Source organism: Lynx canadensis, chromosome A3 (assembly GCF_007474595.2).
Source record: "Lynx canadensis isolate LIC74 chromosome A3, mLynCan4.pri.v2, whole genome shotgun sequence".
In the NCBI taxonomy this organism is placed as follows: Eukaryota; Metazoa; Chordata; class Mammalia; order Carnivora; family Felidae; genus Lynx; species Lynx canadensis.
The window spans coordinates 17925388-18069566 of record NC_044305.1 but is presented as its reverse complement, the minus strand read 5'-3'; positions in this window follow the sequence as shown (position 1 = coordinate 18069566).

The following is a 144179-nucleotide window of genomic DNA, read 5'->3' as shown; positions in this document are numbered from 1 at the left end:
CTGGGTGGATCAGTCGGTTAAGTGACCAACTTCGGCTCAGGCCATGTTCTCATGGTTTGTCATTTTGAGCCCTGCATTGGGCTCTGTGTTGATAGCTTGGAACCTGGAGCCTGCTTCAAATTTGTCTCCCTCTCTCTCTACCCCTCCCCTGCTCATGCTCAGTCTCTCTAAAAAAAAAAAAAAAAAAAATCAATAAACATTAAAAAAATAAAAAAATGAAGTTCTTATTGGATAGCTTTCTCATCTCATCATTGACATCTACCAATTATCTTTTTTCATTCAGTTAGAGTCCTGGTTCTTGGTATGATGTTATTTTGTATTAAAACTAGGACATTTTGGTTATTATAAGACTCTGGATCTTCTTGAACTCTGTTTTAGCTGAATTTCTCTGATACCATCAAGGGGATGGGGCATGCTGCCTTATTAATAGTAGGTGGGGTTGACATCTAGGTTTCCACTTAGACTTTGTTGACACCTGAGTTTTTCTCCCACATTCTTTCAATCATGCAAGTTACAAAGCTGATAGAGATTCAAAGAGTAAAAAAATGGACTCCTCCTCCTCCTCCTCCTCCTCCTCCTCCTCCTCCTCCTCTCTTCCTCTCCTCCTCCTCCTTCCCCCCCTCCTCCTTCTTTTAGAGAGAGAGCAGGGGAGAAGGGCAGAGAGAGAGAGAGAGAGAGAGAGAGAGAGAGAGAGAGAGCGAGCATGCGTGTGAGAGAGAATCTTAAGAAGGCTCCATGCCCAGTATGGAGCCTGATGTAGGGCTCAATCCCATGACACTGGGATCATGACCTGAGCCAAAATCAAGAGTCAGATGCTCAACCAACTGAGCCATTCAGGCACCCCAGAATGGGTTCTACTTCTTTTTAAAAAATGTTTATTTGTTTTGAGAGAGAGAGAGAGGGAGAGAGTGTGCACACGTGCGAGTGGGGGAGAGGCAAAGAGGGAGAGAGAGACTCCCAAGTAGGCTCCATGCTGTCAGTGCAGAGTCCCGAAGTGGGGCTCCATCTCACAAACCATGAGGTCATGACCTGAGCTGAAATCAGGAGTCAGATGCTTAACCAACTGAGCCACTCAGGTGCCCCTGGACTCTACTTCTTGATGAGCTTGAAAGTCAGATTGAAAAAGGACACGGACACAGGGTGGGAAATAATTGTCATTTGCTTTAATGATTATGGCTATTAGTAGGTAATATTGGGAGGCAGCTACCAGAAGAGTGGCTTTGGTTTGGGAATAGTTCTTAAGTTATTTCTTCTGTCAGTGATTTCATAGCAGGGACAGTTTTTACAATAAATACTTTTTTAGTGTGTGACAACAAAACGATGTTATCAATTTATAAGTGAATGTTTATCTTTCTTTTGCCCTCTGTAGCTGGTAGATATGTGTCTATCTTACCCAAAGGCATATTTGAATTACTCAAATACAAGTTAAAGAAAAAGATGGCTAGAACACTTCTTGTTTTGTTCCCCACTGAAAATTATAATCTTAGCTGTCAAGACTCTTTCTATTGACCCTGACTCCCACATGGTATTAGGGACTGATTCTACATGAGCTTAAATAACCAGAGATAAATACTGATTTTATGTAGCCCATGACCAGTTTCTGTCTACAGAAGAAAAAAGCAGTGAGATCCACAATTATGTGTTCTTTAAAAAAAATTTTTTTAATGTTTATTTTTGAGAGAGAGGCAGAGAGAGAGGGAGACACAGATTCCAAAGCAGGCTCGAGGCTCTGAACTGTCAGCACAGAGCCTGACACGAGGCTTGAACCCATGAACCTTGAAATCATGACCTGAGCTGAAGTCAGATACTTAATCGACTGAGCTACCCAGATGCCCCATTCATATGTTCTTTAACCAGATTTCTGTATGACGTTGGCTTACCAATAGTGGAATAAATGGGCTTTCAGTGATTATGTCTCATAGAATATTGGCTGCAAAGATGAATGGGGGCCCATCCCTGCAAGGATGGTAAAATTAAAGCAGATTGGTGAGAGTTAGATTTTCTACCCAAAGCAGTCTCAAATGGTTCTGGAAGTAAGAGATATTCCACAAGTATTTTTCAGAGTTTGAACTTTCAAATAAATTTTTTTATTTTTATATTTTGAGAAGTTTCTGTTGCTTCCACAAAGGATTTTTTTAATATGAAGTTTATTGTCAAATTGGTTTCCATACAACACCCAGTGCTCATCCCAACAGGTGCCCTCCTCAATACCCATCTCAACCCTCAGTTTATTCTCAGTTTTTAAGAGTCTCTTATGGTTTGGCTCCCTCCCTCTCTTTTTTTTTTTCCTTCCCCTACCCCATGGTCTTCTGTTAAGTTTCTCAGGATCCACATAAGAGTGAAAACATACGGTATCTGTCTTTCTCTGTATGACTTATTTCACTTAGCATAATACTCTCCAGTTCCATCCACGTAATAAATTTTATTTTTGAAGGAATGTCATGAGGAGACAGAAAGAAGACCTGGGTCAAAAGTTCAAGGCACTTGACTTTGTTTTTAAAGAAAAACATGAGCTACTGTTTCAGCTTTCATGTCTCCTCGCATTGGAATCGTAACTTGGGTCACTGTGACCCATGTTCCTCACTGTAGGTCTTAGGGGCCCTTGACATCTTACCTTGTTTCTTCTCCAAGTGACCTTCTCTTCTCTGTACACATGCACTTCATGAATGTTTTCTTATACCATAGAATGTTCTTCCCCTACTTGTCTCCTTTGCTGAATGTTACTCACTTTCAAGACTCAGGTCATGAGTCATACTCTGATGGAGCCTTACTAACCCGTTATGTAGAATTAACCCTTTAGTTCCGTGCATCCACCCATCTTGATTTTCCAGTTGCCACTAAAAGATTGTGTACTTTTCCATTTCATTGCCCATGCACCCTTTTATAAAGTGAACATTTCTAAGGCAAGGATGCAGTCCTCTCCATATTCCTAACACAGTGATGCCCGCATGGTTATCAACTAGTCAAGGATCTCCTGGATAGAGTTTTCTCTGCATCAGATCTGGACCCTCTATTACATAACATCTGGGAACTGCTCACTGTAGTTCCTACTCCATCCTGGGCTTCATAACCAGCCTTCCTTCTCCACCCCAGTCTGTATTCCAAGAAGGGGCATGTGCCTTTTAACTTGGAGCAAAGGCTTGCACACATTCTTAATTACATTTTCCAGCTCAATTCCTGGAAGTGGAATTACTGATTCAAAGTGTATGATGACTTTTACAGCATTTGAAATGTATTGTCAAACTGCCCTCCAGAAAAGTTACTCCTTTCATTTCCTTGAACACTTGCTATCACTCAATGTTATCATTAAAAAACCTTTTCCAATTTGGTAGGCAAAACAATGTTCTTTTATTTTTATGCACTAACTTTCCACTAATAGGTTTTCCCAGAGGACCAACAGACATTTATGTAGATCCCTCCTACTATCTTCCTGATTTTTTTCTGGACATCTCAGAGTTCCATGGGGCATTTGAAGATTGGGTTTCACACCAACTGTGTGCCCAGTTCTGTTTTAACCCTTCAGTCAATCCCAACTTGTCATACGGTGTTAGAGGGATCTCTTCCCCTATGTTCATGGTTTTCTAGATAGGGGTACTGGGATTTCCTTCATGTTCCGCAATCATCATCTACCCAGTCTGCTCTGGGCTGAGCTCTCTTGTCTTGCTTGGTATTGGGAGATTAGAAGTGGCCTCCATAGGTGGTGAACAGAGCAATAACTAGGAAAACAAGCGAGATCAATACCTAATCCTGTGCAGCCAGCCAACCTTTTCAAAGCCTCATCTGTATTGATTCCTGTAGGTGACACTTCCCTTTCTTGGATAATCAGGCCCTTTGCTCAGCAGGTGAACAAGTGAGCAGTACTTATTTCTACTTTTGTAGAGCAAGAATGGCTGCTTAACTGTAAGCTGCTGGAGAGGAGGGAGGGAGGACCAGGGCAGCCTCTTATGGACTAAATTCTCTGTGCAGTGGCCTGGGTGACATGGGTCTTTATCTGGTCTCATCCTTGTTCTACACTGTAAGCTCACAAGTCCTGCAGGGGAGGGAGGTATGTCAGAGAGATGTGGCTTAGTAGGAACATAGTGGAGAAAAGGTCAGTAAGTTCAGTGGAAGAGAATGAACTTTATTAAATGCCCACTAGAGCTTCCCGTGAGATAAGTGTTATGACCTCCACTCTACAGATGAAGAGTGTGGTTCAGGGAAGATAAGTTACTTACCCCAAATAATACGACTGGAAGTGTCAAAATCGGAACCCACATTTGGAGGACACTTAAGTACACAGTGCTGTATCCTACACTCTTAATCTGAGGACCTAAAATCTAATGTCATGTGGTCAAAAACAATGCCTGGATGAAAATCTTCTTTCTGGGGCATTGACCAGAAACTAGAGATTTTTAAGTTTGGGGAAAGGGGACATGTCATCAAGTATCCGAGGGACTGTGATATGAAGGAGAAGTTAGTTTTTTGTTGTTGTTGTTGTTGCTGCTGCTGCTTCAAATGGCAAAAGTAGGAGGAGAGAGTGGAATTTACGGGGAGGCATATGATGTCTCTGTAGAAGGAAACACTTTCTGAGCAGCTGTACATTTTAAAGTAATGGGTTGCCCTGAGAGCTTCCCTAATATGGAGGCATGTTTTTACATAACTCTGTACTTTTGACTATGATGTTTATTTATGCTGGAGTGCCTGGTGAATTCCTACTCATCCTTTAAGTTTCAGTGCAAATGCCTGCCTGCCTACCTGCTTGCCATCCACCCATCCATCCATCCAAAAGTATTCATTGAATGCCTACTATGTGCCAGAGAATGTATTAGAAATTGGGGATCTATGATGAAGGAGACAGACCCAGTCTCTGGCCTCATATAGTTTATGTTGGGCAGTAAATCTCCTCTCCGTGGCTCTGACATATGACTACTCAAGAGCTCTTATTTAAGCTTCCTCTGTTTTCACTTCCAACTGCCCGAGGCTTCCTCTGGCCACCAGAACCTGATCTGTTGACAAAGCTCAGCAGCCCAGAAGAGCCAGAGAATTAACCCCCTCTGGGAGCCCTCCTCAACTGGTGCCTAACGGAAGCTGGTATTATTAAATACTTGGGATCCCTCATCCTCCAGGTGGGATTATTGTAAGGTGTGTGTTCTACATTGATGCACAGAGTTCCCTAGTATGATTAAGATCCAGTTGTCCACCATGAAACAGGTTGATAATACACCCAGCATTGTCTTTTTACCCCTGCCTCACTTTGCCACTTGCTTATAGTTTTCTGAGATCACCTCCCAAATAAACTCCTTGCCTTTGAATCTTCTCAGTATCTGCTTCTTAGAAAACATAAACTAAGATACTGTTGATGGGCCATAGTAGTTAGGAAGAAAAATAATCACATTAGAATAACCATATTTACAGTCTAAGGCAGTGGTCATTGCATATAAGGCATGTATGTATGTGGCACAAGGTTTTGTAGAAGTGATGATGTATTTGGTATTTTAGTTTAGTTAGTAATAAAATGTGTGTGCATTGATGATTTTCTTTTTCCTTGATACCATAAAGAAAGAGCATGCCCACCCAAAGAGATGAAGGCAGACAGATCGGGGAATCAACATTTACGTTGCAGTCTGGCTGTCTCCTAGAATGTGAGCTCCGTGGGAGCAGTGATCATATTTTCTTCACTGCTATATAATTCATGGACCTGCAGAAGACCTTGATTCAGAACAGGCAGCAGCATTGTGGAATTGACTTGTAAATTCAAGCATTCTCTTTACGAGTTGCAATTTTCACCACCGTATTTAACAAGAACAACCACTGCAACCACCACCACAAAAATTTGTAGGTGATTTTTCATGGATGATGCACTGTGGTTGGTGCTCTGTATACATTTTCTCAGTTAATGCTTCCAGCCTCTCTGTGAAGTGGTTCTTGTAGCAGACACTGGTAACGCCCCATCCTACCTCCCCTTGGCTCACCTGAATTCACCTAGGGAGTACAATGGCTCCCTACCTCCTGTGCCCAAGGGCTTTATCTGGCATCATGGAGACTTGCCCTACTGCACATAGAAAAGCCTGAAAGTAGAAGTAAAGATCCCAGAGTGGGCGGGGGTGTGTAGTTCTGAACCAGTGAGAGAGTGGAATGAGCAGATAATTTGTCTAAGCTTCTGACGTATGTGAAGTTTCTGGGGGCACATTTTACACCATTTTTTCAGAGCTTCTTTGTGGGATTGAGTGCTAGTGGCCCACGGCAGTAACCTGCTCATGAACACATGCTCGGTTGGCTTTTCTCTCTTCTCGATCTCACTTTCTCACCCTCTGCAGAATCATCTGCTTCTAAGTCCTTGTCTCATAGCCTACTTCAAGGAAACCAAGCTAAGATAACCATCATTTTGCAATTAAGAACATTGATATTCAGAAAGGTCAAGAGGCTTGATCCTGGTTGCTCAGTTAATAAGTGGTAGACTCAAGATTCAAACTCCTAGATGTTTTCAAATATGATCATTCAGTTCTATGTCGTATCCCAAAATAAAGGCAAAAATTGTATTCAACCACAAAGGTAGGTTTCCTCCTTCATTCATAAGCACCTACTATGTGCCAGTCTCTCCGTTAGGTACTAGAAATAAAGAATGAATAGGAGCAGTGTCCAATTCCCAAGCAGATTAGAGTCTAGTAGGAGTGTGTTTTAGGCTATATAACAAAATACTGTAGACTGGGGTGGCTTAAACAATAGACATTAGTTTCTCACAGTTCTGGAGGCGAGGAAGTCCAATATCAAGGTGTTGGCAAGTTTGGTTTCTGTTGAGGGCCCCCTTTCTAGTTCGCAGATGGCTGCCTTCTCGCTATGTGGTCACATGGTCTTTCCTCAGTGTGTGCAGAGAGAGAGAGAAAGAGGCAACACTCTCATGTCTCTTCCCCTTCTTGAAAGGGCAGAAATATTCCAGTTCAACAACTCAAGAGCACAGTGGAAAAGTCAATGATATGATTATTAATCATCTCTCTAAGAGCAATAACTTGGTAATTATATTTTCATACATTCATTAAGCATTTAAACCTAATTCTTATACACAATGGGGCTATAACAAGGCAGTGTTAGTTGGTTCATTTTGTATTCAGTTTCCAGAGATGTTAACTGACATTTAATAGTTTGGTAATTGATCTATGTCATCTTAAATAATTGGTACAACCTTCAATGGAGAAAGAGAAAGTACTTCTGGAAGCCCAGTGCACCTTCAGTGTTTAATTTCTGTCACTTATGGGTAAAAATTAGGTCACTCTAAATTGTCATAAATAGTCTAGGTAAGTATATGCACCTTCACTTTTTCATGAAACAGTATCAAAGGTCTCGGGGTAGCTCAATGGTCCTTCACAATGGCTCTTTTATGACAGTATTTGTCATTTTCCTCCTTTCCTGTCTCCACTCGCTGTGATGTTTCCCATCATCACTGATGATGCCCAAAGATCATACACATCACGGCATCGGAGCCCTGCTTGCTGATGCCTGCTGATGTTTGTTGATGCTTAAACCTGGGGACCAAAGTGTAGACTACCAGTACCTTCTCCTATGGCTGTCATTGCAGCTCACAACTTAGTTGTACACTCCACGTCCCTGTTTCTCCAGGGAGTCTTGTCTGCTTGCTCCTGACTGGCAAGGCAAACTTGCAAGGGAGGAGTACTTTTCTACTAGAAGAGTGAACCCCACATGTTTCTTCATTTGTGAAGTGGGGATAGGGGTAGGATGGACCTTTGGGCTGTAGCAGACACTCATTGTGTTCCACCCATATCTCTGTGGCTCATTTCTGTGCGTGTTGGCCTAACTTTTCATTGCCAGCACCTGCATTTCTTTTCCTGGGGGCTCTCTCTTGCCAAAGACTATTCTGCTTGCTAGCACGGCAGCTTGAAATGCCAAGGAGTTAATGTTCCTTGTGAACGGCTTTCAACCAACGAGTAAAGGGACTAATTGTACAAATATCCCAGCTCCTTCACTCTTTGAATGGGTAACTGAAACACCTTATCTACATAGTATCCCGGAGCTTCATGGTGGTAATGAAATCCAATTCCCCATGGTGGTGACTGCATGTGACAGCACACCCTTTTCTGACTTACTTTCTCTCTGTCTCATTTCTCCACCTCCACCAGTGTTGCTTAAAATCACCTTTTTGCTAAACACAAACACTCAAATTTTTGCCTCGGGTTCTGCTTCTTCTGGAACCCAAACCAAGACAGGAGGTTGTCATAAAGATGCAAGAACATATGCATGTATACCTCGTAGCACAGTAAATATTTTGTTGAATAAGTAAATGGATATATTCGACTCCTTGAAATCTTATGGTTTTATCTGTTATTATTTCTTTGAAACCCATGTCTGTACTTCTGTGTTTCCTAAGTTCAATCTCAACTTATTAAGAACAATTTCTATAGTTAAATAATTCAGAATCCACTTGTTACTGGTTTTCTTTTGATAAAAGTTTATGATTTCCAAAAGGCAATGTTCTATGGTTTATACAAAGTGACTATAACAGAAACATTCACACGTTTAAAGTGGCATGAGCCCCAATTAATATATGAAATACATATCCCAGGAACACTTACTTTACATCTGCACTGAAGAAATGGCTTTGGGTAATCTCCTCAAGTCTGGCCTTGGCTCCTGTTTGCACAAGGACCCAATCAGGACATGGTTGTCCTGACTGTCTTGTCCTTAGGGTGACAAGCACATTGCCATGAGCCTTTAAATGCCTTACAACTGGACTTTTATCTTTAAGTATGTCATGAGTCCAAACTGATGATCCACAGGCTAACTCTGGATGGCAGATATATTCTGTTTTGGTATACAGAGTGTAATAAAAATGTAGCCAGCCTTTAAAAAGTGAGATACTTCATTAAAAATTTGGATTTATGGCTTCTCTTGAAAATACGGAGAGGTCTAGTAAACTTGGGCCTGAATTTCCACATGGCAACAATCAGCTGGTGCTAAATAGGTACCATTTCTTCTCAGTGGGGCATCTGGGCATAGACTCTTTAGTCTGCTACGGTCACTACCACCCTATGTCTTTCAGTTACCTTAACTGTCTTCATAGTCATCCTCCTCAGTGACAATGGCTTCTTAGGGATGAAAGAGAACAGAACTATTAACCCCCCGTATATTTTAAGGCTCAAAGAAAGAAAAAAAAAAGAAAAAAAAGCCTACTTGTTAAAACAGAGCTACACATTTCTAGATCTTAAAAGAGAATTACATTAAACAAATTAACACTTTAGCACTCAAAGAATAGAATATAATTATGTTCTTTACAACCTAACTACAGAATTAATTGATGGTGCATTACAGGTGGGTGGGGTCTGATAATGAGACACAGGGTTAAAGCTGTATGATGAACATTTGTCAGTTTGCTCTGTGACTGGATGTACAAGAGTCAGTGGAAGAGAGTACAGAAGTCTGTTTGAGGCCTTTTGGAGATAGCAGGAGGCAGGGAAAAATGGCCCTCTTGCCCTGTCCCATAATAGTTCTTGTTTTAAACATCTGGTTTGCAGTCACTAATTTCGTGTCACTATTCCTTGCCTTTAATTCTGGAATACCTCCCACTCTCCTTGGTCCCTTGGATACATCTGGTATAGAAATCCCTTTGGGTAGAGTTATTGTTAACTGAGCAAAAAAGGGGAGGTATCTCTGAGTGTATCTGTTGGAAGATCACATGTTCCTGCTTTTTGGGTGGAAAGATGTTGTATGTAATTTTCCCTCCTAGCAGCTGCATTCTGAATAATGCACAGAGGTTTGGTCTAGTCAGGAATGTTAAACACTTGTTTATCTGTCTTTCTGTTCCCCACATCCACGGGGGATCGAGACAACAACAGATAATCTGCTTTAGGAAATTAAATCCACTCAGATTAGTGTAAAATTCTTGAATGTCAGGTGGTCTCAGTAAAACTGTATTTTCTCAATTTACCCATACCCTTTTCCAAACTGAAACTGATTCTAAAATAGACAATATTGATGATCTTTAAATGTAGTAGTTCTCAGCAAATGCCATTGTGTTCTGGGTGAAACCGATCAGATCCTGCACAAGGATTAGGTATGCCGTGCTTCTCTCTCTTAATTTTACATTCCATGGAGCCAAATCATGGCACGCTGTCAGATTTAGTGACCTCATTTCTCATCCACGACAGCCTTAATGACACTCAAATATATCATTCACTTTTCCCCCATTCCAAAATATACCAACACTGTATACCATCATTCATGCAACTTGACTTAAAGCCTATTTTTAAAAATCATTCTTGGGGCGCCTGGGTGGCGCAGTCGGTTAAGCGTCCGACTTCAGCCAGGTCACGATCTCGCGGTCCGTGAGTTCGAGCCCCGCGTCAGGCTCTGGGCTGATGGCTCGGAGCCTGGAGCCTGTTTCCGATTCTGTGTCTCCCTCTCTCTCTGCCCCTCCCCCGTTCATGCTCTGTCTCTCTCTGTCCCAAAAATAAATAAACATTGAAAAAAAAATTAAAAAAAAAATCATTCTTGTTCTGTCCAGACAAGGTTGATAATTCAACTGGAACTTACATCCACAGGAATTCAATAATTATCAAATTTGGATGAAATATTAATTCCCAACTTGGTCTTTTCCTATTTTAATGCTGGCCAGTTTTCTTTTTTTTTTAATTTGTGACTTTAATTTTTTTTTGTTTTAAATATAGGATAGATTTTAGACCCAATTTAACTTTTTAATTTACCAACATACTGTTCAAAGGAAATGAATTTCCACATTTGAATTAATTCCTAATACACTGGAGTGTGAATTTAAACAGTGGGCAAATATAGCACTAATAAAAACAACAATTTTCCCTCCGCTCTATGCTTGTCTTTAGCTTTGTGAAGGGACTACAGATGTTGCCACTTGTTGCCTCATGTCTGGGTTAGCTGTATAAGAATGAGGGCATGGGGGAGGCCCTGCAGTTCTGTGCACCCCTCCCAGCAAACTCCATTTCCTCCCCTTTTATCTCCAGTCTCTCTTTGAACCAAACTTCTGCATCTTCATTCTCTTTCCTTTACGGGGGGTGTTTCCATTCCTTCATGCTTTTTGTGAAAGCACCAAACAATACAGAAAAATAAGCACAGGAAAAAAAAATCAAATTCCTTTCTAACACTACTTCTCCCCTCCCTCACTTTTCTTGATAGAAGAAACCATGGTTAATAATTTTATATGTAAATTTCCAATCAAAGGGCATATCCTCCATCCTTGCTTATCCTGTTCCATTTAGATGTTGCTAATTCTTAGCAAGTTGGAAAGTGTTGCAGATATAAAAGTTGAAGGATGAATGGTTTGGTGTGTGTGTAACCAGTCCACTGTTGACCTGTTTTGAGATGATATGGATCCTACTTAAATGGAGTGTGCGTGTTGTTTTACCTCAAGGGATCCATATGCCTGCCACCACCATTCTGAATTCCTGTGCTCCTTTTGGGGCTCTCAGTCACAGTACTGCATTCCTCTGGACATCATAACTGATACCCAATTCAGGGCCAGTCAGAGCTCTTGTATGTGATTGACAGACGAATACTGGGGAAAGAGGATATCTTCATGTTAGACTATGGGCCATGTAGGGACAAGGTTTCCAGTGGTCATCTTTCCCACCATGAAGAAAGAAGGCAACGCCCTGATGGTCTTGAACATAGGATGCCAGAATGACTTTTTGAGCTGCATGAGACAATTCACTCACTTTATTTTAATGTAGGTCAGGTAGAGCTAGATTTTTGTCCCCTGCAATTGGAATTGTCCTGATGCTTGTGCTAAGTATGTCATGTTTCTTGCAAATATCTAGTTGTAAAAGCTACCCAGATATATGAATGAGCCTGAGTTGTCTGCACACAGAAATTTGGCTTTGTGTGTAGAGCTTCTGTAGAACATGAAGGCAACTGCTAAAATAAAGAGCTAATACACTGACAAATCTAATCAATGTTATTATGCTAGCAGATAGAAGAATATCTAACCCAGAGATGGTCTAGAAAAATTCCCCGGAGATGGGGAAAAATGAGAAGCTCCCTAGAGAAGGTAAAGTGGGGCCACATGGTGAGAGCCAGGTTTACGTTAGGCAGAACATGAGAGTTGGAGGATGTAGCAACATTTTTTATGGTTCAGAAGGCTCTGATTTATGGGGTGGAAAGGTTTGGTGAGATGGGAGGAATGGGATTTAGGGCAGCAGAGAGGAAGCAGAGAGCAGCATGGGAATACAAGTATACAAGAAGACAGCTAAAAGGAGGGACTGGCCAAAATCACCAGACATGTGAGATATGGAGAAGGTCAACTAGCCACGGGGTTTTAAAAATACTTAGTTTGGGGGGAGAGGGAGTGGTAGTTGGCTCAGTTTGTAGGCATTAAGGATACGTATGTGATTTGGGGACAATTAAGTGCTTATGTCTGAAGTCATAATCTATTGATCCCTGATCTCTGTCTGTCCGTCCCTCCCTGCATCTGTCCATCCATTTTCCCTTCCTTCCTTCCATCCATCCATCCATCCATCCATCCATCCATCTTTCCAACCATTATCCACCTGTTGCCAAACATTTATTCAGCTCCTGTCATGTGCCATGGCTTGTATTACTTGTGAAGGAGAAGGATGAAAAGACATTCTTGTCTTTGGGGTACTTCAGTCTAGGGTGGGAAATAGATATATAAGCAGATCATTGCACCACTGTTTGCTAAGTGCAGTAATAAAGGCATTTGCAAAATGCCAAAGAAAGACATGTTGGTTGTGAAGATTAAATGAGATTACATGTGTGAAAAGCACTTTGTGAGCTATTTAAATATTAGTCATTATTATAATCTTTATAACAACTCTGGGAGAAAGGCTTGGATTATTATCCCCTGAAATTATTATTATTATTTTTTTGTATCATAAAAGCTGCCTGAGCACTACAAGTTACAAAATAGAGAAAATAAGAACTCACCCACAATTCATTGCTTTAACACTGACATTGTTTTACATTTTGATAACTTTCATTAGTGTCTTTTCCTGGAATTTTCTTTTTCCACATAGCAATCATGCTATATATACCATGATACTGATTTTTCTCTTTAAGTTGTCTACATTTTTTCAGTTTCTAGGGTCACATCCATGGTGGGGGGAGTTGACATAGCCTGGCTCAGTTGTAGCCCAAACCCCATACTCCTACTTCCTTATGAGTTTCTGGGACTGCCTACCTCCCCCCACTCCTAGAAGAATGGCCATATATGTTCCCTGTCCCTGCCATGCTCTTCCTGCCACTTCAGGCATGGATCTGTGCCTGATATGCATGTCATTTTCCTCTTTGGCTTCTTGCTGATGAGAAGCCATTCCTTTGTCTTGAGCTCTATCACCATAGTGAAGAGGAAAGTGGCCTCTTTGTCTACCGAAGTCACATTGGTGGACCAGTTTGTGACTGCAGTAGATACCTGAGTTTGAGGGATATCCATGCTCACCCCACTTCCTCTCCTTTTATTCTCTTGTAAAGCCAATCCTACTACAGGCTTTCATGCCCATCACATCACCAATACAGTTCTTTGTCAAGGTCATAAACAACCTCCATGTTTCCATGTTGAATGCCCAGTTCTTAGCCATCATCTTGCTTGACTCATCAGCAACATTTGACACAGTTGATAATTTTTTCCTCCTTGAAGTGCTTTCTTCACTTAACTGCTAGGACACTACACTCCTGGTAGCTTCTTCTCCCTCCCCTTTGCTGGTTCCTCCTCATCTCCTTGACCTCTAAAGATTGGACTGCCCCATAACTCAACCTCTAGACATTTCTCTATCTCCATTCACTACTTAGGTGAACTCACCTATTCTAGTGGTTTTAAATACAGGCTGAAGACTCCCAAATTTATAATCCAAGTTGGATCTCTTTTCTGAACTACACACTCATATATTCAACTGACTAGTCAACATTTTCACTTGAATGTCTAATAGGCATCTCAAACATTGCTTGACCAAAATCCAACTCATGGTTTCCTCCTCCTCCAACCTGTCCCTCCTTTAGTGTTTCCCACTTTAGTAAGAGACATGTCTGTTTGTCCAGTGCTTTTGCTACAATCCTTGGAGTTGTCTTGACAGTCTTCTCTATACTGCATCTAATCCATCAACAAATCCTGTTGTCTCTCCTTCAAAATATATCCTGAATCCAACCACTTCCCACTACTTCTGCTTTTATCCCAATCTAAGACACTAGCATCTGTCACTGGATCACTGTAGTAGGCTCTTTTTTTTTTTTTTTTAATTTTTTTTTTCAACGTTTATTTATTTTTGGGACAGAGAGAGACAGAGCATGAACGGGGGAGGGGCAGAGAGAGAGGGAGACACAGAATCGGAAACAGGCTCCAGGCTCTGAGCCATCAGCCCAGAGCCCGACGCGGGGCTCGAACTCCCGGACCGCGAGATCGTGACCTGGCTGAAGTCGGACGCTTAACCGACTGCGCCACCCAGGCGCCCCTGTAGTAGGCTCTTAAATGATTTCGCTGCTTCAGACCTTTCCTCTCTGCAGTCTATTTTCAACATGGCAGCTCAAGTGATTACTTTCCTTTTTTGCAACCTAAGTCATATCTTGTCATTCCTCTCCCCCAAACCTTCCATTGGCTCTCATATCATTCAGGGTAAGAGCCAAAACTTTGCTGTGGCCTACAGGAGCCTATGCAATTTGGGCTACTGACCTCATCTCCTATTGTTCTCCCTCTAGGTCACTTCATTATACTGCCACTAACATCACTGTTGTTCTTCAAACACACTAGAACATTCTTGTTTTTTTTTGTTTTGTTTTGTTTTTGAGAGAGAGTGAAAGTGAGTGCGAGTGGGCAGTGGTGGGGCAGAGAGGGAGACACAGAATCCAAAGTAGGCTCCAGGCTCTGAGCTGTCAGCACAGAGCCTGACCTGGGGCTCGAACTCACGAACCATGAGATCATGACTTGAGCTGAAGTTGGACACTTAACCAACTGACCCACCCAGGCACCCCCAAAGAAATCATTTCTGATCACTCTGTGTACCACAGCAACTCTGTCCCATGCCAGGCATGCTGTATCCTTGATTTATCTTTCTTTTATTGTGCTAATCACCAGTTGACTGTGTGTGTGTGTGTGTGTGTGTGTGTGTGTGTGTGTGTATGTGTGCACATATATGTTTATTAACCATACTCCTAACTCCTATGCCAGGAGATCAAGGGCTTGATCTCTGTGCCCATAGAATTTATAAAGTGGTATCTGGTCTATTAGTTCATGCTGAGTAAATATATATATTTCCTGTTTGCCAGCTCTTTCTTATGACCTCCTCCTCCTGTGACATACTACTGTGAGATTCTACTCAAGTGTTTCCTTTACTCCAGTGAGGGCAAATAATATAATGGCTAATTTACTCTATGATCCCAGTTTCCTTATCCATAAAATCTATCTGGCAATAGCACACCTTATAGGGTTGTTAGGAATAAATAAGGTATAGCAGTTAAAGTCCACAATACTGTGTCTGGCCCACAGAGTGGTTTTTAATGAAATTTTGAACACTCTAGAGTCACACAAGATAGGATTTAAATGACTTCTATGCAAAGCATTTAGAACAGTGCCTAGCACATAATAAATACTCTGTAAGTGTGAGGTCTGGCAATAATAATTATTTGATTTACTGTTAACAGTTGTATAATCTAGGGCAGTGACTTCACTTCTAGTCTCAAGTCCTCATCTACTATGGGGATAAAGTAGCTGCTGTGGCAATTGAGTAGGTTATAATATATATAATATGCCTACAGTTAAGATGCTCTTTCTCTATTAAGGGAGAATCAAGTTATTTCCCTTTAAAATTTTTTTTAACGTTTATTTATTTTTGAGACAGAGAAAGACAGAGCATGAACAGGAGAGGGTCAGAGAGAGAGGGAGACACAGAATCTGAAATAGGCTCCAGGCTCTGAGCAGTCAGCACAGAGCCCGACGCGGGGCTCGAACTCACGGACAGTGAGATCGTGACCTGAGCTGAAGTCGGACGCTTAACTGACTGAGCCACCCAGGCGCCCCAAAATGTTTGCTTATTTTTGAGAGAAAATGTGAGTGGTGGGGTGGGTGGAGAGAGAGGGGGACAATGCAAGCCTTATGGGGCATTCGAACTCATGATCTGAACCGCAAGATCATGACCTGAGCCAAAGTCGGATGCTCAACTGATTGAGCCACCCAAGCGCCCCAAGTTATTTCATTTTTTAAACCATTAGACATGCTGTGATGAGCATCTTTGTGAATAATGGTTTTAACACATTTCATATTATTTCCTTACCTTGGAATTCCAGAATCAGCATTTTTAAATAGAAATATATATTTTCATGGTTCTTGTTACATGTGCCTGATGGATTTCTTATCCTCATTTTGCTGAGAGTACCTCTGAGCCTTCAGGTTATTTGCCTGGTAAGTGTTAGGATCAAGATCGGTGCTCAGAATATACTATGTTTTGCTGTCTTTCACTCAGACAATTCACGAGGCCACCTACTGCATAATGAATTACCCCATTCTTGATTCCTGTGGATCATGAATCTGGCAGTGGTTTAGCTGGGTGGTTCTGACATGGAGTCTATCAAGAGATTGCAATCATCGTGAGGCTGGAGAACCACTTTTCAAACTCACTCACATGGCTGTTGGCAGGGGGCTTCAGTTTCTCACCGAGCAGACCTATCCATAGGCTATCTGAGTGTCCCTGCACAGGGCAGCTGGCTTCCTCCAAAGCAAGTGATCTAAGGGAGAGAACGAGGGACTGAGACAGGAGACACAACAATTTTTTTTTTTTTTTACCTTTGAGGTTATTTATTTTGAGATAGAGAAAGAGCAGGGGAGGGGCAGAGAGAGGGAGACAGAGAATCCCAAGCAGGCTCTTGCTATCAGCGCAGAGCCTGATGCAGAGCTAGAACCCACAAACTGCAAGATCATGACCTCAGCCAAAATCAAGAGCCGGATGCTTAACTGACTGGGCCACCCAGGAGACACAACCTTTTATAACTTAATCTCAGAAGTAACACACCATCATTCCTTCTGCATTGTGTTGGTCACAATAGCTCAGTCCTGGTAAATGTGGGAGGGTGGGGATCAACAGAGGGCATCGTGGAGGCCGGCTGCCACAGGAGTGGATTGTGGGATCACTGTTATACCATCTGTCTCTCTTTCCCTCTCTTACTCCTTAGTCACATTCTGCCTTGATTTTTAACCACCCTCTGACTTGACTGGACATTTAAGTACCCACTATGTGTCAGGCACTGGGCTAGTTCCTTTCACAGATCCATTTAGCCCTCACGACATCCAAGGTCAGGTGAATATTGCATCTTGCAGAGAGGAAAACTGAAGCACAGAGAGACAAAGTCCATTTGCCAAAATAAGATCACATGGCAAGCTAGATTAAGACTTGAGGTGCAAACTCAGGCCTGGGGCTGTAGCATCTGGTTCTTTCTGTGACACCAGGGGACCTTTTTGGCAGATGCTCATTCTCTCCTACCACCATTTGAGCTCATGGAAGCACTAAGAACTGACATCTGGGGAACAGTTGTGAAGCTGATTCCCCCTTGCCTGGAAACCACTAAGGCCTGGTCAGTAAGAATATAGCAAGGGAGAACAGACAGTGTCCCCGATCTGCTCATGGCTGGAATCCTGTCCAGCGAGATGTCCAACATCAATACCAAAGTTTGACTGGGAGAACAGCTCCAGCTCTTGATGCGCACTGTATTGATCTCTAAAATCTCTTAATTCCTGTGTTTTGGGGGGTGGCTTTATTACCTGCGATTACCCGTGTTAAAGGCTATCTGTAACAGCTGCTTAGATTTAGCGAGGTGTCTAAGTCATTTCAGAATCAGGCTGGGATCCCAGGGCTCCTCTGCTTGTCAGTTTTGATGGGATTTTCTTATTCCCTTTTACCAGCTTTCTAAGAATTTTCTTTTAAATTTCTGTAGCTTTCTGAAGAAGCTACAAAAGGAAGGGATTATTATTGTTTTGCTAATTAAAAAAATCAAAGGAGTGTAGTTGTTATGGGAATGCACCTTTCAGATCCCCTGCCTCAGGGGGTGAAACTGATCTAAGGCTCCAACTGCTGCATTCTGTGCCCATCACTGAGTACATGCCAACTACAGCTGTTCTTCCTGTGGGCTGCTCTCAGCCCAGGACTGAGCACAGCAGAGGTCTAAGGCAGCCACATTCTGCAAGATGTAGGGCTTCTGTGATGAGTAACTTTGGCTCAAGGATTCCTGTGGCAGGCAGAATAACAGACTCCCAAAGATGTCCCCATCCTCATCTCTGGAATCTGGGAGTATATCAATTTACACGACAAAAGGGAATTAAGGTTGCCAGTCAGCTGACCTCCAGATGGGGGAGAAGTGGGGATATCCAGGTGGACCCATTGAAATCACATGACACCATAAGAGACTCTTAAATACTGAGAACAAACTGAGGGTTGATGAGGGGTGGGGGAGAGGGGAAAGTGGGTGATGGGCATTGAGGAGGGCACCTGTTGGGATGAGCACTGGGTGTTGCATGGAAACCAATTTGACAATAAATTATATTTAATATAAAAAATGTAAATTAAGAATTAAAGAGCAAAAATAAATTTAAAAGAATTTTAAAAATGAAATCACATGACTCCTTAAAAGTGGAGAAACTTGGCCGGTTGTCATCAAAGAGAGATGCAGAGATGAAAAGAGAGCCAGAGAAATGGTATGTGGAATGGGGCCTGCAAAGGGCTTGACCTTCTGTGGCTGGCTTTACGATGCAGGAAGGGACCAAGAACTGAGGAATGTCGATGCCCCAAGTATTAGGAAAAGGAAAGAAATAGATTCTCCTCTAGGGCATGCAGAAAGGAATGTAGCCCTGTCAACACCTTGATTTTAGCCTGGTGAGAGCTATGTCAGCCTGGGACCTAAAGAGTTGTAACGTAATGGATTCATGTTGTTTTAAGATATTACACTTGTGGTGGTTTGTTATAGCAGCAACAGAGACTAATACAGCTCCCCATCAGCTTTGCTACAACTCTCTTAGAAGTACACTGCTGTCTAAGACCCTGCCTGCCTGCCCACCCACCCCTTTTTCCTTCTCTCTGTTCCTTAGGGGCATCAGACCAGCTCTCCCTTCCTCCTCCAGCTCCTTCCCCATTTCCCTCCTACCTGTTTCTCCAATAAATATCTTGCATGTTTAATGCCTTTCAGCATCTCCTTCTCTGAAGATGCAAACTAATTGAAGTAATCAAGACCCAATAAAGTTTTACAGTGAGTTCTAGATCTCTGCTGTCCAATATTGTCATTGCTAACAATCTTTTGCTGTTGAAATGGGGGCATGAGGTTTAAATTCTTAAACTTTAAAGGGATACTTGTTAAAATGTCAATACTACCCAAAGCAATCTACACATTCAATGAAACCCCAATCAAAATTACACCAGCATTCTTCTCGAAGCTAGAACAAGCAATCCTAAAATTTGTATGGAACCACAAAAGACCCCAAATAGCCAAAGTAATATTGAAGAAGAAGACCAATGCGGGAGGCATCACAATCCCAGACTTTAGCCTCTACTACAAAGCTGTAATCATCAAGACAGCATGGTATAGGCACAAAAACAGACACATAAACCAATGGAATAGAATAGAGACTCCAGAATTGGACCCACAAACGTATGGCGAACTAATCTTTGACAAAGCAGGAAAGAATATCCAATGGAAAAAAAGACAGTCTCTTTAACAAATGGTGCTGGGAGAACTGGACATGCAGAAGAATAAAACTAGACCACTTTCTCACACCATTCACAAAAATAAACTCAAAATGGATGAAGGACCTGAATGTGAGGCAGGAAACCATCAAAACCCTAGAGGAGAAAGCAGGAAAAGACCTCTCTGACCTCAGCCGTAGCAATTTCTTACTTGACACATCCCCAAAGGCAAGGGAATTAAAAGCAAAAATGAACTATTGGGACCTCATGAAGATAAAAAGCTTCTGCACTGCAAAGGAAACAATCAACAAAACTAAAAGGAAACCAACGCAATGGGAGAAGATATTTGCAAATGACATATCGGACAAAGGGCTAGTATCCAAAATCTATAAAGAGCTCACCAAACTCCACACCCGAAAAACAAATAACCCAATGAAGAAATGGGCAGAAAACATGAATAGACACTTCTCTAGACATCCGTGACTGGAAGACATCCAGATGGCCAACAGGCACATGAAAAGATGCTCAGCATCGCTCCTCATCAGGAAAATACAAATCAAAACCACACTGAGGTATCACCTCACACCAGTCAGAGTGGCTAAAATGAACAAATCAGGAGACTATAGATGCTGGAGAGGATGTGGAGAAACGGGAACCCTCTTGTACTGTTGGTGGCAATGCAAACTGGTACAGCCGCTCTGGAAAACAGTGTGGAGGTTTCTCAAAATATTAAAAATAGATCTACCCTATGACCCAGCAATAGCACTGCTGGGAATTTACCCAAGAGATACTGGAATGCTGATGCGTAGGGGCACTTGTACCCCAATGTTTATAGCAGTGCTTTCAACAATAGCCAAATTATGGAAAGAGCCTAAATGTCCATCAACTGATGAATGGTTAAGGAAATTGTGGTTTATATACACAATGGAATATTACTTGGCAATGAGAAAGAATGAAATCTGGCCTTTTGTAGCAACGTGGATAGAACTGCAGAGTGTTATGCTAAGTGAAATAAGTCATACAGAGAAAGACAGATACCATATGTTTTCACTCTTATGTGGATCCTGAGAAAGTTAACAGAAGACCGTGTGGGGAGGGGAAGGAAAAAAAAAGTTAGGGAGGGAGCCAAACCATAAGAGACTCTTAAAAACTAGAATAAACTGAAGGTTGATGGGGGGTGGGAGGGAGGGGAAAGTGGGTGATGGGCATTGAGGAGGCATCTGTTTGGATGAGCACTGGGTGTTGCATGGAAACCAATTTGACAATAAATTTCATATTAAAAAAAAAGGAATTCATTTGCTTGTTCCAAAAAAAATAAATAAAGGGATACTCAATTCAGTTATTGGAAAACTTTCAACTATCTTTGGAAGATTTCGGGTGTGGGACTCTATTTTTTCCAATTGTATATTTTGTGAACTCTAAACACAGATCAAGTATTTTTTTTCTTTTATAATTTTTATTTAAATTCTGGCTAACAAAGTGAATTATTGGTTTCAGGAGTATAATTTAGTGGTTCATCACTTATATACAACACCCAGTGCTCATCATAACAAGTGCCCTCCTTAATACTCACCACCCATCTAGTCCCTCCCCCACCCACCTGCCTCATCAACTTTGGGTTTATTCTCTATCATTAGGAATCTCTTATGGTTTGCTTCCCTCTTTTTTCCTCCCCCCTTCCTATATGTTCATCTGTTTTGTTTCTTAAATTCCTCATGAGTGAAATCAAATGGTATTTTTTTTTCTGTGACTGACAGATTTCACTTAGCATAATGCACTCTAGCTCCATCCATGTCATTGCAAACGGCAATATTTCATTAAATTTTTTTTTAACGTTTATTGTTGAGAGATAGAGACACACAGAATGTGAGCAGGGGAGGGTCAGAGAGAGAGGGAGACACAGAATCCGAAACAGGCTCCAGGCTCTAAGCTTTCAGCCCAGAGCCCGATGCGGGGCTCAAACCCACAAACCATGAGATCATGACCTGAGCTGAAGTCAGACACCTAACCAAATGAGCCACCCAGGTGCCCCAACATTTCATTCTTTTTGATGGCTGAGTAATATTTTGCTGTATGTGTTTATATTTATATTTATATTTATCACATCATCGTTATCCATTCATGAGTCGATGGACATTTGGGCTTTTTCCATAGTTTGGCTATTGTTGATAAGGCTGCTATAAACATCGGGGTGCAGTGCCCCTTTGAATCAGTAGTTTTGTATCCTTTGGGTAAATATCTGGTAGTTGTCCTGAGTGGCTGCACTAGTTTGCATTCCCACCAACAGTGCAAGAGGGTTCTCCTTTCTCTACATCCTTGCCAACATTTGTTGTTGCCTGAGCTGTTAATTGTAGCCATTCTGACAGATGTGAGGTGGTATCTCATTGTGGGTTTGATTTGTATTTCCCCGATGATGAGTGATGTTGAGCATCTTTTCATGTGTCTGTTAGCCATCTGGAGGTCATCTTTTGAAAAATGTCTATTCATGTCTTGTGTCCATTTCTTAACTGAATTATTTGTTTTTGGGTTGTTGAGTTTGGTAAGTTCCTTATAGATTTTGGGTACTAACCCTTTATCCGATACATCATTTGCAAATATCTTCTCCCATTCTATAGGCTGCCTTTTAGTTTTGTTGATAGTTTCTTTTGCTGTTGAGAAGCTTTTTATCATTTTTTTAAAGTTTATTTTTGAGAGAGAGGATCCCAAGCAGGCTCTACACTGTCAACACAGAACCTGATGTAGGGCTTGAACTCACGAATTATGAGATCATGACCTGAGCTGAAATTAAGAGTCGGATGCTTAACTGAGCCACCCACCCAGGTACCCCAGAAGCTTTTTATCTTAATGAAGGCCCAATAGTTCATGTTTGCTTTTGTTTCCCTTGCTTCTGGCAATATGTCTAGTAAGAAGTTGCACTGGCTGAGGTCAAAGAGGTTGCTGCCTGTGTTCTCCTAGGATTTTGATGGTTTCCTATTTCATGTTTAGGTTTTTCACCCGTTTTGAATTTATTTTTGTGTACAGTGTAAGAAAGTGGTCCAGTTTCATTCTACATGTTACCATCCAGTTTTCCCAACGTCATTTGTTGAAGAGATTGTCTTTTTTCCATTGGATATTCTTTCCTGTTTTGTCGAAGATTAGTTGACTATATAGTTGTGGGTCCATTTCTGGGTTTTCTATTCCATTGCCCTAGGTGTCTGTTTTTGTGCCAGTACCATACTTTTTTGATAACTACAGTTTTGTAGTATAGCTTGAAGTCCAGAATCATGATGCCTGCAGCTTTGCTTTGGTTTTTCAGGATTTCTTGGTTATTTGGGGTCTTCTATGATTCCATACAAATTTTAGAATTGTTTGTTCTAAGCTCTGTGAAAAAAGCTCATGGTATTTTGATAGGGATTGTGTTGAATGTGTAGATTGTTTTGTAGTATAGATATTTTAATAATGTTTGTTCTTGCAATCCATGAGCCTGGAATGTTTTTCCATTTCTTTGTGTCCTCTTTAATTTATTTAATAAATGCCCTCTATTTTTCAGAGTACAGATCTTTTAGCTTTTTGGCTAGGTTTATTCCTAGGTATCTTCTGGTTTTTGGTGCAATTGTAAATGGGGTTGGGTCCTTGATTTCTTTTTCTGTGCTTCATTATTGATGGATAGAAATACAACAGATTTCTGTTTTCTACCTAGAACATCATGTCGATTGCAAATAGTGAAAGTTTGACTTCTTCCTTGCTGATTTGGATGCCTTTTATTTGTTTTTGTTGTCTGAGTGTGGAGGCTGGGACTTCCAGTACTATACTATATTGAGCAACAGTGAGTAGACATCCCTGTCGTGTCCCTGAACTTAAGGGGAAAGCTCTCAGTTTTCTGTCATTAAGGATGATATTAGCTATGGGTCTTTTGCATATGGCCTTTATGATGTTGAAGTACGTTCCATCTGTCCTTACTTTCGTGAGGGTTTTTATTCAATAAAGGGTGTTGCATTTTGTCAAATGCATTTTCTGCATCTATTGACAGGATCATGTGGTTCTTATCCTTTCTTTTATTAATGTGATGTCTCACATTGATTGATTTGTAAATATTGAACCTCCGCTGCAGCCCAGGAATAAATCCCACTTGATCATGGTGAATAATTCTTTTAATGTACTGTTGAATTCGATTTGCTAGTAACTTGTTGAGAATTTTTACACCCAGGTTCATCAAGGATATTGGCCTGGAATTCTCCTTTTTAGTGGGGTCTTTGTCTGGTTTTGGGATCAAGGTAACACAGGCTTCATAGTATGAGTTTGGAAGCTTTCCTTCTATTTCTGTTTTTTTTGGAACAGTTTGAGAATAGGTATTAACTCCTCTTTAATTTTTTTTTATTTTTTAAGTTTATTTATTTATTTTGAGAAAGAGGAAGCAAGGGAGGAGCAGAGAGGGAGAGAGAGAGAGAAAGAGAGCGAGGAAGAGAGAGAATCCTAAGTCGGCTCTACACCATCAGCACAGAGCCCGATGTGGGGTTCAGACCTATGAACTGTGGGATCATGACTTGAGCTGAAACCAAGAGTCAGGCATTTAACCAACTGAGCCACCCAGGCACCACAGCTCTTATTTAAATGTCTGGTAGACTTCCTCTGGGAAGCCCTCTGGACCTGGACTTTTTTGTGTTGGAGGTTTTTGATTACTGATTCAATTTCTTTGCTGGTTATGGGTCTGTTCAAATCTACTTCTTTCTGCATCAGTTTTGGTAGTTTGTGTTTCTAGGAATTTGCCCATTTCTTGAAGATTTCCCAGTTTGTTGGCATATGTTTTTTAATAATAGTCTCTTATGATCATTTGTATTTCCATGGTGTTGGTTGTGATTTTACTTATTTGGGGCTTTTTTTCTTTCTTTCTCTCTGCCTCTTTTATAAGTCTGCTTAGGGGTTTATCAATTTTGTTAATTCTTTGAAAGAACCAACTCTTAGAAACATACAAACAAAACAGATAAATTGTATCATTTATTTCCACTCTTATCTTTTTTTTTTTTTAACGTTTATTTATTTTTGAGACAGAGACAGAGCATGAACGGGGGAGGGTCAGAGAGAGAGGGAGACACAGAATCTGAAACAGGCTCCAGGCTTTGAGCCATCAGCACAGAGCCTGATGCGGGGCTTGAACTCACGAACCGCGAGATCATGACCTGAGCCGAAGTCGGACGCTTAACCGACTGAGCCACCCAGGTGCCCCTCCACTCTTATCTTTATTATTTCCCTTCTTCTGCTGGCTTTAGGCTTTGTTTGCTGTTCCTTTTGTAGCTCCTTTAGGTGTAAGGTTAGGTTGTACATTTGGGACCTTTCTTGCTTCTTGAGGTAGACCTGTATTGCAGTATACATCCCTCTTAAGATTGCCTTTGCTACTTTCCAACAGGTTTGGGCTATTGTGTTTTCATTTTCATTGGCTTCCATGTATGTATGTGTTCATTTCTTTAATTTCCAGGTTAACCCATTCATTCTTTCATAGAATGTTGTTTAACCTTCATGTATTTGTGGTCTTTTCAAACTTTTCCTGTGGTTGACTGCAAGTTTCATAGCGTTGTGGTCTGAAAATCTGCATGGAATGATCTCAATCTTTTTGTACTTATCGAGGGCTGATTTGTGACCCACTATGTGCAGATCAAGTATTTTTATTGAAATTTAGTGTTCAAATTGAGATGTCTTCTAAGAGTAAAATACACACTGGATTTCAAACACTTAGAATGAAAAAAGGATGTAAAGATAATTCACTAGCAATTTTTTATGTTGCTCACATGTTGAAATATTTTAGGTATACTCGGTTAATTAAATATATTATGAAAATCAATTTCTCCAGTTTCCTTTTTTAAAGTTTTGATTTTAATTCTAGTTAACATACAGTGTTATATTAGTTTTAGGTGTACAATATAATGACTCAACAATTCCATATATTGCCTCGTGCTCATCAGAAACATGCACTCCTTAATCCCCATCACCTGTTTCACCCATTCCTCCAACCACCTCCCTTCTCATAACCATCACTTTGTTTTCTGTAATTAAGTCCGTTTCTTGATTTGTTTCTTTCCCCTTTTTCCCCTTTGTTTTGTTGCTTAAATTCTGTGTACACACGCACACACACACACTGCACACACACACACACACACACACACACACACATATCTTCTTTATCCATTGATGGACACCTGGGCTGTATCCATAATATGGTTATTGTAAATAATGCTGCTTATAAACATTGGGGAGCATATATCCCTTTGAATTTGTGCTTTTGTATTCTTTGGACAAATACTCAGTAGTGTGATTGCTGATTATGGTAGTTCTTTTTTACCTTTATGAAGAATCTCCATGCAGTTTTCCACAGTGGTAGCACCAGTTTTCATTCCCACCAACAGTTCAAGAGGATTATCTTTTCTCTGCAGTCTCACCAACACCTGTTGTTACTTGTGCTGTTGATTTTATCCATCTGACAGGTGTGAAGTGATATCTCATTGTAGCTTTGATTTGCATTTCTCTGATGAGTGATGTTGACCATCTTTTCATGTATCTCTTTGCCATCTGGATATCTTTGGAGAAATATCTGTTCATGTGTTCCTATTTTTGAATTGGATTATTTGGTTTTTGGGAGTTGAGTTTTACAAGTTTTTGTACACTAACCCCTTATCAGATATGTCATTTGCAAATATCTTCTCCCATTCTGTAGGTTGCATTTTAGTATTATTGATTGTTTCCTTTCCTTTGCTGTGCAGAAGCTTTTTGTTTTTATATAGTCCCAATAGTTTCCTTTTCTTTTGTTTCCCTGTCTCAGGAGACCTATCTAGAAAGAAGTTGCTATGGCTGATGTCAAAGAGGTTACTGCCTGTGTTCTCTTCTCAATTTTTTATGGTTTCAGGTCTCACATTTAGGTCTTGAATCCATTTTTAATTTCTTTGTATGGTGTAAGAAAGTGATCCAGTTTCATTCTTCTGCATATTACTGTCCAGTTTTTCCACCACCTTTTGTTGAAGAGACTGTCTTTTCCCATTGGATATTCTTTCCTGCTTTATTGAAGATTAATTGACCATATACTTGGGGGTTTATTTGGGGGTTTTCTATTCTGTTCCATTGATTTGTGTGTCTGTTTTTGTGCCACTACTATATACTTTTTTGATTACTACAGCTTTGTAATATAACTTGAAGTCCAGAATTGTGATGCCTCCAACTTTGCTCTTTTTCCCCCAAGATTGCTTTGGCTATTTGGGGTCTTTGTGGTTCCATACAAATTTTAGGATTGTTTGTTCTAGTTCTGTGAAAACTGATACTGGTGTTTGATAGGGATTGCATTAAATGTGTAGATTGCTTTGGGTAGTATAAACATTTTAATGATATTCTTCCAATCCATGAGCATGTAATGTCTTTTCATTTCTTGGTGACCTCTTCAGTTTCTTTCATCAGTGTTTTATAGTTGTCAGAGTGCAGGTCTTTTACCTCTTTCATTAGGTTCTTTCCTAGGTATCTTATTATTTTGGGTGCAATTTTAAATGGGATGTTGTTTTCTTAATTTCTTTTCCTGCCACTTCAGTGTTGGTGTATATAAATGTAACATATTTCTATATATTGATTTTGTATCCTGTGACTTTATTCAATTACTTTATCAGTTCTAGCAATTTTTTGGTGGAGTCTTTTGGGCTGTAAGTATCATATATATAGTATATCTATATTTAGTATCATGTCATTTGCAAATACTGAAAGCGACAGTTTGACTTCTTCCTTACTGATTTGGATGCCTTTTATTTTTTCTTGTCTGATTGCTTTAGCTAGGACTTCTAGTACTATGTTGAATAAATGTGGTGAGAGTAGACATACTTGTTCCTGACCTTAGGGGAAAAGCTCTCAGGTTTTCTTCATTGAGGATGATGTTAGCAGTGGGTTTTTTAAATATGGCCTTTATTATGTCGAGGTATGTTCCCTCTAAACCTAGTTTGCTGAGTTTTTAAAATCATGAATGATGTTATACTTTGTCAAATGCTTTTTCCACCTCTATTGAAATGATCATATGGTTCTTATCCTTTCTCTTATTGATGTGATGTATCACGTTGATTGATTTGAATACTGAACCACCCTTGCACCCTGGGAATAAATGCCACTTGGTCATGGTGAATCATTTTTTAATGTATTGGTGGATTCAGTTTACTAGTATTTTGTTGAGGTTTTTTGCATCTATGTTAATCAGTGATATTGGCCTGTGGTGTTCTCTCTCTCCCTCTCTCTCTCTCTCTCTCTCTCTCTCTCTCTCTCTCTCTTTTTGTGGTGTCTTTATCTGGTTTTGGTATCAGGGTAATTCTAGCCTCAGAGAATGAATTTATAAGTTTTCCTTCCTTTTCTATTTTTTGGAATAGTTTGTGAAGATTAGGTGTTAATTCTTCTTTAAATGTTTGATAGAATTCACCTGTGAAGCCATCTGGTCCTAGGCTCTTGTTTGTTGGAACTATTTTGATTACTGATTCAATGTCTTTGCTGGTTATTGGTCTGTTCAACTTTTTTACTTCTTTCTGTGTCAGTTTTGGTAATTTATATGTTTCTAGGAATTTATCTGTTTCTTCTAGGTTGTGCAAGTTGTTGGCATATACTTTTTTATGATATTCTCTTACCACTATAGTTCTGTGGTGTTGGTTGTTATTTCTCCTTTCTCATTTGTGATTGTATTTGAGTCCTTTCTCTTTTTTTCTTGATATGTTTGGCTAGAGGTTTATCACTTTATAGATATTTTCTTTTTTTAAAAATATTTTTTTAATCTTTATTTTTGAGAGAGAGCAAGAGAGAGCGAGCAGGGGAGGAACAGAAAGAGAGGGAGACACAGAATCTGAAGCAGGCTCCAGACTCTGAGCTGTCAGCACAGGGCCCGATGTGGGGCTTGAACCCATGAACTGTGAGATCGTGACCTGAGCTGAAGTCAGACGCTTAACTGACTGAGCCACCCAGGCATCCCTGTGCAGTTCTTTTTTTTTTTTTTTAAGTTTTACTTTCTCTTTCCTAATTTTTTTTCTGTTTTTTAAATTTTATTTTTTATTTTTTAAAATTTACATCCAAATTAGTATATAGTGCAACAATGATTTTAGGAGCAGATTCCTTAGTGCCCCTTACCCATTCAGCCCATCCCCCCTCCCACAACCCCTCCAGTAACGCTCAGTTTGTTCTCCATATTTATGAGTCTCTTCTATTTTGTCCCCCTCCCTGTTTTTATATTTTTTGTTTCCCTTCCCTTATGTTCATCTGTTTTGTCTCTTAAAGTCCTCATATGAGTGAAGTCATATGATTTTTGTCTTTCTCTGACTTATTTCACTTAGCATAATACCCTCCAGTTCCATCCACGTAGTTGCAAATGGCCAGATTTCATTCTTTTTGATTGCCGAGTAACACTCCATTGTATATGTATATATATACATACATGCCATATCTTCTTTATCCATTCATCCATCAGTGGACATTTGGGCTCTTACCATACTTTGGCTACTGTTGATAATGCTGCTATAAACATAGGGGTGCATGTGTCCCTTTGAAACAGTACACCTGTATCCCTTGGATAAGTGCCTAGTAGTGCAATTGCTGGGTCGTAGGGTAGTTCTATTTTTAATTTTTTGAGGAACCTCCACACTGTTTTCCAGAGCAGCTGCACCAGTTTGCATTCCCATCCATCCCCTCACTTTTAATCTTCAGGTATCTTTAGGTCTAAAATGAGTCCTTTGTAGGCAATCTATAGATGTGTCTTCTTTTTTTTTATCTGCTCTGTCACCCTGTGTCTTTTGAGTGGAGCATTTAGTCTATTTACACTCAAAGTAACTTTCAATAGATATGTATTTATTGTCATTTTATTATTTGTTTTATGATTGTTTCTGAAGATTTTCTCCAATCCTTTCTTGTCTCTCTTTTTCATGTTTTGCCAATTTTCTTTAGTGATATATTTGGATTTCTTTCTCTTTATTCTTTGCAGGTTTATTTGTGGTTTTTGATATATGGTTACATTAGCTTTGTATAAGCTCTTCTGCATATAATGATCTATATTAAATTGATGGTCATTTAATTTTGGACCCATTCTTTACTCCTCCACACATTTTAGGTATATGTTATTATATTTTCTATCCTTTTACTTTTGAGTTCCTTGACTGTTTTTTTTTTTTACATAAATATTCATTTTCACTACTTTTGTATTTCCTGCCTTTATGCTGTTACTTTTGGTCTCTCTTTTCAATTAAAAGAGTCCCCTTTAGTATGTCTTGTGGGGTGGTTTAGTGGTCATGAACTCCTTTAGTTTTTGTTTGAGAAAGTCTTTATCTCTTCCATTCTGAATGATAGCCTTGCTGGATAGAGTTCTTGGCTGCAGATTTTTCTCATTCAGCTTTTTGAATATATTATGCCACTCCCTTCTGACTTACAAAGTTTCTGTTGAAAAGCCTCCTGCTAGCCTTATGGGTTTTCTCTTGTAAATTACTGTAGTCTTGTCTTGCTGCTTTGAAAATTTTTTCTTGGGGTGCCTGGGTAGCTCAGTTGGTTAAGCATCCAACTTTGGCTCAGGCCATTATCTTATGGTTGGTGAGTTCAAGCCCTGCATGGGCTCTCTGCTGTCAGCACAGAGCTTGCTTTGGATCCTCTATCCTCTTTCTCTATTCTCCTCTCATGCTTGTGCACTGTCTCTCTCTCTCTCTCTCTCTCTCTCTCTCTCTCTTTCTTTCAAAATCAAATAAACATTTAATAAAATCTTTTTTCTTTATCACTATATTTTTCCAATTTAATTACAACATGTATTTATATGGGTCTGCTTTTGTTGATTTTGGTGGGAGTTCTCTATGCCTCCAGGATATGGATATGTTTCCTTCCCCAGATTAAGGAAGCTTTCAGTTATTATTTCTTTGAATAAATTTTCTGTCCCCTTTTCTCTTTCTCCTTCTTCTGCAACTCCTATGGTATTAATGTTACTATGTTTGAGTTGAGTCACTGAGTTCCTTCAGTCCATTCTCCTGTTGCATAATTCTTTTTCCTCTTTTGTTCAGCATGATTATTTTCCATTACTCTGTCTTCTAGGTCACTAATTTGTTCCTCTGCTTCTTCCATCCTGCTGTTCATTCTATCAAGCATGTTGCTCATTTCATTTATGGAGTGCTTTATCTCTGCCATGTTATTCCTTATTGATGTGTTAATGGTCTCACTCATGTCTTCCACTCTTTTCTCAAGTCCAGTGAGTATCCTTATGATAATTGCTTTACATTCTTCACCAGGCTGTTATTTATATCTGCTTTTCTTAGATCTCTAGCCATGGCCTTGTTCTGTTCTTCATTTGGGATAAATTTCTCTGTGTTCTCATTTTGTCTACCTCTCCATGTCTCTTTCTCTGTGTTAAGAAAGTCAGCAATGGGGGCACCTGGGTGGCTCAGTTGGTTGAGTGTCTGATTCCTAGGGTCATGGGATTGAGCCCCGTGTCAGGGTCTGTGCTGAGTATGGAGCTTGCTTAAGAGTCAGTCTCTTTCTTTCTCCCTCTCTCTTTCCTCCTCTCCCCCCTCTCTCTCCCTCTCCCCCTCTCCTCAACCCATGTGTTCTCTCTCGCTAACAATAAAATCATAAAAAAATAAACTCAGCTATGTCTTCTGTTCTTGAAAGTAGTGACTTCACAGAGAAGAGGCTCTGTAGTGCAGTGTCCCCTGTTCACCAAAACCTGGCACTTCAGGAGAGTATCTTATGTGTGTTCCTTATGCCTTGCTATTGTTACTGAGTCGCTTTCATCAGTGCAGTCATCTTAACTGTCTCTTTGCCTATTGGGCTGTGACTGTTCTCTGTGGTGTTAGTGGGACACAGGGAGGCCAGCTCTGAGTGAGTGTGCCTGATGGGAACTTGGGAGTGGGGCAGTGGTGTTAGGAAAATTTATGCTGGGCCATTAGTCCTATGCTGGATCTCCCAGATGCACTGTGGTGTTTGGGGGCTATCCACTGGCATGGCTGGGTGGGGAGATGCAGTGGTGGTGGCTCAGTGCCTAGCACACCTGGTGAGTGGGGTGTGTTTGCTGCTTTAACAAAATTTGCCCTGAGCCAAGGCCCAAGACCAGCAGGCTTGGAGTGGGCTTATCTGGAGGAGAACTTGTGGGAGTGCTGTACTGCTAGCTGGTGAGTCTAAGCAGGCTTAGTATCTGTGCAGTCCTACCCCCTGCAGGTAGCTCTGTGTTTAGGTTAGGGGATGGGGAGGAAAATGGTGCCTGCCAGCTCCCTCAATTTTGGAGAAGTACTCCAACACTCACTGAAATCATTATGAACAGATCTGTCTCCCGTTTGCCCTGATGTTGTATAAACTGCCATTTTTATGTGGTGTCTCTGGACAGGTTGCTGTCTCTTTAAGGGCAGTGATCCAGCTTTCATTTGCCCTCCTGGCTTTCCCAGTACTGAGTCAGCTGACTTTTAAAGCTCCAGGCTCCAAATCCCATTGGTTTTACAAACTTTTGAAATTTAGCCCCTCTAGTTTTCAAAGCCAAACATTATGGAAATGGTCTCCCCGGTGTGCAGACCCGTTTCTCTGCCTTCTCCGTGCACCTGGTTCCCTCCCTCCTGTGGGCAGCCTCCCTCTGCCTTTCTGACCTTCCTAATCTTTCAGATGCAGCTTCTTTATATTTAGTTGTAGAGTTTGTTCTGCCAGTCTTTAGATTGCTCTCTGGTTTGTTGACTTAGATGTAGATGATATGTGGTTGTAAACGTGGGACAGGGCAAGCTCAGGCTCCTCCTACTCCCCCATCTTCCCAAGCTCCTTTCTCTCCAGTTTCTTTTCATTTTAAAATGTGGCTACTGAAAAATTAAAAGTGACCTGTGTTGTTGGCATAATATGGACTGTCCTGTTCTAGATGCCATAATTTCACAAGGTAAGTAACATGGATTGAATACTTACTATGTGCTAGCACATTGAAGAATGTTTTCCATAGATTATTTACACTTCAAAACAACCCTGTTTTACAGAAAATTAAGGAAATAAAAAATTAGGTAACTTGCCCATAGTCATCTAAATATAAACAGAGCAGGTGAAATAAGGTTCTTATCTGAGATGTTCAAAGGCAGGTGGGCACTCAGACCACCCAATCTGAGAAAAAGTGGAAGAAAGTGGACGCACCCATGCCAGGCTTGAGGGAGACAGGAGAACTCATCTGAAATACTTCAAGAACTGTCATATGGGTGAGGAAATAATTGTAATGCAAATGACCTGAGAGAGAGAGACTTGATGACTCCCAAGGTGTTATTTCCTGCCAAAATTTCTCTTCTGAACACCAGAGTCGTAAATCTGTCTTCTGGACACATCCATTTACATGTCTCAAAGGCATTTTCAAACTTAACATAGCCAAAGCTCATTTTGGTTTCTTTTCTTCAAAACTTGTTTTGCCACTTGGGTTCCCAGACGTAGTCAATGGCATCGACATCTATCTAGTTTCTCGCGATAGAACTTGGGTCTGTCTCCTTCACTTTGGACATCCAATTGGTCACTCTGAACTCATGTATTGTAAAACCATTCCTTGTTCATTTTTCTGTCTGTATCAGTTAGCTATGGCTGTTTAACAAAGCAGCTTAAAACAACAAACATTTATTGGGTCAGTTTCTGTGGAGAAAGATCCAGGAGTATTGGGTCCTCAGGCTCAGTGTCTCTCATGACATTTCAGTCAACATGTCAGCTGGAACCGCTGACATCTCTAGACTCAACTGGAAGGAAATTGACTTCAAAGTTCACTCATGTGGTTGTTGGTTTGATTTAGTCATTTGCTGGGTATTGGCTGGAGGTCTCTCTAACTTCCTTGCCTTATGGGCCTATTAGGGCAGCCTATATCATGGTACCTGCCTGCCTTCAGAATGAGTGAGAACATAAGAGAAGACAGGGAAGATGGAAGATGGAGTCTTTATAACCTAATCTCAAAAGTGACATCCGATAATTTTTGTGGTAGTGTACTTACTAGAAATGAGTCATTAGATGGGGCGCCTGGGTGGCTCAGTTGGTTGGGCATCTGACTTCAGCTCAGGTCATGATCTCATGGTTTGTGGGTTTGAGCCCTGCATCAGGCTCTGTGCTGACAGCTTGAAGCCTGGAGCCTGTCTTGGATTCTGTGTCTCCCTCTCTCTCTGCCCCTCCCCACTTGCACGTGCTCTCTCTCTCTCTCTCTCTCAAAAATAAACATTAAAATTTTTTTTTTAAAAAAGAAATGAGTCATTAGGTCCAACCCACCTTCAAGTGGGGGAATTGCATGAATACCAAATGCCTAAATACCAGACAGCTAAGATCACTGTGAACATCTTAGAAGCTGCCCGCTACAACATCCTGACAATTACTCTGATCTGCATGCTGTTGGCCACTGCATTCCATTCTCTCAGCTGTAATCCCTTGGGCTCTTCCTATCCAGCTCTACTGCCCCTTTCCTGGTCCATTGTTATCTTTCACCTGGACAGTTGCAAAAGCCTCCCAGCTGGTTTTCCTACCTCTGCCTTCCTTCTCCCATCCTTGTCATATTTCTGGCTTTGTGAATGAGGCAAGAATGGTGGTGGTGGTGTGTGGCCGACAGTGTATAGTTTTGGACCTGTCCTTAGGGTAGGAGGGGCTCAGATCGATTTTCAGAGTGTTTGCATTCCAGGTAAATAGTGAGCCTCAGAGGTTTGTTCTGGAGTGATGGTGGGGGGGTGGGGAAGGCTGGAGCAAGGAGAGCCCAAGCTTTGGTGAGGAGCCTACGGACCTTAGTTCCTGAAACAGGGCTTGGATTACAGTTTAGAAGCAGAAGGCAGGGCTCTGAATGTGGCTGCTGAATGACAGATGAGGGGTTTGGGCTGATAAGTATGTGTGTGTGTGTGTGGGGGGCTATAGCTCTGTTTTGAAAATGCCATTCATATGGCCATGCCTTGGAACCAGGTTTGGGCACCAGTTGTCACCCTGGGCACTGCTTCCAGGCAGGCTGCCAGGGGCCACTGAGTGACTACTCGATTCACTCCAGCCTCATGAACAATTGGCATTGGCATCACTTCCATGCTTTCTAACTGCAGAGACAGAAGGATGTGCTGGGAGTGGGGTTCCCCCATAGCCTCCCTAGTGGCTATGAGAAACTTGCTTCTTTGCTGGGACATGTCCTGCAAGATACAGTTATTTGCAATTTAAAGGATTTGCCACATTTTTTTTTTTTTAGAAAGCACAGAAGAACACTAGAGAGAACATAGGCTCTGGAGCAGGCAACTCGGACTGGATCCCAGCTCTACTGCTGATTAGCTGTGTATCCTTAGGGAGTTACTTAACCTCTCTGAGTCTCAGTTTCTTGGTTTGTAAAATGGGGATATCATGGCTCATCTCATGAGATAAATATGTGGAAATATGCACAGATGCACACAGCACAATGCCTATCACACAGTAGGGACTCAAACCAAATTGGGATGAACGGTAGAGAGAACACACATGGGGATGCCAGCAGGACCCACCATGGAGGTGTTTCTTTACCCACACAGATGTTATGGATATGGTCCAGGTCTTCAGTGATGAGTAGCAGGAATCTGGCAGGGAAAGCCACTGTCTACTCTTCACGGGTGTCTTTGGAGCAGTACATGGCATGGCTAATAACAGCTGAAATTGATTTCAGGCCTTTTTTGTATGAACTCAATTCTCACAATGATGTAGGAGGTAGAGAATGATTATTGTCATCCCACCTTACAAGGAAACTGTGGAACCCAGAAGGGTTAAGTAACATATTCAAAGTCACTCAACCATTCAGTAGCACTGGAGTCCACTTTGATCATTACATGCTACCTCTCAACAGCATGAACTCACCTCTTGTCACCCGTGGGTTTAGATCCTCAAATCCCTCTTCTGTCTTTATGGACCCAGAGTTAAACAGTCCCTTCAGACCTACCTGGACAGGAAGGGGCCATTCATTCTATTGGGTTGAGAGTTCTGGAAGTTAGAATAAGCACCATCAGGGAAGCTGTTGTCTTGCTGGATTCCATATCAACAGGGCTTTTTCCCATCTGAGGGTACAGCATTATTCTAGATGATGAATGACCCTGGCTAGATACTCCATCACTGTGGACTTAATGAGTTAACAAACATTGAGCACCCACTCTGTGTCAGAAAATGTGGTGATACTCAGTGGTGGGCAAAGAGATCCATGCCCTTTCTAGGTGCTGGGATATTCCGAGTGTCTAGCTGAAAGACTGCTGTTTTAGGCAAACAGATTTTGATCCCACACAATGAAGTTTCCAACCTCCCAGAGCTTTCCTGAGAGGAAATAGCTTTCCTAGGTAGGGGGTGAGTTTCCTGTCCCAAGAGGTGTTCAAGTGAAGCCAGAATGGCCACTTGGTGGGGATGTTGTAGAGGGGATAAAATATCAGAGCGGTGCTTTCTAGAGAAGATGGTTAAGGTCCTTTCAGATTGCTAGGAATTAACATTTAAGAGAAACCTGGATGCAACAAAGATGACATAAAGACAGCGCCTGACTTGAAGCCTGTGGCTGTAAGTCAGTGTGAGGGGAAGGGAGTGGTCACTGGATTTCCAAGAGCAGGAGTTTGAAGGCACTGCTGTTGAGGATGGAGGTGGGGCTGCGGCTCACATTTGAAGGGCCCTCCTGCCGTGATAGAAATCACTCTTCGGAATAGACAAAGGACACATTGTAGGCATCCCGCAGTTCACAGCACCACTGGGGAAATCAGCATCCCAGGAATGGTTGTTACCCGCCACTTGGACAGGAAATGTCGCAGACAGAGCCTTGTTTTTCTGCTGTAGGAATTAAAGTTCAGAAGCAGCTGCAAGGAAATCAATACTGAGCTGCTAAACCCTTAATGAACGACAGCAAAAGGCTGATCGTGTTGCCTAAAACAGCTTTTTTCAAAGCTGCTTGTCTGAGGTGAGAGCGTTAACAAGAATTGATTGAGTTCCTACGAGATGTGGTTTTCAGAGTTGCAGCTACATGGTGTAGGAAAAAGCAGTTGCCATGGGTTCAAGACCTGTTTAGTGGCTGAGCCATCGGGTCTGTTGTGAGTGCTTTGGAGGTCTAGTTGTTAGGCCTGTAGTGCCACCATTCATCCCCTTCCCCCACCTCTGGGTCCTCTGGAAAAGGATCCATTGCTAGATGAGAAACAAAGTCCCAGCTTTAAAGGTGACTGAGTCCGTGCACGAAATCCCAACTCAAAAGTCCTGTGGGAGAAGCTTTGCTCTGGCTACTAGGCTTCTATAAGTTTCCATGCTGCTAGATACTTTTGCTTAAATCTGACTTTGGTTTTACCAGACAAACCTGTAATTCTATAGAGACAATGAACAACTTGGCAGAAGGGAGGGCATATCGCATGTCACCCATCAGTGAGATGTGGCCCCATGAAAGTCACACTCCAGTTGATACTGTTAGCCATTGCTCCTCCCAAGGGAGCTGAGAGTGTGGGTACCAGTTTCCTTCTTTAGGGTCTGGGCAGAAACTTGAAGGGCTGTGGGAGAGGCTGTTGCCCACAGAGTCATTTAGCTTGTCTGACTTTACATTTCCCTATCTATCAAGTGGGCACACAATTTCTGCCCTATTTCCCATGCAGAGTAATTGTGAGAGTCTGATGAAATCCCATCCATAGAAGTGCTTGGTGAGCTGAACTGCATCCACCAATCAAATAGGATGTGATGCTTTTATTTGCAACCTGGGGAACAAGACCAAGTGACAGGATAGGAGTGGAACAGGAAACTGGCATTTTTGGACCACTTACTGTGTATGTTTCTGATTCTGAAGAAAACTTCAAATCCTCACAATGTCCCTGTAGGCAGATATTAACGCTCTTATGTTACAAATGAGGAAACTAAAGAGTGGTGCTTGCAGGAGACAGCTCATCCTGGTTTGCCCAAAGTGAGGGATTTCCTGAAACACAGGACTTTGAGCACTTAACCCCGCAAACCAAGATGAACTGTCACCCCAAACTCAAGTCCAGGAAGGTTGAGCAACTTTCCTGAAGCTCCATGGCTGGTCAGCAGCAGGATCAGTTCAGAACGTGGGTCAGTTACCCTAGCACTCATGTTCTTAACTGTATCCCTTTTTGCTTACACCCTAGTTAGGCTGACAAAATGTGTAAATGTGAGTGGATTGCATACCAAGAAGTTGCAGTGATCAGTGTCATGCAGTTTAACAGGAAACAGAAGACTTTTGCTACAAAGGTATGTTCTTTGCTGTGATCCCTGAGATTTCAACCTTTTAAGGGATTTCTTAAGAGTATTCTATAAGTTGGGTATGGGTCAGGTACTGCTTTATAAGCCAAGTGGTGCATTGGCTGGCACCTTTATTGGTGTTTAATCATCTTCAGTGGCTCTTAAACTTTAAGAGTGGGGCACCTTATTAAAAAGGGAGTTTGTGGAGCATGTCATCAGATATCCTGATTCAGTGTGTCTTAGGAGCCCCACCATTCCATCTGGGTGACCTGGTTAAATCATCCCTTCAGTCAGACCTCCTGGAACTATTGTAACAGCCACAGAGCTGGCATCATCTGCAAAATGTCCCTCAGTGACTTTCCATCAGCTTCTGAATCAACTCAGGCTCTTTAGCCTGGCTGACAAGGTCCTCCAGGGGCTGGCCCCAGGGTCCCTTATAGCCTCATCTCCTGCTGCACTTTGCCTGGACCCCAGCAGCTCTGATCAGTGTATTATCTGGCTCATTGTGCTCTTTCGGCCTCCCACTGTCCCTGCTAATTCTCCAATTCTTTCTCCATGTCTTTAGGTGTTCACTTCCTCCAAGATTCAGTTCAGGCAGCCTCCCTTCCAGGAAGATGCCCTTGGCTTGCTTTCCACACCCCACCCACTTCAGGTGGCCTCCCTGGTACTGTTTGAATAACCCACCAAGGTCTGCCTTTCTCACTGGGCTGTGAGTCCCTGGGGTGCAGGGGCTGATGCTATTCTCCCATCATAAAGACTTCACAGGGGCTTGTTGAAACAGACCAGACTAGAGCAGGGACAGGGAGGTGTTGTTTACTTGGTGTTGGCTCTGTGAGCTCCCATAAGCTGTCTGTGACAGTGATTACCCACACTCTGAGCACAATAGATTGTGGAACAAGGAACTCGGCAATATTGCAATCATCAGTTTCAATTGCCGTGGTGAGAAGGGATTAGGGAATAGCAAACTGACAACCTGGTTTATTCTGAGGGCTAAATTAGGAACAAGATTGGCATGCTGGTGGGAAAAAGAACGAGTTTGAGAGGGGGTGTATCTGGTGCCGCTAAAAGTTAAAGTCAGAGGACTTGAGGTTCAGAAATTAACTCTTGCCAGAGAGGCCGCACAGCAGAATTAAACTCTTGTACAGCTCTTCTCTCAGTTTTTAAGTGCAATAAATTGGCAAATTTCATAATGGCAGGAGCGCGTTCATTGCTGTTATGTCATCAGTGTCTGGCATGTAGTAGTAGTTCAATAAGTATTTGTTGAAGGAACGAATGACACTCTAAAAGCTACCTTCTGCCTGTACTTCTCACAGCTGATTTCTGTCTATTCTACCCTAACCCTTTAAGCCAGTCTGCCATTCTCCATCCCATGTCCTTGCTGGTCCAGGAAAGTGAGCCCTAGTTTCTGTTTACCTCGTCTTCCCTAACTTCCTTTGCTCCAGAACTTCTTGGGCTCCGGTTCATCTCTAGGATAACGACCTGGATCCTGACTCTGTCCCCAGATACTGGGCTTGATATATGTGTTGCTTGGTATCTAGACCTTGGCTTGCCTGTGTGCGTGGGCTTGGCTGACTCCTCCACTCCCATTGCTCACCATTATCCTGGGTCCAGTTCTGGCATTAGCACTGTGCCAAACTCGTACCTCTGTTAGTTCGTTGGTGGGTCCCTGGTTAGTTCAGCCCCAGCCCCGGTGAGAAGAGGACCATACCCTCTCGCAATGGCTGGCCTCACTGCTTCTTCACAGTGTACCTTCCATCTCTACCTGCCATCCACCACCACCTTTAAGATGTCAGAGTGGGCCAGACTCAGACTTACTTTTCTCCTAGGGCCCAATATGGCCCTCTTCTTTATCTGAGACTTGAAAAGTCCCCCATTTATACAAAAGTCTTGGCTTTCAGAGTAGGAGATTGGCGTAAAACACAGACACATCGATCAATGGGACAAAATAGCCTAGAAATAAATCCACGCATATACGGTCAATTAATTTTTGAAGACTGTGCCAAGAATGTACAACAGGAAAACAGTCTCTTCAATAAATGGTGCTGGGAAAGTTGGATATCCACATGCAAAAGAATGAAACTGGACCCTTATCTTACACAGTACACAGAAATAAACTCAAAATGGATTAAACACTTAAACATAGAACCTGAAACCATAAAATTCCTAGAAGAAAACATAGGGGAAAAGCTTCTTGACGTTGGTCTTGACAATTATTTTTTGAATCTGATACCAAAAACAAAGGCAACAAAAGCAAAAATAAACAAATGGGGCTATATCAAACCAAAAAGTTTCTGCACATCAAAGGAAATAATCAACAAAAAGGAAGAAGCCACCTAGGGAACGGGAGAAAATATTTGCAAATCATATGATTTGACATTAATATCCAAATGATTTGATTTGGCATTATATATGCCATATATATGGCCACATATGGCCATATATATGCCATATATGATTTGGCATTAATATCCAAAATCTGTATGGAACTCTTACAACTCAATAGCAAAAACAAACAAACAAAAACCAACCCAATTAAAAAAATGGGCAAAAGACCTGACTAGATAGACATTTTCCCAAGGGAGACATACAAATGGCCAACAGGTACATGAAAAGATGTTCAGCATCACTCATCATCAGGGAAATGCAAATCAAAACCACTATGGGATATCACCTCACACCTGTCAGAATGACTATCATCAAAAAGACAAATAACAAGTATCTGTGAGGATGTGGAGAAAAGGGGACCCTTGTGCACTGTTGGTGGAATGTAAATTGGTGCAGCTATTAGGGAAAATAATCTGGAGGTTTTTCAAAAAATTAAAAATAGAGCTACCCTATGATCTAGCAATCCCTCTTTTGATTATCTATCCAGAGTGAGTGAAATAACTATCTTGAAGAGCTGTTTGCACCTCCATGTTTATTGCAGCATTATTCATAATAGCCAAGATACGGAAACAACCTAAGAGTTGACAAATGAATGGATAAAAAATGCAGAATATAAATATTCATATTATTCATATATATGAATATATGTGAATTCATATATATGAATATTCATGTCTATGAGCTCATATGTATGAATATTCATATATGTGAAGTACACTAGATAAAGACAAATACTGCATTGTGTCACTTATATGTATAATCTAAAAAAGAACAGAAGGTAAGAGCCATAGAAACAGAGTATAATAGTGGTTTCCAGGAGCCAGGAAGTGGGAGAAATAGGAAGATGTTGGTTAGAGGGTATATACCTTCAGTTATAAGATGAATAAATACTGAGGATCTACTTACTATACAGCATGGTGACTATAGTTAGTAATACTGTATCATATCCTTGAAATTTGTTAAGAGAGTGGATCTGAAGTATTCACTCAAAAAGGTAAACTATGTGAGGTGACGAATATATTAATTAACTGGATTATATGTATCATGTCACAATGTGTACACATATCAAACCATCATGTTGTACAGTTTTAACATATTATAATTTTAGTTGTCAATTATACACCAGTAAAACTGGGAAGAGGCTTAGGTTTTATTTTTATTATTTATTTATTTATTTTGAGAGAGAGAGAGAGAGAGCATGAGCTGGGGAGGGGCAGAGAGAGAGGGAGGGAGGGAGAGAGAATCCCAAGCAGGCGCCATGCTGTCAGTGCAGAGCCTGATGTGGGGCTCGATCCCATGAACTGAGATGATGACCTGAGCCAAGATCAAGAGTTGGATGCTTAACTGACTGAGCGACCCAGGTGCCGCATGAGATTTTATTTTTATTTTATTTATTGTTATTATTTTTAATGCTTATTTTTGAGAGAGAGAGAGACAGAGCACAAGAAGGGGAGGGACAGAGAGAGGGAGACACAGAATCTGAAGCAGGCCTCAGGTTCCGAGCCATCAGCACAGAGCCCGATGTGGGGCTTGAACCCACGAATGGTGAGATCATGACCTGAACTCAAGTCAGACGCTTAACTGACTGAGCCACCCAGGTGCCCCGGGTTTTATTTTTAAAAAGGGCACAGAAATTAGGTTTCTAGAGGCCTTCGAAGGAAATAACCTCCGCTGATTTGGCAAGACCAGAGCTGCCCACTTGGGAGGAAGTACGGTCACACTGAATGCTCTGTGTCTGCATGTGCTGGTGTATGTGATGTGTTGGCCTGTGTGGGCATGTCTATATGATGCGTAAACATATGTGTGGCATGGATGTGTAGCATGTACATGGTATGTACATATACCCGTGTGGTATGTGTGCATAGTATTCATGGTGCACATATACATGTGTGACCGGCACGCACACACACATGTGCACACATGTGTGGTATGTATGTGTGGAGTAAACATGGTGTGTATACATATGTGTGCTGTGTGTAAACATCGGTGTGTGTGTGGACATGTGGTATAAGTGTGTATATATGTGAATGGCATGTGTAGTTTGTGTATACACATACGTGGTGTGTGTGGGTGCCCATGGCATGTCTACACTTGTGTGCATGCGGTATACATGGAACATATACATGTGTGTGGGGTGTGTCTCAGGGTCCCAAGGTCCAGGGAGGGTGAAGACAGATGCTGCTCAGAGCCATTTGAGCAGGAAATGACCTGAAGGACACATGTGAGCCGAAGTCTGTGGTCAAGGAGCTGCGTGGAAGCTCCAAATCCAGTAGTGCAAGGTCAGGAAAGAGCAGGAGGCCTGGTGAGACATGGCCCAGAGAAAGGCCATGGTCATGGGAGTGCTGGCACCTTCCTTCTCCTAATTATGCAGCTGGGTCAGCTGGCTTAAAAGGCAGCCTCTGGGAAGGAAGCTTGGTGGTGCATGCCTCTGTTGGCCATTGATGAAAAGCATTTATTAGTGTTTACACAGTGGCAGACCCCGTATGAGCTGTTGAAGATGTTGAGACCAATCAGCTGTGGCTCCTGGCTCCTAGAAAATAAATGTTAGGACTGAGATGCTAGGGGTGCCATGGTGGGTGAGGGAAAGGGATGGGGAGAGGAAAGGAGGGAGGGAACCATGGAGGGGACGGGTAGAGATGGCGGGACTTGGATGAGGCACACAGTCAGAGGCTGCCCCTCTGCTTGGAATGAGGAAGGAGACTCCATTGGAATAATAAGCCTGGGTGCCTTTTGTTCTAACTCTCCCTCTAAGATATATACTGTATCATTGAGTGATTATTACTTTTTCACATATTTTATTTTTAATCTCTATTCCCTACATGGGGTTCAAACTCACAACCCCGAGATCAAGAGTCAAACACTCTACTGTCTGAGCCAGCCGGGTGTCCCTCTCTGAGTGATTATTAAATGAAGCTGGCATCCCCTCCTGGCTCTGCTGGGGTCCCAGCCCCCTTCCTACCCGTATTTCCCACTACCTCTCAGAGACCCAGACCCCCAGAATCTGGCTGCTTCAGCTGCTGTCATCCTGATGACCAGCCTGCCCTCAAGCCCCAGCCTTCAGGGGAAGCTTTATTAGGTCATTTGGGAGACAAGAACCCCTCTCCGCCCATCACAACTCAGTTCCTGAAGTTTTGCCGTGTTAGCAAATTTGATGGATCATGGCAAACGCTTGAGGATAAAATATTGTAATCAAGACAGTATCCCCTCCCCTCTCCCTCCTCCTCTGTCCCTGGATCTGGAACTCACTGGTTTCTGTGGACTCAGCAGATGGATGGATGGCTTTTGCTAATGCTTTGCTGGAGTGATAGAATGTGTGGCAGGAATAACCCTGCAGGCTCCCCAGAAAAAGAGGAACAGGAATAGCTCAGGAATGTAGAGGAGCTCAGTGGGAGAAAGGCACAGGTGTAAATCAGAGTGAACTGGACATTCTTCCTGGGCCCTGCCTGCAGTGTTCCATCAGACACCAGGTTCTTGCTAATGTGCCTGGTGGTCTGGTCCTTGTCACCCTGCCTTAAGCTGGACAATTGCAGTAGGCTCTTACTTGGTGTCCTCAGCTCTGGTCCAGATCCTCTGATCCCTCCATCCAGCACTCACCTGTAATGATCTCCTAAGGCACAAAACCCCATTGTGCTCCCTCACTCTCAAACTTTACATGTCTCCCTACTGTCCTTCGAGCCTTGTGCAAACCCTAGGGTCTAGCATCAGAGGCTTTCCATGACAGCATTCTGTTGGAGGAGGCCATCAGGAGGACATGATGGCTGGTTGACCTGCAAGCTGGACTTGGGCAATCAGAGGTGCTTACCCCCACTCCTGTAGTTGCCAGTATACATTCTGCCACTATTTCCATAGCTAGAATCATTTCAAGGACACAATCTTGAGAAAGCAACATGTTGTTGAGACCATCTGGACCATACATAGGACTGAGCCTCTTTAAAGCTTCTGTATAAACTGTCAGTGTTCTGGTGGGCAGATGCAGAGATCTATTTATCTTGCAGCTGCCCAAGACAAGTCTCCTATGTAAGTTCTCTTGCTTATTAACCCTGCCACCTCCTGATCTAGAGTGGCCTCTTTCTGCTGTCTTTCCCCACCCTCCATTTATGGGGCCAGCTTCAGATTTCACCTGGGGAGCTCCCAGGATTGTGAACCAACATATTCTGTCTCCTAGCACTCCATTTTGGATACCCTGTCCATTGGCCAGTTGTGCAAAAAGATATTCCTGAACTTGGCTTTCTGGCCTTTGTCTAATTGTTCTTGCTCAGATTTGTCTTTTTATCCTATTATTCCTTCTTAGCCTTTGAAAATCCCTTCTGACATTTAAGGCCCCATCTCAAGTGTCCTCTTTGCCATGTTGACTTCGTAAGGCCCACCACCAGATGCCATTTTGTCCCCCCTTACAGCATTTATTTTTCAAGGCCTTGGCTACTATTCCTCAAGTTCTGTCTCTGCCATTGACTGTGAACCGGTGAAGACTGAGTCAGACAATTTCTTCTGTCTCCATGGTGGTCTGTCCTGTTTCTTGTTTAATACATGTTCAGCCCAAGCAAGGAGTTGATATTTGTTGAGTCAAAGTAATTATATATAAAGTAATCTTACCTGATAAGGCAAGATGGATATTGGAGCAGTTTGGTTTAGAATGCTCATTGGCAAAAAACCTGTTGGTGGAAAAGAGATGAAAATCTGTTCTGTAGTGGATTCTTGAGCACATTTTCAGAAGGCCTCTCCATCGCTGCTGTGGAGTGTATCAGACAGTTTTTGCTGTGTAACAGCTAACCTCAAAATTTCAGTGGCTTATAACAGACATTTATTGTTTGTAGTTCTGCAGGTCAGCTAAACCTGGCTCCAGACTAATCAACTGGTTTGGATTGAGTAGCATAGAAGGCATTGCCATGGACCCAGGTGTCCATGACTTCTTTGTTCCTTCCAGTTTCTCCCTATGGGAATGTCTATCCTGTGTTCATTCTGCCATTGTATTTGGGAAGCAGATGACTTGTTTTTGGTCTCACAGGTCCAAAGATAGAGAGGAATTTTGCCCCAAGATGGACCATACAAATGCCTTATTTAGATGATGAGATTTGGGACTTTGTGAATTGATGATATTAGATGAACTTTGGGATTTTGAGTTGATATTGGGATGAGTTAAGACCTTGGGGGATGTTGGGATGGGATGAATGTATTTTACACATGGAGTAGATGTGAATTTGGGGGGCCAGAGGGAACACTGTAGTGGGACTGAATAGTGTTCCCTCCAAATTCACGTCTACCTAGAACCTCAGAACGTGACTTTATTTGAAAATAGGGTCTTTGCATATGTGGTTAAGGGTGGGGATCAAGAAGAGATCATAGTGGTTTAGGATGGGCCCTAAATCCAAAGAGAGTATTCTTATAAGAGACAGAAAGGGGGGTGCCTGGGTGGCTCAGTTGGTTAAGTGTCTGACTCTTGATTTTGTGTCAGGTCCTGATCTCATGGTTCATGACTTTGAACCCTGCATTGTGCTCTGCACTGACAGTGAGGACCTGTTTGGGATCCTTTCTCTCCTTCTCTCCCTGCCCCTCTCCAGCTTGTTCGTTTTCTCTCTCTCTCTCTCTCTCTCTCTCTCTCTCAAATAAATAAACTTAAAAAAATTGAGTGGGGTGCCTGGGTGCCTCAGTTGGTTGAGCGTCCAACTTCAGCTCAGGTCATGATCTCACAGTCCATGGGTTCGAGCCCTGTGTTGGGCTCTGTGCTGACAGCTCAGAGCCTGGAGCCTGCTTCCACTTCTCTCTCTCTCTCTCTCTCTCTCTCTCTCTCTCTCTCTCTCTGCTCTTCCCCACTCACACTCTATCTCTGTCTCTCAAAAATGAATAAATGTTAAAAAAAGGGGGGGACACACAAGGGATGAGATGATGTGAAGATGGAGAGTGAGAATGAAGTGATCTGTCTATCCTTCTAGGAACACTAGAGGCTAGATGAGACAAGAAAGGACACCTCTAAGAGCCTTTGGAAGGCGCATAGTCCTGCCTGAACTTTCATTTTGGACTTGAGATCTCCAGAACTGTGAAGGAATACATTTCTGTTGTCCTAAGACAACAAATTTATAATTTGTTACCTTAGCCACAGAAAACGGATGCAGTTTGGTTCAGGACTCTGCTTTGTGTCTCCCCCTCCTTGGGCTGGTAGTTATCTGGGGCATGTTCATCTCACATGTTCTGGAGGGTCCCAGAAGTACCAGAGGCCAAGCCAGACCCTACAAGCATATGGGTAGCTTCTGTTTGTGTTATTGCTGCAACCCCAGTGGCCCAAGCCAATCACGTGGCCAAGCCCAACATCAATGGGGTGAAGAAATGCGTTCTGCCTCTGCATGGTAGCCAATACGAAGGGCTCGGGATGCAATTCTAATACAGGGAGAGAGTGAAGAATCGGAGACAGCAATCCAGCCTACCTCAGGTGGAAACGATTTGGGGAATAAAACACTCCACAGAGTAGGTCCCAGAGCAGAGGACTTACGGATAAGAACCGGGTTTAGGGGCCACAGTACGTGATTTGGAATGACAAGATCTGTATTTGTATCCTTGATCAGACTGGAACTTCTTAATTATATGTCTGTGATTCAACCCCTGAAACTCTTCTGAATTTCATTTGCCTTAACCATGAAATGGAGGCAAAAGTACAATCGCTTACCGAGAGGATCAATTGTGGTCAAGCAGGTTAAAAGGCTTTGCCAGCTGAAATGTGGGACCTGTGTCCAGAGCAGCCAAATTTGGGGAAGAAGCTAACAGGAGCAGCTGTCCCTAGAGGTCAGTGAGGCAGACAAGGTGAGAGGGGACCATGGCAGCAGCACGTGGGGGTGCTGAGCCTGCTCTGTCTGGGCTGCCTGGCTGGTGTTGGGTTCTCCATCTGAGGCCAGGCTGGGGCCCTCTGTTACGTAGCCTCATGCACGTAACCCCCATCGTCGGCTGCCCCATCAAGGTGCCCATCCCCCTCTGTCCCAGCTCTGGCTGTCACCCAAAGCTGCATGACCCAGTAGGGATAAGACCACCTAGTGTGGTCATGGGGGTCCATCACTAGAAAGCAGTGGCACAATGCTGGGCACATAATGCAGGCTCAGTGCATGTTGGCAACAGTGACACACAAAATAATACGTTTACCAAATGAGCAAGGGCTTACACACCATCTGTTTCAGAGGTTACCTTGCTCAACGCCATCCGTTTATCTCTTCCAGGCATCCACCGGGATGTGGAAGTGGCTTAGATTAATTTGTTAAACCCATCAGAATGGTATTTGTGAAAATGGGATTATGTGTTGACTGCATAAATATTCATAACTTCATGGCGGTGCCCAAGCACACACCATTGCTTCTGCTTCCCCTCCACTCTGTCGGCACGGAACATCACGTGACAACAAAATGGAGCCTGTTATTTGCCCGGCACTGTGTTGGGACCCCTCATAGGGGGACTCTGCCAAGAAACGGTTTTTCTCACAGACTGCGGTGCAGCTGTGACTGCCTTCCCTGCTGGCCTCAGCAGAGCTAACCCTTGGCCTTCTTTCCCCACCCTTTCCAAGCACATCGAGTGCTGGCTTTATCCATCAAGCCTGTGTCCTTTCTTTGGGAGAAAGAAATCAATAGAAATTGATTTGAAAATGTCAAACCTTATCAACTGCCAGCTGTCACTCCAAGACAGATATTTTATGGATGGCATAGATGTTTGATCTCACCAAGGCCCTTCTCCTGGCTCTGACAGTCTGTGGTGTCAACCAACCCACAGAGGTTCTCTGGGGGCCTATTAGAAAGGGAGATGGCATAGCACAGTGGCTAAATGTGTAGGCCCAGGAGCCAGACTGCCTGGGTTTACATCCTGGTTCCATGGTTTAATTGCTGTGTGACCTTGGGAGAGTTGTTTAACTTCTCTGAGCCTCAGAGATCTCATTTTGCACCTTAGGATAATGAAAGGATATATAGCCCAGGCTGTGAGAATTGCATAATAACCCATGTAAACCACTTAGAAAATGTGGAGAATACTATAAGCACATGTGGAACATTAACCAGTGTTTATTATTCACATATGCCATTTTGCTAGGCATTGAGACTCCTATTTAAGGCTAGTTGGAGGAGGCAGGATGTACACAAGGCAAACTGATAGATACGTGGGAAGATTAGAATCTCAGCTCTGCCTCATTAACTCCATGAGTCTGAGCAATGTCCCTGGAACTCCGTTTCACCTGTAGAATGGGGATAAAATCACAGTGATTAAGAAGCAAGCTTATTATGTGTGTTAGTGACAAAACCACCCTGAGACTCGAAATTCACAGCACATGGGCTGGTAATTTTTTGAGATCTATGAAAAGGTCATTCTGTGATAGTGAATGGTAAATGCTGAACACCAAATGTGTGGGACACAGACGTTCAGCATCAAGAGAGACACTTTGGGCAGGGATTGTCCCTAAAGGACCTGCCAAAAAGGGTGGGGTTGAACTGGGCTTTGCAAGGGAGTGGGGGCTTTGGAAAGTCTAGGGAAGACTGCCTGGCACACCTGGGCCTAACTCACTGCAAACCCAGCTATAAGCATTAATAGAGGCCTTGATGCAGTAAAAGGGAATTCTGGCATGATTTTTTTTTTTTTTTTTTTTTTTTACACTTTGGAGACAATCTGGATTATTAAAGGCAGTGTGTCACCTAATCTGGGGGTTAGCAACGACCTGGTTTCTGCAAGGAGTGTGGCTCAGAGGGGGCAGGAACACAAGGTAAGGCTAATGCAGTTGGCCAGAAATCGGCGATGGCTCCGGCTGGGATGTTAGCAGCGGCAATGGAGAACAGCGGACGGGTGCGAGGTCTTTTTGGAGGTAGAGCTGTCAGGACTTTTGCTGGTTTATTCATCAGTTCATTAATTCAACTGTTCAAGGCTCTGGGGATATAGCAGCACACAAAACAAGCAAAAATGTGCTTATATAGCTGAAGTATTGACGGGAGGTGGAATGTAGGGGAAGGACAAGGAGGGACGGTTTCCAGGTTCCTGCCTGAAGGGATGGTGTGCTGCTATTTGCTTTGTGAAGTGTTTTTGAGGCCCTTAGTCACAGGCTTCTGGGGTGCCTCAGCCTGCCTTGACGACCCCAGTTTCCCTTCTCCTCTGAAAGGCTCTGGAACCTCTTCTGGAGGTCTAGTGCATTCTGTGTTCCACCAGCTGCGTCCTAGTGCAGGGGGCCAATGGCACTAATGGGAGGGACTTCTCAGTGTCTGCGTTAGTGTGCTTAAAGCTTGCTCTTCACATACAGGGTCTGTTCTCTCAGCCTGTGTGTCTCCGTCTACACTGCAGGCTGCAAGGTGCTGGGGTTTAAGGAGCTTCCTTCTTTGTTGTCACACGCTGCAAGGTGCCGTTCACGACCAGTTTACCTGCGTGCTTTCTTGCAGCCATGGGAGGCCTTACATCCTGTCCTGCACTTAGTAGCATGTGGCAGCTTCCTAATTGAATTTTTTTTAATGTATGTTTGAGAGAGAGAGAGAGAGAGAGAGAGAGAAAATGAGAAAATGAGCAGGGGGAGGAGCAGAGAGAGAATCCCAAGCAGGCTCTGAGCTGTCAGCACAGAGCCTGACTTGGGGCTCGATCTCATGAAGTGTGAGATCACGACCTGAGCCAAAATCGAGAATCAGATGTGCAGCCGACTAAGCCAACCCAGGCGCCCCTTTCCTGGTTGAATCTGATCTTCAGAAGGTCCCACCTGGACAGATGATGCAGCTTCCACGGCACTTCCCGTATGCCATAATCAAAGCACGTCTACATTTTACTCTATGCCGGTGTCTTGCTGGCCAAGCAATGTTGGGCGCACTGAACTAAAAGGGGATAAAATTCCAGAGGAAAGGCACAGCAGGAACAAAGGTGAGGAGGCAGGAAGTTTCGGGTGGAATTTGGGTCCTGCCCAGTGAGGACAATCCATCCAGAGTCCATGCTTGGGATGTCCTGTGGACGATGGTGAGTGCTTTTTGAGTGTCTGACACCAGCTGGCGAGCCACCTTCACCTCCCTGCTGGGAGTAGATGTGGAGGAAGCCTCTCACTTAGAATTATAAATGATCCTAGTGAACATAATTTCAGCAATTACTGATGTTCAGTAATTATGCTAATGCTGATTCACAAAGGGCTGTTATTTTCTCAGCATGTTCTGTGCACATTATCTCCTTACCTGACTAACAGTGTTTTCGCAGTGCAGTTATGGTATTGCTTGTCACGTTAAGTGATGTTTGCATCTTTGAGCTTGTCAAGACACTAGGATTAGAGCTGAAGTTCTGTTCCCACCCCCTTCACAAGATTTTCTTGTGGGCTTCTTGATGACAAAGAAAAGGAAGGGAAAAAGTAAAAGAAAGCAGGGGGAAAAAGACACTCCCTCCCCCATTGACTAATGGGGAAATTAGAGTTCAGAGGTGATGTGAGTTGCATAGGGACAGTGGGAGCTCAGATTTGTTGTCTTATCTTTCTGATTCCAGATACAACCTCTGGGATAGGGAAGTCAAAAGCCTGCCTGGTCTCCTTCTATATAACACAACCACAGTGCTTTTTGCAGCTTGAAATGGTCAAGTACCATTTCTAGTCTTTACTTCACATCGTCAGAGCACTTAGAGATCATCTAAGACAGTAACACTCAAAGTCTGGTCTCCAAACCGGCAGCATCAGCATCAGCGGAGAATGTGTTAGAAAGACAGATTCTTGGTCCCCTCCCAGATCTATTGAATCACAAGGCATTCTGTGTTTTAACCCAACAATTTATGTTTGAACAGGTAAGAAAAAACAAAAAACAACAACAATAACAAGAAAGTAAACTCGAAACAGGTGATTCTGATGCATGCTGTAGTTTGAGAATTATTCTAGGCCCTTGATACTTGAAGTGTGGACCACAGATCAGCAGTAACAGCTGGGAAAGGCAACATCTGAGGCCACACCCAGACCTACTCAGTCAGCACCTGCATTTTAACAAGGTGCACATCAAAGTTTGAGTGTCATTGAGTCCAAATGCCCCCATTTACTGTTGACAGGAGGCAAAATGACATGGTGGATGTCCCACGAGTTGGTAACACACCTAGATTGCTCTAAATCCTACTCATTTTAATAGCTAACATTTACCGCATGGTTTCTAAGGTCATTGCTTTGGAGGTACTATTGCCTCACTGTTCATACGCTCTACAGAAGGGCTTACTATGTGCTTGGCATGGGTCCCTGGATTTTCCCACTTGATCCGCACCTTTGAGGTAGGTCTGGGAGATAGCCTCTTCTTTAGAATGAGTCTCTGGCTGGATAATTGAAAAAGTCAATTAAGGCAGGAAATCATACAAAATAGGCTCACATTAAACATTTGGTTTTTAACCCAAGCATGTACACCCATCTTTTGATGTGGGGGCTCAGTGCCTTTTCCTTGAGCACCAATCTTCCTTCTTTCTTGCTTTAAATTTCTTTCTTTTGTGCTATCTTGTTTGGCTTTCTTTGAAGTGGTCAAGAATTTAAGGTATGCAGCAATCTGAGAGCAGAATCCTTCTAGAATTTACTTCTTCCCCAAACCCCTAATTCTGTAGAATTTTTAAAAAGTGATCTGCCTTGTGCAAAGTATTCCAACTCAGTTTTTATAGACACGTTGACTTTTATATAGGATATTTAATTCGATATCTGTAATTACGGTATCAGGTCTACCTAGCATCAGCCTGCTTGGAACCAACACAGAAGTAAACAGCCCAACTGTTAGAAGCACAAGTGCAGGTGTGCTAGAGAGTAGCCTTCTAGCCCTGAACCTTGTAGTGCCATGGCCAGGTCATCATGTCTTACAGAGAGTGGAGAATGTCTGTTCAATAGCGAATAGTGGAGCTCTTATCCCCCTCCATGTTATTACCGCCATGTGGTTTTAGGATGGTGAGGGTTCTTCTCGAAGTCCTGAAGCTAGAATTGCCATGCAGACCCAGGCAGTCTGAATGCAGGGCTAGATACTCAGTCGTTCTGTCTTAACAAACCACAAATACTTACATATAATTGTGCATCCTTTCCCAAATACACTCTGTGCTCCTTTCCCCCACCTCTCCCATTTCTGTACTTACTTTGGCAAGAGAACTTGGTGTTCCTGACAGGCAAGCGGGTTGAAATGGATGCATGTAATTGATTTAAATGTCCAAGTGTCAGTATTTTCTGACAAAACATTGTCAGTGGACTGTCTTGTGGCAGAGGACCAGTGAGTGGAGAAAATAACTACAGGAGGGGGAATCAGTTATACTGAAATTTTAGTTGAACCTCTTGGAAAGGTGTCCAAGGGTAGCATGTATTCTCTGTCCCCCCTGCCTCAGCCATTTCCCACAGCACCCCATACATACTTTTCATTATGTAAAGTGTTACATAGTTAGTGAAATACTGTCCCCGATGGTCTTAGTTCTGGTATTATTTTTCTGCCTCATCTTTCTCTGTGTGACTTGTTCCAAGTTACGGGACTCCGGTGCCCTATCTGTAAGATGGGGGGTAACAATAGTACCTCTCTGTTAGGTACTACAGAGGGCTGTTAGGGCTGCAGAGAAGTGTGAATGAGACATGCTTAGTATAATACCTGGCACTTGTAAATGCCCAATAAATGGTAGCTATTGTTGACTGTTTTTCCAAACCCTCTTCCCCAGGGAAATGGGGAAAGGCATAATTAGATATAGATAAAGGCAAACATCTGTTGTAGCGCATTGGCCTTGTATAATCCTAGCTCAGTGCCTAGAACACAGTAAATGCTTGATAAATATTTGCAGAAAAGTTGAATAAATGGATCTTGGGTCAGTTTTTTTCACGGCTTTGCTTCTATATCTCAAGAGGTCTACATGATAAGGGTTTTCTTGTATACCAAGCCCTTCATACTCAGTGGTTTCAATAGAATTCTCGGTCTCTCCATCTGCGCTGCTTACAGTCTTAATATTTTCAAGTACAGACCTTTCTGAACTGGTTTTAAAAGGATCTCGTGTTCCTCCAATATTCTCAGCAAAATGCCTACAGACAGTTTGTTTGCAGAAATGGCAAATGGCTCACATCGTTTACCTGCTGTTTTGTTTCTTGGGTCTAAGCGCCCTGTGATCTGAGGCTGTTCTGTCTCTCGACTGTCCTGAGTCCCCTGGTGCTTTGGCAGAAACAGTAACTTCTAGATCTGTCCGCAGCTGAAAAAAGTCTCAGCCTGTCTGTGTAGGCAGCTTCATGCTATAGTAGAAGTAATGAAATGTGATGGGTGGGAAAGAGAAGGAAGTCAGGGAGGTAACAAAGCAGAAGCAGGTGCATTGGCAAAAGAGCAGTCCCAGGACAGATAAAGGAGCTGAGGCAGAGTACCCCTGTACCTAGGAAGTATGCTCTTGTGTCTTGATGGCGTTTGACCTGGGGTTGTCTGGAAGGGGACTGGGGTGGAGGAACCCAGGTTAGATAAGTACGTGGGCCTGTGGGGATACCTGAAGCTCATCTTTTCTTAGGTGTTTATGGTCTAATGCCTGCCAGGTTGCCTCCCACACCTAGATCCTTTTCATCCTCCTCCATCGTGTCTTTTCCTGGAGGACTGTCTCTTAAGGGTCATGTCGGCAGGGTCTGTGCCCTCTGTGCTTCAGCCAGGGTGAGTCCTTCCCATGGGTGACCCCTAGCAGGAGAATCAGAAGTAAGGGACAGAGGAGAGAGTGTGGTCAGGGCATTTGTTTCCCTGGTCGTACCTCCTAACTGAAGGTAAGTCTTCCTCCCAAGGTGGCCTCTTTTGTATGACGCTCCTTCCAGCGCCTCTGGCATCTGCTACTCTCGCTTGCTCTTCTGAGCCGAAAAAGGGCAACACCACACTGTTTTACTCATTCCAGGGTACTGCTCGTCCTTTATAGTTTCCTACGCCTCCCCACACCTATGGAAATGGCCCTTTCATTGAACCCTCCTCAGATTATCCAGCATGAGTATGCCCACTGTTGCTTGTCAGAAGCCTCATTTCCAGTCTAAGTTGCTCTGCTGTCTGCAGGAAGATGTGGTACCTGGGAGGTAGGAGTCACTAAGAGATAAAAATAGTGCAGTTGGGTGTGTCCCAGAGGCAAGAGAAAAACAGGGCTAATTTAAGCAGAATGGAAAATTGTTGGTGGGATAGTGGGTAGCTCACAGAAAGAATTTGGAAGGGCTCAGAACCAGGCAGGCAGCTGGGCATCAGGGGCCGTGGGAATACTCTGGTCAGGATGTGGCTGCCCTGGGTTCTTAATGAGACCCCTGCTGCTGTGAATGCATTCTCAACTGTATCTGCACCTTTGCAATCCCTCAGGGTTTAGAATCCCAGTTAGAGCATCTCCTTGGCTGATACTAGGTCACATACAGCATTCTAGTTGCAGGAAGGGGAAAAAGAAGTTCAAGCTTCTCTTTTCTCCCAGCTTATTCCTGTTTCAGGCTAGAAAAGTATAGCAGACAGGGAGGTGGTCTGTGGTTGGCTTCTTCCCTTCTTCTGTCCCTCACCCCACATCTCTGGCTTCTCTAGGGCTGGGACTGGGGGAGAGAGAAGACATATGGTGCAGGAATTATCTTCCTTGGCTGGTGCTGTGGTGACCTGGTGTTATGACTAGGGGGTGTGTGACTGTTGGGCTGACTTGGCAGCTGCCCAAAGCTGAATCTGGCTCTCCTTGATCAGATCTTTCTTCTGGCCATCTGGAATTCCATCCCTTCTGTTGGGGACCCATCCCTCTCCAGACATTCTTGGGAGAGATCCAAAATGACCCCAGTATGGCACCCCTCCAGGGGCTGCTTAAAACCTATTCTTTTTTTACCTCCGCCTTTGTGGGAGGCCAGTGGGGTTTAATTCTGGCAGGCTTAGCGAGTTCCGGTTGTGATATTGGAGACAAGTCACCTGCTTAAAGGTGCAGGGTGGCTACAGAGCAAACTCTGAGAAACACCCAGAAGTTTGGCCCTTCTGGGTATCACTACATAGTGTCTGGACTACCCCAGAACCATCTGTCCAGCTCCTAGACGTGAGCAAAGGAGGAGAGAGCCCAGAAGAAGAAAGAAATATTCCTTCATGATAGGTTTTCTTCCATAAAGGATTCTTGGAAGATGAGCACTTCTTGCTAATTCTTACCTTTTCCTAGAAGAATGAAGCCTTCTCCTGCCATCTCCTGATATTTAACACTTTTGAATTTCTATTTGGCCAAGACCCATTGTGCTCTGTCTGGCTGAATTGACCATGTTTTATTTTATGGTTGGTGAACCTTCATTCTGCTTCCGAGGCCTCATTTGCCATTTTGAAAATGCAGGTTTTCTGTGCTGTGTGCAGGCCATGTGCTCAGGGCTGTTCATCTTAAATCTTTTTCTCAGTAAGAACCTGGGTAGATGTGACCAGATGAACTCCGACAGCTCCTGTCAAACCAGAACCACAGAGTTTGGGACTCGGCTCCAGCCTGCCTGGAAGGGAGAAGGTCCTATCCCACCAGATGGTTTTTTGTTTGTTTGTTTGTTTTCCCAGTGCTGTGAAAGGGCAAGACACAGGTAGAAGAATGGAGATAATGAAGGCTTCACGAGATCATCTCCAAGAAACAGATTCAGATTTTCATCTCTCCCTGATGCCACCTTTGAGGAGAGATTTCCAAGATGTTACAGGAGGATGACTATGTGAAATATTTATTTTTATTATGCAAATATAACTTAGGCGTCACATTCATTTTTGGAAACTTTGGGGGCCTCTGCTAACTGGGCAGGGTGTTTCATTTTCCACCTAGTTACTTGGGGTCACAGATTATGTGGACTATAAGCCAAAGAAATTCCTTGACTTTGAAACACAAGTTGTATCTCATTTCAAATCCTTATTATCTTTACCATCATCATGACCGTCACCAGCAGCTATAGCCTCATAAATCTTAGGCACATCTTTGATTATTTTCTTGGGATTGAATTTTGGAGGTAAACGGACTAGGTAAAAGCGTGTGAACTTGAAAAAATATTTTTTGTGAAAAATTTCAAACATGTTGCAGAAGTAGAGCGAATAGGGTGTGGAGATTTAGAAGCTTCTGTAACTTCAGTGCCTTCCACAAAGTGTCCATTTGTGTGCCATCAGTGGTGTTTGAGAATGCCTGTATCGGACATTCTGCACCATAGTGGACTTCAACTTTTTTTTTTTTTTTGTCAATTCACTGCAAGAGGAATGGTGTTTACATTATTTTTTGAAGTTTCATTGATTTGACTACTAGGGAAGGTAAACACTTTTTCTATATATTTAGTGGTTATTGTTTTGTTTCATGAAATTTCTAGCCACAGATTGCATTCAAGTTTTGTACTGCCCCCTTCCTCTTTTTCTCACTAATTTTTAAGGGGTCTTTAAATATTGAGGATATCAACCCTTGTCTGGCACGCACCTTGCAATTATTTTCCTCATTTGTCATTTGGCTTCCAATTTCTTCATAGTATTTCTTGACATACTGAAATATTACATTTTTATATAGTTTAGATCAATCAAGTTTTACTGATGGTTTTCCTTCCTTTGGTTGCTTGCTTAGAACTCAAGCTTCTATAAATCTCTACACATATATTATTTAACACTTAAGTAGTTTCATTTCCTACACCTAAAAATGTTTAATACATCTGGGATTTGTTTTGGTATGTGGATGGTACAGGTAATAGTCATTTTTTTTTCCTTTTCAAATAGTTATATAATTGGAGCTTTTTTCTATTGATTTAAAATGCTGTCATTATCTATACTAAATATTATACTAAGGCTTTTTATTGTGTTCACTGATCTGTTTAATCTTGGACTCCACCCAAGTGGTTTTGTAATTGAAAACTCTATATAATGTTTTTACCTTTTGGCAATTGCTCCTGTCTCCTATTCTTTCAGTATTTTCCCATTTTTCAAAAAAAAAAAAAAAAAAAACTTGGCTCCTTCCAGATGTTTATTCTGGCAGTAAACTTTAGAGTAGTCCTTAGAATTTTATCAGTTGCTTCAAATTTATAATTGATTTGGGATCCTTTATATTTTATATAATTGAATCTTGCATCAGAAATATTCCATCATCTCCCTCTTGTGAGGGGAGTCGTCTATTATTCTATGACCTCTGTAGTTTGGATGTTTTCTTCATAAAAGTCTTACATGTTGCTAATTAAATTATTTTTAGCTGTTTGTATTTTTGTTGTAATTATGAATGAGATTACTTCCTCTCTATTTTCTAACCAGTCCATGGCTTATGTATGGGAAGGTACTTGTTTTTTTTGTATTTATTTTTTTAAACACCAAATTTAATGAACTATTTTGTTAATTCTGATAATTTAAAGTTGATTCTTTTGGGTTTTCAAATAGAAACTGGCATTATGTGCTATAGCTATAATTAATTTTGTGAATTTTTCAATATTCTTTTCTCTTTCTCTCGCTCTCTGGTCCCCTCCCCCCACCTTGTTCTTTCTCTTTTTCTTCCCTTACCAGAACTTCTAGGTATAATTTTAAATATAATGAGCCTCCTTATTGTGTTCCTGAATAGAACTGTCTCTTATACTTTTCACACCTTTTAACTTGTATTTGATAATGTTTCATTAGTTATTTTGTAGCTATAGTCATAAGTGAAGTTGACCTGAGGTGTTCATTTATTTTCCTCCACTTTTGGTATTCAGTTCTGCTAACTTGGAAAAATAGAGGAGGTGGTCTCTTACTTGCTTTTCTTTGCTCTGGAAGAGTTTATGATGATAATTATCTGCTATTTGAACATAAAAAAAACTTGCCTGCAAAACAGCTTGGGATTTTCTCCTTTCACGGAGGTAATTCATTCTGGGTGTATGATAGCTTTCCCTTTTCCAGAAGTGACAGCAGTATATACGGGTGGGCTCCCAAGGGCTGCAAATGTTCTTTGGGAGCCTGCCCCCACCCCCTGGCCCCGGCCATAGCTAGTTGGGTCTTTTCTAGGATTTTTGATTTGGATAGTAGGAGAGTAGGGAGAGTCCCCTTTTGATTGTGAGAGCCTTAAGATGAAGAATCTGGAATTATAGCTCAACTGTATCCTTGACATTAAAGGACAGAATGAATTGAATACTCCGAGAAAAAAATTAAAAATTGAGAGAGAGTACTGGTGACCCCATTATCTGGTTCCAGCTGTTTTCTGACACTCAGCTCTAAGGGCTGTCCTCTCACTTTTACAGTTACATGAGATGTCCCATTATCCTTCCAATAAATCCTTTATGCCAAGATGAATTTGAATTGGATATCTGATACTTCTGATCATTAGAGTATAAGCTCTCTCTCTTTTTCAGAAATATTTTTACCTGAATAATGGTTACTAGAGTATTCCAACTTCTCAAATATTTTTTAGGAAAATATAAGTTACCAAAATTTATTTTATTGAGGATTTCAATTTATTAGCACAGGATTATACATAATACTTTCTTATGAGTAAAAAGGGATATGCCTGTATTGTGAAAAATCCCGTGTACATTTCTGACTTCTTTTACTATATTTTCTGGTAGAAACAATCATACTATTAGAAACACTGAATTTCAAAGATTATATATGAAAAAATTTGTTTCAATGTGACACAAGAGGGTTAGAAGTTAGAGAATTTTAGACACACAATAAGTAATTTTTCTTATAGAAATGTCATAATAAAGGTTTACTTATTTTTATTTCTGCAGGCATATTTTGTTACTGCGAACTAAAAATGAGAAATTGATTTATCAGTACTGACAGAAACAAACCCAAATGTCTCCTTATTTGTCCTTACAGTCGCACAAGCTGAAGACTCCCATTCTCCTTGATTCACCCTTGAACTTGACCTTACACTTTTGCTTGTAGCACAATTACAGGAGTCAGCAGCAAAATAAACACATACCTTCCTATGATGATATTCAACCACTGAAACAAAAGACTGCTGGCTTTCCTATCTTCAGACTTCAGCTTGTCTAATTCTGAACCAATATCATCCCCATAATGTGTATTCGTCGGCCTTTTATGCATAACCAACCATTTCAAAATGCAGTACCTTAAAAAATCAACATGATTTTGGGGCGCCTGGGTGGCGCAGTCGGTTAAGCGTCCGACTTCAGCCAGGTCACGATCTCGCGGTCCGTGAGTTCGAGCCCCGCGTCGGGCTCTGGGCTGATGGCTCAGAGCCTGGAGCCTGTTTCCGATTCTGTGTCTCCCTCTCTCTCGGCCCCTCCCCCGTTCATGCTCTGTCTCTCTCTGTCCCAAAAATAAATAAACGTTGAAAAAAAAAATTAAAAAAAAAAATCAACATGATTTTGTGGTTGGCAGTTTGGGCTGGGATCACTTGGGAGATTCTTCTGGTCTTAGATGAATGGTCAGCTGCCAGGCCACCTGGGGACTGGTTAACCAAGGGGTGACCTTAGTTTGGATGGCTTATCTCTATACATGTTCTCCCATTTTCCAGAAGGCCAGCCTGGGCTTGCCCACATAATGATGGCAGGAGAGAGTTAAGGGGTAGTGTGTAGGCTTCTGGAGGTCTACGGTTGGAACCACACAGGGTCATATTCTATTGCTGAGTAGACTCCATCTCTAGAGGGCAAGTGATAAAAGGTCACATTGCAAAGGTCAGGGCTGTGGTGAGGGGTGGAGAATTCTGGACATTTTTCTAACCTACCACATAATGCAAATTGTGGCACTGTACATTGGAAAACAAATGGTGTCTCTATCAATCAACTGGTTACATCCTCTTTGATGCAGAATGCACCCTGAAGGGTATGTGGGTATGTGTATGAAACTTCATTTCTTTTTTTTTTTTTATTTTTATTTAGAAAAAATTTTTTTTTTCAACGTTTATTTATTTTTGGGACAGAGAGAGACAGAGCATGAACGGGGGAGGGGCAGAGAGAGAGGGAGACACAGAATCGGAAGCAGGCTCCAGGCTCTGAGCCATCAGCCCAGAGCCTGACACGGGGCTCGAACTCACGGACCGCGAGATCGTGACCTGGCTGAAGTTGGATGCTTAACCGACTGCGCCACCCAGGCGCCCCTGAAACTTCATTTCTAAATGATTACTTATCATATGTATTTTTATAAATTTGTATGTGCTGACCAGATAGTAGGCCTTCAAGAGATTTGTGTTGAACAAATTATTGCATGGTATCTCAGATTTTCTAGAGTTTCTATTTTATAGTTAAGGTTTGAATTTTAGGTTTAGTGAATATTTTATATTCCTTATTGTTTGAAAGTAAAACCTTGAATTGTATGAATTTTCCCTTGAAAATTGGCTAGCATTGGCCACATCTACAAATTTTTTTAAATTTATTTTTATTTATAATTTTTATTTTTATAGTTTGATGATTTATTGGGAAGCAAACACCTAAGTATCTACCTTCCAGATAAAGAAGTAGATCATTGCTGGCATTCCAGAAGTTGCCTTTGTACCTCAGTTCAGTTGTTGCACCTCCTTCCCCATAAAGGTAACCACTATCCTGACTTTCATGTTAATTAATTCCTTGCTTTTCTTTTACTACCACCCCCTACTCAGGTACCTCAACAGTATAGTTTTTCCTGTGTTCTGAACTTCATATAAACAGAATAATGCAGTTTATTCTTGTCTCGCTGGCTTGTTTGGCTTCACATTATCTTTGTGAGATTCACTTTATGATGCGTAGCTGTAGTTCACTCATTTAATTGCTGTTTATTTCATTATATGAATATACTGCAATTTATTTGTTTATTCTAGTACATGAACATACGACCATTTATTCATCTGACTACCTACGGGTTGTCTTGGTTAATGGGTCTCTCCAGCGTTGGGGTTAATGAGTCGATAATGGATAAATCGTGAAATGGGGTTAAATGGTTTGTTTCCAGTTTTTGCCTTTTACGAATAGTGCTGTTATAAACATTCTTGTGTATGTTTCTTGGTGTATGTGAGCATGCATTGCTAGGAGTAAAATTGCTGGGTGAAGGGGGTCTGAGTGTCTTTAATGCCAAACTGTTTCAAAGGGGCCATACCCATATGCGTTTTTTCCAGTGGTGTAGGAGGATTTTCAATGTACCTATCCTTGCCAACAGCTTGGTTTGGCATGGTCAGAATTTTGATTTTTAGTCACTCTGATGAGTGGTATCTTGTTCTAGTTTTAATCTGCATTTCTCTGATGACTAGTAAGACAGAGATAGTTATCTTCTTATGGGGGCCCATTTGGATTGTCTCTTTTGGAAAGTACCTTTTCAAGTCTCCTGCCCATTTTTTAATTGGGTTGACTTATTGGTTTAAAGGAGTTCTTTAAATGTTCTGGTTATGAGTTCTTTGTTGGTTTTATGTTTTGCTATAACTTCTTCTCTGGACTTCTCTTTTCGTGAATTTCTTAATGATGCTTTTTGATAAGGACAATTCTTCATTACAACATAGTGCAACTTACTACCCTTTGTTCTATTTGGGTCGCCGTTTCCATGTGTGGTTTCAGAAAACTTTTTCTAATGTAAGACGCTCTATGATATTCTACTTTTTACTTTTACTACTTTTTACTCTTAACTTTCCTGTTTTCTTCCTTGTACTTAATTTTTTTTTTTTCAGGTTTCATTTGCTCTTCTTTTCTCAAATTTTGAGATGAATTCTTTGGTCATTGATTTTGTGCCTGTGTTTTTTCCCCCTAGTATATGCATGGCTTTAGTGATAGCCCTCAAATTTTGATATATTTTCATTATGATTTAAATAAAAATATTTTCTTATTTACTTAGTGATTTTTTCTATGACTCATGGGTTGTTTTTTTTTTTTTTTTTTTCAACGTTTATTTATTTTTGGGACAGAGAGAGACAGAGACAGAGCATGAACGGGCGAGGGGCAGAGAGAGAGGGAGACACAGAATCGGAAACAGGCTCCAGGCTCTGAGCCATCAGCCCAGAGCCCGACGCGGGGCTCGAACTCACAGACCGCAAGATCGTGACCTGGCTGAAGTCGGACGCTTAACCGACTGCGCCACCCAGGCGCCCCAGACTCATGGGTTGTTTAAAAGCATATATATATTTTTGTATTTCTAAACATATGGAATTTCTATTATTGTTCTTGATTTTCAGCTTAATTTTACTGTAGGTAGATGCCTTAACTTTGCATGGTTTAAATCCTTTCAAATTTGTTGACTCTTGCTTTGGTCCAGGATATGGTCAGTCTTTGTAATCAATGCTATGTGTGTCTTTGAACTTAAGCCTTTGTTCCATGTTCTTCCGGAGAAATAGAGGCTAAGACATGACAATGGAATCTTCATTATGAAGCCTAGACTTTATCAGTATATGGCAATCTTTACTATCTTGTTTAATATGTGTCTGTGCCTTGAATTTACTTTATCTGATGTGAATGTTGTACTTAAACGCTTTGGAAATTTGCATTTTCCTAATACACACTTGCCCTTTTTATGTTTAATGTAAAAAGACAGTTGCATTTGTGTCTTTTGAAAACTATAATTGGATTTTGTCTTTGACTTAATTTGAGAATTTTTGTCTTTTAATAGTGGAATTTAACACATTGACATTTCTTGTTCAAGCCATTTTGTATTACTTCTTTAAGTTTGTTTTATACCTTTAAATTTTATACCTCAATGTTGTTTGTCTTTGTATTGTTTTTTTTAGTGCAGAACTCTATCTACATTTTTAAATGTTATTTTGGAAGATGTATATTAGAGTAGTGGTTTTAAGTTTTTAAAAAAATTTTTTAATGTGTATTTATTTTTGAGAAAGAGAGAGAGCGAGTGAGCCAGTGAGCAGAGGAGGGGCAGAGAGGGGGAGAGACAGAATCCGAAGCAGGCTCCAGGCTCTAAGCCCAGCATGGAGCTCGAACCTATGAACTGTGAGATCATGACCTGAGCCGAAGTCAGAGGCTTAACCAGTTGAGCCACCCAGGCACCCCTAAGTTTTCAAACGTCGTCTTTAATTGACGGTTTTCTAATTTTTAGAACTAAATGTGAAAATGTATTCTTGAGTGTTTTCCACTTAATAAACAGCATAAGCATGTTTTCTCTTACCCTTAACTTTTTTGGGGAGTTTATTAACATCATCTAGTGTCTTGTATCAGCTTGTTCATATTTAGTAATAATTTTTGGCATTTACATTGTTTTATAAACAGATTTGCAAGTATCATTTAGACATTTCTCCTTTTTAACTGGTTGCAAAACTCACCATTGTCCTTTTTATGCTTCGATTTCCCCAAAGTTGAGTTGTTTAGACCATATCTTGACTAGTTAGTGTTCATTTCAAGTTGCCTTTTTTTTTTTTTAATGTTTATTTTTGAGAGAGAGAGAGAGAGAGAGACAGAGTGCAAGCAGGGGAAGGTCAGAGAGGGAGACACAGAATGTCAAGCAAGCTCCAGGCTCTGAGATCAGCACAGAGCTGATCTTGAACTCATGAACCATGAGATCATGACCTGAGCCGAAGTCAGACGCTTAACTGACTGACCCACCCAGGCATCCCTCAAGTTGGTTTTTATTGCCAGAAGGATACATGGTGGCACATTTTCTCAGTGTTTGGTTGGGAATGTTTTCCTATTGCCTCTATTCTAAAGAAAGGCAGCTTTTCTGGGTCTAAAATTCCTGGGTCACAAAATCTTCCAAATAGTTATCTCTTTCAACTGACTTTGAAGTCAGATGTAGGAAATGTAGATATCCTTGTAATGTTCTTACAGATTATTTGTCTAGTTTGGGAAAGCATTCTGTGCTTCTTTCTTACTGTTGCTTCTGTCCCACTCTGATTTGGAAATTAGTTATCCGTGTGTTGCATTGCCATTTTCTGTCCTCTGTTTCTATGATCTTCTTTCTTAAAATTTTTATTGTTTTTTCCACCTATGTCCTAGGAAAGCTTCTAGTATTTTTTTTTAAATCTGCATTATTGAATTTTTTTTTGGTAAAAATTTTGTCTTTTTTTCCTTCATGAATAAAAATTTTATTGCAGGGTTTACTTTTTCCTTACTCAGACTTGCAACATTTTTGCCTGCATGTGTCAGGAAAAAGTTCCACTGTTGAAAATGAGCCAGGAGTAGGGTGTCTCCTACAATGTTTTCAGAATCTCATGCACTCTGTCCCCAGATGGACCACTCTTTGGTGGGAGAGAGAATTCCAAACTCTGTGCCTTCAATCTGCTTGTATCTACTTGGTACTTACAAAAACTCTGTGGGAGATTCTGGTATTTATTCATTTAACACGTATTTATTGAATGTCTATTATGTTCCAGGCACTGTTTTAGGCACTTGAGAATCCATGAGTGAATGCATAGATGAAGACTCTTACTCTTTAAAAAATCACTTTTAATGGTGGTAAAATCTACATGACATTTACAATATTCACCATAAAAAAACCAAAGTTTACCCCCAGTGTCCTAATGAGGCTGCACTCCCTTTGCTCCGCACCTCAAAGCGCCCTGGCTGCCTGCATTTCTCTGCAGATGGGCTCTTCTCCCCACAACTTCAGTGTTCACCTGCATGGCTCAAGCTTGGGTTTTGAACTCCTCTCATCTCTGGCTCATTTAGTTCAGATTCTCAGTAGCGGCCCTGATCACCTCAACTGATCTGTGGAACCGGATCCTCATGGCAGGGTCCTGGGGGTGACAAATTGTGTCCGGAGAGGTATGTGGATGGGGCTCTCTATGTGGCAGCAAGAATGAGGGCAGGGCTAGAATGTCCTAGAAGAAGGTGAGGATGGGGAGACGATGCTGGGCCTCTTGAGCTCAGCTTGGGCAGTGACTTGAATATCTCTAAGCCCCACTGTTCAAAACTGAAAAGTTTGATGACATGAGGGTGAGCAGAGTAGCTTAAATTAATTTCTGAGAGTTTTGATTATCAGATGAGATCATCTATAGCTAAAATATCCTGCACACTGCCTGGCAGATGAGAGACATTCAGTGAAGGTTAGTTTCTCCGTGCCCTCTGCCCCTCTTTTCTTCTCTCTAAAAGAAAAAAGTCTAGGTCCCTTGTCTTAGCATTTTAAATTGACAGGTCTTCCAACGTCATCCTCCTGCAGTTCTCTGTTGAACCTTATGCTTTGGCCAAACTATTCTTTTTAAATAATTCTGCAAGTGGTGAGAGATTTCTTATGATTTTTCCCATCACAGCACAAGCAATTTTCATATAGGAGTTTCTTGTTTTTTAATGTTTTTTTAATTTATTTTGAGAGAGAGAGGGATAGTATGTGAGCAAAAATGCAAGTGGGGGAGAGGCAGAGAGAGTCCTAAGCATGTTCTGCGGGGGAGGGAGTGGCACAAACATTCAGTCCCTAACAGGAAGTAACTTGAAGGCAATGATGTCTGTCGAATTCACAATGCACCTTTGATGTTTGTTGTGGTACTCAGCTCAAAGTAAGCCCCAAGTCATTCATACGAATGAACAGAAGCTGGTAGCTAACATTGTGATCTCATTAAATGAGAATGAATGAATGAATGAATGAATGCATGAATGTGCACCGTGTAAACTATTCTCCTGATACCAGCTTACTTTGCAGAGTTTGACAGCACTGTCTCAGGAACCGTCTGAGACCCTCTGAGTAGCGGAAGAAACGCTTGCTGTCATTGCGATTCTGAGTGAAAGAGGGTAAATTTGGTCCACCTCTTCTCCGTATTTCATTCTGTGGTTTGCTCTGGTTATCTCTGACCCACAACACTATCTGATAGAAGATTCTCAGGGCCTGATCATTTTCAAATGTTTATTTGCCTCTGTGCTTCCTAAGCTGTTTATGCCTGTTTATCACCTGAACTCAAGAACAGAGCTGGCTCACCAGTAAAGCTGACAGATGAGGTTGTGTAATGAGAAAATTAGAACTTCACAGCTCCCGTGCAAGCTTAGAGTCCACTGTAATAGCTTGGAGCTTGCTTCAGCTTCTGGGTGGATGCGAGACATGATTCCAAGAAGAAATATGATAATTGGAGGCCTGGGGGAGGCCAGACGGCTTTGGCCAAATAGGAAATTATCTTTGGTTGCTCTGTTACTGTAATTCAGCGATTCCAATTATCACAAGGTGATAAAGTATTTGACTGTGTTGTATAACACCTTTCCTCACACATGTCCGAACCTATTAAAGGAGCTGTAATGAAATCATTATCCTTATGATGCCTAATTATGGTTGATATTACTCCCATGATCGGTGTGGAGCTAGTGAAATATAAGGAATCACAGAACAGGCCAATTAATACAATATGTGAAAACACCTCCAGGCTGCTTCAGGTTTAGGGCAGGGACTGGGTGTTTCCATGGGGCAGAGAGAAACATAAATCAGAAAACAGCGTCTCGGGGAGGGGAGCAGGGGTAGGCACTCCTAGACTATAGAGCTGGTTCTTAAGCAAATAAATCTGATTCTGAGCTTTCCGGTTGCCATGGCAGATGAAGAAACGAAAAGTATGTCATGCTTATTTCTTGACAATAGGCAGCACACACATCTATCCACCAAAATGGCATTTTTCCCCCCTCCTGCAACTTAACTCAAATAGGAACCTAATTCCTTGGATTCTGGGAGCTTCTTCCTTCTTTTCATTATCTTCTCTTGTCCGCACCAACCTTCCTTCTCTTCTCTGCTTTAATCCATAGGAACAGGGAAGTTTGTTGAGCCTCAGTTTCCCAATCTGTGAAAATGAGGATGCCTCCCTCTAGTAGGTCTGCTTCCATTATAAGTGCTCATTCCACAAATGAGCACTGAGTGCTTTCTGTGTGCAGAGCTGTGCTGTGTCCTAGACAGAGCATAGTGTGATACACCTAGTGCCCTTGCCACATGGGCTTCCTGGGGGAGTTATGTGCTAGAAGCAGACACCCAATGGGAGATGGAAAATTGCTTTGTTAAGAGTAGAGATGGTGACTGATACCTCCTGATGCAGAATCTAGTTGAAGCTGGGCCTGTCCCCTTCACCACACACGCACGCACGCACGCGCGCGCGCGCGCGCACACACACACACACACACACACACACACACACACACATTTTAACACAGTGACCCTGTCTGTTAGCGCCCACATTCGATCCATGTCTTAGGGTTTGCTCAGTTAGGTTGGCGACACCTCTTCCCTTTAGGGGAGCTGGGAAAGAGGGTGGTGGGAGGAGGACTTGTAGCATCTTCTCCCTGCGGGATTGCAGAAAGCAGCCTGGTCTTCGAGCAGTAACAGGGCCCCCACGCCTGCACGCAAGTCCTCCCCCTCCATCTATATAGCTGTCTGTAGTCTGCAAGCCCCGGAGAGTCCACCTGGGTGCATCTGCACCAGCTTTAGCATCTAGTGTCCCTGCTTCTCTGGGCACTATCTCTACAGACCTTTCCCTGCCGGGGGTCTGGCCTCTAGCCCTGTGAAGACAGCAGGTGCCTGGTGAGATGTGGTGTTCTTAGTGCCGATTCATGCCCCTTTCTTCCCCAGGAGTGGCACTGGAAAGTCCTGACTTTGGTGCTAGAGGGCAGACTGTCCTATGTTCTCTGCAAACGAAAGTATCTTACCTTGAAGAAGGATATACAGAACTGACTCAAAATGGATCTGTAGACACTGACATCAAAGCCTTCTGGACCCGTGTATGCAGTCGTTTCCTCACAAACTCTCTTCTGGTGTCTTCAGTGATGGGCTCTGTGTGTGTGTGTGTGTGTGTGTGTGTGTGTGTGTGTGTATATGAATGAGAGATAGTTATGAATCAGCATCTTTTCTATCAAATTTATTTCATTTATTTAATGTTTATTGAGCATGTAGTAAATGCCAAGAACTATACATCCAAGCAAGAGGAGATAGAGGTGAGAGAAGTCTTGGCTTCTCTCTTCATGGATCTTAGACTCTCATAAGGGGACAGAGACCCCTCCCCCACCAAAAGAAGTAAGCATGCAAAATAATGACAAATACAGTACAAACCATAATCCTCTTATGCTTTACAAATGCAAGGTGTTTCCATTTACAAAGTTTTATTCCCATTTCTTGGAACAGTATGGGGTAGCTGACAGTGCAGCAATGCTTTCTAAGTCTTATTTTTTCCAACTGCAAATTGAAGATGCTAGCTTGAGCTAGCTCAAAAGTGAGCAATCTCCGTGAAGGTGTGTTCTCAAAGACCGTGCCTAAGGTGAAAACCGTACAGTCAAAATCTCTCCCTTGAAAAATCCCAAATCCCTTAAATCACCCACAAAATCCAACATGCATGGTTTTCTGTATAATAATGTATAATTCATAACAGGCAATTCACAAGCAATCACATATTGTATATGAGTTAATATGCAAAGTATAATTTTACTGTACTGTGTTTGTAAGTGTTCTCTTTTATAAAAGGTTACACTACGTGAAGTTGCCAATATTTGGACATTTTTAACACATAGAAATGGCAGTTTCTTGTGACTCAACCTAATAAGTCGCCATTTTTCTCTTTTGCTTTTATATGGCGTTAATGTTATGTATGGAACTCTAAACTCAGAGGACTGCTCTGGGATTCTCTTTTGTAGGTTGATGGAAATATTCTAAAATCAGATTGTGGCAATGGTTGCACAATCCTATAAGTTCACTAAAAATAATTAAATCATACATTTAGAATGAATGCATTTTGGGGGATGTAAATTATGTCTCAACGCACTGTCCCTTGCAGTGGGGTGTCTCACAGCATCCCTGTGAGGTGATTCAGGTCTAGCCTTCTCTGTAAGGAGAGTTCCAGAGGGGCGAGGTGCCTGGGTCACGGTCTCACAGCCGGGTATGCAGCAAAGCTGGGCTGGGAACACCACCTGGGGCCCCAGGCTGGTTCCTTCCATTCTCCCCCTTACTCTGGCTCCACGTGCTCTGAGCAGCCCTGAAACGGGACGGCGTGGAAAATGGATTTGCACAACCATCTTCCTGGGCAGCCCACTTTGGAAATCATTTGTGACCTGTAATTGACCGTGACGATACAAAAATTGGAACCTGAAAATCACAAACATGCTGGGTTATTAGATGGTGAAATTGCAGTTTCCTGTCAGCCTGCTGCTTCCCGACTTCTCATTTTTGCTTTTCAGGGCTCGAGCTTGGCACATCCCCACAGTATACCCCCTCCTCTGCCTGGGTGGGCTTGGGTGACCTGGTTCCTCTGCTGGGAGGTGGGGGTGGGTAGGGATGATGGTGGCCAGAGCCCTGGTCTCCAGCTGGGCCAGCCACTGTGGGGAAGAGACCAGCTCTCCCTTACCCCCTGGGTAACACGGCTTCCCTTTGAAGCTGCACATCTGATCCGAGCAGTGGCAAGGCTCCCACAGTCTGGCATGGCCCACAGGAACCCCCATTTCCTCTCCTTCCGTCCCCCCTCTTGCTGCTCCAGCAGAACTGGAGCTATTTGTCCAACATCCTGGCGCTCCTTGGCCTCCAGGTTTTTGTCCCAGCCATACCCTCTGCCTAGAATGCTTGATCCCAGATGTCCTTATGACCAACTCTTTCAAACCTTTGACCAAAGGTCACCTTCTCAATGATGCCTTCCCTGACTGCCATATTTATTTATTTGTTTTATTTATACTCTTAGAGGGCACGAGTGGGGGAGAGAGAGAGAGGAGAGATAAAGAGAGAAAAAGAGAAGTGGGACTCACCCGAAGTGGGGCTTGTGTTCATCCCAAGTGGGGCTGGAGCTCACCCCATGTGGGACTTGAACTCACAAACCATGAGATTGGGACCTGAGCCAAAGTCAAATGTTTAGCAGACTGAGCCACCAAGACACCCCCCTGACTGCCACATTTAAAACGGTTGCTCTCCCTGCCACCCCAGATTCCTTACCTTCTCACTTTGTTCACAGCACCGGTCACCTTCCGTGACAATATATTTGATATAGCATTTACTGTCCTCTCTCCTCACCAGGATGGATGCTCCAAGAGGCAGTGCTATTGTCAGTTTGTTGATATTAGAACTTCATGTGACGTCTTTAAATAACAGCTTTATTGAGATATAAATCACGTACTGCACAGTTTACTTATTTAAAGTGTACAATTCAGTGGTTTTTTTTGTGTGTGTTTATCTTCTATTTTTATTTATTTTTTTAGAACAAGAGACAGAAAGCGTGAGTGGGGGGAGGGACAGAGGGAGAAAGAGAGAGAATCTTAAGCAGGATCCACGCTCAGTGTGGAGCCCAACATGGGGCTCGATCCCTGGAACGTGGGATCATGACCTGAGCTGAAATCAAGAGTGGGACACTCAACTGACTGAGCCACCCAGGAACCCCAGTATGTTTTTTTTTAAATACTCATTTTAATCATGCAACAGATCTTCATATATTTGAACTGTATGAGGTTATTCTATATTCCAGCCAGAAACAAGGTTTAGAACAAACCTTGCAGTAATTTCTGCTGTCTCTGTGGATATATATATCTGGACTTCTCTTATTTATTTTTATGAACATTTTCAAGTTTAAGTTTCAGTTAATGTACAGTGCAGTATTGGTTTCAGGAGTGGAATTCAGTGATTCATCACTTACATACAACACCCAGTGGTCATCCCAACAAGTGCCCCCCGTAGTATATCCCTCATCCACCTTCCTCCACCAACCCTCAGTTTGTTCTCTATCATTAAGAGTCTCTCATGGTTTGTTTCCCTCTATTCTCTTCTCCTGTCGTCTATGTTCATCTGTTTTGTTTCTTAAATTCCACATATGAGTGAAATTATCATATTTATCTTTCTCTGACTTATTTCACTTAGCATAATACATTCTACCTCCATCAACATTATTGCAAATGGCAAGATTTCATTTTTTTCATAGCTGAGTAATATTCCATTGTATATACCACATCTTTAAAAAAAATTTTTTTTTAATGTTTATGTATTTTTGAGAGAGAGAGAGAGAGCAAGAGAGAGCATGAGTGGGGAAGGGGCAGAGAGAGAGGGAGACACAGAATCCAAAGCAGGCTCCAGGTTCTGAGCTGTCAACACAGAGCTGGATGTGAGGCTCAAACTTACCAACTGCAAGATCATGAGCCGAGCTGAAGTTGGGCGCTTAACCGACTGAGCCACCCAGGTACCCCTCTTCTTTATGTTTTTTTTTTTTTTTTTTTTTCAACGTTTATTTATTTTTGGGACAGAGAGAGACAGAGCATGAACAGGGGAGGGGCAGAGAGAGAGGGAGACACAGAATCGGAAACAGGCTCCAGGCTCTGAGCCGTCAGCCCAGAGCCCGACGCGGGGCTCGAACTCACGGACCGCGAGATCGTGACCTGGCTGAAGTCGGACGCTTAACCGACTGTGCCACCCAGGCGCCCCTCTTCTTTATGTTTTTAAAGCTGTGTAGCCATTGCCATGATCAGTTTTAGAATGTGTTCACCACGACCCAAGGAAACGCTTTGTCAGTTCATTGCCCCTCTTGCTCCCCCCAGCCTCTGGGGCAACCACAAATTTACTTTCTGACTCTGATAGGTCTATTCTGGAATTTCACGTAAATGGACTCCTATAATATGTGCTCCTTTGTGATTGGCTTCTTGTACTTAATGTTTTTGAAGTTTATTCATGATGTAGCATGTGTCAGTGGTTCATTCCTCTTTATTGCCGAGTAATAGTCTATTGCACGGATATGCCATATGTTATTTATTCTTGTATTAGTTGATAGGCCTTTTGGTTTTTTCCATTTTCAGGCTATTATAAGTATTGTTTTTATGAACATATACGGGATTTTTGTGTGGACTTGGGTTTTCATTTCTCTTGGGCGTATACTTAGGAGTGGAATTGCTGGGTCATGTGGTAATTCTATGCTTAACCTTTGTGACACTGTTTTCCAAAATGGCTCTACTATTTTATAATCCCACCAGCAGTTTTATGGGGGTCATGTTATGTATTTTAAAAGTTAAAAATCTCTTGGGGCACCTGGGTGGCTCTGTTGAGTGTCTGACTTCGGCCCAGGTCTTGATCTCACGGTTTGTGAGTTCGTGCCTTGCATTGGGCTCTGTGCTGGCAGCTCAGAGCCTGGAGCCTGCTTCAGATTCTGTGTGTGTGTGTCTCTCTCTGCCCCTTCCCTGCTCATGCTTTGTCTCTGTCTCTGTCTGGCTCTCTCTCTCTCTCTCTCAAAAATAAACATTAAACATTTTTTTAAAAAGTTAAAAATCTCATTTAGGGGCACCTGTATCACTCAGTTGGTTGAGTGACTCTTGATTTCAGCTCAGGTCATGATCTCATGGTTTCTGAGATCGAAACCCTGCCTTGGGCTCTGCACTGACACTACAGATCCTGCTTGGGATTCTCTCTCTCTCTCTCTCTCTCTCTCTCTCCCTCCCTCCCTCCCTCTCTCCCTCTCTCCCTCTCTCTCTCCCCCCTTTCTCTCTCTCTCTCTTTCTCTCTCTGCCCTTCTCCCATTCATGCTTTCTCTCAAAGGAAATAGACATAAAAAAAAAAGTCTTAACCAGGAGATGATAATATTCAAACACATGCCATTTGTGCCCCTTTAAAAGCCTTTACGAAGGTTCTAGTTCATGGCTGCAGTTCCCTTCTCCGTGTGTTCAGGTCCCATCCTCTGCTTACCCTCGAGGCTCCAAGGTGGTCTGGGATGTTCTCAGGTATAAAAGGAAAGCTGAGGTTTGGATGTGTTAAGAAATTAGGGGGAGGTGGTCCTGGCCTCTGGTGGATGAGCACATCTGTTGTCTGACTGAATGCCAGGAAGAAAACTGCTGCTTGTAAATTTGGTGCGTAGGACAGCACTGTGCACACAAATAGAAGTTTGCAGGTAACAGGTGTTCCAGGAACCTTTTGAAGGACCTGCTGAAGGAATCATGGCGGGAGTGCTCCCACACTTGGAGTGCCCTGAAGTCCATGTTGTTCCCCAAATCGGTGTTTTTCCTTTACAGCAGCTTTGAGGGTGGCTCAGACACTGGTGGTGCCATGCACAGAGGTCCCCAGCCCACCCAGAGGCCACCTGCAGACTGTTCTGGTAGACGGTGGCAGCTTTGTGTCTCTGCGTGAGGGCAGTCTCTGGTCACAGAGGATATTTGGCCTGCCTGTGGGCCAGCCCTAATTTCTAGGGGAGGGGTGGAGTTGGCGATGAATACCTCAGCTTGCTGGCGTGTCTGGGGAGAAGTCCTTGGGTGTAATCAGAGGCTCCGGGGGTCTCCCGACTGCCCACGGTGGTTGCTCACACCCCTACCGGCTGTCTCCTTGCCTCACCCCCTCCCAAGCATGCTTGTGCCTGAATCCTTTTCTCGGTGTCTGCTCCTGGGGGAGTCCCACCCAAAGGGACCCTTAGGACTTAATGTCTCTGGATTGCCGGTCAGCAGGAAGTAGCTGCTGGTCAGCAGGATTCCCACGAAGCCCGGGGCAGCAGTGTGTGTGGGGGGGTGGTGACCTGAGGCTTGGAGAAAGTGCTGTCCAGTGCCTTTTTCTAGAGAGCGTTTGTCACCAGGGATGATGTAGAGTGCCCCTGGTCAGGACTGTGGGAGGAAGGTGCAGACACATGCAGAGTCACCCCTGGGTGCAGGACCTGTATAACCTGTAGGGCCCTGGTGGGAAGATTGCTAAGACTTTCAGGATGGTGACAGCAGAACATTAAAGCAAGACTGGGACCCTCTGGGGGTGGCATAGGCCACACGCCCATGAAGCTGACCCTGCCTGGATGCCTTAGTCCCCCACATCCGTGTCCCTGCCACCTGTTTTTCCAGGCAGAACCCTCCCTGCTGGTCTGTCTGCCCTGGGCCTTCTGCCTCCTGGTCATACTGTGCCCAGAGTGATGGTTGTAAAATACGGCTGTGATCACTTTACGCCTCTGCTCAGAGGTCCTTAATACACCCCCCTCCCCCCACACGACTGTGGCTGTGGTTTTTAAATTGTGATCAGTAGGACCCCTCAGGGGGGACCCCCTGGGGGTGAGAGACGTGCTGGATGCTTCTCATTCCCATTTCAAACACAGCAGACCCATTTTTATCTGTTTTGCATATATGTTGGGCTTCCATACACGCTTTCCTTTGAGGACATGTTTCTATTCCTAAAATAAAGATACTGCTGGAAACTCCTGGCCACAGAATTAAATCCAAACTTCTTAGCTCAGTATTTAATACCTGTAATGCTGTAGCGTAGAGGTTGGCAAACTTGGGCCCATAGGCCAAATCCAGCCAACTGCTAAGAATAGCTTTTACATTTTTAAATGGTTACATTTTAAATGGTTATAGAAGTACCTGCACAGTATCCTCTATGGATACTTATGGCCTCTTGGTCCCCAGAGCTTAAATATGTACCATCTGGCTCTTTTAGAAAAAGTTTACTTGGGGTGCCTGGGTGACTCAGTTGGTTAAGGGTCTGACTTCAGCTCAGGTCATGATCTTGCAGTTTGTGAGTTTGAGCCCCGCGTTGGACTGTGGGCTGACAGCTCAGAGCCTAGAGCCTGCTTCAGATTCTGTGTCTCCCTCTGTCTGCCTCTTCTCTCTCAAAAATAAACATTAAAAAAAAAAGTTTGCTAATCCCTGATCTAGCTCCAGGGTTTCTCTCCTTGCTTACCTTCCAGCACTTGAGTACATTTACTGCGGAGTCTGGCTCAGTCTGTGGCTCATAAGGGAAGCTATATTTTATCAGATATAAAGCTAGGGTAACTGCATGCCCAGTTTGTTGTGCTGACATCATTATTCATATTAACAGAACCCTTTTCACCCTCTTAAGTGTCTTTTTGGGGCAGTAAATTATATGGCCGTCCTGTATAAAACTGACAAGTGAATTGAACAGAAGATAAAAAGCCACCAGCAAATTCTGTGATGAGTTATATTATCTTTGATACTAAGGACATCTCCTAAAGAGGCTCCAAGTTCTGGCTGTTTGAGCTAATACCCAGAAATGACAAGCATTATAAAAAAGAATGGCCTTAAAAATAATTACTCTGCTTCTGCTGTGTATGTGATGGGTTTCTAGAACTAATGGCATCTTTGCTTGCCTAATTTTCTTAAAAGGATTTAACCAATCTATCTGATTTTTAAAAACAGCATGAGGTATGTTAACAGAAACCCATGTTGGGACACAAATGCAATCCCATGCTAAGTATTGGATATTTTGTTTAGAGAAAGGCTATATTTAGGGGATGGAGGAAAGAGTTGCCCTTTCATCAGATGTTTTAGGAAATGAACCATATTGCTAGTTTTTATGCTGGAGCCCAGCATGGGTGTTTATCTGTAATGGGTCCAACTTTTAGAAGATGCCGACTCCAAATGACCTGGATATTATCCAAATAAGTGCTTTTAAATTCCCAGTAATAACTAACCGACCATGAAGAATAACTCAATTTTGGATGAATCTAATTTTATTTGTAAACAAGTGCCTGCAGAAATCCTGAAGTTTTAACATGATTTACAAAGTTAAGGTATAGAAGCATACTTCCTTGTGGTCTCCCTCCTGTCTTGTTTTGTAAAACTCGTTCAGTCTAGGAAGCATATTTAGGGAGCATGGATGCTTCCGGACTCTGTGCTAGGCCCTGGGAAGGGTGCCCAGGAGGACTGCTCCGTCCATTCTGTGTCCTCCAGCCGTCTAGTACAGAGATTTAGTCCGTGCCCTCGGCAACAGGGCCACAGCACACTCTCCAGGCTGGGGCTCCAAAACCTTGAACAGGCATATTGTTTATTGTTGTGATAAATGGCTGGAAGAAAAATGAGGCAGAGTAAAGGAATAGAGAATGAAGGAAATGGTATTTTTATATACAGAGGTCTGAAAGGGCCTCTCTGGGGAGTGAAACCTGAGCAGACACCTGCAGGAAGTGAGTCCAAACGTCTTAACAGCCCTTCTCTTCGTTCTTGATTTGTTGTGTCACTGTATCTGGTATAAGGTCCCAGAACTCCCTCAAGGAGCCTCAGACCTCCTCATGTTCGAAGAGACCAGGTCTCTCTCAAAGCCCAAAGGAAGCAATTTCAAGAACTGCATGAGAAGCTTCGCCCCTTGTTAAATCTTTTGGTTTCCTTATGCTCTGTTCATAGACAGGGCCCTCTAAGTGACGAAGAGCGGTTGGGCATTCAGCCTTTGGGAACAGGTGCAGTGGAAGAGGCTGAATAGACTCTGGACCGTCAAGGGCAACCTGTCGGTGCTGCTGTTGAACTACGGTGGCTGCTCTTACTGGCAAGTCACCTCTTTTGAGTATTTGCCTTGTGCCAGGCCCCGGGTTATGATCCTCCCACGCACGAGCTGAGTGAATCTCCCCGACACACCGGAGGTGGGAAGAGGTAGGAGAGGAGCTGAGCTGAGGAGCCCGGTAGGGTTGAGGAGGCAGAGACGGAAGGAATGGGTCCCTGGACTGTAAGCTTCCTGAGGGGGGAGACTGTATCTCTCTTGCTCGCTACTGGTTCCTCAGGACTAGCAGAGTGCTTGGCTGATTATTCGCGCACAGTCGGCGTGTGTTGCATGAATGGATGAATGAATGGAATAGCGTCAGCAAAAGCCTAGAGTGAGGAAACTCGTATCCCATCTGTCTGGAGGCTAGAGTCGGGTCTTCCTTCCCCGGTGGGGATGTCAGAGCAGAGGGTGCTGTGCATCACAGGCGAGGGAGGAAGTGTATGTGAGATAAAATTGGAAGGGCATGTTGGGATCTTGAGTCAAGAAAAGGGGATAAATATATGGTGTCTTTGTCATGGGACACAGAAAGCTCTATTTGCCAGTCTCCCTTGGGGTTAGGTTGGGGCCACGTGCCCGTTCTGACCAGTGGACTAGTGGGAGTGACCTGTGGGTTGAGGCACTTAAGAGCACATATGCCTCCTCCTGTTACCCTTCTGTTGCAGCGACACTGGAGGCCACATGTGAAGACAGCAGAGCCACAGGATGTAACAGCTTGGATCTCTGAGTCACTGGGCGGGGCTGGCACCAGACTTTTTGTGAGGGGCAGATAAACCTTGGTTACATTAAGCCACTGCAGTTGGGGGCAGTATGTTACTGTAGCATCTTTTATTCTATTCTGGCTAATGCAGGACCAGATTGCCATGGGCCTTGAATGTCAGGCCCAGGGCTTTCTGCTCTTAAAGCCCCATGCCTGTTGCCTCCCATATACTCATGCAGTTTAGAGCTGTGGGTGTGGGGAAGACTGAGTGCTCACTTCTGCACTTGTTATAGGTGATTCAGTGTGAAGAGGGCCTGGCCTCTATGTTCATTTGAAAGATGAGAACCAGGCAGATTCCTGCTGAGAAAAGCCTTGTCTTCTCCCCCACCCTCCCCGCCCCCACCAACCAGTGGTCTCTGTGGCTCTGTGGAGCAAGAATGTTAGCTGGACACTAGTCATTGTCCTGGCCAGGAGGCCTGATCAGAGAGACTAAGATACCTGGCCGGACTGGATGTGAAATTTATCGTGGGACTTTGAAAGTGGCTCAAACTATAGGAACTGTGCCAGTGCTGAGGATGGAGGGGAAAACAAAGTGGTTTCAATTTAATCTCCAAATAATTTTTTTTAAACAGATAGTGCACTTTACATGCAGCTATGCCATACTTGGCTATCTTCCTTCCATCTGTCCTTCCTTCCTTTCTACTGTATAACATATCTTGGGCCTCCTTCCCCCTCATTCTCTTTAATGGCTGCTTAACATCTTACAGAAGGGTGTGCCACTTTTTTTCTAAGGCATTCCCCTGTTGATGGGCTAGTTGGTTTGTTTCTGATTTTCTGGTATTGTGAGTAAGTCTACAACGAACATACTTGTATACCTTCCCTCGAGCACGGCCAAGTGTTTCTGTAGTGAAATGTCTGGGTCAGAGGGCATAAGTCTTTTTCATTTTGATGGGTCCTCTGCCAAATTGCCACCCTAAAGGGTTGTGGGAATTTACGCTCCAGGGGATGGTGATTTTTAATGGACTGAGTCCAGAGAAACTCAGCCCCTGCCTCGTAGTGGGTATGAGCTGGAGCCTCCAGACCTTTGGAACATGGGTTTGAGTCAGGTCCTTTGCAGGAGTCCAGTCCAACCCGCAGGTACTCCCCTCCACGGAGCTCACATTTAAGCCCTAAAAAACAGGAGGACTTAATCCAGTCTCTATCAGATCTAAATCAGAACATTTTTCCCCTTTTGCCATTTTAAATTACCTCTCAGCTCAGCCCCAGACTGAGTAATTCAGAGTTAATGGGATATGAAAGTCATGGTCCATGGCATGATTGCGGGTACCTAGCCAGAGGCAAGCAAGATTTATTCTCTTGGAACCCAACTGGGTTGAAAAGGGTGATAAATCAGCATGGCTACTGCTAGCTCCCCTTCTGCTGCGAGATTCATTCCAGTTTATCAGAATAATCATCTTAGGCCTTGAGACTGGAGATAAACAGCCAAAGCCAGAGCCCCACTATGCGGTAAGAAGGAGAGATGTTTTTCTGCAGTCTTCCTAGATGTGTTTGGGCAGGCGTGGGTGGGGACTTGTTACTTTGTAACTACAGTCCAGCTAAAACCATCAATCGGCCAAGAAATAGGCTGGGATTTTGTGCTGAGGACTACCACTGGCCTGAGGCTGATGGTCTATCTGGGGGTGTTGCGTGAAAGAAGACTTGGCATCATGTGCTGATTCGTGCTGTCCTGTCCACTGAAGCCACAGACACACTTCTCCCTGACTGGTTATCCCTGTGTCCACCATTCTGGCTTTTGGATCCTCCTGGGTTGCCTTTCTACTGGTATAGCAACCATTCTCTCGTGTGGTTTTATGTTTATTTGTTAGACTTTCCCTTGACTGACCCCGTTGGTGACCATAACTTGGCATAGGGCAAAAGTCATGAATAGATCAGTACCAGTGGAACCTTAAAGGGGCCACAGTGTGCATGCATATGCACAGAATCTAACCCAAAATATTAAGTGCTAGCATTAACTGGGCATTCACTCAGGCTTAAACCAAACTGCTTTACAGGTATTACCCGATTTTGTCCCCCAAACCATTGTGTGAGGTTGGCCCTACTGTTATACCCATTTTACAAGTGTGGAAACAGCTTGGATGGGTTATTAATGATTTGCCTAAGATCACAGAACTCACAATAGTACCTACAGAGCTCACGTTTGCTGTTTCCACACACATATTTACACAAACATCCATGTGCATAAATACATATGCACACAGATACCTAAACATTCAGATACAGAAACACACACACATGTACATACATAATCAAGGAGAATGTCCCACAAAGAATGAGTCTGAGGCTTATGATTGTGAGAACAATGGTCTGGGTCCCTAGCCACCTTCTCCTTGAAGCCTCCTCACATTGTTTACTGTAGAAACTTAAATAGAAAGAAAAGACCATTGCTCAGATTGTTTGAATTTAGGGTGTTGCCTGGGGAAGGCAGGAGGGCGGTGTGTGGGGTCACTCCGAATAAGGTTAGTTTGGGGTTGGGACTTTGGCCATGCAGAGTGGGATCCTTGTCTACTTCATTGTGAGGAACAGGACCATCTTTTGGGTAGATGCACATTAACTGGAGTTATGATATTGAGCTATGACCCTGGTGGTAAAAGCTACCATTATAGGAGTTTTCTCTCTAGGGCCAGATTCACATGGGAATGTACCAGAAGAGTCCACCCTCAGACCAGTGGGCCGACCAGGGGTGACGGTCTTGTGATTTTTAAGGGTACCAGCCTGAGATATCTCCATCTTATAATAGGGCTTGTCTGGCCAGTGGGACCAGAAGTCCTTGTAATCCACTGACCATGAGCCTCTTTCCTTGGACAGGGCTGGGACAGACCCCATCACCCCTGCTGCTGGGACAGCTTGATCTGTCCTTCTGTGTTTGACCAGTCCCCTTCCAACTCCACACCTGCTTTTTTGAGACACCTTGATAAATCTGATCAGATTATAGCCCTGACCCTCAGGCCTGGGGGCCTTCTTGTTTGTCTCACATGATTCTGCTCAGTTCTTTGATCTGGTTCCTACCAGTGTGCTAGATTGGATTCACATAAGGAGGCCTTCTTGAGGGATGCTTTGTTCTAGTCCCTAAGTATTGCACACAGTCATTGCAGGAGATGCCAATGATGTCCCACAGATATCCCATCAGCCAGCCCTGGAGGTAACCTGTGGACAGTTCCCATATACACCAAAGGCTTCCAGTAACTTCTTTGCCTGAAGGTGTTCTTCTGGCCAGGGTATTATGTTCAGCCCTCAATAGGGCAGGCTGGCAATGCTGGAGGGTTAGTGTTCTGGGAATAGCCCTTGACAGTGAAATCAGAAAGACAGCAGAGTGGTGCAGCTTTGATGTATGCTCCACACAATCTGCCAGAGGGTCCCCAGTGGTACTGAGCCCCAGTTGCCCACAGTGGTAGCCTGTACCTTTTATTGGCTTCCTTCTCTTCCCTGTCTCACTTTCCTGGTGCTTCCTGAGGTCACCTCCCAAATAAACTGCTTGCCTCCAAATCCTTGTCTCAGGCTCTTCTTTTTATGGGAACCCAGGCTAAAGAGCTATATTCCGTTTACTCAGGAACAGTTTCCATTGATTCCCTTTTCCTCACATGACCCAGCCTTCTCTTCCTCTTTTCCGAGCCCCTTTGGACAACCTTCCGGGAGCACTTAATCCCAGAGCCAAGAGCACACCATTGAAGTCAGACAAATGTGAGGTCGAATCCTGGCTAGGTCACTTATTGACTATATGACCTTGGGCAAATTACTCTCTGAACCTCATTAATCTTTTAAACAATGTAGATAATGACATACAACTTTCAGAGTTGTCAGAAAGAATCAATGAGATAATGTATGCAAAGGGCTTAATGCAGTGCTTGGCAATTAGTAGGTGCTCAATAATGTCAGACAGGCTTTCATCTTTACTCTGAACAGAGGCTGGTTTCTTTCAGTTAAGGTGCAAGCAGATCTCACTCATTGACAGCTGATAGGCGGGTTTGGCCTGTGTGGACAGATGTGGGGGTGCGGCTGAGCCCTGAGCGGGGTGCGGGTGGGTCTGAGCATTCAGGAGGGGCACTAGTGAAATGATAGGCCCCCAAGCTCATTGGCAGACACTGCCTCTGTCTTCCTTTGATCCTCTACTCGGGCCAAGTCATTGGTTCCTAAAAAGGCCCTACGTTTTCCTAGCTCTGCACTTTTGCTTATCCAGTTCCATCCACCTGGTTTGCTTTATTTCCTCCAACCCACCTGTTGAAATCCCATTCAAGCTCTTATGATAGGGCATAACTCAAGATACATACCAGAGTTTTTTCCAAACCTACATATTTGGGACTTGCCCCAGAGACTGATTAAGAGTATCTGCTGTGAGGTGTGGGCATGTGTATCTTGAAGAATTTCCTTACTTAGGATGATCTATATACCTCTAGTAAAGTACCACTGATATCATCCGTAGGGTCCAAGTGATGGACTCAAACAGACTTGACTACCTGTGTGCCGTTGGGAAACCTACTTCTCTTCTCTGAGCCTCAATTTTCTCATCTGTAAAATGGGGGTAATAATAATACTTATTCCATATGGTTGCTATATGGAGGAAATAAGATAATAAAGGTGGTGCTCAGGAAAAATTAATATCTGCATTAAACCATCCCCAATTCCCAGCCAGAGGCAATCACTTCCTCAGTTTTCCCATCTGGCTGTCTGGACTTGTGTTACAGCACTTAGGGCAGCAATCCTCCTCTTAGAGGCCTGCAGTGTTAGTGGCTCCCTACCCCCACCCAGAACGTGAGCAGCTGAGGCCTGGGGGCAAGCAGGGATTGTGTATTATCTGCCATGGGCTCTCACAGCACCTGGCATGATGTCTCACATGGAGCTTGTGCTCAATAAATTTTTGTTGAATTGAATATAAAACCATAAGAAACTAATGTATGTGGTTATGTTAGGTACCTGCATAATGCGTTTTTGAACAGGCTTTTGATTAGTCTTAGTGTCCGGGAAACAGTTTCCTACTGACAGTGCATTTGGAAATTGCCAGGAGGGCAATAAATATGCACATAAAATTCTGCTTTTCTTAGACCTGGACAGAATCCCTTTGTTTCCTGGGGCTTCTGGTTGCCAGGCACCCACAGACACTGGGGCTGTCACTGGGCTACATTCTCACTCTGGACTTGTCAGGGACCCTCTTGGCTCCATTTGTAAGCCCAAGAGCCAGAACTCGGCCCTCCAGAGAGCACAGGGATGGGGGGTCCTGTTCTGTTTTCTAGACTTGAGGCTCATGAGCTCCTGGTTTGCATTTCGTGACTTGAACCTTAGTGTCCACGGCTCACAGCTGTCCCTGCAGGCTGGGGATCCTGCAGTGCCTTAATTAACTCCAGAGACTCTCTGCGTTGTGCTGTCTCCTGGGGACCCAGGCTGCAAGTACAATACCTTCCCTCTAAGAACACAGGGGTCCCTCCACACAGTCCTGCAGGGGAGGGGTCTGGAGACACAAGGCAGCCCAGGGATCTCTCTAGGAGATGGGTCCTGTTGCAGGGCTGAGCCTGTGTCCTGGGCAAGCCAAGGGATGCTTGAACTCCAACCTCCAGCAGTCTTTAAGTTTCTCCTTTTTTTAATTTTAATTTTTTTTTTTTTGAGACTGAGAGAGCAAGTGCATGCGTGTGCGCAATGGGGAAGGGGCAGAGAGAGAGGGAGAGAGAATCTTTAAAAACATTTTTTTAAATTTTTTTAATTTATTTCTGAGAGACAGAGGCAGATCGTGAGTAGGGGAGGACCAGAGAGAGGGGGACACAGAATCCGAAACAGGCTCCAGGCTCCAAGCTGTCAGCACAGAGCCCGACAGGGCTCAAACTCATAAACCATGAGATCATGACCTGAGCCGAAGTTGGATGCTTAACCAACCTAGCCACCCAGGTCCCCCAGGAGAAAGAGAATCTTAAGCAGGCTCTATGCCCAGTGCAGAGCCCAATGTGGGACTTCACTCACTCTTAATCCTCCCCCTGCGCCCCACTCCCACTGTGCCTGGACATCTCTCCCTCATCCTTACTCAGGGGCCTTCATGTAAAATTATGTCGCCTGTTAGACACCCCTCAGTAGCCTGCACTTTTCTGCCAGAACACTCAGGCTGTTTTTAGTATCTTGTGCTGCTGCTAGGTGGTAAGACTTATGAGAATAGATCCTGACGAGCTTGGGTCTTCCACTCCCCTCTGTGTCAGGCCAGCAGAGGGCCCGTTAAAAGTATTTGTGAAGTAGAAGATTAAAATTCTGTTTTTTAAAAAAATTCACTTAACAGTATGTTGTGAGCATCTTTCCTTGTCAAGAAATGTATATTTACATTGTCATTTTTAATGGGATCATGGTATTCCATTGTATGGAGGTACCATAATTGAACTGATCTATTGCTGGACAAAACGTTGCTTCCCAATGTATTATAAACAGTGTTGTAGTTGACATTTATGTGCGAACATGTAACTAATTTGCTTGATTACAAAGGTTATACCAATTTAAATGTTCAATAGCAATGCTTAGTGCCTTTTGCACACCCTCCTCAACACTAAGTATTGTTATTACGTGTGTTTTGCCACTTGTAGCCATAGTTTAAAGCTGCATTTCTCTGATAACCAGGGATATTTATTTTTTCATTCTACAGAGAGTTATTGAGGGCCACCTCCATGTTATTTGCAAAATGAACATACTCCGGCATCAGCACCACATTGTACCTTGGTGATACACTTAAAATGTGGTAGGACAAATCTCTTCTCACTTATTCTTTAAAATATCTTCTATGCATTTAAAATATCTATATGCATTTTTTGTGCTAGATAAATATTAGAGTTGTCAAATACCTTTAAAAGTCTTATTTTGTTACTTGGAGTGCCTGAAATTTACAGATTTAGAAAGGAATAAATCTTTATTATATTGGGTTTTCTCACTCCAAAGCATGACATGGGTTTCCTTGCAAGTTTTAAAAAATGTCTCTTAAAAAACCCCTCAAATATGACCATCCAAAGACGTACACTATTGACATCTGTCCCAGTACCTTATCGGATTTTTGAAAGCATACACATTGACATAAATATATATTTATGAGGTGCACACACTGTTTTATAAACTAAAATAACTCAACATATTGTGAGCATCTTTCCATTTTCGTAAAACAATTCTACATCATCATTTTATAAACGGCTGTGGTAGTATTCCTTTGTATGGATGTATCATTTAACGAGTTCCTTGTTGACATTTAGTTTGTTTCAAAATTTTAATAAAACAATCAAGAATGAACACTTTTGCACAAATATCTTCATATCTTGTTATCTTTTTAGAGTAAATTCCTGTATTTGGAAAGTTTGGGTCATAAGGTGCATGTATTTTTATTTTTGTTTACTTTTATTTATTTTTAAGTTTTATTTATTTATTTTGAGAGAGTATGCATAAGAGCAGAGGAGGAGCAGAGAGAGAGGGAAAGAGAGAATCCCAAGCAAGCTCTGAACTGCCAGTGCAGAGCCCAACCTGGGGCTCAAACCCATGAACCATGAGATTAGGACCTAAGCCGAAATCAAGAATTGGATGCTTAATGGACTGAGTCGCCCAGGCACCCCCCCGTTAAGGTACATGTACTTTTAGATAACTAACCAAGCTGAACTTCAGAAAGTTTGTATCAGATTGTCTTCTGGCTGCAGCATACAAGAATGGTTATGTAAATCCAAACGGAAACTAGGAAAATAATTCCATTTGCAATTGCATCCAAAAGAATAAAATACTCAGCAATAAATTTTACCAAGGAGGTGAAATATTTGTACACTGAAAAATACAAAATATTGTTGAAAGAAGTAAAAGCCTACCTAAATAAATCAACAGACATTCTGTGTTCATGAATTGGCCGATGTAATATTACCTTAACATTATCAGATTCAGTGCAAACCCTATCAGAATTCCAAAGGAATTTTTTCAGGAATGGAAAAGCCAATCCTCATTCTCCTAGAGAATTTCAAGGGCCCCCCAAAAAACAAAAACAATCTTGAAAAAGAACAAAGTTGGAGGATTCAAACTTCTTATCCATAAAGATAAATCAAAACAGTGTGGCACTGGCATAAAGATAGACATATAGACCATTGGAATAGAATGGAGAGTTTAGAAATAAACCCATAGATCTAGAGCCGGTTGATTTCTGGCAAGGTTGCCAAGTCCATTCAATGGGAAGGAAATCTTCATCTTTAACAAATGATTCTGGGACAAGTGATAACCACACGCAGAAGAATGAGGTTGGGTCACAAACTCATATCATAGGAAAAAAAATAATTTAAAATGAGTCAACACCTAAATATAAAAATTAAACCTGTAAAACTCTTAGAAGAAAACATAGGGATAAATCTTTGTGATCTTGGGTTTAGCGATGGACTTTTTGATACGATACCAAAAACACAAGTAACTAAAGAAAAACAATAGATAAACTGGACTCTGTCAGAATTAAAAACTTTTACATCAAAGGACGTTATAAAGAAAGTGGGGGCACCTGGGTGGCTCATTGGGTTAAGTGTCCAGCTCTTGGTTTTGGCTCAGGTCTGGATCTCACGGTTTGTGGGTTTGAACCTCACGTCAGGCTCTGCGCTGACAGTGTGGAGCCTGCTTGGGATATTCATTCTCTCTCTCTCTCTCTCTCTGCCCCTCCCTCACTCCCACTGTCTCCATCTCTCTCAAAATAAACTTTAAAAATATTAATTTTATGTTATATGAATTTTACCTCAATTATTTTTTTTAAAAAAAGCAATGAAACAGATAATGCAACATGTAACTTGTGATCAGGCATAAAAGGGAACCTCATAGACTGGAGCTGGCGTTCACTGTGACCTCCTCGCTTCCAGAATGGTGGTCACATGACCCAAGAAAGAACCAGGAAAAGAGCAGCACGCCAGGGGTTATCTGGCATTGGAAAACCAGGTCCCACAATGGCAGTGACTTGAGCCTGCTATTTTCTGCCAATAAAGGGACTATATACATTTGCTTTTGGGGAAAAAGAGAATGTTCATGTATCCTGTGTCTTTGCCTATGCCCTGGACATGGTGAATCTTTGAAAAGAGATGAAAAGGAGGTAGGAAGTGGGAATCCTGGGGCTATGTGAGCAAGGATATTCTAGGCAAAGGAGCGTGTGCAAAGGCCCTGAGACAGGAGCATGTTTGCCCTGTTTGGGGGCAGTGAAGGGAGGCTAGGCTGGCTGGGGCAGAGCTCAGGAGAAGGAGAGGCAGAAGGTCACAGTGCCCTGACTGGGTAGAACCTCATGGCCACTGTGAAGACTGGCATTTACTTAGTGAAAAGGAAAGCCAGCCAAGAGTTTGAGCTGAAGAATTACGTGACCTGATCTCATGATCTTACTTAGGTTTCAACAGGTGTGCGGTGATGGAGAATAGAATGTAGATGACTATGTAAATGACTGATGCGTCACAAGTATGATGAGAATCCAGGGTGTTTAGAGGGTGTAAGACAGGAGACCCTGACTTGGTCTGGGGGGACAGGAGGGCTCATTTAGGGCTCCGGTAGCATTTGGGCCTTAGGGTAAATGGAGGGCACTGGGGGGATTGAACAAGGGGTGGGGATTTTGGCCATGACTGTAAGCAGGTAAGATGGTGGTCACACTCCCTGCTGGGGGATGCTTTGGGAGATTTTCTCAGGTGGGAGCCTGAAGCATTCGGCTGGCCGTGCTCGTGGGAGGAGGAGAGGGCGGAAGGCAGGCTGGCAAGCCTCAGGGCACGGCAGGACCTGCTCGCTTCACCGTCACTTGTGAGATATGTCAGGCATCCGAGGCCTCCCATGGCTCTAACTGAAATCCTCTCTGTCACTGATGTGTCAGGGGAGAGCTGGCTCTGTCCCTACATGAAGTCCTGGATGGAAGCCTGATGGCCCAGGTAGGAGGTGCTCTGGCAGTTTAAACACTCACTGCAGACGGAACTGGTCGTGACCTCCATGGCACCCTGGGTCTTCTGGCTGGGCCAGTGCATCCAGGAGAGTCTGTGGTCCTAGGCCTTAAAGCTGGGGACACACATGTCTGGTAACTGTCCCCCAAACGTGTCCATATCAGTGAGGGTCAGTGGGAAGCAGATGGCATGGTCCAATTCGGTTAATTCAAGGAGGAATTAATAAAAGGGCTATTTATTAAGAAGTGGGCACGGTGTAGGGAAATCAGATCAGGTAGTGCCATGCTGGGACTAGTCCCCTCCTTAGAGCCAAAGGGAGGGGGCAGGAGGTAGCACTAAGCATCAGAGCCTGGGTGGAGGGAGGCATGAGAGAAAGCTGGGGGGTAGGAGGTGCACCCCTCAGCGAGAGCCAGCCAGATCCAGGAAACCTCGCAGAGGCCTGGAGGCATAAATGCCCTGGAGGCATAAATGCCCTGGCTGTACTCTCCTCCTTTCCTCTGACCCCTACTAAGACTCCTCAATGGAGTTCTTGCCTCAGCAGCACGTATACTAAGACTGGGACTCCAGAAACAGAGGTCAAGGGAACCTGTCGATCTAGTCCATACAGGTAGAGAAGTGTAGTAAGTGGACCTAGAAGAACAAATGGAAGATGTCCATGTTCCTCTGGGCTAGGTCCTGCCCTGGACCCAGGGTTCGGTGCTAGATCAGCCATGGTCCCCGTTTCCAAGGAGCTCTCCGGGACGTGGCAGTGGGACAGGAGAGACACACAGTGGGATTAGTGCCGTGACAGGGGATAAGCAGATTGCATGGACTTTTAGTTGTTGGGATCATTAAACCAGGAGGAGCAGTGGGGGTGGGGAGGGGATGCTTGGCTGCTCTCCCCAGTTCACTGACGGGAGCGTGTTCACAGAGCTTGTAGAGGTGACGTAGATGTGAGACTTTGCAGATAATACAGATAACGGTAACCATGCCGCCTCACAGGCGTGTTGAGGTTAGCTGAGACTCTGGTTGGGGACTTCCTAGCACACACTTAGCACCTTGCTAGTGAGCTGTGAACAGTAGTCCCGTTGTTCTCTGGCCTTAGGTAGTCCACTTAGTCTACCAAGTCACCAAGCAAGACAGGTGAGTCAGCTGGCATCTCTGCCCAGCTGTGATTCGCGTGGTTACCGTTAGTGAAGTGCTTGCTCCTCGTCATACACACGTTCTCTCTACCACTTCCATGGGGAGGGAGTAGGTAGACAATATTTATTCATTTCCCCTTCCTCTTGTGCTTCCCGTGATGCTTTAAAACCACGCCTGCACATTCTTTGATATTCCTCCTATTGGGGGGGGGGTCTATGTCCTCTGCCCTTGAATTTGAGCTGTTCTTAGTGACTTACTTGTAACCAGTAGAATGCCATAGAATTGATGCTCCTTCGGAGGCTAGTCTGGGACGTGTTCCCTGAAAGCCAGGCACCAGGGAAGAAGTTCAGTTCCCCCGAGAAGGCTGTGCTGGGGAAGCCACATCTGGGCACTTTGGTCCACAGCCCAGCTGACTGCCAGTGGTAAGGGCCAGCCACGTGAGGGAGCCATCCTGCATGTCCAGCCCAGTTGAGCTTTCAGATGACGGCAGGTCCTGCTGCCACCTGTCTGCAGCCACAGCAGAGAGTCCAGCTGAGCCCTCCCCCAAATCCTGACCAGTATAGTCACTAGTGAAATAAAGTGGCTGGTTTGGGGTACTAAGCTTTGGAGTACATTTTATACGCCAACAGCAACTGGAATGCCACTCTGATGCCTCCCTGTGGGGGGAATATTCTTCCCCACCTCACTGACTTTAGACCTGGTCACACGATTAATCTTAGCTATTGGGAAATGAGTGGATGCAATGCACTCCACATTTGACCAAAAGCCTTAAACATGCTCAGGTAATTTGTCCAGCCCTCTTGCACTCCTGTGCCTGGCCATGGGACGATCATGTTCCAGATACCTGCTTCCCTTTATCCTAAAATGAAAGAGACCCAAACTTACCCTACAGCCTGAAGCAGAGCTGCCCTGCTGGCCTACAGGCCTGTGAGTGAGAATGAAATGCTTGTTGTGGCAAACCTCTGAGATGCTCCTTACTCCATATTTATCTCAGCAGCAGCTAAGACAAGACAGGTGGGCAACACTGCTATTCCCATTTCCCAGATGGTGAAACTGAAGCATAGAGAAGTTAAATGAATTGCTCAGATCATAGCTAGAAAGGGACAGAGTCTGCCTAGAAACTCACTTTTAACCATTGTCTCCAGAAAGGCACAGTCACTAGTCATTATTCATGGGCCCACGTGTGTTTCCAGGGTCCCCGCTCAGCCCTTGGCTTGGAGATATGCAGCAACTTCAGTTCCTGGAGGAGCTGAGGAGACTATGAAATAAATAGCCAACAAAAGCCTGTTTTCCAGTATCTAAAGCCTCAACCTTGAAACCTCAGCTGTTATCATCTGTTATCCTTCACAGAGCACAGAACAAGCAGCCAGGTGCTTGGAAATCTATAAAAGCCATGCTGCAGCCTGAACACATAAGGAAGGCAGGCAGCTCTCTACTTCATTCTTCCTGCTTGGGTCTCCAAGGTGGGGCATCTTTCAAAGCATTACGAATTTATATGCATTCAGAGTTGGAGTAAAATCCGTTTAATTGTCCATCACTGTGTTTGGCTGTATGCCTGTGTGTATGTATGTGTGTGTATGCATGCTTGTGTGCGTTCCACCACGAAAGAACATAGTTGGGCTAATGAGGCTGGGCTTTGGAGTCAGACAGTCCAGGATTAAACATGATTCTCCCGTTGTGTGACCTTGGATGAGTTTTGCAACCCTTGTGAGTCTTCTTTGTATAAATGGGGGACAATAAGAGTAAGGAATGGGATTGGTCTCCATGAAGTAATGTATATAAAACACCTACCTCCTTGGAGGGGCTCGGTGAACATTTATATCCTTTTCCCCTCTGGTCATCTCTTATAAACAGTTACTGCAAATTATAGATGGCCCAACTTGAGGAGTTTCTGTGAGCTCTGCTAGCATCTGGGGAGCTGTCCCCACTCTAGGGATAGAGCAGGAGAGAGCTCCTTTGTCAGCTGGGCCCTAGGTCCTATAGCCCTGCATCCGTAAGTCTGAAGTCCTCTGCCTAAGCACCAAAAGGCATTGTGGTACATTGCAAAAGGGGCTTAAACTAGGAGATACTTGGGCCTGAGTTGAAACCTTGTCTTTATTATTTATCAGCCAGGTGACTTGGGTAATTACTTAAAGACTCTATGCCTTGTTTATTTTCCTTTCTGTGAAATGGGCATAATATCTGTATCCTGTTTACAAACATATTAGCAGGACTCAGTATGGTGTCCACCAACTGGTAAGTGTCATGAGGATAGAATGGAGCAACACATCAATACTTGTCCCTGACATAGTAGGCGCTCAGTTAACACTGGCTCCCCTGGTACTACTGTTGGCATAAGGGCAGGACTTTTTAAGGCCGGGAAATCAATAAATTTTAACTGAATCTGAGTCATCACTGTATGGTTGACCCTTGAACAACACAGGCTTGAACTGAGAAGATCCACTTATGTGTGGATTTTTTTTCAATAAATACAATACTAAATGTATTTTCTCTTCCTTAAGGTTTTTCTTAACATTTTCTTTTCTCTAGCTCCTTTGTTGTGAGAATGTAGTAAGTAATACAACATACAAAATATGTGTTAATTGACCACATGTTTATGTTATCGGTATGTTATCTTCTGGTCAACAGTGACTATTTGTAGTTAAGTTTTGGGAGAGTCGGAAGTTGTATGCAAATACTTGACTGCATGGGGAATCAGTGCCCATAACCCCTACCTTGTTTATGGATCAACTATAATAGCATACTCTTGGATCCGTTTTGGAGCTCTTTGATTACATTTTGAAGAAGCTTAGGATTCAGAGTCTATAAATTGGCATTTGCAGAGCCTGGCTCTGTCTGCTTTAAGAGACATGATTAGCAACTCCCCTTAGCGCTTCCTATCCTGCATGCTGACCATACTTGCAACCTGAGGGCATTTGCATATGGTGTTCCTATTGCTGTGGGCACAAAAGTCATCCTTGTTGTCACCATTGTCCTCTTCCTCCTCCTCATCAGTGTCATTACTACCACCATCATTTCATAATGACCACCATCAATATCGTGATCATCAAGATCACCCCCATAATCACCACCAACACCCCCTTCATCATCATCATCCCCAGCAGCATCACTCCAATCAGCATCACACGGCTAAGGCAACTGTTACTGGTACTCCCACCATTTATGGAGCCCTTGCTCTGTACTGTACTCGCTACAGTCTTATTAACTCTTTGTAACAAATCTCTAAGGTAAATACAATTACTATCCCCATTTTCCATACGAAGCAACCAAGACATGCAAGGGTGAAATAATGTGCCCAAATGAACTACTGGTGAGGACGGGATTCAAATCCAGAGGAGATCGCCCCTAGGCTGACTCTTTTAACTAATACACGAAGCTGTTCCTCACCATTCACCTCATAATCCACCTTTCAGATCTCAGCTCAAATATCCCATCCTTGGAAGTCTTCCTTGACTGCCTCCATCACCACTGTCAGCACACAGAGCTCCCTTGAAGCTTGCTTTCTAGTGCTTATCACGATTTGTAATTTTACATTTACTTGTGTAATTGTTTGAGTAATAGCTGTCTCTTCCAGTTTCCATGAGGGCAGGGACATTAGAGACTGGGTTTCTTTTGTGTGCCATCTCATACCTTGTGCCTAGAGTGGAGACTGGCTCAGAGTAAGTAGTCTGCAGTATTGTGGAATTAATTAATTAATCAATTCTGCCTGTATCCTCAGCCCAGCTACGGTCCTGCTGCTTGGTTCTCTGATTTTTGCAGGTTTCTTTCTTTCCTAATCCGTCTTCTGGTGGGCTCTCTGGGTTCTAGCAGAAGCAAGGGTCATCCTCTTTGGGTCACCGTTAGCCAGGGAGGCTCTCCAAAACTGGCTCAGAAACAGGTCATCGAGAGTGGACAGTTTGGGGTGAGGAGAACCAGGAGGCAGGCCTTTGTAGAAAGAAAGGCTTGGCAAAGAGGCCATGGATGAATGACCCTCAACAGCAGTGGTGGCAGTGGGACCAGAGTCAAGGGCAAAGCTAACAAGTATTATACGGCAGAAATGGCTGGGCCTGGTGTCTGGATATGGGGAGCAGATGGCCATGAGGAGTCATCAGGTGCTCTCAGATTTCAACTCTGGAGGAGGAATCAAGCTTGGTGACATCGACAGCCTTGATGGATACCCCAGTGTTGTCTCCCGACACACAGTGGGCTCCTTTATGTGTCTTGTTTTTACATATGCTCTTTCTTCTGCCTGGGCTGCCCTCTCCTTCCCTTCTCCACTTGGAAGACCTCTACTTACCTTTCAAGGCTCAGCTCAAAGGACTTTCCTGCCGTCCGTAGTAGAAGTTGTTGCTGGCTCTGCTGCCACATTTTGGTCAGATCTTTCCTAAACCACGTGCCATACTGGGTTGTCCTCACATATTTATGTGCCCATATGTCCCATTAGCTAGGAGCGCTTTAGGAGCAGGCTTTGCAATGTCCTTCTCCTTACCCTTCAGCCTGGACCTTCCCTCCCTCTCACTTTCCTTTCCTCCTACGGATCTATGCAAGTCCTGTAATGCTACAGTGTGACACATGCTCTATTAATGACCAGACCCACAACAATGAGAGACAGGGACAGGGGAACGGGGGAGGTGGATGATGGCAATTTTAGCTGAGGTCAGGGCCTGCAGGAAGAGAGCAAACACCCCTTCCTGCTTGTGGTGAGACGAGGGCTTCTGCCTGGATCTTTTGATATAAACCATTTGATTTCCTGACACACTGAAGTTTGCCCTGTCTGAGGCTGGATTCAGGTCACCCATCACTCTGGTGGTGCAAGCGGACGGGAAAGTGGGTTTAAGAATAAAAGCACCCCTCCCTGTGGGTTTCTTGTTCTAAACTATGTTATCTGTAGCCAAAATGAGATCGGCAGCGGAAGGTATGTAGCTGACCGCCCCCCTCCCATCCCACACTCAGTCCTGTGCTGCAAACGTTCTCTGAGTGGAGGAATCTGTGGGGAGGTTGTTGCCAAACCCATGCATCTGCTCACATGATCAGTCTGGTGTTGTGGCTCAGGTGGACTTTTGGCATCGAGCTTGGTGATGGAAACGGGGGGCCTTCACATAGTCTGCAAAATGCTGCCTGATTTCAGCCCTGGGCTCTTTGATCATCTTGCCTCTTGGGACTCAGTGCTGGCACCCTGGGCACAGGCCCACTGGCCACCCAGCAACTTTCTTTACTTCCGGTTCTTATTTGCTCTTGGAGAAACCACTCAACCTCTGGGTGCCTCGTGTTCCTCCGCTGTTCAGCGTGGAGGGCGGCGATGCGTGCCTGGCAAGATTGTGGTGAGTGTTTGGACTACCTGGAGCGGTGCCCATCACACAAGTGTCACAACAGCACTGGCAACCACTGCTACTCCACCACCATGGTAGTGTGGCCGCCATGGTCACCTTTGACACGGGGTCCTGACGTTGTTCTTCCAGTGAACTAGATCTCGGCGAGCCTGGCACCTTCTCCTTGTTCACGTGTTACGCCAATGTCGTGTTCTCAGAGAGGTCCTCTCTGACCCCCCAAACCCAAAGTAGTAGCCCCACTCTGCCACTCTCAAAACTGTCTATCCATTATGACATGGCTCTGTCTACACCACCCACTGCACTCTACCTTTGGATTGTCTGCTTGTTCATACTGCCTCCCCCATCCCGGAGTGGAAGTGTCTGTGCCTCCTTACCATGGTCTCCCAAGTGTTTGGCACAGCAACATGCACCCAGAAGGGGCTCAGTAATAATCCTATTATTATTATTATTTTTTTAAGTTTACTTATTTGAGAGAGGGGGGTGGGGAGAGAGAATCCCAAGCAGGCTCCACTCTGACAATGCAGAGGCGGACCCGGGGCTCGATCCCACAAACCGTGATAATCATGATCTGAGCCGAAATCAAGAGTTGGACGCTTGACCGACTGAGCCACCCAGGCTCCCCAATAATAATATTAGTGTTCGTTGAATGTCTTCATCTGACATCTGTGTTAGATGTTGTCAGCGTGGCTCCAGCTGAGTCCCACAGGAGGGAGAAATGGAGACTGGGTGAAATTGTTTTCACGTTCACTGCACTGCTTCCCCTCTACCTCTTGGTGGAGCCCTTGTAGCATCCTTCTAGTGCACCTAATCCTCTTACTGTCAGGACAGGACTGGAAATACATCATACTAAAGTGTGAATGATTGATAGAGACAAAACACCACCTTCTCCTAAGAGAGCAAAGCCTGACGTAATTCTGCTTCCCCTCCTTCCAGGGAAAAATGTGAAGATGGTGCAGGGCTGAGAGGGCGAAGGTGCTGATTCCAGTTCCTCTAATGAGCTGTGTGATCCCCAACAAGCCACTTAACCCCTCTGAGCCCTCGTGTCCTTTTTAAAACACACTGGCTCCCACACAGCGTTGTTGTGAGTGTCACATGCAATCCCTGTATCTGAAAATGCCTTGTCTCTTACAAAACACTCCCTGAGTAAGCTGTTGTCATTGCCTATCATCACAGAAAACAAGGAATGATTGAAGTGAGGGACAAGTTGACTAGAAACTAGCAATATGCCTCAGGGATTCCTTGTCTCCCTGTCTCTTTATTCACCACTCAATGCTAACAACTGCCTTGGACGTGACCCTAGGGCATCCGCTTCTGGCTCCTCAGATCCTGTCCTTTGCCCTCACTCAGCAGGGCTTTGGCGAGGATCCCCAGGTCCCACACATTTAGGGAGACAAGGGATGTTGAGAGATTCAGCCATGCAGAATCTTAAGGTCAAGTCTCTCTTTAGTCCTGAGAGCCTCTTTGTAGGCACTGGAGTCCACCCAGCCTTTCTTCTGCCCCCATGACTCCTCCCTGGGTTTCCAAGAAGCCGACATTCCTTTTCTAGTTCTTCTCCTTGCTGTCCTGGTCAAGCTCCTGAGTGTCCCTCATCCCCAGTCTAAAGTCTCTGCTGGTTGTCAACATCTACTGAAATTGTGGAAAGGCACAGAACAGACCAGGGACATGCAGAGTCGGGCCATGCTTTCTGACGAAGGCAGTATTACATGCGTTTGGGAGGATGTGTCCTGGAGCCTGATGCCTGGGTCTCCATCCTGGCTCTGGTGTTCTCTAGCTCTGTGACCTTGAACAAGCTACTTCCCCTTCACCTGCAAAATGAAGGTGATTTTTATGAGGATTAAAAAGGATTTATTCCTACAAAGCATTTAGAATGGTACCTACCTAACAGAGAGTGCTTGTACTTAACACTGTAAGTACAAACAAACAGTGAATGTTGGCTTTAAAAATTATTAATAAGAGCTCATTAATTATTAACAAGTCAACTGCTTCCTTATTGGCAATCTCTACTCAAAGGTGAGCTCACATTTGAGGTGGGCGGTCCATATAAGTTCCCTTTCTCCCTAAACCATTCCAGAGAGAGGTGTGCACCTGAGAACGTGTGGTACTAATTCTTTATTCCTTCCTATAACCATGCCCTTTGCCAGGCAACTTTGTGGCTGCTCAACTAATGGCAGATGCAGGACCCTGCCCTTTGATATGGGACTCAGACATGTGACTCAGGGGAAGAAGTGGGCAGAAGTGGACCACTTCATATTGTGCTAGTTCTAAGCCTAGGTTATAAGGTGCCTTTGGTGTTTTGCTTGCTATCTTGTGCCTCTGTCATCATCATGGAAAGAACACATCTGGCTAGCCAGCTGGTCAGAGGAGGCTGAAAGACACTGGAAACGGTGAGAACAGAACTACACCTGACCCTCAGCCTAGAGCTACCCATCTATGCCTTTCCTAGCTCAGCCAAGCCAGGCCATGATCAGCAGAACCCCCAGCCAACCCACAGGTGCACAAAAAAAAAAAAAAAAATAACTGCTTATTGTTGAATGCTACTGAGATTTGTGGTTGTTTGTTAAGTGACAATAGCTGATTGATACACTGGAAAGTGGTGAAGAATCACCATGTTATTATTGACTACTCTTGGCTCTCCAAACCCAAAGGAGAAAAGGCTGATGAGCTGGGCTGGACCATGTCAGGTTGAAGTGGGCTCTCACTGTTGTCCTTGTCCCCACTGTGTCCAAATCTGAGCCTTAGGTCTCTGTGTGCAGGGTTGCATGTAGGAAAGTGGCCAGAAGAGACCGGGAGGCGGTCAGACATGTTCTGGCGGAGCCAGCTCTGCCTGAGCAGAGTACCTTGCTGCTTAAGATGCATGAAAAAGAGAGAGAGAGAGAAGAGGCAGCCAGCCAGGTCTGCTCTGAAAGATGGCTCCTGGATGGCTAGCTGTTCCTGCAGCTGGGTAGAAGAGAAAGAAAAGAGAAAATACAACACCCATTGGAAAGTGAGGTGACACCCCCCACCAGTGTCACGCTACGCTAGAGCGTAGCCCCTGTGGGTGAGCCAAGCCAGGGAAGGGGAGGGGAAGGCTAGGCTTTCGTGTATTTATTCCCCTGTCCCACCTCTCTTTATAGCATATTGTATTCGCCTATTTTAGTACTTGTCTTTACCTGAAATTATGTATTTGTTAGTTTACTTGCTTGTCTCTGTTTCCCATTACCAGAGTGTGAGCTACATGAAGGCAGTGACCTGGTTTATTTTTCCATGGCTGTATACCCTTTGCCTGAAATAGTAGCTGGGTACAGGGTAGGTGATGAATGAATGTTTCCTGGATGGATGGATGGATGGATGGATGGATGGATGGATGGATGGATGAATGAATTCATGTAATGGCCTATGCTGTAACAGGTCAGCCTGGTCACTGTTTGCTCCTTGGCCCTTTATCTTCTCCTAGCATGTCCTTGCCCATGGTTGCAGGAACTAGAAGACCTTAATCAGGAGGCCCATTCTCAGAAATTGTTCCCGTCCTAGACACGCCTGGGGTCTGGTACCTGCTCTCTGTCTGCCCCTCTGAACCCTGTCTTGTTTGGTTCCACACCTGGATCACTTCATCTTGGTGATCTGATTTGGACTTTGCTCCCTTCTGGCCCTCCACCACTTTTGGTTCTGCTGTCTTGAGAGCTAACCCAGAGCACAGCACTTCTGTCACAGCCAGGCTCCAGGACATGGGCCTCTGGGCAAAGTGTCTCATGCCCTCCTTGCTTGCCTGGTAGGGATATTGGCAATCTGCTTCCTTGGATACACCCATTGCAGAGATACGTCAGCATGCATGATGACAGTTCTTACAGTCTAGCCTCTTAAAAGTCTTCGCCAACTTATTTTTATTGTGTTAGCTTATTCTGTTCCCATTTGCTCCTGTAGTGATTCATGCAAATGCAGCTACTTCTATGCAAATGGACTCTGCTAAAACCGTTTGCAGAGATGCCTCTGTGAGCTGCCCAGGAACGCTGTCTTTCAGTGCTCCAGGAAGGACTGCTTGGCTCCAGGGTGCAGAACAAAACCAAAAAGTTTCCAGGTGGAGTGTTGGCTGAATTCCACGGCTGCTGTTTGTGTTCAGTCGACATCCTTCACCCGCAGCTGCTGAGGGAGGCTGGGATCCATCCTTTGCAATTTGACTCCTTCAAGCTCACATACATTTGAGTTACACTTTGTAATTACTGCCTTTGACTTATTATTCTCAGCCTCTGGTTTCCTTTTGATTTATGGTTGGAGCCCCCAGGTCCCTCATCAGAGGCACCGCATACTTGCTCATTACCACATCTACATATATTTGGCCAGAGTCACTGGCACATTCTCACATGGGCATTTACTTGCAAACAATTCTCCTAGCTCATTGAGCCCTGAAGCTCACTAAATATGTGCAAGGGAGAATAATACTAATGATAATCACTAATAATATTTGATCTCTACCAGGCACTGTGTGAACCATTTACTATATTCATTTCTCATAGCATTCCGTTAAGGGATGCACCATTCTTGTACCCATTCTGCTGAGGAGGAAACTGAGGCAGGGAGAGGTTTAGTCACTTGTTCTGGATCACACAGCTGGTGGAAGTAGAGCCAGGATTTGAATCTAGGTCAAAACCTCTGCTTATAATCACTGTGTCCTCTGAAGGCAGCAAGGGTGGGAGGAGGAATCTTGAAGGGAGCTGAATCTTGAAGACAGTTGAACCTGTAACCACAGAGTGAGCCCTGAGCCCTTGGAAGGGGATTTTGGCAGGCAGGTCTTATTTAAGGGGACTCCTGACTGCCTGGGTTCTGAAACCTGGACCCTACAACTGCTGCATCTGTTTCACTCTGGATCTTTCTGTGACTTTTGCCTCTCCTTGGGACTGAGAGGGTGGATTTCTTCTGTATGCTCCTCTAGATGTGCTCTCTACCCCTTCCTACCCAGCTCTGTGCCTGGGAGGCTGACCTGTGTGGACTGCATCATCAGGCCTCCAGGTTCTGGTAACTGCTCTCTCCCCTTGTTCCTTCCAGTCTAGGGTGGGTGAGAGCAGCCTGTTCCTATCCCCAGGGTTCTGCACTCTTCTTTGTGGTTTTCCGACACCCTGCCCACACCTTTGTAAATGTCTCTTTACTCAAGTGTCCTTAAATTATCCAGTTGGAGCCTGCCATCTCATTCCCATCAGGACACTTACTGATATCCCTGGGCTTCAGTTCGAGCCATTTCTGATCTTTAGCTAACCAGCTATGGGCAGACCCCATGACTCTACTCCTACCTTAACCATTCACTCTGGTGCTCCTTCCTTGTTCTTGGGCATGCTTTGAACTGTGGAAACAACGCTTTTCAGGTCAGGTCAACAGTTTTCCGGTCTGTGTTGGATTCAAAGCCTGGTACTGACACTCACTGTAGGGCTTCAGGCAAGTTACTTAACTTACCCATGCTGTGAAATGGGGGACAACATGACTTCACTGTTTTTTTTTTTATGAAAATCAAACAGCACAATGTAGATCAAGCCTTTAGCTCAGGGTCTGGCACATATAAACATTGGCTCCCCTGGTCTTTCCCTTTCTTGAGCTCTGACTCTGTGTTGGGCTCAGCCTCTTGTCCTTCTGTTGGACAGCTGGCTTTGGTTCTGTCCTGAGGCCTGGAAGGTAGAGCTACGGAGAGGAAAGAAACAACTCCTAGCTCCCCAGAGAAGGGAGACATGGTGAGGGACTGAGAGAAGGGAAAAGAGACAATTTGAGGGTTTGAAACAATGACACATGGAGAAGCATGAATAATTGCAGAAAGCAAGCAAGGGGAGGGTTAACCAATGCTGGTCTTCATATACACCTCTATTTATTAGCCAGAAGTGCTAAAAGCTGATGTTTCTGATATTCTCAGCTAGAGGAAAGTTCCAACATAATATCCTGGTCCAATGGCCTGATGTCCATGGCTCCCACTAAAACCGATAAAGGAAGCTCTGCCTTATCTCCTTCCCAGCCTTCCCCCATGCCCCAGCAGACCTTCGTCTCCACCATGGAAAGACATCTAACTCTCTGTTTGGATTGAAATTTGGCTGCATTGGCTTCTAGCCTGTGGGATCTCCGAAAGGTCTTGACCACTCCAAACATCATTTCTCTCATTCTCACTATGCGGGTAATTATAATTATCCATTCATGCAGGAGTGCTGATGATTGAATCAGGAGCAGGTGAATGTGGAAGACATGGGTCTAATACAGAGCCAGAGAAGCATTCTACCCTGAGCCTGTGCTTATTTCTACTTCTTTTTCCTCTCCCTTTAGCAGAGCAGGTGCTCCTTTTCATTTCAGGGGAAACCTGAACATTTATTGTCTCGTGTTTCTTAAAACACATGAAAAACCTCTTGATTTTTATTATTCTTCTACAGCTTGAGGATGATGTACCTCTATCCCGTCTCCTCACTCATCAGGTGTGCATTTTTGTCCAGTTGTCACTTTCAAGGATGTTCCCTGGTTCCCTGCAGCCTTGTTGCCCCTCAGCTTGGGCTCAAAGTATGGTTATTCTGACTCCTTCAAGGACCTCCGTTTTATTTTATGAATTTTCTTGGGTCCTTCTACCTTCTTATGTACCTTGCCCTTCAAAAGGATTTTGACTTGGGACTTAGACTTCACACGTGATCTGGGGACAGACCGGATATCGGGAGCAACAGCTGGAGATGATGAAAGACCGTGTGGGAGGGCTAAGATTGATTTTTATCTATACCTTTTATTATTTACCACTTATTTTCCTTACTTTGCAACATGAAAAGAGAATGGCCCTTCATGCACCGAGGGCTTGCAGTTTTCACTGGTGAGGCACATGATGACTTCATGGGTGTGTGGTCTGATGTGTTCTTTTTTGCAAGCAGGGGTGAGTGGAGGCGTTTCGAGCTTGCCCTCCAGAATTGGGCGTGACTCCTAAAGTGCTCCTCTGGTCAGCAATCTGTCCTGCTCTGTCAACTTCATGTTTTAATTGTATTTGAATTAAGCTTTTAAAGCTCAAAGATATAATTAGTTACATTCCATTTCAACCATGATGATTCACACCTGCTGATGTGATTCTTGGCCATCAGGTGAACCAGTCTTGCCCGTCCCTGACTGCCTGTTCCCATCACCTGTGCTACTTTGAACAAACACAGATGCCAGGGCCCCCACTGCCTGGGGCTTTTTATCCATTCAGTCTGTTGTGAGCCTGGGAATCTGAATGTTTATCAAATGCCACAGGGGATTCTGATGTGTCACCAAGATTGAGTTGGACAGTGGAGGGGTGAAGTGGGTGAGTTGTTAGTTACTACCCTACAGTTTTATTGCTGTTCTACTTGGAATATTTTGTATTTAACAAGACAATAAGGCAGGTCCTATTCAAGGCAGCATTTAGCTAGAGGCTGATGTTGGGTATTTAGAAAATAAAGAACAAGAGACATCTGGTCCAGGCACATGTTTCTTGTCTCAAAGCAGTGTGATCTTGGGCAATCCACTTTCCTTCTCTGGGCCTCAGCTTTCCAATCTATAAAGTGGGAGGGCTGAATGAAATACTTTCTGTGGGTCATCTGGTGTTGGCATTCATTGATGCTGGGACTCTCTAGGGAAGATACTTCATTGTTAGATGGCGGAAGCCCAGTCCCTTCCTGCTACCCCAACGGGAAACAGACACCAGTAAGAGGAGGGAGAGGAGGTGTCTGGGGAGTTGTGGAGGAGCTGGGGCTGCAGAATTAGCCTTGGGGTTACTTTGGGATTGACCCATGGCTCTCAAATTTGTACTCCTTGCCTTTCGATAAGCTTCAAATGTTTTTGTGGGCACTTGATTCTTATGGGATGAGAGCACTGGGAATTCGAAATGTGGATAGAGTGGACAGTTGGCTTTGGGAGAAGAGGGTCCTCTCTCCTTAGATGAGATGATCCAGCATATAAGTCAATAGAAGACAGAGAGTCCAGTGACCTGAGAACTAAATCATGGTTTGTATACTTTAATGCTGTGATATAAAAAAATTATTACTCTATTATTAAATCCCTGCCCCGCTGCCGCTATATTAACTGGCTCAATTTTGACCCCAGTTCCACCACTAATTGGCTGGGTGATCTCAGACAAGCCAAGCTCCTTCTCTGAGACACGATTGTTTCCCTTGCAAGGTAGGACAGTAGAACTGTACGATCATGTAAAGGCTTTTCCTGCCTTCATCCGATAAGTGTGATCAAAACGTTGAAATTAATAGTTGAACAGCCAGTAATCCGAGGCTCACCTTTCAAAAAGAAAAGGGCCAGCTGGAAAATGGCATAATTAGAAGAGAGAAAGAAGTCTCTCTCAAGAGGCTGCTATTTCACAAAAAGTCAGCCTGTCTGTGATAGTCTAAGCAGCATATTATGATGACAGGGAAACACAGTGGCTGTGCCGAAAGATGAGCAGCGAGTGGTAAGTGGGGGTGTTTGAAATAGAAAAGTCTATTTTAGAAGACATCTAATAAAGCTGGAGGAGGCAGCCCATACAGAGATACTGAGCCGACATCCTGCCACCAAGACTCCAGTCCCTGCTGCTGAGTCCAGGGTCCTGGGACTGTCCTTGGCCCCAGCTTGTGGGGAGGAAGGCAGGGAGCCAAGGCTGCAGGGGGGCCAGGTTTGTCTGAGGAGAGGGGCATGTGGGCAGAGGCCCCAGGGAAGGGACAGAGGAGCATGGCACCCTTGCTGTGAGCCCCACAAGATCTGGGCATGGCACTTGGGCGGGGAGGGGCATTTCTCCAGGCTTGTACGGGGGCTACACGGGTGCTAGGAAGCAGCGAAAGCCCAGCAGCTAAGCGCAGAGACCCTGGAGCCAGACTGCCTGGGTTTGAATTCCAGCTCTTAATAGCTGGGAGACCTTAAGCAAGTCACTTACCCTCTCTGTGTTTCCTTGTTTGTGAAATTGAATAATACTAGCTAATCACTGGGTTGTAGTGAGCATGAGTTCATATTTGTAAAGCCCATGGAATAGAGCCTGGCTGCACAGTACCTATGAATATATGTTATGTATGTGTATAGTATATATGGAGAAAGAGAATGAATGTCAGTTAATGTATGTTAGAAATGTGTGTTAGAATGGGGGCTGGATGGGGCGCCTGGGTGGCTCAGTTGGTTAAGTGTCCAACTTCAGCTCAGGTCATGATCTCATGGTTCGTGGGTTCAAGCCCCACATTGGGCTCTGTGCTCTCAGCTTGGAGCCTGGATCCTGGTTCAGATTCTGTGTCTCTGTCTCTCTCCACCCCTCCCCCATTTTGCACTCTATCTCTCTCTCTCAAACATTTAACAATTAAAAAATAAAAAAAGAATGGTACCTGGAACACAGTATACATTGAATCAATGCTTTGGTTGTTATGATACCCAGGCGCTGTCCCTAATTCATGCATTCATTTGTTCATTCATTTATTCAGTCTTCTAGCAGACATTGGCAGAGGGATGCCCCAGACATTATATGTAAATACTGGTGGAGTGATGCCCCAAACATTACATATATAAATATGGGATATATGTGTATGTGTGTTATAAATGCATATATGTCGTAAATTTATATATAAAAAATATAATGTGTGTATGTAAATAAATGTGGCCTATGAGATAAGTCTCACCTGCTTCTTGGGCTGAGGGCTGAGGCTAAATCACTGCCTTTGGTTTTCAGTTAAATAAGCCACTTTGAAAGCCAGCCTGTGCCAACACCCCCGGTACCCCAGCAGCCTCTCTCTGGTCTCCTCTGAGTATTGGGCAGATCTGTGGAGCCCCAGGCTTATATCCCAGCTACCCAATGAACATCTCTACTGGGATATCTGCAGGTAACTCTACTGGTCACACCCCCCACCCCCCACCCCTGGCCCAGTGCTGCTGGCCTTTTCCTTGGTTCCTTGTCTCCATGAACACCACTACCGTCCTCCTAAGAACGCAAGCCAGCAGCCCTCCTCCCTCCCTCTCCCTTGCCCTGCATCCTCTTCCTTGACAAGTCATGTCTGTTGTCACCTGGTTCCTGTCTCTACCTCCAGCAGCCTGGTGCATTACTGACCTTCTGCTGATGTCTGCTGGAAGACTGAATGAATGGATGAATGAATGAATGATGATCTGTGCCTGGGTATCATAATAATGGTGACAGCTGAGCACTGACTGCGTGCATAGTATGTTTCAGGGAGTGTTTTAACTGCCTGCCTGGGATTAACCCTGTGGTCCTCATAGTACCCACCCACCACATATTTGTTGAATGAGTGCATTGCATGCATACAGAAATCAGATTCTGGTGGAGCAGCTGGTTGTCCCTCAATCCACAGGGCAATGGAAACTTTCCAGTACATTCCAAGCCTCTAGAAAGAGCATCTGCATCCCCTCCAAAGTCAGTGGTACTTCTTAACCTCACAAAGCCGTCTCAGAGCCAGGTCCTACGGTGCTGCATCTGGCCTGGTGCCACACAGTTTCTGGGCCATTTCTCCCCCCTGCCTGGAAGATACAGAAGCCATCACTTCCCCGAGACCCCTAATAGCTGGGCCTTATTTTCCCTGCCACCCCAGGGGCCCTTGCTCACCAGGAGCTCACTCCTGTGAGCTCTGCACAACACATTGTAAAAGGCAAATGGTAATTAGAAGGAATGCTTGAGCAGGGGAACTTGTGTGCAAAAATACTTAAGTGAAGCAGTAGAGATTGCTGTCAGTGTTAGACACACACCCATCCAGCCGTCCTCCTTTTGAAAGGAAGGGGTGAGAAGATACACAGGGTGTGTTAGGCATCTGTGGGCTTGGGGTCAGGCTGGTTGCCCTAGGGGACTGACAACATTGGCTCTGTTCCCTTTGGCATCTCAACAGTCTGGGACCAAAAGCCCAGCCCAACTAGATGGAGTTTAACATAATTACTTCCACATCAGGACCTCCAGTTGTACTCTGAACAAGTGTACAAGGAGGAGATTGGGGAGCATGTGGTAACAGTCCATGCAAGGACATCTCAGCTCCTGCTTACTTTCCCATAGCACGCATTACCATTGAAAGCTGTGCTGTTGTTTATTTGTGTGTTTATTGCTTTGTCCCCAGTTGGACTGGGAAGTCCATGGGTATAAGGATTTTGTCAGTCTGGTTTGCCTCTGTACTAGTGTGTTCAGAGCTTGGCACATTATGAGCCCTCTAGAACATTCCATGAGGGAAGATTCTTTGACTGCTCATTGCAGAATCCCAAGTGTCCTAAAAACTGCCTGGTGTATAGTTGGGCTTCTAGAACACAAGCTCTGAGAGCAGGGACTTTGTATCTCTGTTGTTGTACCTTCGGTGTTAACATTCTGGTGGGTGCTCTAGAATGGGTGTCAGGAACTTTCTGCAAAGGGACGGTTGGTCAGGAACTTTCTGTAAAGAGACAGATAGTAAGCATTTTCAGCTTTGTGGGCCATACAATCTCAGTCACAGCCACTCAATTCTGATGTTGTAATGTGAAAACAGACCGTTTGTAAACTAACAAATGGGCATGGCTCTGTTCCAATAAAACTTTATTTATAAGAACAGGAAGCAGGCTGGATTCGGAGTAGCTTGCTGACTCCTGCTCTAGAAGATAAGCTCTGTAAGAGCAGGGTTTAAACAAATTCTATGGACCTATACCCAGCATCTAGAAGAGCGCTTAGCACATGATAAGTAAGCGATAAATAGATATTGAATGAATAAACGAATGAGGGCATGAAAATGGTTTTGGTCAACAGTTTCCTATGGGCCAGAGAGGAAGCAGATACTGGAAGTCTCCTTTTCTCTGGGCTGGTTGGATCACACCTGGAATATCATTCCCAAAGTTGAGAATCTAGCGTCCATGAGGAAGACAGGCCTGAGGAACAGGGACAAATGACCTTGTCACATAGAGGAGGATGGAAAGGAACTGGAGAGATTGAACCCGGAGAAGAGAAGAGTCAGGGAGGAGACATGGTTTATATATTGAAAGACTTTCATATGAGAGAACAATTAGGTCTCTTTAAGAAACAAGGGGTCTACTTCTAGAACTTTTTGAAAGTTAATAGTAGTCAGACCTGGCTGACCTGAATCAGCCTGGCAAGAGCGGAAGTTCTCAATCTACTGGGAGCATTTGAGGAGACAAGGGGACACTAGGGAAGGGATTCAGATACTGGATGGGGCAGGACTAGATGATGTCAGGTCCCTTGTGGTCTCAAGAGCTGTTCCCACATGGACCTCTGCCTCATGGGCCCTTGGGTAACAGATGGTGATTGCCCTTCAGGTAAAACCAGACTCCCCAGCCTGGTACAAGAAGCCCCTCAAGAGTGCCCCCAGGCAACCCCTCCTGCCTCAGCTCCCCCATTCTCATCTGTATTCTGTTCTACTTCCACCAAACACTGGCGTTCCCCAAATTGGCCACTTGCCTGCACACAAACAGTCCTGTGTTAAAGTAGGCGCCCCCATAAGGAGAACTTGAGGCAAAGTTTCAAGTGCCAGTAGTTTAAGGGCTGATCCCACCAAGCGCTGGAGAGGGAGTGGTGAAGAGACTGGGAAGGAAAGGCAAATGGTAGAAGGGGTGTCATCCAACCTGCGGTGGCTGGGGTTCAACCCACTGGGGAGGGTCCAGGAGCCAGTGCAGAACATGCCTCAGAGCTATCTCACAGGAAGGGTGAGAGAACTGGGGTATTTACACACTGACCCCCCATCAAATGTTGGTTGAAGGCTACCTTGGGCATATGGAATCAGTGGGGGAGTATGGAGATTGAATGCCTAATGCCTCCTGGCTGGCTACTTTCATGGGCAAAAGTAAGCTTTTGTAGTGGGAGACAGCCCCCCAGGCAAAGAACTTCAGGGTGCTGGTGGGTGGAAGTCTATCACTGATGTAGTTAAGGATTAGGGGCATCCAGCAAAGAGGGCTAAAGCTTCCTTCTGTTTGGAACTCCAACTCCTTCTCTGATTTTGACTGTACTCCATGGTAGCACAGGTTGCTACCTGGGAATCCCTGGAGAGTCCTTGACATGGAAAGATGTGATGAGTCAAGAATGATTAGCTCAGGGTTGAATGAAATTTTGGTTGGGCTAAAGGATTGTTCATGTGGGTGTAACCCTAGTTGCTGGGAAATGGATGGGGTTCGCTCATCTGAGCAACTCGTGTTGTATGTGTGTTGATAGACATTGATAACACGCACTGATCGCCAACGTGTGGGTGTGTGTTCACTGTGCACACAGGCGTCCCTCTCTGGCCACTGAACCACTAGATCTTAGCCATTGCCACTCTGAAACCAATCTCCTACCTCCTTTGGGACCATCAACATGGACTCTTAGGAAGAGATAGTTGACAACCCCTTCAGACTATATGATTCTGGCTGCTGACCTCATGGGTCCAGATCATTAGGGCTGGTTGGGCTCCCCTAGACTCAGTCTTCCAGCTTCCTCCCCATTGGCTCCTAGCATGCCTTGTGGCATAGTGACAGAGTAGGGAGGTTAGAAAGTTCTACCCTTTCTGTGTATATCTTTCATTCATTTACTCATGCTATAAATGTTGAGTACCTCCGGTGAAAGAAATGCAAACAAAACAGGTGCCAGCCCTGTCTTCATGGAGTTCACAGCCTAGTAGGGAAGACAGCTTTCAGTCAAATAACCACACACATTCGTAATTACAAACTCTGTACTAAGTTGGCATGGAAATCTGTAGACTACCTGCTTCTTAACATTTTGGGAAGATGGCCTAGGACTTTAAAAATTCTTCTGTAAAGCTTCAGGGTGAAAAGCAATGTATGGTAGTGAGCAAAGGAGCCCAGTGAATGTGTTGATCTTCTGCTGGTCTGGTAACTCTAGCTGGTGCATTATTAATAAGCCAACACTCTGTCCCTGCCTCCCAGTTATGAACTGCAGCTTGGGTCAAATGCTGTTAAGCTTGAACCATGAGCCCTGAATGGGATGCTTTGTCGTCTTGTTTAATGAAAGGTTTTAGGAAATAGAGACCTGTTACCAGGGGGCATGCAATTATTTCTGAAATCAAGAGAGCTCACAGATCTTAGGAGGATGCTGGCTGGCAGTGGTGGTGTTGTGGTGTCTGACAGGGGTCTGAGGGGTGGGTGGAGGCCCAGCTCAGCTCCACAGTGGGTGGTGACAACAAGAGGGGTGGGGGAGAGAGAAAGACCTGTTGTTTACCCCCTGCTAGGAAGCCCAATTGAAAACATGAGGGATGGAGAAGCTGCTCCCTGGCTTCCTAACATCATCTGTTGCTTTTTTTTTTTTTCCTTGTCACTGTGAATTGCTTTCTAGTTCTCAAGAGCATAATGTAATATCAACCACTTTGACTAGGGCTTTCTCCTTGGGAGGCAGTTAGCACATTAACAAGAGGCAGTGTAAAGCCAGGAACAACAGCATTGACCCCTGAAGTCCATTATGCCCCAGGGGAAACTTCCTCACAGCTGCATTACTGGGGCAGCATCTATACACAGTGACCCCTGGGCAGAGCTCTCCCTTGGACAGATAGAGAATGACCTTGGCAAATGCAGAAGCCATTTGGATCCATTTGCAGACCATAAATTTGGGCTTGGGAGAAGCAGAATTAAAAATAAAAATACATCAGAAATCTTACTCAAGTGAAAACAAGTTCAGGTATCATTGGAACATGAAAATTGCACAGATTTTGTACTCAACTGTGTGACCTTGGATTTAAGGCAAAAATGCGATCTTGGGCAAGTTTCTTGACATCTCTGGGCCTAGGATTTTTCATATGTAGATGTATTTATTCAACAAATATTTAAGATGGGAAATAGTGTTGGGGGGTGTGGATAGCTGTAGTTTTAAGGGTCAGGTATGGAGATGGCGTTGGGGCAGAAGAGAGGTGCATGGAACCATGCTTCTTCGTAAGACACGGAAAGATGGTGAAAGAAATCTCTGCTTTGGGCAGTTGAAGCATCCTGAGCCCCATGGAGTATAGGGCAGATCAAAATCAAAGAGGCAGATTTGAAATGGCCACTATCCAAGAGGGTCACCACTGAGAACCATTAAATTTTTGGCCTTCGGGCAGCAAGGGGATGAAAGGGAGAAGGGACCTCATGTTTTCTGAACACCTACTGGGTGCCAAGAAGCAGCTATCCAGCTGGGGATATGTTATTACTCTCATTTTATAGATGACAAAATAGAGACTCTGAGAGCTGAGTCAATGTGCTTGAAGCCACACAGCTAGTAAGTGGCAGAGCTGAAGTTTAACCAGGATTTAACTGCCTTCAAAATTCTCACATGTTTCTTCCACCAAGGAGATACGTAAGTTCCTCTCCAGATCTCCAGCCCCTCAAAGCCCTGGCTTGGGAGAGATGGACCTAAAGAACGGACTATTACAGGGGTCGAGATAGGACAGGCATGGATGGGTATGTGCATGTACCCTACTGCTCATATAGCTCTGGTACCTTCTCCATCCTCCTTTGGACAATCTCAGCCACATTTATGACTACTTCTGCATGCAAGTGACATCTAAATTTCAGCATTTATCATAGACCTCTCTGCTGATTCAAGACCCAAATATCTAAATACCTACTGGGCGTCTACAATTGGATGACCTATAGGCACCCCAACCCAGGGTCCATACCCAAGCTGATTATATGCTTCCTTTTCTCTCACCTGCTCCTTCTCAATTGTTCTGACTCAACAAATATCACCTTTTCTGGTTGGTTCTCTACAACTCATTGGTCAATAAGCTCGACCTTTGCTCACATTTCTCAGTCATGTCCTCTCCTAACTGCTTCCACCAGTGATCTTCCCTAGTTAGAGGGCTGACCCCCTCATGCCAGTAATATTGTCATATTTTTTTTCCTAAAGCCTCTTTCTGCCCTCAGCCTTTCTGTTCTCCAACCCATACTTTAATCTATTTTCAGTGTCTTGATGGAAGCTGTCCTGTTAGGACTGGGCAATGAAAGGTGAGTAGAACTTTATCTGGTGGAAATTGGATGCTATTTTGGTTAGACTTTTATTAAATAATGTTTGGTCCATGGACCAGAAGCTTTACCAACATTTGGGAGCTTACTAGAAATGCCAAATCTCAGATCTCACCTCAGATCTAAGGAATCAGAATATGCATATTAATATGTCTAGGTAATTCATAGGCCCTATTAAAATTTGAGAAGCACCAACATCAAGTGAACAGGATGAGAAAGAACTGAGACTTTTCAGGGAAATATGAAGAGAATTGTTTAGCCATATGGGAAGGGAAAGTAAAGATTTGAGAGCTAGAACTCTGTGCAAGGTCCAGGTCATTATTTTGTGCATGTTAATTTCTCATACCCTAGGAGGTATTGTATTCCCTGAAGAACTAGGAGCACCTAGAAAGACATTATTATACCCATTTGAACAGGGGAGAAACTGAGGCTTACAGAGATAAAATCATTTGCTCAAGATTCCATGGATAAGTGGAAGGATAGTAGGGTCAGGACTTGAACCCAGACTTCTAAACTGCATGGTTCCAGCTGCCTCAATTCAATGGATATAGCCCCTCTCCCAAACACCAAACTTTATACAGCCATGTTCTCAAACTTGAGTACATCAGAATTATCTGGAGGCCTGTTTAAAACCAGATAGCTAGGCTTTCCCTCTGGGGTTTCTGATTCACAGGATCTCAGGCTGAGGCTGAGAATTTGCATTTCTAACAAGTTTCCAGGTAATACAGATGCTGCTCATCTGGGGGCCACCCTTTGAGAACTACTGATCCAGAGAACTTCCCTTCATGCTGCATGGTCTAATCCAAGACTCCCTTGCAGTGGATCCAAGGCCTAGGGCTGGGTCAGCAGGCTCTCTCTCCGGAGGCATTAACAGTGATATCTGCAGCCAGTAGTCAAGGTGGGCATCATTAATGGGATGATTATTTCTACTCTAGTTGTAGCTCAGGGCGATGACCAAGCATGTTAGAGTTCCCTAGAGAAATAGCACCAATGGGATAGATAGATTTATTATAAGGAATTGGCTCACACGATTATGGAGGCTGAGAAGTCCTGAAGTCTGCACTCTGCACATTGGGAGAGTTGGTGGGGTGGTATCTTCCAGTCCAAAGGCCAGCAGACTGGATAGTCAAGAAGAGGCAGTGTTCCAGTTTGAGTCTCAAGGCAAGAAAAGACCAATGTCCCAGCTCAAGGTAGGCAGGCAGGGGGTATTTATTCTTATTTGAAGGGGAATCAGCCTATTCTATTCAAACTTTTGGCTGACTGGATGTGGCTCACCCACATTGGGGAGGGCAATTTGCTTTACTCAGTCTACTTGATTCAGATGTCAATCTCATTCAAAAACATCCTCACAGACACGCACAAAGAATAATGTTTCAGCAAATATGTGGGTACCATATAGCCCCTTTAAGTTGGCACATAAAATTCACTATCACATACAGAAACAAGGCCTCAACCCAGAGCCAAGAGCATCATGCCTTGTAATTCAAGGCCCAGAGTGGGGCAGAACTTCTTACAAAGACCTTGGCTATGAGTTCAGCCGTTCCTTAGGTGGCCTGAGGTCTTTGCCCCATTTCTCAGAGGGGAATCTTGTGTGGCTACTTGCTATCTCAATGGAGAAGTTGTTAAATATGGTAACCCCAATATGGTAACACATTGGATCTTCTTGGTAATATTTCACTGGATTTGTGATTTGCCCAATCCTGTCTTATGACCATAGACTCTAGAACCACAGCATGTTAGGGAATGGGGAGAAAGGGAATACACAGTTGTTGTTTGCTACCTGTCATTGGCCTGCACATCTCAGTTCATGTAATCCTTAGAACTTTCCAGTATAGACAAGATCACTTCCCTTTTGCAAAGGATGCAAGATTCATTGTATTTTCTGGGTTAACACATTCCCCGCACTAAAAGATAGGCCTACTGAAGCCCACGTGATGTGGGTTTGGAGTGGTGGGGTCCAGAGCCAATGGCCAAGAAAGAATTCTTCTTGAGACATCTTTGGTGCAAAAAGGTGATTTTATTAAAGCATGGGGACAGGACCTGTGGGCAGAAGGGGCTGCACAGGGGGTTGTGAGAAGTGACTGGTTATATACTATAGAGTTGGGGGAGGTAAGTTTCCAAAAGGACATTCATATGCTAAAGAGACTCAGAAGATACTGGAGGCCTAGCTGTTATCAAACTAAGGTTGTTGTTTTCCAGGAGTAAGGCATTAGCATTAGGAAGGTAGGGAGTTCCTGGAGAAGTGTTATACTCTGTATTTGCCTCAAGTATTTGTCAATGGGCTGCAGGTTATGAAGAAATTTAATTTTACCTACCATTTCCTTTTTGCCTTTGTTCCCCCACATCACTGTGGAGGGGAGGGTGATGTTAGGGTTCCAGGAAACTGAGTCTATGGGTTTTGGTGGTTAGGCTATTGATAAGATTGCCTTTTTTTTGTTTTGTAAATCATTAAGGCAGTTGCAAACTGATGCAGACTCCTGTCCTATATGATTGTGATCTCTATCAGTTAAGTGTTGGTTTTTCCCTTTTCTTTGTTCTTGGGGAGCCAGGAGTGCACACATAACCCACCTGGGGAGGGGGGGGGTGTAGGGGGTGTCAGCTTGCCTTATGTTCCCTCATCACCTATATAGCTCCAGCCCTAGGGTGTACTATCTCCAGTTGAGAGGCCCTCAAGGAACTTCTCACTCTATTTTCAGTTAACAGATGGTAGCAACAGAGGTCTGGAGAGCAAAAGTGTGCTGTCTGGAGTTGCATTTGGAGTGGAGGTAGAGCCAGCCAGAGAGCCATTTTTCTTGACTTGGGGTCTGGCCCTTATCTGCTATATGAATTTTTGTGGACCCCTGTGGACTTTGGGGTCCCTAAATATTTACAAAGCAACATTTCTCAAGGACTTAGAAGTTTTTCAAGGCCACACATATTAACAGACTATAGCAATAAGAGCCAGTAATGATCGTGTACTTATGACGGGCACTGTTAAATCATGTGACTTGGAGGGACTCATCTAATCCTTGCAGCAGGGCTATTGGGTTGTCCTGTGCTGGCTCACTAGATGGATAGAGAGATCAGCTACAGTTCTTGCTCTTCTGGGGTTCAAAGTGTAGTGGTGGTGTGGTGGAGCCCCTCCCTAAGGAATGTGGTAGAGGCCTTCTTAGAACAAAGGAAAGCAATGTGCAACATGGCCCAATCACCTCCTATACACATATGCATAACTGACATGATTCTGTAACTTGGACTGTGTCCAATCACACTATATGTGTCACCCTATATGGGAGACAAAGAAGTAGAAATTGCATAAAAGGCTACACCCTGCTGTGCTCAGGACTCAGCAGTTTTGGAGTCTTAGCCTGCTGAGTCCCTGCCGGCATGAATAAAGCTGCTTCCTGGAAAGAAGTCTCCATGTCCATCTCTCTGTGTGAGAATCCTGCTACACTGGAGACCCAGCAAGCACACAGAAGTCTGTATTTAAATACAAGTAATACTAATAGGAAAACTTAGGTGAGGATTTGCTAACTTGTTGAATTGTCATTTGGATTATTTGATTTTTCACAGCCACATTATGACATAAGGAGTATTTTTTTTTTTTAACAAGTGAGGAAACACAAGCTTGAAAGAGCTGGTGTATCTTGGAAGGAGAAGGGTTTTCAAAGGAGCTGAGCACAAGTCATTGGGATTCCAGAGCTCTACTCTAAATCTCCTCTTCTATCATACTGTGTTATGCGTGAATGTGGGTGCCCACCTTGCACAAGCAGGAACATCCCTCTTGGTTTGTGGTGAAAATAAAGGCCAAGGGCAAGAATGATATTAACCCAGCCTGAGAATGCTGTGGTCTTTCAAGTACATTGTTTCAAAAGAAGCCAAGTTCAGTCTTGGATGGGCCACACTCTGATGTGCTCATTATAAATTAGCTTTTATCTGCTCATTAAAGCCGGGTCTGTTCTGGGCAGTCCTCTGTTAAATCCATTCCTGTTCCTTTATTCTCTTGCAAGCAACACTGACAGCATTTCTTTTTAAAAATATTTTGTAAATCAGAGCCTTACACTGAACTGATTTTGCCACCACATCTCATTACATCTTAGACACCCTTGGTCTTCTTCCCATCCTTTCCTGTGGTTTCTGAGTGGGGGTATCCTCCTCCTCAATCAATGAACTCCTCTAGCTGGACCCTATATCCCACGGATTACAGACGATTAAATGAGATAATGCATATGGCATGGCTTTAAAACCATAAAGGGCTGCACAGACGCGAAGGGTTATTATTATGAGCCTTTCCTGTTAATGAGTATTAACGAGCTAAGACTGCAGATTCTTAATGCTACAGAGACCTAATATTAACCATATGGAAGCCTAATTTTCAAAGAGAATTAGAATGAACTGGGAGAAGAGGCAGAAAAAAAACTTGGATTCGATTCCTTCTGCTTGTTCTCAGTATCTTCACTGCAATCTGCATGGAACTAAACAGTTGTGTGTTTACATAATGGTTTGTCTTTGTTTTTACTAATTGCTTTAGGATATCTACCCCCACATTATTCTGCATTTTCATGGCCCTCTTGAAAGGGACCTGGATTTTCTCTGACAGTTAAGTAGCATTTCTAATTTGAGCTTTGGGGTACATGGATGCTGGAATTGAGAAGACACATCAGAACTCAGCCTATTGCAAGTTTTTGGAAGTCAAGGATCCCTGGGAGACCTCCAACTGAGCTGAGACTTGAGGTTCCATGTAACGTTCTTGCACAGAGCATGGCAAAAAAGTCAGCAGTTAAATGTTGAATTATCATCATTATCCATTTTGAGTCTCTGACAGACACATAGGCAGGGTTTCAGATCACAAAGAGACTCAAAGGGCATGTTCCAAATTCAGGTCATTTTTTTTCTGGACAGTAGGGAACCACCAAAGGTTCTTGAATAGAGAGCGGGTGTTGAGCATTTTGGGGGTTTTAAGTGGCAGCTGGTATACATAACTGGAGGGGGTATGTATGACAACTAGAGTCAGGAAACAGGAAGCAGTTCCAATAATCTAAGAGAGCACTGATAGATAGGGTCCTGAAGCAGGTAGGAGAAATGGACTGGAGAAGCAGGTTGAACCATGAGAGATTTTTATATAGTTAGACTGGACAGGACTTGATGATTCATCAGCTACAGGGGATGAAGGAGGCTGAGGGCTCTTTTTTTTAAAAAAAATTTTTTGTTTATTTTTAATATATATATATAGAGAGAGACAGAGTGTGAGTGGGGGAGGGGCAGAGAGAGAGGGAGACAGAATCCCAAACAGGCTCCAGGCTCTGAGCTGTCAGCACAGAGCCTGATATGGGGCTCGAACCCATGGACCAAGAAATCATGACCTGAGCCAAAGTCAGATGCTTAAGTGACTGAGCCACATACCCAGGCGTCGCAGGAGAGTGAGGGCTCTTAAGAGTCTAGGTGATCCACAGGTTTCTGGTTTAGGTCACTGGGTAGATGGAGCCAATCAATATGGATACAGGAGGAAGGGCTATTTTGGGGGGAAAACGATGACTTATATATACAGAGCCAGAGCCTCCATTCCAGTGGTTGGCATGACTGTTGGGTTTCAGGACTATTTCAGGATAATTCTGCCTTATAGGTAATTGTAGCTAATTGTGCCCCAGAGACCCAAACAGAATATGACCAAGCAAAATGGAATTATAAAATTAGAAGAATCTCTTCTCCATGTTTTCCAGAAGTTAGACTTTGCCAATTTCTCCAACCGGGGAAAAATTTCAAGCTCTGAATATAACTTGTTTCCTTTTTAATGAGTCCCAGTGTAGACATATTGTGCATGAACACAGGCACCCGGAGAAGCAAGTGTATGGAGTGCGGAGGGAGTGGGGGGCACACAGGGAGCTTGAGCGCCTTGGAGGAGAAGGGGAGGGGGGAAGTAGGGCAGAAAGAGGGAAGTGTGGTGGGTGGGGAACAAGGCAGGTTACAAGTGCTGTGCTGGGGTACAGAGGGACCCTCAGAGGGCTCATTGAAGAGATTTTGAGGAAGGGGCAGGCCAATTGAGTGGAAACTAACAGGAGCTGGTGGAACACAGAAGGTCTTTAGTGAGAGCAGTTGCCAGTACCCAAGAGAGAGCTGTAGCTTTAGGAGAGGGCTATCTGCCAGGGGCCGTGGACTTGAGTAAGAGAATACAGCCATGGCCCACTCTGGTCCAGCAGGGAGGGAACTGGAAAATGAGTACCTTGACTTTTCTTTACTTTTACCCTTCTGTCTCCTGCCTATGTCTCCCATTGTTCAAGCCCAGCCAAAACCAGAGAGAGAGTTTGGTGATAGAGTCCATAGAGATCATTCATTTTCTAGGGATTCATGGCAGAGTAGAGAGTTGGGGGCAGGGGTGGGTAAGCAGAGAATATCCCCCACAAGACCCAAGATCAGACCTCTTCCCTTACTTGATCTTCTTGGTCTTCTAAACCAAACTATGAAAGCTTATCTTGTTTTTGAACACTTTTTGTAGCCCCAGCTCTTTGGGGTTTTAGATTCCCCATCCATTTTTACCAGTTAGTATCACCCTCATGCCAGCCACCCTTTGGTATATGCCAAGTTTTCATCTTTGCTTGACCTTCAAAAACCCACAGCCCCTGGGGAGATCCCTATCTACACATGTTCTACCTCTCTCTCCAGGGCCGCAAATGATCAGACTGGGGCTCTGAGAACTGCCCATCTTCTCTGTCACAGCCTATGCCCATCTTTGTCTGGACTTTCTGAAAGCTTCTTTAACTTTTAGGGTATGTGTCCAACCTTTTCTTGGCCATTAGGAACTCTGAGCTGATATGGTCACTTTCCCTCAAGGCTCCTGTCACTTACACTTTGCCAACTGGTTCCTCTTTGCTGGTAATAATTAGGGCTGGAGAAGCAGGTCTCCTGGGAGGTGGGATAGTGAGAAAGAGAAGCCAAGAGCTTTTTCAATTCTCTGTTCTTAAATGAGATGTGAAGCAAGTTAAGCTTCTGTCACTTCTAGAGCTGGTCTGAACTGGCCCCTGCCTGAGCTCTGTTGCAGTCCCTGAAGTCCTGTCTTAATTTCAGCCAAATTTCAGCAGGTACTGTGGTACCTGCTCTCAGACTTCCTGAAAGCTATCACAACCTGTCCACCCATGTGCTCAAATCATAGGAACTCCCAATATTGCTTCTTTACAGCCCGTAGTCATTGTGAGAACCCAGACCAGTTCCAAACATCAACCACCTAACCACCACATCCTTAACCATTTCATTCAGGCTTACTAATCCCTGGTGGACAGAGAATATGATATACCCCCACTCCCCAAGACATCCATGGCCTAATCCCTGGAATCTATGCATGTTACCTAACATAGCGAAAAGGGACTTTATAGAGTGATTAAATTAAGGATCTTGAGACCAGGAGATAATCCTGGATTATCCAGATAGGCCCAATGTCATCACAAGGGTCTTTATAAAGGGAGGCAGGAGGATCACATTCAGAGAAGGTGATGTGATAATGGGAGCAGAGGCTGGAATGCTGGCATTGTTGTCAGAGCCTCAAGCCAAGGAATGTGAGCAGCCTCTAGAAGCTGGAAGAAGCAAAGGAAGGATACTTTCCTGGAGCTTCCAGAAATAGCAGAGTCTGGCTGACACCTTGATTTTAGTCCTGTAAGACTTTTGACATCCATTAACTGCTGTTGGAGATAGATTTTCAGACTTTTGACCACCATTAACTGTAGGAGATAGATTTATGTTGTACTACTAAATTTATGGTAATTTGTTATAGCAGCAATAGGAAACTAATACACATGACCACTCAAAGTGTGGTCTATGGCATCACCATCACCTGGGAGCTCTTCAGAAACAAAGAACCTCAGACCTACCAATCAGTATTTGCAGTTCAGTATCAAATCCAGGTGATTTCAATGCATATTACTATGTATGCTGCAATCTTTTCCCGGTGTCCCTGCCTACAGATTTACCTCCGGTTGAAATCAGTCCAGATTTGGTAGGACCCAGCCCAAGGGAAGGAAATAGGTTTGCTGAGAGACAGAAGCAAAAATGAGCCCATTCTCCCGCTTTATTGTCCAGATAAAAGCTTAGACTTTTGGGGCGCCTGGGTGGCGCAGTCGGTTAAGCGTCCGACTTCAGCCAGGTCACGATCTCGCGGTCCATGAGTTCGAGCCCCGCGTCAGGCTCTGGGCTGATGGCTCAGAGCCTGGAGCCTGTTTCTGATTCTGTGTCTCCCTCTCTTTCTGCCCCTCCCCCGTTCATGCTCTGTCTCTCTCTGTCCCAAAAATAAATAAAAAACGTTGAAAAAAAAATAAAAAAAAAAAAAAGCTTAGACTTTTATCTAAGTCTAGCCAATAGAGGACCTGAATTTTGAAAATCATTTTAACTTTTTAATTTATCTTTTAAATGTCTTACTCTTTTTTCATGGTTCTGAGGTTAGGGTAGAAGTAAATCTTTGATTCTGGAATTATTGCCATCAATCATTAACCTATCCTCAGTGCCTTTGTTAAGGGACCAGCTGTATTACCAGCCCTGACTAAACAATGAGCAAGAGGCAGCAGAATTTTACAGGAATGATAAAGTAGGACTTATTTCAGCTGTGAAAATTAGAACTGCTGGCTGCCCAGCTGGCCCCAGTGTGAATTCTGATTCCCGCTCTGGCTGTGGTCTAGATAGGTAGATGGATCCAGATCCATCGATGGCTATGGAACAAAGGGGGAAAATACCCACACATTATGGGAGGCCAGTACCAGATCAGAATATGATATGCTTCCGTGGAATATCTGTGTGAAATGTAACAAATATCTCTCAAGACAAGAAGGTTGTTCTGTTCGTTTTTTGGCAAGTATAAGAAGCTATCATCCTGCACAGTCTCGAAGGAAGGGTAGAGACCCTTCCATAGATAGTGGTTGGGAGTAATTTTCCTGCTGCCCCACTGAATGGGGGCATCTGGTTCCAGACCCAGCCCCTCCTAATTTTATTTCCATTTGCCTGTTGAACTTGGAACTCTTGTTCTTGGATTGCTAAGATATCCTGAATTCTCCACAGAAGTTCTCTTAAGAGGGAAACATTGATAAAAATCCTGGAGAACCATGAGTGTGAGTTCTCTTCTCCCCAAGATGTTGCTATAACAAGAGATCCCTGTTGATAGTCAGCCAGCATCACGCTGGTTATCTTCTTGATCCTACATGGGAGGGAGAGCCTCAGCCCTTTGAGTGAGTCTCTGGGTTGAAACAGGTTTCCATAATAATTAACACCAAATGAACACATAGGCAGAGCTTTTTGTCTTTCAAATTTGAAACCCACATTAGGTAATTAATTCTAACTAGAGGCTGACAATTGCATGTATCACAGTGAGCATGTAATAAGTGGGATTTTCCCTTTGTGTCTTGATGAGTTAATTAACAAAAATGGGCCTGGGGACTTATTTCCAGGCCTACGACCCATCTAGGCACTAGAAGGTACTCCTTTCCTGGAAAATAATTTTGGTGTTGTGGGAAGCTTGAATGGTGGCCCTATAGGAAGCCCACCCATTGACAACTATGCCCTGATGTGTTATTCCACAAACATGTAGTAAACTCGTACATTGGCTAAGAATTGGCCTAGGTGCTCAAGGAGACACCATCCCCACTCTTTAGAATCTCAAAGTCTAGTTGGGGAAGTGCAAATAAACCAACAGAATCTAATGGCATCTTAGCCAAAGCAGTAAGACAAGAAAAAAGAAACATACAAATATTAGGAAGGTTCAAAATGTCATTATCTGTACAGATTAATTTTTTTAAAAATATAATTATCAAATTGGTTTCCATACAACACCCAGTGCTCATCCCAACAAGTGCCCTCCTCCATGCCCATCACCCACTTTCCCCTCTCCCCCACCCCATCTACCCTTGGTTTGTTCTCAATCCTTAAGAGTTTCTTATAGTTTGCCTCCCTCCTTCCCCGTAACTTTTTTCCCCCCTTCCCCTCCCCCATGGTCTTCTGTTAAGTTTTTCAAGATCCACATATGAGTGAAAACATACAGTATCTGTCTTTCTCTTCCTGGCTTATTTCACTTGGCGTAATATCCTCCAGTTCCATCCATGTTGCTGCAAATGGCCAGATTTCATTCTTTCTCATTGCCAAGTAGTATTCCATTGTATATATAAACCACATCTTCTTTGTCCACTTGTCAGTTGATGGGCATTTAGGCTCTTTCCATAATTTGGCTATTGTTGAAAGTGCTGCTATAAACATTGGGGTACAAGTGCCCCTATGCCTCAGCACTCCTGTATCCTTTGGGTAGATTCCTAGCAGTGCTATTGCTGGGTCATAGGGTAGTTCTATTTTTAATTTTTTGAGGAACCTCTGCACTGTTTTCCAGAGTGGCTGCACCAGTTTGCATTCCCATCAACAGTGAAAGAGGGTTCCCGTTTCTGTGTGGGTTAATTTATATGACATTTTGGAAAAGGCAAAATTACAACGATGGAGAACAGGTCACAGGTTGCCAGGAGTTGGGGATGGGAGGAAGTGTTAACTAAAAAGAGGCAGTACAAAAGAATTATTTGGAATTGCTCTGTAGCCTGACTGTGGTGTTGGTTATACAAATCTATATATGTGTTGAAACTCCTAGAACTGTGCACCAAAAAAGATCCAATTTTCCTGTATTGTTATTTTAAAAAAATACAATAAAAAATAGACTCTAGCTACATGTGCAACACTTATTTATCTTGCAGTGTTTAGGGAAAAAACAAATTTGTTTTATATTGTTTGAGTTTTCAGGCTATTTTGAAAAATGTCTTTAAAAAGTAATCCGTAGCTAAGTATGTGTATATATGTGTTTTTATAACATGAAGATTTTTTGAATTAATGCATAAAGTAATTGAAGCAAACCAACAAGGAAAGGATTGTACACTTTAATCCACTCAAAAATAAATTAACATAAAAATGCTGAATTTAAGTTCAGCATTAGAGACAGATGGAAGGACAGAATTCTCATGGATTTGAGACTCTGATTCTGCTTGTTCCTGAGCTCCTGGGCTTTGTGAGGTGCCTCGATATCCCTATCATAAATTTACCATGCTTGTTTAAACTCAAAGTCATGATTAATAGATGATGTGGCTTTCTTAGAAAATTCAAGAGATTCAGCTAAAAGCAGTTGATGCTAATAAGAGAGTTCGATAAGGTCCGGATACAGGATGAACATGAAGAAAAAATAGCATTCCTATTGATCAGAGACATGTAATTAGAAAATGTAATATATAAAAGGATCTCATTCATAATAGCACAATGACAAAAAAGATAAAACTCTTTGGGATTACTTAGAAATATGCCAGATTTATGTGAAGGCAATTATAAAACTTTACTGAAGGCCATGAAGAATGGCCAGAATCAGTGAAGAGACGTATTGTGCTCTTGAATGGGAAGAGTCAATCAATAGCTTAAAGAAGTCAGTCTTTCTCAGATTAATATGGACATTCAATGCAATATCAGTAAAAATCTGCATGAATAAAAGCAAGGATGATGTGAGAGTGGAATGCTTGGAACGTAAGCAATCTGGGTAGACTGTGGAGTTGGTGGTGAAGAGTAGTTAGATGTTTACCTGGGACCTGGGTTTACTTGGGAGCAGATCATGAAGACTCTTGGCTGTCAGACCAAAGACTGTGACCTTCATATGACAGCCAATGAGAAGCTCTTGAAGATTTTAATCAGGCCCCAGTAGGATCAGAACTTTGTTTGAGAAATATATCTTGGTTGATCTGGAGGACTGAAGGAAAGTGTGGACCCGAAGGCGAGGGACTCATTAGGAGACTACTAAAAGGATTGGTCTAAAATGACTACACCTTGGCCCAAAGGAGTTTCTCCATGAATGTTAGTGCCCTTCCTGCCCCTCCTATATCCTCCCCTTTCCCTGAAGCAGAAGTCCAGAGAAGGGATGGACTAGCACAGTTGTCCTGAGAGGGGTGGGATATTTTCTGTAAACCTGGCATCTGTAGCCTTGGTTTGGTCAATGGGAAGAGTTTTTAAGGAAGATGCCAAGGTTTGGAGTCTGGAAATCTGGGTGGACGATATTGATAAATGCTAATTTCCATTGAGCATTTACTCTCTGTGTGAGAAAAACGAGCATCATCCCCATTTTTTTCCCCAAGGAGGTAACTGAGGCTCAGAGAGGCTGTATGCATAAGGAGCTGAGACTAGATCTAACCTGTGTGTCCCCCACATCACTGCTGTCCACGCACCTGGTAGAGAGAGTTCAACAAATGTTTGCTGTATTAAGGCAAATTACCAGATGTTATTTCTCTGGGAATTTACTGGCTGTGGGTTGGCTGATGCCTCATCCTTATCAGTAAATCCTCTTCCCTCCCATAAATAAGTCCCCATTTGGCAAAGAGGAGCAGAGAAGGGTCTAGTAGAAAGGGTGGGGGGGATGGGAGCAGGAAGAAAGGGCCTGAGTAATGGTTCTCGATGTGTTTCTATAAATTAGGAACCACCCAGCTTGCCACTGACCCAGGCATCTTTATCAATTTGCTCCTCCATACCCTGCCAGCCTAGCACAATAAAGCTTCCTGTCCATTTCAGGCCTAATCACGCAGAACGTAAATCCCTCAGCAGAGAGGCAGCTGCGAGGGCTGGGGTGCCATCAGAGGACTGTTCATTTTTATCCTCTGGCACGTAATGAAATCAAGAATGCACGTCAGCTCACCAGAGTCGCTTTGGTCCAAATTGTTAAGTAAGCATCTCTCCTTTACTCTCATTAGGCTCACGAGGGCTTCTGATGAAAGACGATGCAAACGAACACTTATTGAATGATTCCAGTGTGCCAGATACTTTATATGCGATGCAATCTAAAAAGCCCTGTAACATAGGTAGTATTATTCTCATTTTACAGCTGAGGAAGCCACGCTCAGAAAGGGGAGTCACCCAAGATGGCAGACAGAAGTGAGGGATGGGTCTTGAAGTGACACATATGGGCAATTTCAATCCTACACACCAAGCCTTGTTTTGTTTTGTTTTGTTTTGTTTTGTTTTGTTTTGTTTGCAGTTACTAGGTACAGGATAACTTTTATATAACATTTTTAGGGAAAGGGAATTTGTGGCAGAGGAATGAGAGGATGGAAGGTTATATTCCCTTCCGTAATTTATTTTGGTTGTGCACATTTAAACATTCATCAGTTGTCTATTTCACACTCACTCTGGCTGTTTTTTAAATATAGCTTGTTTAGGGGTGCCTGGTGGCTCAGTCCGTTAAGTGTGGGACTTCAGGTCATGATCTCAGAGTTTGAGCCCCGCGTCAGGCTCTGTGCTGACAGCTTGGAGACTGGAGCCTGCTTGGACTTTGTGTCTCCCTCTCTCTCTGCCCCTCCCCCACTCATGTGTGTGCCCGTGCTCTCTACCTCTCTCTGAAAAATAAATAAGCATTAAAAAATTTTTTAAATATAGCTTGTTTGTCCACATTTCACATTTCAAGCTAAATAGGGACAATAGCTCCGTCTTCCAGTTTCTGCTCCATTTTCTTAGATACCTTGGCTTATAGTGTAGTCCACAATATCTGCCCTAAAATCTTCATTCTTATTTCAGAAACTACACTTAGCTCCTCTTATTTTTATTTTTTATTTTTTAAAATTTACATCCAAATTAGCATATAGTGCAACAATGCTTTCAAGAGTAGATTCCTTAATGCCTTACCCATTTAGCCCATCCCCCCCCACAACCCCTCCAGCAACCCTCAGTTTGTTCTCCATATTTATGAGTCTCTTCTGTTTTGTCCCCCTCTGTTTTTATATTATTTTTGTTTCCCTTCCCTTATGTTCATCTGTTTTGTCTCTTAAAGTCCTCATATGAGTGAAGTTACATGATTTTTGCCTTTCTCTGACTAATTTCACTCAGCGTAATACCCTCCAGTTCCATCCATGTAGTTGCAAATGGCAAGATTTCATTCTTTTTGATTGCCGAGTAATACTCCATTGTATATTTATACCACATCTTCTTTATCCATTCATCCATCGATGGACATTTGGGCTGTTTCCATACTTTGGCTATTGTTTATAGTCACTTAGCTCCTCTTCTAATATTACTCATTATCCTGACTCACCCAGTTCTTATTTTGCTTCCGTTCTATTTAGGGACACTTGTGTTTCCAGGTTAAGAGACGTAATAAATGCTAGTTTTGACTCTATGGGACCCAACGAATCAGTTTAGCTCCTAGCTTTTCCTTTGGGGGAGAATCGAACACTCAGTACTGTGGATGTAGTGATGAGTGAGACACCATACTTGTCCTACATGAACATGGAGCCTAAGTGGAAGATGGATACACACCCAAGTCACGAAAAACATAAGTCAAAATTAAGTACGTGTTAAAGTACATAACGGCAATTTTAGGAGGCTGTATGGTGAGGAGTAAAAAATAATGTGTTCTGTAGGTCATAATAAATTGCAAAATTTCTGCTCACATCCAATTCTTTGTTCCTATTGTTGTATGAACTCTTGGTTCCTGACATAGTAATTAGTTGAAACGGGAGTGTTATTTTAATATTTCTGTTTATTTTTTATCCAAATCTGGGTCAACATCACAGGATGCTGAATTAGCAGGCAACTCCACAACAGTCCCCTTGAGTACTAATGATATATTGTGGGAACAGCCGCATAGAGAAATGGGAAGTGGGCTTGGGCGGACCCCATCCTCTGAAGGGCTGGGCTGGAAGAGGAGCCATGGGGAAAGGAGGCATGAGGCCTCCAGACCTGGGGCAGTTTGATACTGACCTGTTAGGTGGCAAGAGTACAGAGAGGGTAATGTCTTGATGTCCCCTTTGGATAGGGACACCATGGATTAGGCAGGAAAACCTGGAGAGGGGGAAGAAAATGTGTTTTTCTTTTTAAATGTTTATTTTTGAGAGAGAGAGAGAGAGAGCGAGCGAACAGGAGAGGTGCAGAGACAGATGGAGACACAGAATCCAAAACAGGCTCCAGGCTCCAAGCTGTCAGCACAGAGCCCGACGCGACACTTGAACTCACAAACCGTGACATCATGACCTGAGCCGAAGTCAGACGCTTAACTGAGCCACTCAGGTGCCCCGGGAGATGTTTTTTCAAAGAACATGGATGGGATTTCCAAATTGAGGTGGCGTCTACCTGTGTGGCACTTGGCTTCTCTTTTTCCTCCACCATCTTCCTCTGAAACTACTCAGGAAAACACCACTGCTTTTCAATGACAAGGATTCTAGACTTTGGGAGGAATTTTTGCTTTAGTAAAGCAAGGATGATACTCTTGGGTAAAAGAGTAGGAGACACATGAGAGGAGATGTTCAATTATTGCTTCTGTCTACTTCCCACCTCAAAGACACAGGGTCTCCTCTGAACAAAAAGGAGGGAAACTTCTACTTCTTACCCAAAAGTTGATTGGTTCTGAGGCCATTTGACCTCCACCACTCCTTATTATCCCCTCTGTGTATTTAGCCATCATGGGACTACAGTTCCTGAGAAATTAAAAAGATGGAAGGGATCATGGCAGAAGTCTGTAAAGCCGAAAGGACGAAGGAAGAGAGAGATCACTGGTTAGTGGAGAGATCTGTGTACTGCTTTCCCCGAGGAGGAGAGGGTTGCATAAAGTTATCCTGGAGTCAATTCCCTTCTCCGTGTTCAGAAGGCCAGGCTGTGAAGTCAGAGAATCTCTTCTGGTCCAGCATGCACATGAGACTCTTAGGAATTTAAGAGTCTGTACATATGAAGCAGCCCTTAGCTTAAGGTCTGGATGTGGATTCTGGTCGTCATCATATACTAATGATAAAGAAGATCCATCCAGACTCTCTGCTGGCACACACCTGAGTAGGTCTTTCCTTTATCAAGCACGAACAGTAAGAAAATCAAGAGATCTCTGAAGATTTTCTGGGACATAAGATGGGGGATATTAGATTCAAAGGAAGAACAAACCTTTGGAAAAAAATATGGAAAAGTCACTAACACCATTTACTACAATGAGGCTTCTTGGTGCTCTCAGTAAATTTGAATGCTGAGATTCACGGAATGACAGATGAGACAGTAAGATTAAAAGAGTTGCTAGATGCAAGCAGGGATGATCTGAAATAAAAATTAAGAAATGGAAACTCAATAGCCTAATAAAGCTTGCATTAGAAGCAGTAAAGAAATAACACTGCAGAAGATAGGATTAGTGTTAAGGAGGGCAAAGTTAAGACGCTGTTTCTGGATGCAGAGGAAAAGCCCAGAGAAAGGGGACAGTGACAAAAGGGAAGGAGATCTAGAGGTCAGAGTGGAGAGAGGGGTGGGGGAGATAGGCTGACTTCTTGTTCCTTCTGCTGCCCATGTCTCCCACTGGCCAAACGTAGCCTGGAGCCAGCCTATGAGAGCCACGGGAATATGCAGCCCGGCAGGGTCAGGGCAAGGGCAAGGGATGGACGCGAGGACAAACAGGTATAGGACTGGCCCATAAAACTTGAAGGAAGCGTCTTATCACAAAAAGCTGATTAAGTTAAAAGCTGATTTGACTGATGTAAGTTAAAGCTATCAGTTACGTACGCGAGAGCCAAACATCAGTGACAGCAAATGGCGCTAGATTAGATTCCCCTATTCAGCGACAATTCCTCTCCGATTGGGTTCAAAACGCGCCAGAAGCCATTTACAGCTATTTGTCAAAGCTTCACCTAAAAGGGAGAGGGGGAGAAAACCATTAAAGTGAAACTGAGAATAGGAGTGGCAATATTAATACCAGGAAAAGAAAAATATAGTGGAAGGCAAATGCAGTTGTTAAGATGCAGGAAGTCATTTTATATTGGTAAAAGGTAGAATTCACAAGAATGCTATGATACTAATTTATGCTTAGTGATTCTCAGCACTAATGGTATAAAACATCTAAAAGATCGTATTAGAGTCTCTGCATAGTCTTTTTAAAACGCGCGCACGCGCGCGCGCACACACACACACACACACACACACACACACACACACACCCCTGATATTCAGAGAGTGATCCCATTTCTACATGATCCTGAATCACCGTTGATGGGCATATATTGTATGCTTCAGCTGTTGGGGCAATAAACAGACACAAAACTCCCCCAAACCAAAACCTCAAACTCCTAATCCAAACAAAATAGGAAAACCATCACATAGTCTTTGGCAAAAAATAGAAAAGAACATAGGTGATTTAATCACATTGATTTCAATTTCACGGGTTTGGATTAAATTTTGTGTTCTGAAAATGGAGAGAAAAAAATAGTCATTGTTCATGGAGTATTTACCACAATCAACCTATGCTAGTTTATGAAAAAAAAAAAAAACCCTGCCAATCTGAATATCAGAAATGGTTATGATTAAATTCTCTGATAAGAATGAAATAAAATTAAACTTAGTATAAAATGTCAATGAAAAATTCTGAATCCTTGATAAAAGTATCTTCCATATATCTTTTAGGTCCAAGAAAACATCAAAACGACAATTAGGCATTATTTGAAAATTAGGAAAAGAGGAGTCCTAAATTTAAAAGCTCATAGAAAGTGGTCAGGGGTGTCTGGGTGGCAGTCAGTTAAGCATCTGACTCTTGATTTCAGCTCAGATCATGGTCTCATGTGACTATGAGCCCCATGTCTGGCTTTGTGCTGAATACACCCTGAACCTGCTTGGAATTCTCTCTGCTCCTCGGCCTCTGCTAGCACATGCACTTTCTCTCTCTCTCTCTCTCTCAAAATAAACTTAAAAAAAAGTGGCTAAAGGTGTATTTGAAGGAAAGTTATGTTTTTAATATTTTCTTTTTTTAATTTTTTTAATTTTTTAAAATTTACATCCAAATTACTTAGCATATGGTGCAACAATGATTTCAGGAGTAGATTCCTTAGTGCCCCTTTCCCATTTAGCCCAACGCCCCTCCCAAAACCCCTCCAGTAACCCTCAGTTTGTTCTCCATATTTATGAGTCACTTCGGTTTTGTCCCCCTCCCTGTTTTTATATTATTTTTGTTTCCCTTCCCTTATGTTCATCTGTTTTGTCTCTTAAATTCCTCATATGAGTGAAGCCATATGATTTTTGTCTTTCTCTGACTAATTTTACTTAGCATAATACCCTCCAGTTTCATCCACATAGTTGCGAATGGCAAGATTTCATTCTTTTTGATTGCTGAGTAATATTCCATTGTATGTATATACCACATCTTCTTTATCCATTCATCCATCGATGGACATTTGGGCTCTTTCCATACTTTGGCTATTGTTGATAGTGCTACTATAGACATGGGGGTACATGTGTCCCTTTGAAACAGCACACCTGTATCCCTTGGATAAATGCCTAGTCGTGCAATTGCTGGGTCTTAGGGTAGTTCTATTTTTAGTTTTTTGAGGAACCTCCATACTCTTTTCCAGAGTGGCTGCACCAGCTTGCATTCCCGATATTTTCTTTTTTTTAATGTTTATTTTATTTTTGAGAGAGTGTGTGCGCAAGCAGGGGAGGGGCAGAGAGAGAGAGGGAGACAGAGAATCTGAAGTGGGCTCTGCCCTGACAGCAGAGAGCCCCAAGTGGGGCTCGAATTCACCAACCTTGAGATCATGACCGGAGCTAAACTCAGACACTTAACCGACTGAGCCACCCAGGTACCCCTGTTTTAATATTTTCAATTTAAATAAGAGAGAATTCAAAACTAATTCAAATAAACCAGGGAAAGAAAATAGTAAAGATAAAATCAGAAACTAATGAGAAAACAGGAAAAACATAAAAATGACGAGTAAGTCCAAGAGCTGTCTTTTCAAAATGACAGTAGAATTAATAAACTTCTGGCAATTATAAATGAGAGAAAGCTAGCATAAATGTATAAAATTAGGACTATACTAGAAGAGGAATAAGTGGACAGTGGGGGAGATTATATATTCTAAGAAAATATGAGAGACAATTGAATTCTAATATATCTCAAATTTTGTCAGAAATGCATGCTTTTGAGAGCAAATGTGAATTGCCAAAAATGAACAAAGGATTAGATCAGTTGAGATTTTCTTCATTTCAATGAATACATCATTGCTTAGTATATAAGAGGATTTATTTTAGTTTTAGACTTATCTTGTTTTGTCATTTACTGTGTAACCTTGGGCACACAACTTAACCTCTTCTGGCTTCGTTTTCCATATCCATAAAGTGGGAAGAGAAATTTTCCTTTCATGGTGTTTTTTGTGACCATGATATTAAATGATGCACGTGAAAGGCTTAGCTCTGTGCTGGCCCATAACTGTCCAATAAATGATGGCCATTGACATTGAACAGAAATTGGAAATAAGTCTTCAAACACTTTGTATCCAAACATATTTATGAATGCACTCTTTCATGCAATTTTCTGCATATATATTATAAAAATATAAGTGTATCCTTTCCAACTTTTAAGGCATAGTTTTCTTCCAAGTGATACAAATACACAGAAAATAAGATGTTTCCATTTGGCACACAGTGAGGAAGATCAAGGCAACAATTCTAAATCAAATGCCAGTGAATTAGATCCATGCATATATTAAATGAATGATATGCCATGACCAAGTAGGATTCACTTTGGAAATGGTGGGTAATTGAACATCTATTGTGGGATCATCAGTGTGTTAGACATGTCATACAAGCAAGACTAATTAATTAGTGATTGTGGAACCTTATGAGTTGTTATCATTTTATAGCTATAGGAACTAAGCAGGGAGAGGTTAGATAAATTGGTCAATGCCAAGGTGAACACTAGAACGGACATTTAACCCCGTGTCCAACTTAGTCCAAATTGTAAAGTATGTTTCACACATCAACCTGAGTCTGATTTAATAAATGCCTAAAGTTGCATCTGATAGTACTCAACCCCATCATTGATGGAAATTCTTCAGTTACTTAAGGGAGACACATTGTATATAGTATGTTGAAAAATATATTAAACACTCAATTTCATGCTTAGTGGTAAAATACCAGAGTCATTTCCAATGATTTCTTTTATTTCTATTTAAAATTTTTATAGAGGTGCTAGTTGATATAATGAGTCATGGATCAGAAATAAAATGCATAACAATGGAAAAAAGGAGACATTATTTACAAGTGATGCAATTATTTGTACAGCTTACCCCAAATAATCATCTGAAATACCAATAGTACTAATAGGATAGATGTATAAGTTAACCAAATGTTTAAGAAATATTAAAAACAGCTTTTATATAGACTAACATTACCAAGTAGAAGATATGAGGGAAAACAACTCAGATTCCCATTAGCAATGCCAATACAAAATACTAACTTTAATAACAATTGTAGAGGATTTACACGGACAAACTGACAGTGATCAATTGGGAAGAATAAAGGAAGACTTGAATAAATGGGAAAGCATACCATAGTACTGGTTACAAACACTCAATGTTATAAAGATGTCATTTTTTTTTACCCAGATTAATTTATAGGTTTGAGTTAATTTTATTGTAAATTTTATTCACTGTAGGTGGGCAATGTCTTGGAATCCAATGAGGTAATTCTAGAATTCATGTGGATGAATACACAGGAAATATTTAATAGGATTTCAAGGGATTGGGATGGGAGGGGAAAAAAACATTCACTAAATGTATTCATTGATTCTAAGACTTCGAAAAACATTAAATTGTGTATCTCAGAATGGAGGGACTATGATAATCAATCCATTCAAAATCTTCATGAATCCTTAAATTAAGACTTCTACTACAGCATATACTTTCCTCCCATAAACTGCAGTGAAATTTAACTGAATAATGCATGTTTTTCTTCAGAGCCTTAATGATTCTATAAATACATGACTATAGAAATGTATAAAGTAATTGGCTTTTTAAACCAGGAAACAGAGCTCTTAGCACTTCATAAGAGTTATTTTGAGGATAAAAAGGAACAGAAAATCACAAAGCCATGTTGAGAGGTGAATGCTGGTGGTCCCTGGGGCTTGGTTTGGCCTGCTGTTTAATGGCCCATCCATCTTCAAAAGGCAGGTGACTAGAACCCAGGTCTTAGCACAGTTAAAATGTTCTCAGTCATTAACCTGCAGTAGGTTTCTTGCAAAGCAGACTGTAGATGAGATTTCTTGAGCAGCAAGAAGTGGAGGGACACCTCTAAGGAGGTGATAAAAGCAAGGCAGGGGAGGAAAGGAAGTCAAAGATGCCCTTTCAACTAAAGTGTACCTGCTTTTATAGGAAGCTTGAGCATAACAAGCTTTCTCTGCCTTGAGGGAGAGGATGCCGAGCTTTTATAACTCAGCTGTAGTCAGTCTTTGGCTGGTGGGGCCCTGAAGCAGGTGAAACCTCCCAAGCATCTGGGTGGGGGCAGCTGTGAGCCATCAGCTAACACTCACGGCAAGTGGGGGATGGGTGGTCTGGTCTGTGGGGATCTAGGCTGCTCTTACCGCAGCCATGGCCCTTGGCTGTACTTGGCGGATTCCTCAAGACCTCAGGAGATTAAAGGGCACATGCCAAATATCTATCATAGATACAAAGAAAAACGGCCGAGAGGAAAACACAACATTTTGGTGATGATTATTGCCTAGTGATGGTAACTTTAATACCATTCTCATTCTTTAACATGCTGTCCACATTCTAAAAGTAGGTCCAAAACATAAGAGACTCTTAAAAACTGAGAACAAACTGAGGGTTGATGGGGGGTGGGAGGGAGGTGAGGGTGGGTGATGGGTATTGAGGAGGGCACCTGTCGGGATGAGCACTGGGTATTGTATGGAAACCAATTTGACAATAAATTTCATTTTTAAAAAAATAAAATATCATTTAGTAAAAAAAAAAAAAAATAGGTGCATGCATAGCTTTTTAAATCAGAAGAGAGAACAACAGATCTGGGCAGTAGATTTGACCAGATGGATCTGGGTTAGGGTTTGGCTTTGCCTGTTTCTAACATGTGACCGTGGGCAGGTTACCTAACCTGAGCCTCAGCTTTTTCCTCTGTAAAATTGGGTTCACAGATATGAAGTGCTATATTAGTTACTGGTGTTTGCCCAGATTCTGTCCCCACCCCCCCTTTTTTCCCCTGATGTAGCACTTTCTGCTTGCTTTGGAGAACCGCTCCTGTCTTAGCCCATGTGGCTCTGTGGGAATCCCAGTAACCCCCACATTCCTGTGCCCACAGTGGTGATGTGTAATGCAGATTCAGATAATCCTGCCCTCAGAACTACTCTCCAGATTTTTCTAAGTTGGAGAGCAAGTTCATTCTCTTTTCCTTGGATCGCAGGTGTTAAGACTGTGGTTCAGTCAGGACCTTGTACCACCTGCCTCACCTTGTTACATGGAGGCCCTCTGAATGGAGCACAACTAAGAAGGTGGAGACAGAGTCCTGGTGGCCAAGTCTCCGGCTCTGTCCTGTGTCTTCAAGTCCGTGTCTCTGCAGCTGTTCTTTCAGCAAATCTCCCCCACCCCTTTTTCCCTCGAGCTGGTTTGAGTTGGGGTCTTGGGACTTACCACTGAAAGAGCCCAACAAATACATGGGCTGTTGAGAAGGTATGGGCTGATGTCATTTCCCTTACCTGGAATACCCACCCTTCACCAAGTCCTGCCCATCCTGCTCCTCCAGCCCTTAGAGATCTGCCTTTCTTTCCACTGCCATGCTTTCCAGTGCCCAGTTTACCCCTTGCTTTATTATCTGTCACAGGCTGTTAGATCATACAATAAACATCCCTTTGTTCACTTACATTACCTACAACACATAATAGGTGCTCAAAGTGTTAAAAATCAGAACTTAAAGGGATCTTGCAAATCAAGTTAGAGAAAGAAATCACCAAGTTCATAAAATGAGGAAACTGAGGTCCAGGTTCACGCAGCTCCTTGCCGAGAGCAGAGACATGACCAGAAGCCAAGTTCTTTTCTTCAATGTTCTTGACTCGTTGCAATGCCTGGACACCAAATAGCAAGACATGGTAAAAACCCACACCAGGGGGCAGATTATTTCTGTCTCAGCTGAGTTTTAGAGCTGGCTGACAGGATAAAGGACGCTGAAGAATTTTGTGGTGGCTGCTGCTGCTGCTGGTTATCTTTCAGCTTTAGCTTTCTAACTGGATCTCTGATTTCCTTCCTAATGGTGCAGTTAGAATCACTGAAGCTCAGGAGGGAACTGGAGCCCATCTTGTCAGACCAGACTAAGGATCAGGGAGACAGAGGAGACACTGGCCTGGAACTGGAGCTGTCCAAGCGGAACAGCTCCCACCCTTGAATCAAACCAGTGGTGATGTCCTTCCGCAGAATGCAGAGAGCTTTTCTCCAGGCCCGTAAAATCCAGCATCAACTCCAAAAAGGGCTCTTACCATGGAGAGGGTTCAGTGCTTGAGTCTTCTTGCTAGATGGGATGTATGAGGTCTTCACCTGGGGACCAAGAAGATATCTGTCCCCACCAAGAGGAAGTCCCTCCCTGAGATCAGCTTAAACCAATTGCTGCCAAGCCCTGAAGGCTCCCTCATTACTTCCATATTAAATCTGCAAATTACACCCAGACTTGTAGGCCCAATGCCTTGGACATTCATGATGTCTTATCCTTATTTTCAAAATCATGTCTAATTCTGGCAACAGGGAAAAAAAATTAAAAAAAAAAGTTATCCACAACCCTTTGCAAACTGCTTGGGATCTGTTGCAGGACATAGGAAATGTACAAAGGGCTCATTTGAACCCTAAGAGGAAGTGTATAGTGTCCGGGAAGGGAAACCTTTGGAATCAGAGTGGGAATGCCAGAGAAGCCCTCCTGTGTGCCCCGGGGCAAGGCACTTGACCTCTCTGAGCCTGCTGTTAATCTCCTGTTGTTATTGTACTGTATAGAATAATAATGTTCCATGAAGTGGCAGGTTCTGCAATCTGACAATGCTGAAGTGCTGAACTTGACTGGTTTTAGGCCCTGGCTAGCATGTTTGCTGGGAATAAAGACCTCGATAAAAACAGTCGAGTTCAGCCCAAGTGGTAGCAACCGAAGAGGCATGCAGGTAATCAGACCCCGTCTTTCCCCAGGCAGAAAACCCTGCTCAGCTTTTCTTCTGAAGCCACTCAACACTCTCATCCTTCCACATCCTCTGGAAACCATAGCTTGCACTCTGTAACACCTCTTCTTGCTTAACCCATGACTTCTTTATCAGAATCTGCCTGCCAGGGAGCCCCTTACTGACCACCCTTAAGGATTTGCCAATTTCCTCACCCTTTCCTCTTCCTCCTTTCCTTGATGCCTCTCTGGGCTTCAAGTGCATTATTTTGAACTTTTAAGAAATATTTGAAATACACACAAATTAAAAATATATACATCCAGGTATAAGAGCATGTTTGTTTGTCTTTTTATTTTTTTGGTGAGGTATAAGAGTCTTAGGTATTTTGCCATATTTGCTTCAGAATTTTTTTTTAAGAAAAGGCATATTGCCAAGATAGTTACCCTCCTCATTCCTTCCCTAATTGTCTCTTTTCAGAGGTAACCAGAACTCTGAAATTCCTCTGTATCTTTCCTCCCTTGGGTTTGTACTTCTGTTCATATGTTTGAATTCGTTAACAGTATAAACTGATGGTGGTATTTCCAAAATGTACAGATTTGGTATCTACTGTACCTATCAATTGTGTCTTGCTCCCCTCCCCCATGCCCCCCATCCCACGTCCCACACCCTGGACTGTGTTCTTCAGGTTTATCCAAAAGCTAGCCCCTTTACTTTAAGTGTTGTGTGAATAAGCCAGTTTCTCTGAGAAATATTTAGGTGGTTTCCACCTTATGACATAAATGGCAGCATTGAACACTGAGTGCATCTCCATGGGCACAGCTGTTGAGAGTAGTTCCTTAGTCCTGGGCTAGACACCCAAAAGGAGAAACGCTCTGACGTGTAGCTCTGAGCGCACTAAGCTTGCTACTCTGATCTCCAAAGGATGGGTCCAGTTTACACTCTCATCAGCAATTGTTTTTTTTAATTTTTATTTTTTTTTTAATTTTTCTTAACGTTTTATTTATTTTTGAGACAGAGAGAGACAGAGCATGAACAGGGGAGGGTCAGCGAGAGGGAGACACAGAATCCGAAACAGGCTCCAGGCTCTGAGCTGTCAGCACAGAGCCCGACGCGGGTTTCTAACTCACGGAGCGCGAGATCATGACCTGAGCCGAAGTCGGCCGCCCAACCGACTGAGCCACCCAGGCGCCCCTCTCATCAGCAATTGTAAACACTTCACATTTGCTCCTTCTTCACTGGTTATTTATACCATCAATCTTTTAAAATTACAAATCTAATGAATAGCAAATATACTCTTCCTTTCCAAATTTGCATTCCTCTCTTTACCAGCACGGGAGATGTTTTAATATACTTATTGACTCTTACGTTTCTGCTTCTGTGACTTGATTATTCATACCCTTTGTCTAGTTTTGTTATTCATTTGTCTTTCGTTTATTGATTCTCGATTCTAGTTCTCAGTTATCTGGGTTGCGAATACATTCACCCAGGGTTTTAGCTTTGTGGTACCTTTTATACATCTTGTTTTAGAATTTTGTTTTTGGTAGGAATTTTTCTTTTTACCATTTTTGTAAGGACTCTTTCTATTGTTAATGATTTTTACCTTAGAAATGATGTATCAGCTGTTCATACAGCCACACCAGTTTTCTTTTCCTTCGCAATTATTAGGGGTACCTTTTGCTATCCCTTTGTTTTCAACCTTTCTGTGTCATTGTGTTTTGAGTGTATCATTTGTGATTATCTTATAACAGGGTTTGTATTAAAATCCAATTTCAGAATCTCTGAATTTGAACCATCCCTTTTTCCCTATGAACACTTCCTATCCTTACTGATACATTTGTATTTCTTTCTGTCCCTTTGTGTCTACAGTTGACTGTGCTCCTTCTCCATTTTATTTCCCCCCTCCCTTTGTCACAAGAATACAGTGGTTGGTCTTCATTACTCTTTTGTACCTTAGTAGTTCCCCTTAATTTTTCTCCATTTAGTGCCTATTACCCTTAATATTTTAATATTTATTCTTGACTTATCATTAAGACTAAAGGTAATCAAAGTTTTACCTTCTGCTTTACTTTGATCATCCCTCCCATGTTGCAAGTAATTATTGTCTAAAATGTTGCACTTTTTCATACCTTCAAATTCATCACCATCATCATCATCATCACCACTACTATAATTATTTTATACATTCATTGGTTCTTTTGTTTTGCTGATCTGTTTTTAGCAGTTTCCTTTTTCACTCTTGGCATCTTGCATTTCCTTTCTTTATCTTTGTTATAATTTTTTTCCCCGATTGCATTTTTTTTTGCTAGTTCCTTCAGTGTCCCATTCCCTGCATGAACATTAAATCTGAGCCCCCAGTGCATAGGACCTGTGCTGCAGCCCCTCTCCCTCCCAGTTCCTGCCCCTCCTGGTAGCTTAATGCCATCTCTCTTGCTTACAACTGGTCCATATTTCCTCCTTCAGTTCTGGCATCTGAAAAATTGCTTTTTCTTTCCTTTAAGCTCAGCTGTATATTTAAAATAGTTATACCTCACCTCTTTTGTGTGTGCGGGATGGGTGGAGGAGAGGGATGTTTAATGGACTCAGCAGGACAGCTCTAGGGATACCGATATGATTTTAGACTCTTACATCCAAAGAAGCAGGAAGTACAGATGTGTGTAGAATGATAATTCCATTCCACATGTGTAAAACATCAACGACTTCCACCTAATATTCATTTCACCATAAAATGTAAACTATAGATTACTAAGTTTTTGATTTCTAAAGTTTGACTGCTGGTGAATTTATATATTGATTTATTCAATTTTCTTTATTTTATGTTAAGATAGTTCTGAGGCTCAATTTCCAATGCAAGTCTGTTGGGGGCAGTGGGGGCAGTTTCCTCCAAGTAATTGTGTGTGTGTGTGTGTGTGTGTGTGTGTGTGTACACATGTATGTGTATGCACATGTGTGTGTGTGGGGGGGTTACCTCCAAGTAATTCTCCACATACCAGCTGGGTGTCCTACAGTGCAACTCAATTCAGATACTATGTACTTAGAGATAGCATCAATTTCACAGGTTGAGGGCTCAGTCCTACAAGACTGTTCCCTGCCCCTGCTTCAGATGCCAGTTATAAGCCCAGCTGTTACTTGTGCTGCTGACCCACTGGCTACAAACTGGAGGTTCCAGCGACCCCTCTCCAGCTTAGGATGACACTTAGAAGTTCAGGTTTTTTCCTGTACTTCTGACTGACTGCCTATGAATCAGAGGACCCATGAGCTCCTCCCTAGCATTGATGAATTTGCTAGAGGGGCCCACAGAACTCAGAGAAGTATGTTACTTACCAGATCACTGGTTGATAGAAGGTTTATTGTAGAACTCAGGAACAGCCAGATGGAAGGGATGTGCCGGGCAAGGTATGGGGAAGAGGCATGGAGCTTCTGTGCCCTCTCTGGGGGCCCCACTCAGCACCTCCAGGTGTTCACCAACCAGGAAGTTCTCTGAACCCTGTCCTTTGGGTTTTTGTGGAGGCTTCATTAGCCATGATTAATTAAATCATTGATCATTCATCAATCTCATGGTTGCTTTTCCTGGCAACCAGTTCCCATCCTCAGGTGTAGTCCAAGTCACCTCATTCATATGGCAAAAGACACCTTTAAAGCTCCCACCACTTAGGAAATTCCAGGAGTTGTAAGAGCTCTGTGCAAGAAATGGGGATGAAGACCAAACACATAGTTCTTCTTATAAATCGCAGCATCACATATGTTTTTTTTTTTTTTTAAATTACAGAGCACATGTTGGCTATATAAAGGGAACACTAATTATATCCCTGCCATTCTCCAAGCATTTCCTCTCTGCCAAGATAACCAGTGTTGCCAGCCTGGTGAATATCCCTTCTTGCAGTTCTCCTTGTGAGAAAACATACACAGGCATATCTATACAGATACAGAGAGTGTGTTTGTTTGTTTAACCAAAACAGAATGTGCAACTTGGTGTGTTCAGTTAGGAATACTTTATTATCCAGAATTCCTGAGAGTTGTGAGCTTTAAAGCTGTCAGATTATTTTCATCCATCATTTTTCAGGACCCCAACTCACCTGTTTGCTTTCCATCTTTACGGATTCCAATCTTGAGCCAATTTTCCCATTTTCAGCTTTACTCTTTAGCTTGAGCCTCAGTCCTGTTTTTCAGGTTAGTCCTTTATCATAATACACAAAAAATTCAGGTTCCAAAATCCCCCCTTATAAACATAGGTCAAGGGAGAACTGATTTAGCATCTACTCTCATAGAAAAGGGCTGAGGCTCAATGTAGTCACTACAGGCCCAACATGAGTCCACAATGTCACAAGGTTGCAAGGTGGTAGGCCTGGAAAAGATGTGATTCTGAAACCAGGTACGTTGTAGTTAAACTGTCTGTGATTGCTAAAACCCAGACGTGGGATCTGTTTGTCCAAAACTCAATCTAGCATAGTGATCCTCAAATTGTTTTGATGCTGTTGATGATTGATTCTTTGATGCTGAGCGTCAGAATCATTTGGGAAACGTCAAAAACACTTATTTCTAGACCCAGTCCTTAGAGGTTCAGATTGAATTTGGATGGAGGCACAGGCATTGACATGAATCGAGTTTAGCATTTAGCCCGTGTTGAGACAGACAAGGCCAAGGATAGCAGGAGAGTCACATGGGAACTTACCTCCGTAGGACCACTGGTTCTCAGCCCAGCCCTTGGAGCCATCTAGATTTAGCTATGGCACAATGAAAATAGCTCTGGATATGGAGTGAGACATTCTGGGGTCTAGCCCTAGTTTGTCACTTTTTTGTCATGTGACCTTGAACAAAACACGTCCCTCTCTCAATCTGTTTACTCATCTGTAAACGTGGAGATTATGGTCCATCTTTGACACAGTGATTGTTAGGATCAAAAGATAAAGTGTTCTTGCGAGTATTTTTTTTTTTTTGTATAAGTTGTAAGTTTCTATCAAAATGTTGAACATATGGTTTGTTTGGAGTCTAAGATTTTTTTTGGTTGTCTAAGTCATTGACCTTTTCCATCACATGGGCCTGTGAATCCAGTGGAAAAAAATATTGTTAAATATTCCTTGTGTTTTGATTTTCTGAAACAACTCCTTCAAAAGCTCTCCAAGGCTGGTAATTTAGGCCAGATTTAGCAGACTGACTTAAATAATGAAGGTAATTATCCGGGTCATTCTGGTCTTTGGGTTATTTTCCCTCAGAAATATCCAGATGATTTAATTCAAGAGCGGTTTTGAATTAAAATGATCTACACTGTTGCCCTGTCTCCTCTTTTCGGATACAAGTCAGACATTTTAAAAGAGAATTTAGACCTTTGAACGTGGGTCCGTTTGAAGGGCCGTAAATACTGTAAGTAAACTTGCCTTTGCAAATGTTTTAGTCTCATAGTCAAAGTACTTCAATATTATGAAAGAGAGTAAAAAACCCATGAAAATTTAAATATCATTGAGAGAAGGCTCTATTTTGACATACCATATAATTTTAACACCCCAAATATTTTTTAGAGTAACAATTATATTCTTCACTCAGGCAGAAGATCACCAGAGTGTGCGCGTGGCCATTTCTCAAGAACTAGTTGCTGTGGCGTATTTGGTAGGGGAGTAGGCAGCACCTGGAAGGTGGTCATTTCAAAACTGGAAGTCGCCCAGCATTGTCGGTGACATCTCAAGTGGAAGGAAATTACCAAAAACAAAGTCTGGTCTTTTCTCTGTTCTCACAAGGGAGGTTTCACTTTTGGCCCTCGTACATTTAGCTATGTAAATTGCTCTCACTATTTCCTTAAAAAAATAAAAATAAAAAAAATAATAGAGGTGGAGTGTTTTTCTTCTGTTATAAATTGAGCCACAGTCCTAAATTATCCAAGTGAGGTAAATGGACAAAACTATCGTTTCATCCTTGTCTGAGGAGATAGGTTTACAGCATGAGGAGATCAGTCTCCCGCCTCCTCCCTCTGCCAGTGTTGTGTTGAACACTAACTCATGATGGAGGGAGCAACTGAGGAGAATTTTCTTCCTCAGATGAATGTAAAGGACGTGAAAGACGATCATCCAGAAAATAGCAGAATGGGTTTTCTTTTTTTCCATCTCTGTTGTCTCTGTGCTATCATCCAGGGAGGAAACAAGTAATCTTGCAGCTCCTGCTGTGGCGCGTACTCACATTGTGCTGGGAATTTACCTGGATCATTCTGTTAATCTTCACAGAGGAGGAGGGAACTGAGGTTTAGAGATGTCACATCACTTCACCAAAGCCAGTAGAGGAGTGGGTTTGTATGACTGTAGGGCCTGTGTTTTGCCCCTTACATGAAGCAAGGAGAGTGTGATTTGGGAGCCCAAAATACAGGTACGATTTTCCTTTGGCCAAAAGGGTATTTGTACCCTGTTGGATATTTGTAACAGAGGCTTCTCTAGCAATCCAGGAAGTAGGTGAGGTGTATTGAGCTCTGGTTTTATTTCCAAATTAAGAAGTCTTTGTCTTTGTCATCTGAGGCAGGCTGGGTGTTAAGACAGGTTCCATCTGTTAAGTGCAGGGCAAATCTGACTGCAAAGGTGAATGTTCATGGAAACACCCAAGTAGCAATGAGGCAAATGTTATGACTTGCTCACAACTCAGATTTGATGGAGATGATTGATTATTTCCATTATTCATTCAACAAACATTTTCTAAGCATCTACCATGAGTCAGGTAATCTCAAAGGTGCTAGAGAGAGGGCGAGGAACAAGACAGAAATCTTTACATTTATTGAGGGCAGGACGGATGATGTGAGGATAAAAAGACAATACCCATCCTCAAAGATTTTATAATAGGGTTCAAAAATCAAACAATGTATCAGTTACCTTGGGTCATAGCTGATAAAACTAAGAACTAGAGGCACAGGCACATAGCTAGGGGAGTATGGAATAGGATGGTGAAAGTGGTGGTAAATTTTCATGGTAGAGATTTAAGAAATTCGTTGAGTCATACAGAGAAAGACAGATACCATATGTTTTCACTCTTATGTGGATCCTGAGAAACTTAACAGAAGACCATGGGGGAGGGGAAGGAAAAAAAAATGGAGGGAGCCAAAATCATAAGAGACTCTTAAAAACTGAGAATAAACTGAGGGTTGATGGAGGTGGGAGGGAGGGGAAAGTGGGTGATGGGCATTGAGGAGGGCATCTGTTGGGATGAGCACTGGGTGTTGTATGGAAACCAATTTGACAATAAATTTCATAAAAAAAGAAATTCATTGAGGCTAAGATACTTGAAGTGTGCCTTGAATCGTGGGAATGGTGAGACAGAAAGTTCTGGACTCTGCCACAAAATCCTGGAGACCCCTGAAAGTAGTTAGAAGGATAATCCTAAATATATCCCAGGGTTCCAAATGGACCAGTCTTCATGGTGACATTCCCAGAAACACTCCAGGAACCAAAAATTAATTATGAGTACTTAAAGTCTACACTCAGTTTCTTAAGGAAATACCAAAGACGGAGGGCATCCTTATTGCAGAGAAGACATGACCCAAGTTGCTGTCTACAGATGACTGCCTTTATGCCCTCCCACCTTCTACCCAGACAGCAGATGCTCCTGCAAACCTTCCTTCTTACTCTAACATTCACTCCTAACTCTTAAGCTCTTTCTAATACCCAGCTCACATGGATTTCCTGGTTCTCTTCTGACCTTCCAGCTGTATTGTCTTGATTCTTTTTTACGTATGTTGTTTTAGCCCCTTTGACTTCTATTAATATGTTCTCTCACTGGCCTCTTATCCAGATTCCCCTCAACAAAGGACATCTTAGGGATATTCTCAGAAAGCAAGAATCATTTTTCCTTAGAATCTAGGGGGAGAACAGACAATGATGTATAGTTATATGATGATAATATTTTTTTTGTCCTTATTACATGGGCACGATGTGAAATGCTTTGTGATGGGTCATCTTTCAACAGAACCCCAGGCACTTGGGAATTTATGCAGAGCTGTCTTCTGGGAATTCTGCTCCTGGTGGAAGAGGCCTTAAGTCCTGTTGCTTTGCCACAGGTACCCCCAGCTCACAGGCCCAGTTTGTGTGGGATCCCTAAGGGCCCTAACTGGGTTAGGTTTCCTCAGCTGCCTTTCACCCACTCTAGGCTTCATTGAGGGTTAGAATAAAGTCACTTTCTATTTTAGTGTGGGTGACGCTAGCCGCCATGACAAATATAAATATTTCAGTGACTTAGCATGGTGGAAGTTTATTTCTCACTTTGTCCAAAGTAGAGTTCTGGGTTGGCACATATCTTTCTTCCATGCAGTACTTCAAAGATTCAGGCTGTTGTAGGTTCTGTCATCATCAATAAGCGTCTTCCAAGGTGACCGACCCTCTCGGTCATTTCTGTTCCCGTCAGCCTGAGAGAAAAGTGCATGGAGGAGCATAGGTGGGCTTTTGTGCAAGGCCGGGAAGTGCTCACTTTCTGCTGGCTTGAATGCAGAAACATGGTGCAGGGACGGGGTCCCCAGAAGCAGGCCCTGAGTGAGGACTGATGTGCAGGTGATTTCTTTAGGAAGCGTTCCCAGGAGAAGCCAGTAGAGAGGCAGGCAGGACTGCGAAAGGGGAATAGGGTAAACATGGGTGTCATTTCAGACAAAGTCACCAAAGTTGGTATGATCGAGGAGGGAGGTCATGGGGTGGAAATGACCCCTTGGAGTAGGTTCCCATTTCAAGGCAAGGGGTCCAGGCTTTCGTACACTGGCTGAGGGCTACCCCGGGGACACCTGAGCTCCTGGGCATTTCTGGATTGACAAGTACAGCACTCCATTAGCCAAGGACAAGCTTCAGGAGAAAGTGGCAGGCGCAAGCACTTGGAATGAGAGCACTCTGAAACAGGAGGATGGACATGTGGGAATAGTAAATGGAACCCAAGGGGATTGGGCAAAGCACGGATAACATCTACTACGTGTGGCCACACTTAATGGCCAGGGGACCTGGGAAGTGCAACCTGGCTGTCTCCTCCGGAAGAAGAGAAACGTGGATCCAGGTGAAATGAAGCAGTGCCTCCCTCATGGGGGTAGGGAGGGTAGATGCCCCCGTTCTGGGTATAATAAAAACTGTACAACTTAGCTTCTGTCTAGGGTGGCAGAGACGTCAAAAAGAACTACAACAAGTACTTACTGTCTTTCTTCTGGTCTGCCATGCAAATCCCCCCACCCATTAACATGATGAGCTTGGGGAACTTTGTGGGCTGGGAGCATGGGCCCCGGGGAAGGGCTCCACAGCCAATGACACAAGGCCAGAGCTCCTTGTTCTGGTTCCTGAGGAGCTCCGTGGCCTCACCTCCCACAGTCCTCTCACTCCTAACATTCCAGCCACTCCCGAGCCTAGCTGGCTGCTCATTTAAAGGACCTCCTCCCTCTACCTGGAAAGCTGATTCCCTTCCTTGGGAACTCTTCATTCTTCAGAGCCCAGCTCATACGACCCTTCCTCTAAACGCACTCTCCCAAGTCTGCACAGATAACCACACTTTGAGTGTTTTGCAAACAGAAACAGTAATGATAGCTCCTCTTTAATGAGCATGTACTCTGCACTATTTATATACGCCATCTTACTTTGTTCACACGCTGGAGAAGGGAGGGTTATCCTCCTTTCACAGAATGGTGGGGAGCAGGCTGAACAGTTAAATAGGATGACGGTGCTCTGCTCAGGAGTCATGGGCTGAGTAATCCAGAATAGGATCAAATTGATCTTTTAAGGTATCATCAAGATGAGACTATATACATCTATGTGTGTATGTTTATATATGCAATATACATATAATATGCACACACACATCTCTCTCCCTTCCTACCCCCACCATCTCTTTCTCCCTCCCTCCCTCTCCATTTCTCTCTGTCTTCTGTCTCTCTTTTTCTCTTTCACTCCCCAAAGAAGTCAGAGAGTTTAGTTCAAGAATCACTTCCCTGGCACATCACCTCCCTCTCTTTTCTGCTATGCTAACCATCTTTCTGTACCTCTGTTTTCATTGACTTTGCCTCCCTCCCCTTCTGATGCTTCCCTCCCTTCTCTACCTGCTCCTCTCTCTCCTTCTGTGGCCAGAAAGCCTGCATGTTCCTTTGGCCCACACAGCCTGTTCAAACTCCCAGCAAGGCAGGTCGTGTCATTGGCCCTGGATTCTGCAGAGAAACGGCTTGTTTAAATCTCTAGCCAGACTCTGTCCCCTTCCGTGGGCCAGGGTGATGGATGGAGGCAATTATGGCCAGCGTGCTTCCATTAGGGCCTTACCAGCCCCAGGTGCTGTGGACCCTCTGCGGGGCTGGCTAATTATGGTGTGGAGCAGTAATGGAAGGGCCCACAGCAGTGGGGCTGGGCAGCAGAACCTCCGAGGCTGGGCAGCAGGACTTGGCAGTGGCCCAGGTCCAGCATATTCTAGCTGGGCCTCCTTGGCTCGTCCCCTACTCTGGGGCCTTGCACCTCCAGAGCCATGCCCTGCCCTCTCTGGGGGACCTTGTGCCCAGGCTGCCTGGCTTCAGCCCCGGAGCCTGTCATTTGCTAGCTGGGTGAGTTTGGGCAGGGGCTGACTCTTCATGCTTCTGTTTCCTCATCTGTAAAATGGGGACAAAAATGGGACTGACCTCAGAGGGTTGTAAAGGTCAAATCATGATTCAGGAGAAGTACTTAGCAGGGTCGCTGGCACATAGTTAAGAGCTAAGGCAATGCAAACTGTTATCGTGTCAGTAGACCACTTTGTTCAGCTCTCACATTAAAACTTGGCAGATGGAAATAGAGTCCATTTTACAGTGGAGGAAACAGAGGCTCAGTCATATGAAATGACATTGGTGGAGGGTAGGAGAGCCAGGATGGGAGTTGAAGGATTTAAAATCTAAGCTCAGTGCTCCTTCCCCTGTCCTCTGTTGGGTACCTTCTGGTCACCCTAACCTTTCCCTCCTCATGCCAGGATTGCCACATTCTCCTTTGCCTCTGAACTTTTATTCCTGTCTGCTCAGTACAGAGCCTGAAATCTCGCAGCCTATGGGAGCAGACTGGGCATGGCCAAATTCATGCCCAGTCATGAGGGTAGTGTCACAGGGGTGCCTGGCCTGGCACTTGGGACCCTTAACTTCTGCTCTCAGTTCTGCTTCTGGTGTTTTATGTAACCTAGAGAAACTTTTTCCCTCTCTGGGCTTCAGTTTCCCTAAATGAAAAACCACCTCCACAGTTCCCCTCCAAGATGTGTGTTCATCCTGCAGAAATGCTGTGGTGCTGGTACAGAGCTGGAGGGACCAGCAGTGTTTAATGCAACATTGCTCCAGAGAGGGAAAAATTGGAAACAAGCTAATTATCTATCAAAGGATTGTAACAAATAAAGACAATGGAGGGGGAGCTCTGTATACAGACATGGAAATAGATGAGAAAACATGGAAAGATACATTGTTTAATGCCAGAAGCAAGAGGTG